Raw genomic sequence first — 135,266 nt, forward strand, 5'->3', positions numbered from 1 at the left:
TTCTGGCTACAGAACATTCCCGGTCAGACAGTTGTTTGCATAAAAGCCAAAAGCCACTGCACCTGGGGTGGGAGGCCCTCTGGGGAGGTACTCCCTGGCTTGGGGGAGAGGGGGAAGGAAGGTGTCATGGAAAGTCCCTGAAGGACACGGGGTGTTGAATTTGCTGTGGTTTTGTTTTTAACTCTGTCTTGACCTGTGAAGTAGGCAGCTGCCTCCCTTCCCCCCAAATAACAGACCTTCCCCCAGAATAACACGAACATACCCAAGGAAAGAGCACTGCAGTGGAAAGTATGGAGGTTAGCGGGCCTGTGGGTGATGTAGACTGCCCCCCTTCCCCAGGACTGGTGGGGCAGGAAGCCCCAGAGCAGTCTTTTCCCATCACCTCGCCTCCCCCCCACCCAGGCCCCCTGGCCCAGAAGAGCTGCCTAGTCAAATAAACCACAGCCCTGGGGGTGGCTGGTGGGAACTAGGGGGGCAGAGGCCACCTCTCCCCCAGCCTTGTCCTTCCACCAGGTCAAATCCCATCCCACCCCCACTGGAATTAGTCTCGGCACCTCTACCTCCCTGTCACAGAGCTCACCCACCCTCCCTAGACTGCTGGGTGAGGGGGTGAAGGGGGAAACAGGGTCAGTGAATAGAGCAAAGCTCTGAAACGTCAGTAAAGCAAATGGCAGCCTGGTCCAGACACCAGCTGAGTATTTGGACTCCTGGGTTCCAACCCCAGCTCTGCCACTCTCTGGGTAACCCTGGGCACTTTGCTTTCCCTCTCTGGCCTTCATTTTCCCCTGGAACCGGATCTCTGAAGTTCCTTCCAGCTGAGACTAAGTCTGGCCTCAACCCCATTGCTCTGGCCAGGCCCTTCCTGTAAATCCAAAAACAAGAGGAGAGAAAGGGGGTCCTGTGCCCTCTCCCTTCTCTCCTCACCACACTCAGGCACTCAACAGGGAGGTTGGGCGCTGGAGCTAGGGTTATGGCGGCCTATGATTTTTCCAAGTGATCATTTTCTAAACCATTCTATGAAATTCTAATCCTGGCCCATAGGAATGTTGGGGACGAGGAGATGGCAGTGGAATTGTACTCTCTGCATATGGGCACCGAGGCTGGGTGTGAACTCCCGGTCCCGTCCTCTCTCGGGTTCTCTTAATTGTGAGTGGACGCCACACCAGATTCCCGGGCTGGGGGTGCCCAGGCGAGGAAAGCGAAGGCCAGGCAGAGGGGGAAGGGGTGCTGTGCGGAGCGAGGTGGGAGCTGAGGGGGGTGTGAGGGGAGGGGCAGCTGCACTTCTGAGAAACAGCTCGGGCGTCTCAGCAGCCCGCAGCCTAACCCCCTGCCTGCGGCTTCACAGCTCGCTCCTCCTGCCGCCCACGCCGCTCGGGGCCTCTCCGGGGGTCGGCAGCCCCCGCGGAGGCGGCGACTGCTGGGGAGGAGCGGCAGCTTCGGAGACAGCGGAGTGGAACCCGTGGCGGGGGGGTGGAAAATGCAGGGAGGTATGGGGCGCGTGACACCCCGGGAGTAAAAAGCCATCCCCCCCCGGGGTCCCGAGCGCCGGCACGCCTGTGTGTCCCCCCTCCACCCCCACCCCAGATGCTCTCCCATCACACCAGGGTAAGATCCAGAAGTGAAACTGCTTGGGGTCACAGCCCAGCGCCGCCGCTGCGCCCCGCCCCGCCCTTCCGGGCACTGCAGCCCCGCAGGATCTCCCAGCTCTCGGGCGACTGCCGCGGAGGAAACTGGGGGAGGGGGAGGGGAAGTGCCCCGCGCGGCAGTCTGCAGAGCGCGGCCTTCTCGCCCGGGGGTGCCCGCGCGTAACCACGAGTGGGAACCTCGAGAGGCGCCGACCTTAACAGCGCGAGGAAAACAGGCAGCGCCTGCACTCCCCGCCACGGCCGCTGGGTGTCACTGCCGCCGCGCTGCTGAGCAGCTCCGGCGCCGTCAGGAGGCTGGGGCGCGGGTCCCAGTGAGCCGGAGCTCTCGGCCCGCTGCTCCCCCGACGTCCTGCCTGGCCTTGGCCGCGGAGGCCCCGCGAGGCTTGGCTGCGACGCTCGGACCTCCCTCCACGCCTGGCGCCCTGAGGCCCCCACGCAGCCCACCAGCTCACAGTGAAGAACAAACTAACCCCGGAGACGGATGGGCCCATTGCTGTGGCGCCACGCGAGCCTCTTTCCGGGGGCCCAGAGACCGAGGAGCGTACTCAGCGACCCCGAAGCGCGCCCCCTGGCGAAACGGGCCGGCCTTCCCCCGCGCCCGCAGCTCCCCGACAGCTCGACGCCCTGCAGCCCAGCAACCACGCGCAGGCAGAGTCGTCGCGCCGGCGGGAGGCGGGAGGGAGGGGGGGCGAGGGGGGCGGAGGGAAGGGAGCCAAATGGCAAGTGGCGGGTCCATATCACCTTACGCCAGTGCTGCGGAGCCAGAGAGACTGCTGGATTCTCATTCTGACTCCTGTTTCGTCAGACTCAGGCCTCGCCTTACTGGTGCAAAGGCCCCTCCGCACCCCCCAGCTCGTCCCTTACAAGTGTGGAACGCGGTGGCTCAGCTTGGAAGTAGAGAACCAAAAGGTGGGCACCTGTATCGTGACTGATGGGTGTTAAGAGGGCTGGGAGAAAGGAGACGCCCTGGAATCTTTTGGAAAATCGAGGTAGTGTCTGCTAGGAATACCCACTGCTGTCTAGTCCTGGATCAAACTCAGGGCGTGGGGTGCGCAGGTAGTTGCAGAGGAATACGTCCATGGGGGCAGCTCTGTGGAGGTGCGGGCGGCCTCCCAATTTCCCTCAGTCTCTCCTAAACCACTCCCAAGATCAACTCAATCCAAGTAAAAACAAACCGCCTACCATGAAAATGCAGCTCCAACTAAACAGACCCCCCAAGTGCCCACCAAAGAAAACCCTGCCTCTTCCTTGGAGCAGATGCAGCCCTGCCAAGAGGGCTCTAGAGCCCATCACAGGTCAACCCACATGGGACTGCATTTCAGACCTCAGGAAGCCCCAGAGCACAACCTTTCTCAGCAGAGATAGCACCCCCACTTCCTAACCCGCCCTCCTGTATGGAGATCACGGAGAACCCCTCAGTCCCCAGGATCTCCCACTCTGTAGCTCTAGACTCCAGCCTGCAACATCCAGCTTCCCCAAGATCCCAATGTCTTTTCCCTCCTCTCTCATCTCCCTACCCCTGCTGGAAGCTCAGAATCCTATGTCCTAAAAGGCCACACTGCACACCCCACTCCTCAGCCCCAAACTAAGGTTCTACCAACAGCGCAGGACAGGAGAGCAGACTCTGCCACAGACCCTAGCTCTGTGCAAGTTCGTCTCTGCTAGACCAGGTTCGTCACACAGTAATGGAAGCCTTTTTTCCAAATATGCCATGAAGCCGAATTCCCAGATATAAAGGCAATCAGTGCTCTCCCCATCCCCAACCCAACCTGCCCCCCAGTTCCTGCTGGAACCCTTGGATTGCAGGAAGCCAGTAGAAAACTGCTTATGTAGACAGTTTAGAAAGAAAGGATCCTTCTGAATGGCCTTGGTCTCCCCTGCCTGTCTCCTTTTATTCTTTCCTCCCTCCCTCCCTCTCTCCCTCCTCAGGGTGCCTGGCACTGGGCACAAGGAAGGAGCCAAGCAGGATCGCTGACCCAATGTTGAACCCTCTGCTGGCACCAGGAGGCCCTCCACCCATGAACTTGGAGGCTATGTAGATTTCATTGAACAGGATGTCTGGGGAGCAGGAAGAGTATAACTTGTTCAGAACGTTGTCCGGATGTCCTACCTAGGGCACCATAGGAGAAGTGGACTTCCCTAGAATCATGCCCACCTGTTCCCAAAGTCCAGAAAGTTGGCAGCAGCCCTCCCTGCCTTCCACACTTGACCAGGCAGGGAGGTCAACCCCGTGGCCACACCCTCCTCCAGGCCCATGGTGCTGCCAAAGACAGCTATACGCTGGCAGCAGGCTCACACCAGCCATACTAGCTGGTGTCTATGATACAGGCCATTTAGAGCCAGCCTCCTGGATGGGAGCCCTCCATTACCCTCTCTCAATGCCTGGATCCTGGGAATTTCCTTTTCTTTTCCAAGTCTTTTTCTAATTTCTGAAATATTCTTTTAAAAGCACATATACTTTTTATAACCAAACCCAATAACTTGATATTGAAAAGACAGTATCTGAGGTGCCAGCTCTCTACCTTCTCCACAATGTCCCTGCCTCCCTCCCACCAGCCCAGTCTTCCTCATAACCACAAGCCTCCACTAACCGCACTGCAGCTACCCTTGGAAGTCCCTTTGCTGTCTGGCCTGTGTGGCTCATGCTTCAGCCTCTTTGGGCAGGAGAACAGCATTCTTCCCATGTCTTCAGAGCTGGGGAATCTCGCCCTGGGTCCCTCTGCAAGCTGATCTTGAGGGGCCCTTGTCCCCCACACTCTCAGCTGCTGCCTTTCCTCCAAGAAGCCAGAGATCTCAGCCGCCCAGCAAGGATGTTCAGCTGCTGATTTCCAGTATCCAGCTTGGGGTCAAGCCAGCTGCCACCTCAAGAGGTCGCCAATGGCCCAGGTCCTTCCTAGTGGCCAGCACGGAGAACAGAGAGGACAGAGAAACAAAGGGCAGAAAGGGCTATGTTCTACCTCCTGCAGGCTGGGCTGAGTCAGACCTCTGTCTCTAACTCCATGTAGGACCTCAGGTGAGTCACTCTTTTTGAGCCTCAGTTTCCCATTTGTAAATGGAGAATGATATCTGTCCCACATACTCCGATCAGCTGATTGACACAGAAGGGCATTGTCCGCTGCCTGCCTGGTGCCTCAGACTGTGAGGAGACACTGGGTCCTGTTTTTATATAGCCTAAGTCCCCTGGACATGCTTAAGATGTGACTTAAGCATGACTGATCCCTTTACTCCCACCCCAGCATGGACCCCTAGCATCCGCACCTTAGAAGTGGCCCTGGGCATCCCTGGCCAGTCACACAGCCCGCACCAGTCAGCTCAGGACCGAGGAGCAGCCAGTGATGGGATGGTTCTGGAAACCATGGCAGGCAGCAGACAGCAGGTTGCTTTGGTTCCTGCTAAGAAGGAACAAAACCTGCACCCTCTCATGCCTCGACTGCAGAAATTTCTTCAGAGTAGATCCCCAGAAGGTTCCAGGCTGGAGGGTGGATGAAAACTTTCTACCCACCTCTGTCTGACAGACCTGGCTCCCCAGCCTGGGATTAGCCAAGGTTGGGGGTGCCTTGGTCATGAGTGGCCACCGGGACTGCCAAGCCTGGCTCAAGGGCTGGCTATGGTGGCTGGTCCTTCCCAAGGTCACTTCAGGACAACTTGCTAACCAGAGACCAGGGCTACGGAGAAGGGAAGGGCTCTTCAGGAGAGGACATTCCTACCCCTCACCCCCCACAGGCCATTTAGGAATTCCACCAGGAAGTCAGCCAGGCAGGGGTAGCTGAACAGCCCAGACCTGTATTCAGACGCGAGTTGAGATCCTGGCTCTCTCACTGTGATTTGGGGCAGGTCTCCTCCCTGAGCCATCAGTTTCCTCACCAGCAAAACAGGATCCCACCACCTCGTGCCCAATCTCAAAGATCTGAGGAGAGGTTCTCCATTTAAAAAAATTCACGGGGTTTGGTGCCTAAGTGGCTCAGTCGGTTAAGCATCCAACTCTTGGTTTCACCTCAGGTCATGATCTCACAGTTTGTGGGTTCTAGCCCCACATCAGGGGCTTAGGATTCTCTCTCTCCCTCTCTCAAAATAAATAATAAAATAAAACCTTAAAAAATTGCTATAGAATTTTCAATCCTGCACAAATTTAGAGAATTTAATGAATCCCCATGTGCCCATCGCCCAGCTTCAACAATTATCAACTCATGGCGAAACGATGACTATACTCACACCCTCTCCCCTAAACTTGGAGTTATTTTAAAAACAAAGATAAGACAGCATTTTATCTGTAAATACTTCAGAATGACTCTCTCAAAGATGAAGACACACACACACACGTGCGTGCGCGCGCACACAACCATTATCACCCCCTTGAAAAGTTAACCATAACTCCCTAATATCAAAAATCTCCTCAGAGCTCAAATTTCCCCCAATTGCTCATAAATATTTTTACACTTCACTAGTTCGGATTTGAATCAAATAAGGTCAACACATAACATCTAGTTGACATATGTCTACATTTCTTGAAAGCTAGAGATTCCCCATTTTTTCTTATAATTTTGCTATTGTTAAAAAAACTGGGTTATCTGTTCTGTAGTTTCCTAGTTTCTATTCGGGTATTTGTATCCCCCATGTGTCATTTCACATGTCCCTCTGTCCCCTGTATTTCTGATAAACTAGTAGCTAGATCCAAAGGATGAGACTGCGGTTTTATTTCTTGGCAAAAAATCATGTCTAGTTGGAGTTCACGTGTCTGAAGAGAGGGTCTCTTTGTGATTTAAAAATCAAATGGCAGATTCAGGTGTTGCCAGTTTGACAGAGCTATAAAGCTATCCTGTCACATAAGACCTCAAACTATAAAATTCCCCCTTAGACAAAACTGTTTAGACAAAACAGACCAGCATGGGCAGTGGGGAGAGGCCAGACCTAGAATGATCCGTGTGGACTTGTATTTTGGAAAGATCACTCTGGATGTTGTTGGAGGCTGAGTTGGAGAGGGAAGCCAGACTCAGAGGGCTGAGTGTTGTAGGGAAGCCATTATACGGCTTTCTGGAAGAAACATAACTATGAGGACAGGAAGCAAGAGGGAGAGGGGTTGACCATGGGGGGCACGGGGACTTTGGAGAGGTGGAGGGCCACGTGTCCAAGTGTAGGTTGTAGACATATAACCGTCAGGACTCATCCCAGCAGTTGGCCTGGGACTCGCGGAGGATACATGCTGTGAGACTGCACTCCAGGCCTGTCCGAATTACCCCCATCGCTGTAGGCCCTGTCAGGAGATCTCACCTGGATGACAGTCCGTTATACATTCATTTATTAAACAAGAAGTTACTAGGCACCCACTATGGGCCAGGCTCCATGCTGGGACACTAGAGATTCTCAGATGACCAAGACCACCCTGCCCTCAAGAAACCTCCAGGCTGGGGGTGCCTGGGTGGCTCAGTGGGTGGAGCATCAGACTTCAGCTTAGGTCATAGTTGCGCAGTTCGTGAGTTCAAGCCCCACATGGAGCCCTCTTCGGATCCTCTGTCCCCCTCCCCCCACCCCTCCCCCACATGCATGCACTTCTCTCAAAAATAAACATTTAAAAATAAGGAAAGAAAGGAAGGCAGGAAGGAAGGAAAAAAAGGAAGAAAAAGAAACATCCAGGCTGGAGGGTACCTGGCCTGGACCCGTCTGATACATTTGCCAAGGCCTGGTGCCCTCCTCTCCCCCTCCCCTTCTCTACCCCAGCTAGCCAGGTCTTACCAGACAGAACTCATAAGTGTATCAAAAAATACTCTTTATTGTCACTAGTATAAAACAGAGCAGATCAACTGGCCTCTCAGTCTGTACAAAGTGTGGGGCATAAGACCACCTGGGCTACCCCATCTCTCCCAAAACACCCTGCCCCAGGGCGGTGCCCAGGAGTTCCGTGAAGGGGAAGGCCACCCGAGTGCTTCGCTTGAGGAGACAGGTTGGGGGTGGAGTGGGTGAGGAGCACTTTCTGCCTGAGGGAAGCAAAGGGGCAGAGGAGAGAACTCTCTGGAGTAGGGGAGCCGTCTAATCATTCATGAGCCTGTCCCCACCTTCTGCGCCCTCCAAGTCCACCCTATGAGCATAGGGGACAGTGGCCAGCCTAGAACAGGCTGAGACACATGCCTGCTTCTGTGGCCGTCAGAGGGCCACGCGAGTACAGCAGTGGCGCAGCAGGCACGGCAGGATGCCACGGTTCAGCTGGTGGAACTCCACGAGCTGCAGCAGGTCCGTGAAGCGAGTCTGGCCGTCATCCATGGTGAAGTACAGGCGGCCCTCCTCCTCACTCTGGGGGGACGACGGCCATAGCAGGTGGGGTGGAAGGTCAGGGAGGGGCTCGAGGGGCTCCCTCCTGGTGGGGGCCGAGGTCCCCAGGGCTTGCGCGGGGACAAAGGAGAGAGCAGGAGCCCCCAGACACGCTGCGGGCCAGGGAGCTTCTCGAGGGGGCGTGGCGAAGAGATAGGGCTTACTCACCGGGAGGATGAGATAATGTTTGACCTTCTGCAAGTGGCACAGAGAGAGGACAAAGCCCTGTGGGTTCCGCTGACTCTCTCGAACAAGGAACAGGCTGCCAGGAGATGGAGCAACGTTACCCGAGGACACACAGCTGCCGCCTTGATGCGGGGCCTTTCCTATCCCTGGGTCTGCTGGCCTGCTCCGCCCTGCCCCTTACCCGTCCACCAGGCCCTGCTGCCCGATGAGCCGCTGGCTCTCCTCTCGGGAGATGCGTCCATGGAACCAGGGTTGGGTGCGGTGGATGGCTGGAGTTGGGGGAGGCAGACGGGCAGTCACTCTGGGCAGGAGACCCCATCCTGACCTCCCCCACCGGGAATGCTCAGAGAAGCCACGGCAGCCTCCACCCCTGGGGACGCAGGGTGCTCACCCACCTGCACTGAGGCTCGTGCCTGAGCCTGGGGTGGGCAGGCTGAGACGGTGGTTCTTCTGCAGAGCAGTGGGGGACACAAGGGGTCAGGGCGTGACTGAGGTATCACCCGGCACCTCAAGAACATAGAGACCCTTTCCGCACCTGGGGGCCTGCCTTACCCCGCCCCCCACTCTTCCTCCCATGCCATGGAAACCCACATGGAGAGAAGGTGCCCAGTATAACCATGCAGATGGGTACAGCCCCTCACCCTCCAGGCCTGGGCCTCCTCCAGGGCTGCACTCAGAGCTTCCCGGGGGTTCTCGATGACACGCCCAGCATGGCCAGAGAAGTCCATGGCCACCAGGGTGTTATCAGAGACACTCCTCTGTAGATGGGATAGGATGGAGAGGGGTCAGAACAGGGCCCATGGGTCCCCAAGATGGGGCCTGAGTGCCCCCCCCAAGCTAAAGCTTCTGTGCACACTCACCAAAGGTGGGGAACCCATACAGGGCGGACGCAGGTGGCGAGGCTGCGCCTGCTGATAATTCTTATATAGCTGCACCCCATACTGTGGGTTGGAGAGAGAAAAAGGACCTGAGGCCAAGCAGGTGCTGGCGGCTGGGCCGTGGACCCCGCACACCAGAACTCCCCAAGAGCAAGACTGCATCTCTGCCCTGGATGAGGAGCTTTCTGAAGCCAGAGCGAGGACCGGACACACTGAGAGAGCAAGGCTCTGATGCCCCCTCATTCCTGGGGGCAGAGTTACAACTCCTCACTCACGCCCCCCTGCCACTCCTGCGGTCTCACCTTGAAGAGGCGGAAAGCTGCTAACCAGCAGGTGCGACTCTGCTCATCCTCGCTGCAGAAGACCCGAAGCCCCTTGTGGCCATTTCGAAGCTTGTTTGGCTGTAGACAGAGGAAACCAGCTGGTCCCATATCTGATATTAGGACCAGATGTCTGTCTCCGTGTCTCTCCCTGTAGGGCAGGGCACGGGGCAGGGGGAGGAGTCTGGGTGTCCCAGATGGGAGCTCAGAAGCCCTAGGTAGGATCCCGGGGCCTGAGCAGCTCCTGTTCCCTCCCAGGCCAGGCCAGGGTCTTTACCTTGATACAGAAGCCGAAGTCCGTGGGCATCCCATAGAGCTTGCGGCCCTGGGTCACCACGTACACATTGGACTCGTTCACATCTGCTACATACTGCAGGTGCCTTGGATCCTGTGCAGCATGGGCAGGTAGCACTTGTAACAGGCAGACCCTATCCCCCTGTTATTGTCCCTATAAGCCAGCTGGGGAGATTTCAGGACCAGAGAGCAGCAGAGAAGTGCCTCAGGTCACACAGCAAACAGAAGTAGAGCCAGGACTCAAACTCAGTTTCACCTGCCTTTCCCACCACTACTTCCTGGGGTAGGTAAGCTAGAGGGGAGAGAGGAGCAGCTGAGGGTCTCAGGGTCCAGGGGAAGAAAGGCCCAGGAGTTCCAACAGGGAAGGGACAACTCCTAGAAGGACCAGAAATGGGATATCCTAGGGGCTGGGGCTGTCAACCCTCAAGACCTCACCTTGGAAGTGCCCTTTGTGGAGTAATAGAGGCCCGACCGGCGCAGGAAGCAGAAGAAGCGTTTCCAAAGCTTCCGTCCTGACCCCCGGAGCTGCAGGAAGCCCTGGATCTCTGGGAAGCTGCCTGCATTGAGGAAGTTCTGAGGCCAGAAGAGAGCAGGAAGCGTGTGAGACACCGAGAGAGACCAGGAGATACATACACACACACACACACACACACTCACACAAAGGCCTTCACGAGAGAAGGGGCTCCACATACATTCACTGTCCCATTTACCAGATGAAGAAACGGATGCTCAGCCAGGAAAAGTGACTTCTCCGGTCACTTAGGACTGTGCTAAGCCCTCCACCATATGCTTAAGGCACAATGCTTAAAGGCCAAAAAGCGATAGGTGATCCTGGGGGATCATGAATGGAGGTATCCCTTTACCTGGATGAGGTCTTCATGGGATAGGCCTGCGTGTGCGTCCAGACAGCTGGAGACCATCTTTTCTGGGAACAGGGAGTGCTGGGGGGAAAGGAGTCAGGAGCCAGGGAGTGAAGGCCCAAGTTGGGGATCAGGGTATCCCAGTGCCCAGACCCCCTTCACCCACACTCACTGGGGAGCTCTTGAACAGTTCATACTTGGCGAAGTTCTTCCGGAAGACAAAGCGGCTGTCTCCACCAATGGGCCAGGCAGCCTGCACTTCCACCACTGACTCATGGTCCTCCAAGCCCCGCTCTGGGGTTCAGGGCAAAAAGCAGGGGTCAGCGGAGACCAGCCAGGCCTCCCAGATGAGCCACCCGCCCAACACAACGTGTGAAGCATTTGCCTTCCTGTCCAGGCAGCCCCATTTCACCCCAACTCACCCAGTGCCAGATGGGGGTGGCACTCCACCAGCCCCCAGTTTTCATCACTCAAGGCGTGAGCTCGCTGCACCAGCATTTCACACACGTAGCGAGCTGTAGCACCGGCGGCCACCTCCACAGACCGGCAAGCCCCATCTTCACTGTACACCTTTACTACCTGTACCCCAAAAACTGCAGATGACTGGAGGAAGGGCAAAGGGTAGTTACTTCCCTTCTGCTGCCTGCTCTGCCTGTAGGGATTCCTGATCAAATCCCCCAGCCTCCACGGAAGTGGTACCATATCCACCCTCATGGCCACAGCATCCCCACACCCCTGCCTTCCTTTTCCCAAGACAACTCACATGGGGGCGGCTGGCGTCTCGAGGGAGCAGCCCCCTCACACTGGAGGAACCCCCAAGAATGGGAGTCTGCGAAGGAGGACTGCAGAGCTCAGGGAAGGGGTTGGGGATGGAGGGTAGAGAGCTTGTCCGCAGCTCCTCCTCTCGAAGAAGATTCCTGTGGCCCGAGGTAGGGGGCGGAGAAGGAGTTGACTACAAGCTTCTGTCTTACCCCGCACGGGCCCCACCCCCCCCAGCCCCTCCTCGGCTCCATCACCCCATTGTACCTGCTGGTCGGAATGGGCAGAGGCTGGGACCGCTTCACCTCCCCCGGCAGAGGGGCATCGGGAGGCAGGGGAGTCCCAGGAGGGGTCCCAGGGGTCAGGTACAGGTCTTCCGGGGAGCTGCTGAGATGAGGTGGAGACAGACCGAGCTCCATAACATCTGAGGGAGAAGAGGGGGCTGAAAGTGGCTGCTCTTGACCCCTTGTCCTGGGGAGAGGGACCAAGAGGACCCAGACCTCCTGACTCCACACAGCTGCCAAGGTGCCCCTCAGAGTTTACACAGCGCCTTATTGCTCCCCCCTCTAACTGGAGTTTCCCTGGAGCCTCTGGGGAAAGGGTAGAGTGAGCCCGTTTACAAAAAGGGACTTCAAGTCCCTGAGAAGGAAGCATTCTTGCCCCTGTCACAGGTGAATCAGGGAGTGGAACCTGGTGTTTGGACTCCAAGTCCAGTGCCCTTCTGTTAGCCCCAGGTTGCCCAGGGAAAGAGCTAAGAGGGTCCCACTCGACCACCGTGGAGCCACAGACTCCATGACCCGCAGACTGTTCGAGGCTCAGATGTGCAGTCTCTGAGCATGCTCTGAGCACAGGGCACTCAACTCCTCTGGGCTCTGCCCCAGGTTTTTCCAGTGCTTTGTTGCCAAACCTGGTTGCCAGAGCCTGTTGTGGCAACGCCTGCCCAAGTGCTGAGTGATGCACAGGAGGGGTGAAGGAGGTGGGCCAGGACAGGAACCAGGAGGCAGGCTCAGCCGCAGTGAGAAGGACAGGACTAGCCTGGGGGCCCTGGCCCCAGCAGCCCCTAAACCTTCTGTGCCCTCCCCAGATTCCTCCCCCTGCCCAACACTTTTGAAGCCCCAGTGCCAGAGCTACCTCCTCTGAGCAGCGTTCCTGGATTTTCCACCTTCACACTGAAGGTCTCACTCTCTACACTGTGCAGGGGCCTCAGCGCCAATTACATGCACCTGTCTTATCCACTCACTGGTCTGAAGACGGCCAGCACTGCTAGGCAAGGCCAGGGTCTTACCCATGTCTTATCGCCCCAGGTGCTGCACAGGCACCTGGGACAACTAAGGACAGCAGAGCTGGGGCAAAAATGCCCACCAGGGGCAGAGGTAGCACGGGCTCCTCCTCCACAGGAAGAAAGACCTCTCAGGCTGGGTGAGGACCTGGGAGCACCTGAGACCTAGGCCAGCGCTGTGAGGCTCCTGGGGGCACCTGGCACTGACCCTCCAGGAAGGGGCCTGGCTCCTGGGGGCACCTGGCATTGACCCTCCAGGAAGGGGCAGGCCTGGGACTCTTAAGTGAGGGGATTTGGGGGGCAGGTGAGTCAGGGTGGGGCGGGACAGCACTGCCTGGGGCTCTCTATTCAACCTTGACTCATCTGCAGAACTTCCTGGCTTAGGAGAAACACAAACAGCCTCTGCCCACCTCCCTCCACTCCGCCCCCAACCTACCAGCCTGTGAGGAATGGGGGAGGCACAGGGCAGGGACTGGATGGGGGAGAAAGAAGCTGTGGGGCAGGCGGCAGCTCTGACATCATTTTCTCCTCCCCACCCTTGGCCCACCTCCAGCCCAGGTGGGACTTTCAGTCGGCCCCCAATCTGGTAGCCACCACCCTGCCCAGGAGCCCCCTCCCGCAGGGAGAGAAGAAAGGCCCGGCCTGGATTCAAAGGCCCATCTGGAGTGGAGCTGACCTCCAGTGATGCCCTCACTCACCCAAAGAAACCAAGTGCTCCCTAGCCTGTCTGGGGCCTCCCAGGCTTTCATTCCGATGCTGCTGCTCACCCCTGGAACCCAGGACTCAGTGGCCCAGAGGACTCATCTACAGCAACCCTGGGGGACGGGGGTCCTCCAGACCACACTCTTTGGGGTGTCCTTGGCTGGAAGGGTACTACGGGAGCAGAAGTAGAAAGTCAAGACACACAAGAGGACAGACACCGACAGGCAGAAAAGGAAAGGCTGGAGGGAGAGACAGGGAGGGGGCTCAGGGCCCTGCAGGGAAGGGCGAAACACACCCACCAGTGAACATCAACAGACACCAGAACATCAGCAACAAAACAGTGTCCCCACTCCCATCCCGTTTATCTTCTGGCAACCAGCCCTGGTGACTTCACTCCACGGAGAGGGAGACTGGGGGAGGGGGGAGCGCAGGAAGCCAGACAGGATATCAGAGATGAAAAGTGGGGTCCTCCTCCACCCCAGAGGGAAGACGAACCAGGGCAGTGTTTGGACAGGGAAAGAGGAGTAGATTTAAATCAGAATCAGATTCGAGTCTGGCCTCAGAGGGCTGGAGGGCCCACTGAAGATTGCATTTGGGTTTTCCAACCCTTCACCCTGCCCTCCAGACCCTTCTAAGGCAAGAGGAGTGGGGGCATTTCATCAGATAGATGAAATGGGAGAAGAATGGGGGTCCTAGCTGTGGGGCCCCGCCAGCCCCCCTCCCAAGAAACCTGAACTTTTTTAAAGTGGGGCTCTGAGAAAGCTTCTGTTGACGAAACAGACCCCCGGAATCTATCAGTCCCCTCAACACAGCAACTCCACGCCGAAGCTTCCCCGATGGCCTCTCCTGCCCCGAGGCTCCGGCCCCACCCTCCTTCCCGCCGTCCCAGCCTCCTGCCTCCTTGTTTACTTCCTGAATCTCGCCCCACCTGGCTGGCCCCAAGGGCGGGTGGCGGGGCAAGAAAACAAGGCCACCTCCGTAGCTAACCAGGGGAGGGGGAGGGGCTGGCAGGGCCCAGGCCTGGGCTGGGGACCAGCAGGTGGCGGGAAGGCCCCCGTCTGGCCGAGCACTCCACGCCCCGCCCCCATCGAGATTTATTGTTAGGGGGAGAAGGTTCAACCTTCGGGGTAGTTCTGGGGGTGCAGGGCCCAGGTGAGGAGGCGGGAAACCCCTAGGTGCCCCAGAGTTGGGAGGAGGGCCCAGGACCTTGAGGCCCCGCCCACTCCCTCGCTCAAAAAATGACCAATGGGAAAAGGGGGGTAAGCTCTCTTAAAGTTTAATTTGGGAAGAATGTTGGAGTGTCTGTGGAGTTAATCATTACATGCTGCTTGCCTTCGTGGAGGGCTCCCCCAGCAGGATGAGGGGGAGAAGGGAGACCAGAGTCCAGGGCAGGCAGGCCGACCGAGAGGGGCAGAGGGGTTGGGAGTCCTTCCAACGGCTGACAGGTGCATTCTCCCATCTCCGTAGTGCCACGGAGACCCAGATTCGAGTCTTTCTCCAAACACTACCTCCCCCAAACACGTACACACACTTTCTCTAGGCCCCACTGCTCTGCAGGACCCACCACGCCCCCCCCCCTTCCGCATCCAGCCCTCCAGCCTCTGAGCCTCCCTTCCGAAGGCGGGAAGGACCCTCAGGCCTGCCCCGCCCCCACCTTCCCTTCCGAAGGCAGGACCCTGTGTTCTGAGCAGGCAAACAATAGGAGACGGAGTTCTGGAAACTTAAGGGAATCTCTCTCCTCTACTGCCCTCCAAATGGGAGGGTCCCCCTTCCCCAGGGGAGACGTCAATCTTTAGTAGAGCCTTGGGGAAACCTCAAACGGGTAACCTCCGGCTGAGCAAGGATTGATTCGAGGCAGTCCTCGGTATTCGCCCCCCCCCCTCCACCCCCCAGCTCTCTTCTCTGCGGAGGTAGGGAGGGGCCAGTTTCAGCGGGAAAGCAGCGTCTCTGGGAGGAGAGCATCAGAGATCTCCCTTTCTCATCCTCATCAGCTGCTTAGTCGGGAAGGGGGGACGGGCAGAGGGAGGCGGGGTACAAGGAGGGAAGGAAGGAATAAGGAAGGCAGGAAATGAGAATAGGGAAAGACTGAGGGCAGATGGTGAGGAAGGGGCGGGATAGGGAGACTGGAGAAAAAGAGAAAGCGTGGCCGCCAGAGTAACGCAGAAGGAGGCTGAATCTTTCCAGGTTGCCCCCGGACGTGCTGCTGCTCCCCACCCTCAAGATGAAGGGCGCGTTTTGGTCCTTACCTGGACCCTGGAGTTGGAGCACTTGGCTGGGGCCACCGGTTTAGGAAGGGAGACGCCTGGCCCTTAACTACCTGTCCCCCTCTTGCCCCCGCCCTTGGCCTGACATCACAGGGGGGAGAGGGAGGGGGAGCCAGGCAGCTGTCCGTCCGCCCACCAGGGCAGCCTGCCAGCTCCTGGCTCTGAGACGGCCACAGTCTGGGGCCCTGGTGCGGCTGGGGGTGGGAGCAGGTTATCGTCTGGAACCGATCCTGGTAACCTTACCTAGAGAAGCCCCAGCGGGAGTAGCAGGACACGGGGTCCGAAGTCCGGTTCTGTCTAGGGACCCCAGATACCTGGACTTGATTTCAAATCCACTCCCTCTTCTCTACAGGTGGTAGGAGGGCGTCCCGACTTTGGACGTTGAAGTGAGGGTTGGGGGAGGGACAGCCCTGTGTGTCCAGGCTCCTGGACGAAGGAAACTAAAATTATCTTGGGCAGGTGGGGGCGGGGCCGGGGGGAAGCATGGGAGGAGGAACCACAGGAGGAGGGGCGGGGACTCCCTGACACTCTACTCAGGCTGGGATTGTTTTTGCACTTCTTAGCCCGGCAGCAGGTGCCAGGGGAGAGGCGGGGAAGACAGTCGAACTGAACAGCCTCGAGAGCGAAGATCTGAAGTCCTTGTGACCTGGGAGGGAGGGGCTGGGGGCTGGAAGGTAAGGGGAAACAGCCGGTGCACCCTTTCCCAGGCTCCTCACCAAATCGGGTCTGCTCATTGGCCAAGCTAGGGGGCCTGTCGGCGGCTCTAAGTCCCACCTGATGGGGCAAAGAGCACTCCGTGAAAGAGGGAAGCCAGCCAGAGGGGTGTCCAGCTACAATGCCTGTCCCTTGACCTCCAGCCACAGTCTGGCCACCGAGCCTGCACCCTGGCCCTCAGAGGCACCCAGGGTATGTTCTCCCTTCTTGGCAATGTCCAGGGTCTCAGCTTCTTCTGAAATTAAAGGGGTTAGGCAGGGTCTCATGGTGGGAGGAGTGATCTGAGGGAAGCTCTGGCCAGGTGCCAGGGGACCCCCACCCTCCTGCTTAGAGCCATCACTTTAGCTCACTCCTTCAGCGTTAGGCACACACAAGGGTCAGGGAGAGGGCCTGGATCAAATGCAGTGACCACCTCCCAACCAGGAGTTGGTGACAGTTGGGTAAACAAACAGTCCATGGAGTGATAAGAGGTCTGCCCTGGGGGACCATCAAGGAGTGGCTCTAGCCTCAACTTTCTCCAAACTGGGTTTTCCTTGGAAAAACCAGTATGAGTGGACCAAGCAAAGAAGTGGGGGAGGAGACAAAGTCACCTGGGCCATGGAGCAGCTTGTGCAAAGCACAGTAGACAATTCACTCAATCATTCCTTCATTCATCCAGTTACTGTTTTTTAAGTACCTACTGAATGCCAGCCGCAAGCTGGTACTGGGGAAAAAGTGAAGAGCAACAAAAACAGATCCTGCCCTTAGCCTCATGCAGCCCAGTTGGATAGACTGATATTAAGCAAAGAATCACATATGGGCGCCTGGGTGGTTCCAGTCAGTTGAGCATCTGACATCGGCTCAGGTCATGATCCCACAGTTCATGAAATCAAGACCCATATCGGACACACTGCTGTCAGAGCAGAGCCCACTTTGGATCCTCTGTCCCCCTCTCTCTCTCCCCCTCTCTCATTCTTTCCTTCTCTCTCTCTCTCAAAAATGAATAAACATTAGGAAAAAAAAAAACATAAAAATAAGTAGCACTTGGGTAGCCCGGTCAAGTAAGTGTCTGACTCTTGATTTTGACTCAGGTTGCAATCTCACAGTTGGTAAGATTGAGCCGTGCATTGGGCTCTGTGCTGACAGCTAGGAGGCTTCTTGGGATTCTCTCTCTCCCTCTCTTTCTACCCCTCACCTGCTCTCTCTCGCGCTCTCTCGCTCTCTGAAAATAAATAAACTAAAAAAATCACACAAAAATAAGAAATAACAGGTGACAAATACGGTGGGAAAATGACTCACTCAGGGAGTTGGGGAAGCCTTCTCTGTGGAAGTGACAATTGAACAGAGGGGAAGCTGTCTGGAGCAGGGAGAAGGTTGAGATCGGTGGGTGGGAATGAGGGGGGCATCTTTCATGATGGGGAAACAAATGCCAAAGCCCTTGGCAGGAGGGGACACAGCATACATAGGCTGAAGAGAAGGAAGGAGAGGAGGCCACACAGGTAAGCTTGAGCAGGTGTGGAGAAAGGCAGGTGCTTTGGACTGAGCTGTGTTTCTCCAAGTGTGGCCTGTGACCACCGGCCTCCACATCTCCCTAGGCTTGTATAAAAAACAGATCCCTGGGCCCCTCCCCACCTGCTGAATCTCAGTCTCTGGGGCCAAGACCCAGGAATGTGTGGTATTGACAAGCCCTCAGGTGGTTAAACCAGGTTTAAGAGCCATCCATCCTGTCTGTCCAGACAGGCAGGAACTATGGGCTGAGGCCAGACCCTGCAGTGTCTCTCTCGGCTTGAACACAGAGAAGTGGGCAGATTTATATTTTGGAAAGATCACTCTGGATGTTGAAGGATGGGTTAGACCGGGAAGCAAGACTCAGAAGGCCGGAGTGCCGTAGGATTCCATGTATAGGCTTTCTGGAGGGGGTGGAACCATAAGCACAGAAGACCGATCTGGGGTTGGGGAGGAGGGATAGGGGTTGCCAGCAAACAGCACAGGGACTGATGAGGAGGTGACGGAGCTGTTCTGTATGTTGGTCATGGTGGTGGATATACAATTGTATGTAAGGACTCACAGAAAGGTACACTCAAGAGATCAAAGTTATATCTGAGTTTGGTTTTTTTTTTTTTAATAAAAAAAGAACAACAAAGAAAGAATAGGTTAATAGATTAATGGAATAGAATCAAAACTTCAAATATAAACCCTTACATTTCTGGTCAAATGATTTTTTGACAAAGGTGCAAAGAGAATTGGGGGGGCAAAGATTAGTGTTTTCAATAAATAGTTCTAGGACAATAGACTAGGCAAGATCCACATGCCAAAAGATGAATTTAGATCCTTACCTCACACAATCTACAAAAATTAACTCAAAATAGGTCCTAGACCTAACCATAAGAGCTAAAATAAAACCTCTGAAGAAACCATGGGGGGGAAAAACCTTCGTGACCCTGAGTTAGGCAGAGATCTTAGATACAACAGCAAAAGTACAAGTGACAAATGAAAAAAATCAGTAAATTATATGTCATCAAAATGAAATTCTTTTTTAATATATATTTTTAAATGTTTACTTTTGAGAGTGAGAGCGAGAGAGAGCATGAGCAGGGGAGAAGAGAGAGAGGGTGACACAGAATCCGAAGCAGGCTCCAGGCTCTGAGCTGTCAGCACAGAGCCTGACACGGAGCTCGAAACCACGAACTGTGAGATCATGACCTGAGCCAAAGTCAGATGCTTAACCAACTGAGTCACCCAGGCACCCTACAAAATGAAATTCCTTTTGCACTTCAAAAGAAACCATTTAAAATTTAAAAAACAAACAAAACAAAACAAAGCAAAAAACCTGTTAAAGACTGGGAGAAAATATTTGCAAATCATATATTTGCTTAGGGACTTTGTATCCAGAATATATAAAGAACTCTTACAAATCAATAACAAAAAAAAACCCCCAAACAACCCAGTTAAAAATAGGCAAAAGATTTGAAGAAATGTTTTTCCAAATAAGATAGATGAATGGCTAATAAACACATGAAAAGGTGCTCAACATCATTAGTCATTAGAGAAATGCAAATTAAAACCACACAGAAATACCACCTCGCGCCCACCGGGATGGCTATAATCAGAGACAGACAATAAGCATTGACAGGGATATGAGTAAACAAATTCTCATATAGCTGATGGGAATGTAAAACGGTACAGGCACTTTGGAATAACAGTATGGCAGTTTCTCAAAAAGTTAAACATCCCACGCAAACCAGCAATTCTACTCCTAAAGAAATGAAAATACAGGTACCTACAATGACACTTACTTGGGTGTTCGTAGCAGCCTTATTCAAAATAGCTAAAAACTGAAAACTGGAATTCAAATGGGCATCAACTGGTATTGAATAGATAAACAGAAGGTGGTATACCTACACAATGGACTATTGCCACCAACAAAAAGGAACAAACTACCGGTATGTGATATAGCACAGTTGAACCTCAAAAACTTTACACTGAACGGAGTGCCTGGGTGGCTAAGTCTGTCCAATGACCAACTCTTGGTTTAGGTTCAGGTCATGATCTCTCAGGGTTCATGGGTTCGAGCCCCATGTTGGGGGTTCTCCCCAGCCTGCTTGGGATTCTCTATTTCTCTCTGCCTCTCCACCCCCTCTCAAAAATAGATAAAGATTAAAAAACAACAACAACAACTTTACACTGAATGAAAAAAAGCCAGAAGCAAAAAAACACGTATTATATCATTCCATTTACATGAAATATCCAGAAAAGGCAAGTTTATAGACAAGGCAGATCAATGGATGCCTAAGGCTACAGCCAGGAGCTGGACTGACTGCATACACGAGGAGTGACCTTTCTAAGTTGATGGAAAGGTTCTGTAACTGGATTGTAGTGATGGTGGCACAATTCTATATCACTGAGTTTGTGTTTAAAATGCATGGTTTGAAGAGATGCTGAGGTAGGCGACCTGTTAGGATACTCCGGTGGGACTCCAGGGAGGAAAAAAGGCAGCGAGACAGCCTCCAGTTTTGGAGTTGGAAAATGAGAATAATGCCAGCCCTATAGTGAGGCAGGGACGAGATTGGGGAGGTGCAGGAACGTGAGCACAGGAGTGATGGGAGCATGGAGCTTGAGGAGTGGGAACCCCAAAGCCTAAGTTCCCAAATGCAGGGGAGAGGCCGGCACTGCCCCCGATTTTGCTTACAGTTTGGGAGCTTAAGAATCAGAAGTACTTGAGTGTTTAACCATGCGGTGGTTTAAAACGCCATCAACATGCTTGCAAGAAATGGCAACTATTCCATACCATCAGCCAACCGCAGGCCCTGAGTCCGCTTGCCTCATGACTTTCGCTTCCTTTTGTAACCTGGAAAGCGCTTCGCAGTCTAAGATATTTCAGCAGATTATATAAGAACGCGACGTCCACCAGACACGAGGTGCGGGGCAAGCCTGGAGCTCGGAGAAGGTGGTCTGGACGGGACCACCCAGCCCAGAGCCCTCAAACCAAGGATACGGTGAAACTGCAGCAGCAACCGCGGCCTGCAGGGGGCGCCCGGACGTAGCGCGCGGCCCGCCCCGCCCCGCGGCCCCGCCCCGTCACGTGCCCACGGCGTCGCGTCACACCCGGAAGCAGCGGCTGGAGCGGAGTCGGGAGCAATGAGCGGGGAGCCGGGGCCGACGTGTGAAGCGCCCCCTCCCGGGGAGATTGAACCGGGTAGTGGGGTTCGCATCGTAGTGGAGTACTGGTAAGCGTCTCCAGCGTGTGGGGTGTCCAGGCCGGACGGGGGTGGGTCCACGGGAGCCCCTCCCGCGAAAACCCAAGCGGACCCCAAGCATCTTGTCCCTAGTGAACCCTGCGGATTTGAGGCGACCTACCTGGAGCTGGCGAGTGCCGTGAAGGAGCAGTATCCTGGCATTGAAATCGAGTCGCGCCTGGGGGGCACAGGTGAGGCCCCCAGAACACCTGCTGAGTCAGTGTTCTAAATCTCTACCACTTTCTAGTTCTGGAATTGGCTGTTTTACATGGTGTCCAGCAGTGTCTGGCACATAGTAAAATGTCCAACCAACTCGAGTCCCCTTCCAAAGGTGAGGGGGTCACAGATGAAGCCTGTAGGGAAAACGGGGGAGACTGCAGAAGTGTGGGGTTGGAGGAGAGGCACTCCTTCACTGAGTTATGAAGCCTGAGTTCAAAGGAAGGACAAACAGGTGACGCCTCCCTCAGGTTCCTTTGGCTTGAGCCCAGTTTGGGAAAGGGCTTAAAGAACGAGTCTCTAGTGGGGCCGGTGGGGACATGAAGGAGCCTGTGTGAAGTCTAAGAAGTGTGGAGAATCTCTCCAGACTTGTCTGTTCTCAGCATACAGTTCATTCATTGCTTTATTTTATACCAGGGGCCTTTGAGATTGAAATCAACGGACAGCTGGTGTTCTCCAAGCTGGAGAATGGGGGCTTTCCTTATGAGAAGGATGTGAGTATTTACAACGTTGGGAGGCCCCGGTTCACCCTGCCCCTGCAATGCATTGTCCCATTCCATGTGTCTGCCCTCTCTCTAGCTCATTGAGGCCATCCGAAGAGCCAGTAACGGAGAACCCCTAGAAAAGATCACGAACAGCCGTCCTCCTTGCGTCATTCTGTAACTACGCGTGGATTCTGGGTTACTGCTCTGTTCGGAGACACAAGCCTTGGTCTCTCCTTTGGTCCTGCTGAGGGCTCCCCACTCCCCTCACTTAGCTCCTGGTAAGCTAGGAGACTCTGGCCTCCACTTTGTCCCTTTGGGTACCAGGAGGGAATAGCAGCTGCTGTGGTCTTAGGAGTGGGAGAGAGACCGTCTCCATGGACCTTACCATAGCCACCTTCTACCCCCTTCCTAGGATCAGTGCATAAGAAAAGTCTGCCCCCCTCCCGCCCCCTGCAGCTTAGCCATACTGGTCAAATGCCACCACAGTCATAACTTATTTTACACTAGCCCTGGGCAGTGTCAGCTATTGGCAATAAAGTGGCACTAAGAAGACCTGTGCCAAACTAGTGTGTTTTTGTTCAGTGGAGGTGGGGGATGGTAGCAGAGGCCGGCCCAGCCTTTATACCACGGAGATGGCTATGCTGGGTCGGTGGGCTTTCTCTGGATAGCTCCTTCTATCTCATGTCCTGTCACCGCCAAGGCAAAGAAAATGAGTCACACCGTAGGCACTGCCTCCTCTTGCCTCTGTCCCTCCCCCCACTCCCCCTGTCCATAGGGAATAACCCCATTCTGGCGGGTGGCCTTAGGAATTCATTCTTTTCTAAGCAAAAATGATCTGGTTGTCAAAGGGCTCTTGAACCTGGAGAAGAGCCTCCTCATTCAAGCTTTCTCAAGATTTCTAGCCACCCCCTCTGGGAAAAGACGACTTGAGTATAAGGAGGTGAGCTTAAGGGTTGGCACATAGCCACCCCAGACATAGGCTGGTGCCCAGCTATTTTCCAAAATATATTTGCAAGTGGAGAAAGGACATCCTTCCCCCAACTCCAGGACCACCCCTCGCCATAGTACCCGCTCTCCCTGAGTCCTTAATTCATTAAAAAAAAAAACAATAAGTAAAAACAAAACAAAAAAAAGCATAAAGACTGGATCTGTACAAGGACTGGATCTGGGTGGTCTCGCTGTTCCCTTGCTCCAGGGCGCAGAGCTAGGTCTCAGTCTCTGAGTGGATTGCTCTGATTCCTAGACCCTCCCTGGAGCCGCCTCCTCTTCCAGGCCCAGCTTCCCTAAGGCATTCTGCATCAAGATCTGGAATAGGAGAGCCAAGCTGGGCTGTTCCCTCGGGAGAGGAGACTAGCTGTGGCATCCATGGGACCCTAGGGTTGTCTGGGGCAGGGCTCCAAAGTCAGTCAAGACTCCCCAGTGCTGCCCCCTCTTCCAACCAGGCTGGGCCCCTCTTGGCCACCTGGGAATTAGAGGAAGAAGGAAGGTTCCTGGCGTGGCAAGATTCCCTGCTTCATCCTGATGGAGGCCAGAAGTCAGGCTTTCCCCACTCCCTGAGGGTTCAGTAGGGCCTCAGCACATTTGGCCTTTTGGCTCACACTGGCACGTCCAGGCCCAGGTACTCAGGGTTCTCTGCCGTAGGGGTCCCTTCAAAGGTGCTGGGTGGAGAGCCCCGCTCGGATGTGTCCTGGTCCCAGTAATAGAGGTTGTCAAAGGCTGGGCTGAAGGCTGGAGGAGGGTGGGGCTGAGGGGCAGCCCTGCCCCGGGGTGCCAAGTACTCAGGGTTCTCCACAGCACCCCCAAAGGCAAAAATGTCTTTGACAACCCCATTCTTGCCAGGGGAGAGAGCCTTGGGGGACAGAGTCTTGGGCCTTTCCAGAGTGGCACCGGCAGGTCGAGAAGGAGGCAGAGGACCCTCTAGGGGCGATGGGGGCTTCGGCCAAACCTCTGGCTGGTTCACGTATTCTGAAAGGGCGAGGAGGGGGCTGATTAGAGGAAGGAACCCATGTGTCCCGGCTATTACCAGTGTCCCCACAGTGGGCCCTTGGCTGAGTACCCCTCCTCCCCCCTTCCCTCCCCTCCCAGTCTCTCAACTTGGGCCTAGATTCCATACCAGGCTGGGGACTGCAGGTCAGGGGGGCAACGTAGCCATCAGTCTCAGGGGGTAGGGGTACTGTGGGGTCCTCACTGTACCGCTGTAGAGGGCTGGGGTCCTGTGGGGAGAGGCCCTGAAGCCCCTTGGCTGCCCCCATTCCCAAGTCGCCATCAAACACATCAGAGCCAGCCCCCTCTGAGGGTGCCAGTGGAGACTTGGGGGGCTCTTCCTCAGAGGGCTCCAGCCCCAGTGTCAGCTCACCACCGCCACTCTGGAGACGAGAGAAGGTTGTAATGGGTCATTCGTGGATCTGGGATAGAGACTCCGTGGGAGGTGACAGGGTCACAGGAGATAAATGGGTCACCATTGGGATTTGACATAGTCACCATGGAGAGGAAGGAGTCAAGGCTTGGAAGGCAGTAGGAGTCCTCAAGGATAATGGGGTTTCCATGAGAGGTGACTGTTGGGGCAGGAGGGGACATAGAAGGAAAGGACCCTAGTCCACAGGGGAGGTAACTACACCCACCCACCACAGTGTGACCGAGGGCACTGACCCTGGTGGATGAGCTGCGGTGTCTGCGGTGGGCTGTGCCCCCGGCGCCTGGGGCAGGATCTGGGCAGAAGAAACCCTGCTGGGGTACCAGGTACTCCTCAGCGTCCACCAGGTCTCCCATGTCATCATCCTCCAGCAGCGAACGGTAGAAGGTGCTGTCCAAGGGACTGGCCGGGCCCAAGTCCTCATTCTGGGGCAGAAGGAGACAGTCACAGCCTCTCCGCAGCCCAGCGCACAGCCTCCCGAGAAAGGATCCTCTCCCTGCCCACCTTCTCCCTTCCCACCCTCTGTGGGAGAGGGCTCTTAGACATAGGTAGGGATGGTGGGGTAGAAAGACCCAGTACCTGGATGACCACAAAGCGCTGCGGGTCCCTGGCCATGCGGGAGAATTCGGCCACCAACTCCCGGAAACGTGGCCGACATTCAGAATCTATCATCCAACCTGGGGGCAGGAGGGAGCTCCGCATCTCAGTTCTGGCTGCAGCCTGTGTGCAGCCCCACCCCTGCTCTCCAGTCTGGTCTAGACAACCCCAGTTCCTAGAGTCCAAAGTCCTCGGGTGGTAGAGAGGAGGTATCAGACTCAGATCCTGAGTTAGACCCTTTGAGAATCTCAACTAGTTTTCCCTTTTTATTTTGCATATAAGTCTCTTCCTAGCTGGTCTTCTAGCGCTCCTCTGGCCTGGTACTGTAAAAGGGAAGTGAGACCCTTCTGAGGCTCCTTCAACCATACTAGGGACCCAGGGCCCACACACATCCTGCTCTTGGGCCCCCCTTGTAGGCCCCCCTCCACCCAGCACTTTCCATCCCTCCTCCAAGCAGCCGGCATAGCTCAGCCACGCACATTTGACCATGATCATGTAGACATCAATGGTGCAGATGGGGGGCTGGGGCAGCCGTTCCCCCTTCTCCAGCAGGTCAGGAATCTCTCGGGCTGGGATCCCATCATAAGGTTTGGCCCCAAAAGTCATCAGTTCCCATACAGTCACACCTGGGGCAAAGACAGAGTTAAGAGGTGGGAGAACAAGAGGCTCTGCCCAAGAGCCCGGAACCATGGGAAGAAGTGAGGGGTGCGATGCCACGGAGCAGGAGATGCTCAGTCTTTCCTTAGTCCCAGGGAAGTGCATAGACCCTGGCAGCCCCTTCCTTGCCTCCCAACTCATGCTAAGGTGTTTCCATTAATTCTTCTATCCCTGCTCTCCTCCTTCCACCAACATGCTCCCCAGGGCCATGGCTCTTCGTCCAGCCCTCCTCCCGACCTTCCCTGCCACACACCGTAGCTCCACACATCACTCTGGTGGGTGAACCGCCGGCGGAGAATGGACTCCAGCGCCATCCACTTGATGGGCACCTGGGAGAGCAAAGAAGGCCTCAAACTAGATGTGTTAGGGAGGTGACTGTTCTCTCAGAAGAATCCCAGGTCCAGACCCCACTCCACCTTGCCTCCCGCCGCTCCCTCCCCTAACCTTGCCCCCATCGGCGTGGTACTCTGTCTCGTCAATGTCCAGCAGCCGAGCCAGCCCAAAATCTGTAATCTTGACGTGGTTGGGACTCTTGACCAGCACGTTCCGGGCAGCCAGGTCCCTGTGCACGAGCCGAACATCCTCCAAGTAGCTCATCCCCTGGGATCAGAGGCATCATGTGGATCGCGCTCTGGCCACATTCTCCCAGGAAACCTCCCCATCCGAACCCTGTGTGGAAACGGAGGCTTGCCCCCAAGGACACCCGCAGAGTGCATGCCCCCTAAGTGCGTACCTTAGCAATCTGCACACACCAGTTCAGCAGGTCCTGGGAGCCCAGGCGCCCACGGTGTTCTCGTACATGGTCTAAGAGGCAGCCATAGGGCATAAGCTGTGTCACCAGCTGCACGGTGGATGTCAGACAGATGCCTAGAAGGCGGGACACGTATGGGGAGCCCACGCCAGCCATCACATATGCTTCCTGGGGGAGCGGGGAAGAGTGATCCCTGAGAAGGTGTGGGAGAGTGCCAACCTGCCACCACCACACACCCCTCTTGAGGGCTAGGGCGTGACAGGGGACCTTCACCCAACCCATCCTCATCCATCACAAACCAGAATGGTGGCCCACAGGAGGTTAAGAGTCAAGGTTTGGAAATCATACAGTGCCTCCCAAATCCCACAGTGAAGAAAGAGCCCAGAGCCCAGACCTACAGCCAGGAGGTCCCTCATGTACTCCCAGCTAGAGAGGGTGGAGGGGCTTACATCCAAGATCTCTTTGTTGGCTTTGGGAGATGTATTTTCCCTCAACACTTTAATGGCCACTGGGATTTTCACATTTTCCCCATCAGGGATCCAGATGCCCTGGGCAGAGAGAGGAGGATGTGAGCAGGAAAAGGGCACCCGACCCGCAGTCACCTCCTCCAATTACCCTTTCCAGCCTGGGGCCAACCCCTCTAGTTATGATCAGCTCTCCACTCCCCTTCCTCTTGTTGCAGCCTCCGATCAAACCGCCCTACCAAACAGCACCGCCCCAGCTCTTGGCTGTCTTCCCCACCAAAACACCTGGCCACACCCGACGCATCTTCTGGGGCCGCCCACCCCAACTTTGGCGCCACCCCTGACCTTGTAGACAGTGCCAAAAGCTCCGGATCCAAGCACTTTCACCTTCCTCAGCTCTGTCTCTTTCAGGATTCGCATCTGAGCCTGGTTGGGCATCGCTCCACTAGGCGTCAGGGGTTCCACCAGCTGGGGGGACGGGGTGGGGCGTCAATGAAGGAGGCTGGGCCATAGACCCCGAGCCAACAGGGAGGCCCTCAGACGGCCTCACCTCCGTCTCCTGCAGCAGCCTCCGCATCGTGTACTTCCGGATCTTCTGCCGCCTTCGCTTGATTAAGATGCCGAGGACCAGCCCCACGACCACGACCAGCAGAATGCCAACCACAGCAGCAATGATGGATGTCACAGGGCTGGGGGCAGGAGCCAAGGTTAGGGATTGGGGACCAGGCTGGGGCATGAAAGGATGAACGAGGCCTAGGAAGGGGCCTGCAGGTAACTGGCGTTTGGAAAGGGAAGATAGAAGAGTGGCCCACAGAACCCCATCCTCTCTTCCCTACTCAGAAACCTCCCTTGGCTCCCTTCTACCTCTAGTCTCCTTGCTGGACATTCAGATCCCTCTTTACCCCCATCTCCAGATTGTCTATGTGCCTGCCCATGGCGGTAGCCCAGGATTCTCAAATTTCCTGACAAAAATCGCCAGGGAGCTGGTTAATGTGCACGAGTCTGGAGCCCCACTCCTAGCAACTCTGACTGTGGTATGGGGTGGGGCCCCAGGAAAGTGCACCCAGTGATTCTGATGTTCGAGCCAACTTTTTCATCCATAGGTCACGATTTTCCACACCTCCCAGCCTTTGCACATTCTATTACTTCTGCCTGGACCACCTTTTCTCCACCGGATCATCATTTAAGACCCAGCTCATCCCGGGACAGATGCAGCTCTTGGGTATGGACCATACATCATTGCCATCCTTGCCCTCCTCCCTTGCTTGGCTAAAGGCTGGCACGTCACAGACCTCTCGTGAATGCTTGCTTCATGGACAAATGATTGCCTAGGACATCCTCCAATCTGTTTTTGTCCCCAGAGTCTTTCCCAAAGAAACACTTTCCCCACTGCCCAGAAATCAAGTCCTACCCTGTGGCCTGGTGGTGAGGGAGGGCCTGTGCCCTAACCTGACCCAGACTTCACCCCTTACTCCCTTCTCTGTACTCACTTAATGGCCCACCATGCCAGAACCTTCGAACAAACACATCCTCGATTTTCCTGACCCTTCCCCCACAGTGCCACCTGGCTGCTTTCTCTCCAACGCAAGTGAGCGACCTGCCCCTGTTTCAAGGCCTGGCTCAAACGCCACCTCCTCCTTGAAGACTCCTGCCACCCCGTTAAGACTTCACCTTTTCCTGCAGGGCATCTGCACTCTCTACTCATTCTGCCTCTGTCCTAGGGAGTTGAATGCTGCCTGTGTCCCTTATGAGACATCCAGCTACTCAAGGGTGGGGACGTACTGGTGGGGGGCAGGGGGGGTTCTTTGCTGTTCTTCCTATTCCCAACCCCTTAAGCATCCTGAGGAGGTCTTCCATCCACTCGCGGAAGTAAATTGAAGGGTAAATCAACAGGGGAAGTCTGGGCTGGAAAGGGACGTGTGTCATGTCAGGAGAACCCCGTGACCTGCAGCAGTGACCACCCAGGGGCTGATAGGGGACTGAAGGGCAGCATAGGGTGTGCCCCGGGGAACAGGCTGACCTGGCTCTCTGCTCGGCCGGGCAGCCCTTCTCATCCAGGTCTGCACAGCTGCAGGAGAGAGAGTAGCGTCAACACGGCTGGGAAAGACCTCCCGGGTTCACTCCAGCCTCTCAACCACCCCAAGGTGGGTGTGGCTGGGTCATTATCCCCATTTGACAAAGGCAGAAACTGGGCCCAAGGTCACCAACACTCTACCACCCCACAAGGGGATTTCTTCTCTGGCCTTGAACTTGAATTTCCTGCTCCCCTCTACCTCTCTGTGGTAGGTAGAAGTTGGGGGGGCACCCCAAGGAGCATCAAGTCCAAAAACACAGACAGCCACATCCTCTGTAAAAGAATGCCAGTGTAGTACACTGGCCCAACTTCTGCAGCGGACAGTTTGGCAATACCTATTAAATAATGTCCATGACCTAGCACAGCAGCTCCACCTCACAGGGTATACTGTGAAAATGCCAACATACGTGGATGCCAGGGGGCATGTACAAGATGCTCACTTGTACATGGGGCTCAAGTGCAATAAGGACTAAGAAGAAAGGGAGAGAGAGAGAGAGAGAGAGAGAAAGGGCAAGGAAAGAAAATAGAGACAGAAGAAAAAGGAAGGAAGACGCGAGGTTAAAGGAGAGATGGGGGAGGAGAGAGGAAGGAAGGGAAGGGAGGGAGGGAGGGAGGGAGGGAGGAAGGGAAAGAAAAAGAAAGGAAGAAAGAAAGAATAAAGAGAAAAAGGGAGAAAGAAAAGAAAAAAATCAGTATCTCTCAAACAAGGACATTGCTAAATAATACAACATCCATGCTGCAGATTGAGTAGTTAAAAAAAAAAAAAAAGGTTTGGGGAGCCTGGGTGGCTCAGTTGGCTAAGGGACCGACTTTGGCTCAGGTTATGATATGGTTTGTGAGTTTGAGCCCCATGTAGGGCTCTCTGCTGTCAGTGCAGAATCCGCTTCAGATATTCTGTCTCCCTCTCTCTCTCTGCCCCTCTCCTGCTCTCTCTCTCTCAAAAATAAATAAATAAATAAATAAACAAACATTAAAAAAGAAAAGAGGAGGTAGATCCACGTGCATTCAGAAGAAAGGACCTCCAAGATACATAAAGTCAGGGGTTGGAGGAGAAGCAAAGTGCAGAACAACATGTAGAACATGATCCCATTTGCATTAAAAAATGTATACACACGAAAACCAAGGCTGACTGTGTATGAGATGAACTATATGAAATTGCTATTTCTTGGCCATTTTTTACCTACGAAAACAGCAATCTTACAGGATTCAACCTAATATAAGTGTAATATGTGTTTATGTAGATGTGCAGAGAAAAGCCTGGAAGGATGCACGTACCAGACTGAATCTGATGGTTTTCCCCGGGGGACTGGAATGAAAGGGCGCATTTGCTTTGCAATATTTATACTTTTATGTTGCTGAAAGTGTTTACCATAAGGATGTATCCATGTGTCTCATGTGTAATTAAAGAAAACTGAACAAAGAAAAAAATAAAAGAATAGGGTAGATCACCACGTTAGGACATGGAAAGACATTGCAAGTTTCTGTTAAGTGAGAAAAAAACAATTATATGCTCCGTGATCCCATTTTAGTAAAAAGTATATGTTAAAATGTGCACAGATAAAAACAACTAAGAGTGATTATATATTAATTAAACATATTTCACGTGTTATAGTATGTTAGCACGTACAGAGGTAAAGCCTGGAGAAAAATATTACAAATTATTAACAGTGAGGATACAACTGTTAATGATGTTCATTTATATTTCATGTTTTCATTAAAAATTTTTTAAAATGTAGACAGTGTGCGAGAGGGACAGAGAGAGAGACAGAATCCCAAGCAGGCTTTATGCTCAGCATGGAGCCCAACACGGGGCTTGATCCCACAACCCTGGGATCACGACATGGGCTGAAATGGAGTCTTAGCATTTAACCTATGGAGCCACCCAGGCGCCCCTAAGGAATCATAATTTTTAAGGCATGATATGGCATTGTGATTTTTTCAAATAAAAAGACTGAGCCACCCAGGCACCCCTTCATTAAAAAATTTTTAGCAGCATGTATTACTCTTGAGATCAGGAAAAACAAACAAAAAACTCAGCAGTATAAGAAAAGGCAGAGTTATCCCCTTTTTACGACAAAAGCCCCAGAAAGGTTCCTAGGACAAAGCCCTCCTTTCTATAGAGAAGGCCCCCACACTCACGAGTGGGTGCAGTTGATGGGGCATGGCTGGCACGTGCCCTCCTCATCTGCGAACTTCCAGATGGGCATGAAGGAGAGGTCGGGTTTCACGCCACTGGGGCAGCGAGCCACACAGAAAGGAGGGTCCTTGTAGTGGGCACAGGCCACACACTGGTCAGCCTCCTGGGAAGGGAAGAAGGATTGGAAGGGGGCTGGCACCAACACCCCCAGGGCAGCGGGACAGGCCTTCGCGTCCTCTTCCCATGGCCACTCCGTAGCACTTTCACCCTGCTTCTGAACACCCAGACCAGATGTGTCTGCCACCCCTACACTTTCCCCAGCTCCCCCCTCCCCTGCTCAAAGCTCAATCCCCACCCTAGGTGGGGGGGCGGGGCGCTTCAGATGAAAACCTGGAAGCCTGGCAGGGGAGCTATAACAGCAAGTAACAACAGTTAACTAATACGTAGCAAATCTTTCTTCTGCTTGGGCCCTATTTTAAGTTCATTCTTATTACAGTCCAACGTATAATATTCACTTTACACATGAGCAAACCAAGGTTGGAAGCAGGGCCTGGATTCAAATCCAAGTAGTCTGATGCGTAAGCCCATAGGTCTAACCACCTTGGCACAGCCACAGTCAAGGACACAGGCCTCCCCAGGACTTTTGCATAGTCCAAAGGGTCACAAGGTCCACTACACAACTCGCAGTCCCCAGCATCCCAGCCTCCTAACGCCCTCCCGCCATCCAGGTATGAACTCAGAGCCATCCTCTGGGACATTCCCTCAGACGTGTCCAGGTGCCTGGCCATCCCACGCCACCCCTGCCCTTGCTTCCCTCCACCCACCTCGATCAAGCCCACCAGCAACTCACCGAGCCAAAGCAGGTCACTGAGCCATTCTGGGGCTGACACTCCGGGTGGCACGGCAGACAGTACCTGTCCTTCACGTACTCCCGGGGGAGCCTAACAGAAGGGACGGCTGAGGAGGAAGTCTGGAAGGAGCCCCCATGCCCCACTCCAGCCGCCCCCCTGCCCCGCCCCGGCGTACCCCTGCAGTACTCGGCATTCCTCCACGCACTCCTGGCCCCGAAGGAATTGGCTGCAGTTGACACACTGGGTGGGCCCTGGACCCCAGCAGTGCCCATGGGCGCACAGTGGGTAGCAGGCCAGGCCCTCGTCCACTGCAGTGAGGAGGAAGGGGGTCAGAGGGGACACTCAAGGAAGGTTCCAGGTCCAAATGAACCAGGGGAGGAGGCTGTGGGCCGGACGGGTGGGAATAGGTGGCGGGCAATGCAGGGAAAGAAAGAGCTGAGGTTCCAGGGACAGAGAGGAAAGGGAAGGCACAGAGGCCAAGGCAGTGTGGGGGGACCCAGCCGGAAGCCATGCCAAGAGGTCAAGCCAGCCACAGCCATGTCAAGAATGGTGCACCAGGGACAGGCAGTCCGCACGCATCCGGGAGGGCTGCTGCCAGGGGCCCCCAGGCACCCCTGCGTGGCCGGCAGACGGGGGAGCGTGTGGCGCCGGGCTGGCTGTCTTACCGCACTCCTCCTCTGGCCGGTTGGCGCTGTGGAGCAGGGCCTGGTGGGGGTTCCGGAAGAGCTGGTCCCAGGGCACCGTGTGTACGAAGCAGAGGCGGGAGTTGCGGTGGATGAGGGCCAGCCCACTGCCCAGTTCCCGCAGCGAGCGCAGCCCCAGCCAGCTGATGCCCAGCCCTTGAAGGGTCAGCGAGTAGGCACCACTGTGGGAAGAGTGTTCGGCAGTCGGCAAGGGCTGCCCTCACCTTCTTCCTGTCCCCAGCACACTCGGAAAACTCCCACGGAAACGTTACTGCGGGAGTCCCTGGGGAAGAGGAGTGCCCACCACGCCCAGAGCTTCTCAACGGGCTCCCTTCCCCGGTGCTCACTCATGCAGAACTCGTCCCCGGATTATTCGCAGGTTCTGGAAGACACTGAGGTTAGGCAAGCTGTCTGGCCACGCTGAGATGTACAGGTAACCTGCGGACACAGGGCAAGGCTAGGGGAGTGGGGACGGCCCGAGGACCCCTGACCCCATCAGAGCAGGATACAGAGAGGCAAAGCCCACCTGTGATCTCCTCCAGAGCCTCAAACACTCTGAGCTGCTCAGGCTGTAGGGGGGCAGTGTTGGAGGCTGGGTCCCTAGAAGAGGGATTAGAAGAGGAGTCAGCAGGGCCAGGAAGCAGGTGGGCATGACCCCCAGAGCTGATCCTGCCACCCTCCCCCATCCTTCTCCATTAATGACTTCACTTAAACCCTTTGCCCATCGGCCCGGCTGTTTTCATCCTGAGTTTCAAAGCCCAAGCCCTCGTTTGGCAGGATCCGTCAAAACAGTATTTATATCCTTTGATCTAGAAATCCTACTTCTAGGAATGTGGCCCAGAGAGACATTGGCTCCTGTTCCCAGAGACGTGTACAGGGCAGAACTGTGTATAAGAGCAAAATTAAAAATGACCCAAAGACCTATCAGTAAATAGAAGAGTTGTTAAATATAATCCCTGTCTATCCTGACTATAGATGAAAAATAACATTTAAGAGCACTTAAAAAAAGAAAAAGAGTGCTTAGTATCTGCCAGGCACTGTTCTAAGACTGTATGAATATCAATTCATTCATTATAACCACTTTACAAGGTTGGGGCTATTTTTGCCCCCATTTTACAGATGAGAAAACTAAGGTACAGGAAGCAAGTCACATGACTAGAAAATGGTAGAGCCCGGTTTTAAACCCAGGCAGCCTGGCTCCTGAGCCTAAGCTCTTAGCTCCTACTCTGCTCCACCTGCTCTTAGCTGTTGAAAGACTGCGGCAGCTAGACATGAAGCGCCATGACCAGCTCTCCAGGGCGAGGGAGAGACAATACTCACAGTAAGCTCCCATTTCAAGTTAGCCTTCTCAACAGAATCACTAAAACTAGGTTTCTCTGTGTGTATAAGTATGTCCAAATGGCCTAGGAGAACCCCCACAGACTATTAGCAGTGGATTCCTCCGGAAAGGGAAAGAGAGTTGTGGGAAATGTTGAAAGAAATGTCCTCTTTTTTTATACATATTTTTATTGAAGTATAATTCACCTACAATAAAATGCACAGAGTTTTGATGTACAGTTTGAAGAGTTTTGACTAATGCATTCACTCGTGTAACCACTACCCCTCCCCCGGTACACAGAACTTTTCCATCGCCCCAGAAACTTCTTTTGTGTCCCCTCCCAGTCCACCCATCCCAGGGCAACCGCTGTTCTGATTTCTATCACCACAGACTGGTTCTGCCTATTCTAGAGCCTCACGTAAAGACAATAGCACAGTGTGGACTCTCTCTGTTGGACTTAGTTTGCTGAATATAATGGGTTTTATTTTTGTTTTTTTAATTTTTTTTAATTTTTTTATTTCTGAGAGAGAGAGAGCGGGAGCAGGGGAGGGTCAGAGAGAGAGGGAGACACAGAATCCAAAGCAGGCTCCAGGCTCCAAGCTAGCTGTCAGCACAGAGCCTGACACGGGGCTTGAACCCGCGAACCGTGAGATCATGGCCTGAGCCGAAGTCAGACGCTTAACCGACTGAGCCACTCAGGTACCCCTATTTTTGTTTTTTTAAACAGGTTCCACGCCCAGCATGGAGCCCAATACGGGGGCTCGAACCCTGAGATCAAGACTTGAGCTGAGATCAAAAGTCAGACACGTAACCACCTGAGCTACCCAAAAACACCCTGAACATAATGTTTTTGAGGCTCATCAATGTTGTTGTATATGTCAGTAAATAGTTTGTTTCTTTTCACTGCTGAGAATTCCATTTATACAATGGAATAAATTGTATAAATCATTTATAAATTGTATAAATCCATTTATAAATGGATAAAGCACTATTTATCTATTCATTCACCTATTGATATACATTTGCATTATTTCCAGCTGGGGGCTATTATGAATAAAACCACTAGAAACTCAAGGAGACTTTTGCCTTCTCTGGATGGCTTGGCCTCCCTACAACGGCATATTTGTGGATAGCATGTCATTTATGCACCCCCACCACCACCACCACGTCCCTGTACCCTCTGCTCCCCTCTCACTCCCTGCTTCTTTTGCATTTCTGGCCTCCCACCTCTGTCTCCCACCATTCCCCAGAGATGCTGCCACTTCTGGGTCCTCAGGGTTCATTGATGCCCTGATGCTGCTCAGGCCACTGTGCCCACGCTTAACCCCGCATATCCTTACCCCTCAAAGCTCTCTGGCAGAAACGCCAGGCTCCCAAAGATCTTCTTGCAGCCGGCAAATTCTTGGATGTTGGCGCTGGTGACCGCCCTCGCCTCCCGCAGGTGCTCCATGCCCAGGCCATAGCACACTGTGGGGAGGGGCGGGTGGTGAAGGGGCCACCTCAGGCCCAGGAACTCAAACTGTCCACAGTCCCCTCCTGGGGCCACATGCCCCCTCGCACAGACAAGAGATATGGCAAAATGTGTCGGACTGAGCCAGGGAGGGCCAGGACAGAGACATTGGAAGAAAAGGGCTGGGCCCCAGGAGGGTGTGAAGAAGGGTGGGACAGTGAGCTAGGCCAAGCTGGGTGTGCAGAGGGGCAGGAACTTCAGCCTGGCTCAAGGGGAGGCCAGCGGTTACCTCGGGCACAAGGTTTGCTGCATTTCTCACACCGCTGTGTTCCATCCTCAGCTGTCACCTCTTGGTTGTTCAGGGGACAGACCAGGGTGCAGGATCCCACGTCCGTGGACAGGTAGTTGTCTGAGGAGATGGGGACTGTGTGTCCATGTGCCCTGGCCCTTCACAGCCCACCACAAGCAATGTCACCACCACCCACACAGTACAGTAAGGACGTCAACCAATACTGAAATGCCCTTACTGCATGCCTGCACACTCGACATTCATGTACCCACAACCCTATGTGATGGGCACCGTTAGATTCCCATTTTGCCAAGAGGGAACCATAATAGTTTTATATAAATTACTCAAGGTTGTTGTGTTATTAAGTGGAGAAGCTAGGACTGGACACAAAAGAGTCTGGCTCTACGTGTTATACTCTGACCCACCATGGGGAGGGTATGACCAGGACCTGAGAGCCCACTCCTGTCTTCTATGACACGAAGAAAGAGGGCCCCGGGTCTGAGGTCAGTCTCCCAGTGCACATCCATAAATAGAGGAACTGTTAAATAAAACTCCGGCCAATCTAGACTATACAATAAAAATCCGCATTTAGGAGTGCTTAGTATGTGTGAGGCACTGTTCTAAGAGCTTTACAAATATTCTTTTAAAGTTCATTTACTTATATTTGGAAGAGAGAGAGCTCTAACAGGAAATGGGCAGAGAGAGAAAATTCCAGGCTTCGTGCTGTCAACACAGAGCTCAACTCAGGACTCGAACTCATGAACTGTGAGATCATGACTTAAGCCGAAATCAAGAGTCAGGTGCTTAACCGACTGAGTCACCCAGGCGCCCCTAAGAGCTTTACAAATATTAACTCATCCAAACCTTATAACTGCCTTATGAGGTTGGGGCTATTTCGCTCCCATTCTCAAATGAGAAAAAGGGTACAGCAAGCAAGTCACACGACTAGCAAATGGTAGAGCCTGGTTTTGAACCTAGGCAGCCTGGCTCCTAAGCCTGGGCTCTTAGCTCCTACTCTGTTCCACCCGCTGTTAGCTGTTGAAAGACCATGGCAGAGCGACACAAAGTGCAGTGACCAGCTCCAGACAATACTCACAGTATGATCCCATTTACTTAAACCAACCCCCCTCCCAGCAAAATTACTAAAAAGACATTTCTCCCTGGCACTCACAGGGACAGGCGGTCACACAGCTCGCGCCGAAGGTATAACGGCCCTCAGGGTTGGGCATGGATTCAAAGGTGTCCGTGTTGTAGGTGACCAGGGCTGGGCAGTGCAGCTCACAGATGCCACTGTGGTTGAAGTGGAGGCAGGCCTGGAGGCAGCGGGGACAGGCAGCTGGTGGTCACCGGGCTGTTTTTCCCTGGCGTGCAAGGGGCAACAGGGCGGGAACAGGCGGAGTGCCCCTCCCCTTGCACCCCCCCCCAGGGGCCCCGGGGGCACATACCAGGCAGTCAGAGTGCTTGGGGCCCGTGCAGCCAGCAGCACACTGCTCATGGCAACAGTCGGTGGGCTGCGGGCCCTTGCAGCGAGCACAGCCACCAGCACAGACAGTTCGAGTCACTGTCAGACAAAGGGCAAGATAAGGTCTGGGCAGCAGCCCAGGCACCAGACCCTCAGTAGCATCACCTTCTGTGACGACTTCCTGCCCCACCCCCCTGGGGAAGACACGGGGGTCTGGGACCCCTCCCGTCCCAGCCCCCTGCCCCCCAGATCCTGGGCCTCCCTAAGACTCACAGCTCTGACAGTCCCCGGAACTTGCTCCCCAGCAATGGGAGTCTTTACAAACTGGAGAACAGGGTGGGCCTGGGGAGAGAAATAGAGAGACAGAGACGAGGAGGCGGAATGCACAGTGAGGGAGAGACTCGGCAGGCAAAGAGGACTTGGAAAACGGGCACAATCTAGAAGCAGAGGCAGGACAGAGGACCGTGGAGATGAGGAGACACAGAGAGATGGCAGGAGGGAAATGGGACAGAAAGAGGGAATGGGCAGGGGTGGGGAGTGGAGGGGTGTGAGTGGGGAGTTTGGGGATGGCCGGCTGCCTGAGAAAGAGGAAGCTAGAGACAGGGGAAAGCATGGCTTACAGGCCCGAGAACGGTTGGTGTCTATCAGCATGAGGGCCAGCTGGTTGTTCTTGTGGAAGATGTCCTTCCACAGAATCGTGTCCTGGTGGCAGAGTTGTGGGTTCCGCTGAATCAGGACCCCTCCCTTCAGGATCTCTGCGGGGTGTGTAATAATCAGCACCTTCCTCTCCTGTCTGTCACTTTCTGCCCTCCCATGGAACCCTCCTGACCTCTTCAGAGGGAAGCAGGCCTCTTAAACACACCCCAGTTTCCCCAGGGATTAGAGAAGACACCTTCAGCATCTTCTAGCCCTACCAGAAGCCCAGCCCCCACCCATCCCACACACACGATCAATCTGAGATCCAAGGAGGAGTGAATTGTCCATGACAGGGTCCGATGTCCATGCCACTCTCTCCTTTCCTCCCACCTCTATCCTCCGTGCACACTACTTAGTGGTTAAAAGAGACTCTAGAGTCTGAAAACCAGCCTCACTAGCTCTGTAACCTTGAACAAGTCACTTATCCCCTATTAACCTGTTTTTCTCATCTGTAAAATGAGAATAGCATAGATGCTTCCTTTGCAAGATTACAGCACAACCCACATGGGATCATGCATGCAAAGTAACTGGCCACAGATTCTGGGATACTGTCAGTTCCAAGGCTGCCACATACAGTTATACAGGTCATTCACCGCACAAGTGTACTCAGCCAAGAAGTGGACTACCCCCAGCCTGTATCCTAATTATCAAACTGTGCAGGTTCAAGCAAGCTGCAACTTCCTGGGAAGAAGGGATATCTTCTAATCTTCACAAAGGTGCCTTCCCAAGCTCCACCCGCATCCATCCAGAAGGGATGCAGGTTCTAATTCACACACAGCCTCCCACGCATAGCAGTGGCCCTGATCAGCTCCCAGCAACAAGAAGGTTTCGATGATAATGATGATCACCTGTGAGGCTTCGGAGCTGCAGCTCCCGCAGCCCTCCTGGGACAGCCCCTGTTGCAGGGGTGCCACTGTCCAGTGGGTCTCCATTGTCCAGCACGGCCAGGGCATAGTTGTCCTCAAAGAGCTGGGTGCCTCGCACGATTCGTAGCCTCTGCAGTGGGACCTGTCTCACTTGGTTGTGAGCAATGAGCACATAGCCTTGCACCTCCTGGATATCCTGGGAGAGAAGAGGATCAGGCGGGGCTGAGGCAGGCCTGGGCCCTGGAACACGACCATCCCCCCAAGGCCTCCTCTAAGTCACCAAGTGCCTGGGGATCTTGGGTAAAGCCACCATCCACTAAGAAGCCCAGCTCAGTCATGCATGAAGAAGAGATCAAGGCCACTCTCCTCCTCCCCAAACCAGAGTTGTGCAGGATCAAGACAGATAAACAGGGAGCACTCTGTGAACCGGGAGCAAGCGCCACACCCTCTCTGCCTCTCAGTTGTCTCATCCATAAAAGGAAACACCTAGATGACATGACGTCTGTGATTTGACCAAGCATCACACACGTGGCCCCACTCCAGGGCACCGTGGACGCAACCCAGCAGGCTGGCTCCCACTCTCTCCCCTCCCGGGACCCTTTCACATACATTTTCCATCTGGTTTTCCCAGAGAGGAGTCAAAGCATGCTTACTGCTTCCAAAATACAGATAGGGAAGCCAGGGGCCGAGACCATGTTCACATGGCTTGTCAGTAGCAGAATGGGACCTAGAACCCACACCTCCCAGCGGCCCTTTCACCACGCCAGGCCGGACAGGGACAGCAGCCGGGGACGATGCACAGGGGGAGGCAATGGCTGGCAAGGGACCAAACAATTTAGCAAAGGAAAACGTGCATTCTACCCAGGGATGTCCATGGCCGACCACACTACAGACAGGTAGTAGAACAGATAGGGAGCAGACATCAGAAAGGACCTCCCAGGTGAGGAACCACAAGAGAAGAAATATAGGGCACCATCTCCTACCACCCATTAAGCATAGGGCTCAGCTCAGCTGGAGGCAGGACCTGGCTGGGTCGCCCCTGGGCCTCACCTGCAGGAAGGAGAGGCTGGCATTGGCAGGCAGGTAGGTGAGCTCCAGGTTACCCTGTACCACTTGACAGCCCAGGTAGAGGTGGCGGAGCATGTCCAGGTGCGTATCGGGACTGGCCGGGAGCCGCAGCTTCATGTCTGTGCCGGTGCACACTGGCAGGAGAGAGGAGATGGTCAGAGGCCGCTGCCCAGTCAGCCTCTCCAACCTGGCACCTCCGCTACGCTCACTCCGCAGTCATGCCATCTCGGACAGTGAGAAAGCACAAGTGAAGGACCCCTCCTCCCATGCCCCTTGCCCCTGCAGAAGGCACGAGAGCAAAAGAAAGTTCACCAGTTTAGGAAGAGGAGGGGAACCAGAGGAGAGGCTCCCTCTAACTTGGCCCATCCTGAGTGTCCTGAGGGCGCCCCGTTGTGCCAGCCCTGGGGAGTTTGCCCGCCTGATCCAGGGTGGCGGCTGGCAAAGAAAGCCTCCCTTTGTCCCAAAGGCACCACTCACGGCCAAGGGGCAAAAATCCCCCAAGAGAGGCCGTGATGAATCATGAGGCTTCTGGATACCCCCTGCCCCTATCCCAAGCAAACAAACTCAGGGCATTCTCCCCACCCCATTCCAATACCACCCACATGCCAACCTCTTGGCAAGGGATGTCCACCCCCACAATGCCACCCAGGAAGTAAGGAAGGAGGGTCAGCTAGAGTCATAGCTGGGGCATGGGGACCACTAGGGGCCTGGTCACTGCAAGGACCTCTGGAATTCCCCCAAGCAGAAAAAAAGGAGTATCAGACCCCAACAATGGGCATCCGGACCCAGGCTACAGATCTTGGGCCAGAGTGATGCCTTACTCTGACGGCTCCTATGCTGGCACTTCACCCTTGCCACCTCCTCAGGGCAAGACTCCAGAACCAGCTGGCAAAATCTATGCCACGAAACTCCTGCCACAAGGGCACTACGTCAGCCCTGTGTACCTTCTTCCCAGCGCCACCCATCAACCAAGGGGCATCTAGATGAATTGCCTCCCCGGCCCACCTGGACCCCAGCAGTGTATCCCTGAGACCAGACGTGCCTACAAAACCCGGGGATACAGAAGGGGTAAACCGCTCCTGGTAAGGGGGTGCTCTGGACAACAGCTGGCACCATGCCTGCCAGTAGGGGGGAGATTAAAGTGCCCAGTTGAACTCGTTTTTCTGCTCTGGTGAGAAGATGAATCACCCAGCGCGTCTTGCCCAGGAGGGTGTGCCGGGGGGAAGTGGGCGGAGGGCACCCCCAGATACACAGGCCCACAGGTGCCTGAGCTGCTTGGATTTCCTGTTGGTTGCCACTCCACCTCCCACAGGCTGTGTGCAGATTCAGGGGGACAGCAGTGGCTGACTTCAGGGTCTGACACCAGGGCTTCTGCTCTCTCAGCAACTCAGAGCCTGCAGTCAGATCCTGGGGGATAAGACATATCCCCTGCCTCCAGAAAGCTTGGGAAAGGCTGGTATGGCAAGTGCCTGGGTTTCCTGCCAATGGCCATGAGCTGACAGCCTCCCAGTAAAACCCAGAGTGGTCTCTGTTCCCACCCCTTTGGACAGATAGGGAAGGAAGCAAAGAGGGAGGAAGGGGAGGGCCCAGAAATAGATCTCAAGGGTCCCTCCCCCCAGACTCCCCAGAGAAACAGGAGCTGGGGGTGGCAGGCCCAAAATAACGCCCGCTGCCAGGACCTCCTGCGGCCTCGGCAGCCTCAGCTGCTTTGTACGCACAGCTGTCTTTAGGCCCAGACCCCAGAGCCCTGGCCCAAACCTGGGACAGGGGCAAGCAGAGCCAGAGCAGAAGCTGTCTCCACCCCCTGTGGCCCTCTGCCGCTTCTGAGGGACACCAGCTGCGGCAGCCAGGCAATAAGAAAACAACAACAATCAGAACACCAAGGGCAGCCACCTTAACTGAGCACCTACCGTGTACCGTCAGGCACTCTGGGTGGAGCCTCATTACGTCCTCCAGAGGCTGGGACAACAACTTCTGTCTTGCAAAGAAGAAAACTGAGACTGACAGGGGCTAGTCTCCCAAGATCTTAATAACGCTTATGAGCGACAGAGGTAGGATTTGAACTTGAGTCTATCTGACTTTAGACCCTACATTCTTTTTTTTTTTTAATGTTTTATTTATTTCTGAGAGACAGAGAGACAGCGTGAGCAGGGGAGGGTCAGAGAGAGAGGGAGACACAGAATCTGAAACAAGCTCTGGCAGTCAGCACACAGCCCGACGCAGGGCTCAAACCCACCAACCGTGAGATCATGACCTGAGCCGAAGTCAGATGCTTAACTGACTGAGCCACCCAGGCGCCCCTAGATCCTACATTCTTAACTGGACATTTACACATTCACCCCACACCGGGTGCAAAGGGAAATACATACCAACTCTATTGATGCCACTGATAAACATCACAGAATCTGGGCAGGGCAGGGGGGCTGGGCTGAGCTGAGGACCAGAAAGAGTGGTAGCCCCACCCCACTAGTGAGTTTGTTTGTGGCCGATTTGAGTCTAAGATTCTTTAAGTGTTTGCAGCAGGTGGTAAAGTTAATACTGAGACCAACTCTCCCAGGGAGCTGGAGGCTTGCGGGCAAATTTCCCCACCAAGCTGACATGAAGCCAAGAAGGGCCTCTTGACACCTCCCCTACATCCCCTTCACCATGGAGCTCAGCACCTCCCACCCACTCCCCCATCTGCTCACCAACCTCCTCCTCCCCAGTCCTCACCACAGTCCCCATATCCACTCAGCCCCCATTGATTTTCAAGGGGTGGGGTGTGGGAAGTCCTGTTCTACACAGGAGAGCCGTGTCTTCAGGCCACCTGACCCTCAGAAGTCCCAACCTCTCCAGCTCTCTGATGCAAAGTCACTATGAGGCAGCACCGGCCCAACACCAGGTAAGAGTTTGCCGGAGGGATGGATGGACGGATGGATGAATGGACGGATGAAATCCAATCAAGAACTTTCAAACCACAAGGTACTAGTTGAGGTCATGGTGTTCATCCCTCTGCTCCAAGGCTCTTCAGGGTCCTTCATATCCCTCTGGCTGGACTTCATTCAGTGGTCAGGGATTGATCCCAGCTCTGGGGGATGCTCTCCAGAAGCTTCTGTCCTCCCCGCCACACTTCAGCCCCAGCTGCTTCTCTTGCTCACCAGTAAGAGGTACTTCCTTTGGTTTCCACGAACACTACCTGCATCCCCAAAACTCACCTCCCCCAGACCCATAGGTTACAAGCCCATCCTAGTGATGCCTAGAACTCACCCACCATACATACCTGGTGTATCAAGTCCGATATCAGACCAGGACCTGGGTTCAGGATCATTAGACCAGAGCCCTAGCTGGGCTGCTTATGTGTGACCTTGAGCAAGTCCCTGGACCCCTGGGGCATAGGCCATATCAGATTCAACTCTATGCCCAGGAGTGCCTGTGACTTTGTAAACTCTCAATGAATATTTAGTGACCTGCACTTGGCGGTGAGGATGGGATAATAAAACAATAACAACTCTTACTTGCTGCAGAGAAGTTAAATGAGAGTTAAATGAGATAATGAATCAAAAAGCAGTCTGTAAACATGAAAAGGCTTTGTAAACAGAACTGAAGCAACACAAACATTGACTATAATAACTGTCCCTCTCCTTGAGAGCGCACACCCCTCACCCTACACAGGCTCTCTTCCCAGGGGTGAGGAGGAAAGGTAGCCTAGACAGAGATGGAGATGTCACCCCATAGGGGCTTTCCACAGGCAGAGGCAGGGAGGGGGATCTCTTTCCAGAACATTTCAGCACCCAGGGGTGGGCACAACTACCGGGGCCCTACTCCAGGTCCCCACTCCCGCTACATACTGGTTTCGCTTCCATTCCAGCTGTTGCCCTCACCCACAACCCTGCAGGGTCCCCTGACTTCCACCATGTCCCTGACCTCAGTCCCTTGTCGTTTTTGGAGGGCCCAAGAGGAAGGCAGGCATGGGCTGGACAGGGAGGGAGGGGACCTTGGTGGGCCCCAGCTCACTCCACTTGCTACAGGCTAGATAAGGGAGCTCACTCACCTGAATAACAGAGCAGCACCTCTACCCCAGTCTGGCCACCTGGCTTTGCTCACCCCATTCTTGTTGAATAGGATATGACCTTGACCACCTCCTACTGCCTCCTCATTAGACATTATTATTGGGTCTCCTAGACATATTTGGGTCACTAGGAAGCCTTGGATAAATCACTTCACTTCTTTGAATGGCGTGTACCACTTCCTGGATTGTTGCAGAGATGAAACGATACTGTCTATGGAAAAGAACCTGACACACAGGAAGCACACTGTACATTTTTCAGAAGTTCAGGCGAGGGAAGTTCGTAGAGCTGGAGTGTGGGTAATTCCAATCCAAGAGAAAATGAAAGGTGTCTTTGTATTTGGAATGCGATGTATTTTCTCTTTTCACACTCCATCCTATCTTTTCAGTTGTTTTGCTGTCCCCTTTAAATATTAAAATGAAGTTACTGTCCTCAAGCCTGGTAAAAAGGAAGGAGGTTGTTGGAAGAATCGTTCGGGAATTAAAACAGGAGCTCTGCAAGGTAAGAAGGATGTGTTTGCTACACTTGACAAAACTTTGACGTCTAAGAATGGATCCTAGCAAAATCCTGACCCTCTGGGTCCTCCCTGTCTCCCCCTTCCCCCAAATTCCTGCGCTAGCCCTCAGCCTTGGGATATAATGGGGGTGCTAGAGGCAGCTGGGCGGTGCCCTGTCATTGCAACCATTCTCTACCCCGACACACCCAACATCTGTCTTTGCACCCAGCATGCAGATCAGGGGTGAGATAGACCTGGGGAGGCCCCAGTCGTCACGGAGAGAACGGACTCCTCAGGTCCCAGCACCACAGCACCCCAGGCCACCACCTGCTCAACTCACAGGCCCAGTGGAGGGGGGCAGCAGCTTAGGCCTGACAGCACAGCCTGGCCTCACCCATCTTAGCAGAAGGTCAGGGCTGCAGACGCCTGCCTGGGAAACAGGGCTCCCAGGAAAGTGGAGCCTCCTTCGTCAGAGAGAAGGCGTGGGGCCACCTCCCGCTGTTTACAGCAGATCTGACCCAGCACCTTGAGGGAGTTCCTTGAGAGGGCAGAGTTCAGCCAAGTCCCTAGGCCAGCAGGGAGACTGCTGTTTGGCAACACAGAGCCCAGACACACAAACACAGACCACACAACGCAGGAACACCCTAGCATAGACGCCCCTCAGATACTGCAATGCTCTGACAGAGAGGCCCTCAGGCAACCCACGGACAGGATGACACCCACCCCTTCTCCAGACTCCCTGACCAATGGAGACCACCCACTACTCCCAGAACACTCTCGTTTTGTCTTCCCTACAACCCAGGGATGCAGGGAGTAGTGTCGCCCATTGTTCACGGTAGATTAACGCGGTGATTTCCAACGTGCGGTTGGGGGTCGCACTGTCTGGGGTCCCATCTTGGACCCACTACTTCCTTGATGCGATTTCACCGCTCTAAGCCCAGGTGTTTACCTGGAAATGGGAACACTAGTAGGATTTCTCTTGTAGGGCTGGTCTGAGGATTTAGAGGCAGTGCAAGCAAACCACCACGCACCATGCCTGGCACACAGCATATTTCCAACACGTTCGCTTTGTTAGTGCATAGGTGAACAAGTGCGGCAGATTCCCCCACCACTCCCACCACCATCCTTCCCCACACACAGCATGAAGGAAAAGGCAGGAAAACCCAGCCCTCTGCATACCCACATCGGGCCCCACGTCTTTACCTTTCCTTCCCGCCCCCACACCCACCCCGCACGACTTGCCCGGGAATCCCTCGCTTGGAAATCTCCCACTCTGTGCCCAGCCCAGGAAACCTACCACCGCCCCTCCGTGGCCCATGCTCTCCAGAAGTCACAAAGCACACAGTCCCCTGGGCTGGCCCTGAAGAAACTTGCTCAAAACAAACGTCTCCCCCTCCCCCCACTCCAGACTCCAGCATGAGGCTACTCGGCAGTCGGACCGGCCACCCTCTCCAGCCCGGCTCTGGCCGGACAGGTTACTTTCTCCACCACCCCCCTCCACACCGCGATCCTGCCTGAAGCTGGAGGAACTCAACCCAATCGGTTGCGGGGGAGGGGGGTGGGTGGGAGAGATGGGCAGGGGGAGGGGCAGCAGAAGGGACCCCCGAGGAATCCAGCTCAGTCCAGTCTGGAGGCGGAGGCTGCCAACTGGAAAATCTTTGAGGAAGCTTGAAGGGGCTCAAGAAAGGGGAAAACGCACACACGCACACGCACGCACACGCACACACCATGCACTACACCCTTTGATGGCAAACTTTCCGAACAATCTCAGAACTTTTTTGACAAGTTCCCATCGCCGTCGCCGAGTCGGGAAAGCGCCCGTCCCTTGCCTGGGACATCTAGAGCCCCTTGGGCGTCATCGCCCCCTGCCCCACCTTCCTTTGCCCCCTCCCCACCGAGGCCGGCTGCTCGGAGCCGCCGACACCGTCCGAAACTTCGGACCGGGAAGTTCGGGTGGCCCCCTCTGCCCCCGCCGGCCCGGGGACTTCGGTGGGGACCCCTAGGCTGCAGGGTCGCGTCGCTGTTTCGTGCCCTCCCCACACCAGACCCACCTTGGGTGCCCGTGGCTCCGGAGGGCAGGAGGGCGAGGAGGAGCCCCCAGCGGCACCAGGCCGCCAGCTCCATGGTGCTCACTGCGGCTCCGGCCCCATGGCTCGGGCTGGACCGGGCTGCGAAGGGCCGGGCGGCTGCCTGGGGGGGGCTCTGCTGGGCTCTCGGGGCACGACGCAGGGGACTCTCAGCTCCACAACTTCATTCTTGTACTTCCTCAAGGCAGCCCTCCTCCTCCACCTCCTCGTCCTCCCGTGATTGGGAGCGAGCGTGCTCACGGCTCGCCCCCCCACCCCCTCCACCGCATTCCAGCGAGTCCCTGGGAGTGGCAGCTACTCCCAGCTTCACTTTCTCCCTCGGCGCGCAGGCCTGGGGTGCGCCCCTCCCGGCGCCCGGACGCAGGGGTTGCCTGCGCACTTCTCGCGCGTTCCCATGGAGAGCCCCTAAAGCAGGGGACGGCGATCGGCACCCCCTCCTCCACCACCGGGCGGAGTCTGGGGCAAATGCTTTAGGCTGCCATCCTTCACTTTCCTTGAAGTCGTAGGTTTTATCTTAGACATTCCTGGCAAGTTTGCACCCTACTCCATCACATGCCTATTTTTAAAAATATCAAATGATGGGTCTCCCACCACATCCTCAAATCAAACTGATAGTAAAGGAGGGGGATGTGTTGTGTTTAACTTGCGGCTTCAGGACTCCCTGGCATACCTTCTCGACTCTTTTAGGTATCTTTTTCCAGCCTGAAAAGCACAGTTTTAATGGGGGGTGGGAGGAGGCGGATCTACAAGTTTGGGGAGAGAATCAAATTAGAGGGACTTCCATCTCAGTCTTTCCAAGAACATTCATTCCTCTGTGTCTTTGCAGGGCCACTCGGCACTCAATTCATCCAAAGTTCCTTTTCTGTCCCTTGCTTTTTACTAGCCTGTTCAATTCTGCCTCCCCACCCTGCATTCCTCCTGGAGCCCCTGAGTCTGTTCTTAAGGCCCAGTGTGGGGGATGGAGTGGGGATGATAGAAAGAAGGTGTGTCTTTGTTGGAAATTCCAACCAAGAATTCATGGGGCATACCTAACTAACAGATTATTATTCGTTGTTTACCTGAAATTCAAATTTAACTGGGGCATCCTTATTTTTATTTGCTAAGTCTGGCAACTCTAGTTGGAGTGCCTCAGCCAAGAGCAGAGCATGCCTGTGCTGGTCAAGAGGGGATCAGAGGCATCTACTGAGCACTGAAGAATGAAGGACACCAGCATTTCTTAAGCTGTTTTCATATTCCCAGCATGGTTGCTGGTAGGCATTTTCACAGTAGGGGAGTTGGAATCAGAATGACTTGGGTTCAAAGTTCCAGTCTGCCACGTATTAGCTGTGTGACCTTAGGCAAGTAAGCAAACCTCTCTGAGTTTCAGTTTGCTCACTACTAGAATAGTGATCTGGCATGCTTTACTACGGATTAAAGAAGGTAATGCTCCTGAAGCACTCAGACCAGTATGTAGCACATAGTAATTGCTCAATAAGTGGTCTCAAGTTTATACTTATACTGGGATAGGTCCAGGTTTGGTAGTGCCTGAAGCTTATGATTTGGGGTGGGGGAGCTCTTCAAGATATGGAATACAAAGTTATGAGCACAAAATTAGACACATATTTGCAAATGAAGGGCCTGAAGCTTACCCTTCCTTAACAGCATGGTAAGTCCACCTCTGGCTCTAACCAGCAATGGGCAAACTGCGGGTTAAGTTCATTTGGAAGTTTGGTCATCGAACCAACTTAGATGATCAAGACAAGACTTTTTTTTTTTTTTTTTAGAAATAGAATGGAATAGGGGCGCCTGGGTGGCTCCGTCGGTTGAGCGTCCGACTTCGCCTCAGGTCGTGATCTCACAGTTTGTGGGTTTGAGCCCCGCGTCGGGCTCTACGCTGACAGCTAGCTCAGAATCTGGAGACTGTTTCATATTCTGTGTCTCCCTCTCTCTCTGACCCTCCCCACTCATGCTGCCTCTCTCTCTCTCAGATATAAATAAAACAGGGGCGCCTGGGTGGCTTAGTCGGTTAAGCGTCCGACTTTCGCTTGGGTCATGATCTCGCGGTTCGTGGGTTCGAGCCCCGCGTCGGGCTCTGTGCTGACTGCCAGCTCAGAGCCTGGAGCCTGTTTCAGTCTGTGACTCCCTCTCTCTCTGACCCTCCCCTGCTCATGCTGTCTCTATCTCTCTCCTAGAAATAATAAATAAAAATAAATAAATAAAAAAAATAAAAAAAAAGAAATAAATAAAACATTTTAAAAAAATTTTTAAAGAGATAGAATGGAATATGGGGCACCTGGGTGGCTCAGTCAGTTAAGCATCTGACTCTTATTTCAGCTCAGGTTATGATCTCACGGTTTGTGAGTTTGAGCCCCAAACCAGGCTTCATGCCATCAGTGCAGAACCGCTTGGGATTCTGTCTCTCTCTCTCCCTCTCTGCCCCTCCACAACTTGTGCTCTCTCCAAATAAATAAATAAATAAATAAATAAATAAATAAAATGTAAAAAAAGAAATAGAATACAACGGAAATGATCTGTGTACATCACATGTTAGTGTAGGTAAGGGTGTGTGTGTACTGGGTGATGATATACAATGGATTTATTCCTTGGATAATAGTCACAAACATTCAAGAAATACTGCTGTGTATGGGGGACACAGCGGCCCTTCGGGATGGGCATTAATATCTCTATTTTCTCTAGCTTTAGCACTGGAGTTGATTAGGGTGAGGGCAGGATCAAGGAAAAGAGGCTCAGATGAGTTAACCAATTTGCCCAGGAGCATCTGTCTCAGAGCTAACGAGGGAAAAGGTGAACAGCTAGCCAAAACCAGTCCCTCACCTTCGCTCATCACAAACCCAAATCCAGGGACCTAGTCAAGGTGCCTCTTGGCCCTCAGGGAGAGGAGACACAAAACCTAGTCCCAAGAGTCATTGCAGGTCATGCACTGGAGGACTTGCTCTTCAAGAGACCATCAGGATGTCAGGGTTGGCATCAGAGATGTCCTTTCCCACCCTCCCTTGCCCTGGTGTTGGGTTTGTCCAGCCAGGAAAGCTGCTGTGGAACCATCCTTTACTGGACCCTTCCTCCATGTCTTTGTCTGTCATAGAGCCACACCCCCTCATCTTCCAGAGTCCTGGGTTGTCAGAGAAGGCAGAAGTTATCTTTCCCCATTTTGCAGAAAAGGAACACTGAAATACCAAGCAAACACAGGGAAACTGAGCCAGGAGGCTTTGGCTCCATGAGCTCTGCTCCAGGGCTGCGAATCAAGGGTCCCATGAACCCCCCTCCCCCAGGGTGTAGTGGCGCCAGAGAAAGGGTCTCCAACATATCCGAGTAACTACAGTCATTCCCCTACAAAGATCCCATGTCCCCCCACTGCCTCACTCCCACCCAGTCACCAAGTGCACCCTCTCTGCATGCCAGATTCTAAGGGACAAAACCCAGGCTGGAGACAATTCTCAGTCCCAGTGGGCTGCCCAGAGAAGGCGGGGCCCGAGGGAGCAGACCGGGAGTGGGGTTGGGGGAGGAGCGGGGTCAGAACTCACGCCCTGCCCGGGGAGGAGGCTCGAGAGGGGCCAGTCTTCCAAAGAGAATGAGCCCATTCAGAGCTGGGAAGGAAGGGGAAAAAACCTTGTCTGGCGTTTGACAAGAGGAGAGGAAGGGGGGCAGCGGTGGGCGCTGCTGATTCGCTTCTCCCCTCAACTGCCTCTGCAGCAGGGCCTGGCAGGAAAGCCAAGGGACGAGGATGTCTAAGGGACAGTGGTTGAAGGGGGGGCCTGGGGATGGTGGGGGAGGTAGGTGGAGGGGACGCTGCTGGAAGAGCCTAAGAGTTTGCCAGAAAGAAGGGTCCAGGGAGGGGCCTGGAGAGAGGCAGACAGCCTCAGAGCAGAGGGGTGACTGCAAGGCAGAGGAGAGCCACCAGTAAAGGCAGGGGGCAGAAGGCATGAGATCTGCCAGAGGGGATACTGGCCTGCCGGTAGTGGAGGTAACCATGGGCACCGAGGAGGCATGATGGGGCTCTGGCTTAGAGAGGTGACCTCTAAGGATCAACAGGCTGGGGTCTGGAACCAGCAGCCTGTGAAATGCCAGTCAATCATTGACCAGCCACTGAGACTGGGGGACACAGGAGCCTCTGTGTGTGTGTGTGTGTGCGTGTGTGTGTTGGCACCAGAGTCTCCTCCCTTCTGCCTACCTCACCAGCCAGCCTGGGGTCAGAGGACTGAAAATAAACAGAAAAAGGGAGGAGACGGTCCACAGTCCGAGGTTCAGGCCACAAACCGGTGCCTGCCCCATAGGGCCTTGAGTCTGGGGCATGTGCTTCTGGGGAAGTGTCTATGAATTAGTTACTTGGAAGGAGTCCCCCAAGAGTAGGCATAAAGCCTCCCTGGGGCCACAGGAAAGTAATTTGAAAGCTCCTGACCAGCAAATCTGCCCTTCTAAAGTGGCCCTTTAAGAACACTTGCTACCCAGCCCCTAGGTAGCAAAGAGCAGAGCCTAAACTGACATACCAGACACGCTGCCCCTGGGCCTGCTGATCACCTCCCTCAGCCCTTGTTACCCCAAGTCAGGAATGCAGGCCCAAGGCCTGAGGAATTTGCCTTTCTCTCTCTCTCTAGGTTGCTTTGCTGAAAGAAAATGCATTCTTGCGCTCTCAGCCTCATCTGGCTTTTTAATGCCTATGCAAGAAGTACCCGTGGCTTCCATCTTGGCCCGTGGTGTGTGTTCCTGTACCCTGTGCTGTGTGTTTGTGCTGGCCATTTCACGTGCGCCTCAGTTTATCTAGGGATCTTCTCCCAGATAGTAGCTGGGCTGTGTGGCCTTGAATAAGGCTTTCATTTTGCTGTCTGAAATATGAGAGTTGGACTGAATAGTTCCCTGGTTGCAGTGTTTTAGACTTAGTGTGGGGGCAGCAACTCCTTCAACCTCATGCTTATCCCCTGAAAGCCCCATTGAGCGGCCCCTCTGCCAGATTCCAGATTCTTTGTTTCACAGACCCTGAGTTTTCCTGCTCGACCCTTCTGGACACCTAGCTCACCTAGCTTGCTGCTAGAGCTCCAGACTCCTGGGGTGTGAATGAGGACATTTTTGTCTCTGGTTTTTGGTTTGGGGAAGAGGAGGCTAGGAAGCTTCCAGAAGCATAAAACTGGCAATCATGGGGGCGCCTGGGTGGCTTAGTTGGTTAAGCATCCGACTTTCGCTTAGGTCATGATCTCGCAGTTCGTGGGTTCGAGCCCCGCGTCGGGCTCTGTGCTGACTGCCAGCTCAGAGCCTGGAGCCTGCTTCAGTCTGTGACTCCCTCTCTCTCTGATCCTCCCCTGCTCACGCTGTCTCTCTCTCTCCTAGAAATAAATAAAACATTAAAAATTAAAAAAAAAAAAAAAAACTGGCAATCATGAAGTCCTGACTTGGTGAGGCAATTCCAGTTTCAGATGCTTTCATTCACTGGACCCATGTCATTGATTCTTTTTTTTTCCCCCCCTTTATATCCAGTAGTTCTCTGAGGTCTATCGATTCCTCTGTGCTTTTCCCACCTCCACCACTAGCTAGACTAAGCCTCTATCAGGTCTGCTCTGGGTGAAAGCACTAGTCTTTGATCTCCCAGCACGGCATGCTGCTCTTGCCCTCTTTCAATCCCACCCCCTACCCTTTTCCCATGGCATCCAAAATAAATGGTTTTTTTAACTTAAAATTTTTTTTTAATTTTAATGTTTATCTTTTAGAGAGAGATAGAGACAGAGCATGAGTGGGTGAAGGGCAGAAAGAGAGAGACACACAATCTGAAGCAGGCTCCAGGCTCTGAGCTAGCTGTCAGCACAGAGCCGGATGCGGGGCTCAAACCCAGGAGGCATGAGATCATGACCTGAGCTGAAGTCTGATGCTTAGCGGACTGAGCCCTCCAGGCGCCCCCAAAGTAAATGTTTTAAACATTTAAACATTTCATTTGTTTCATTTATTTCACTTCATTTGTTCCGGTGCTAAAATATCTCCCAATAGCTTCCCATTGCCTAACCTCCTCACCGTGACCCAAGACCTGACAGAATCTGGTTCCTGGCCTTCCAGCCACATAAGCTTCCTTTCTGTTTTTCAAAGATGCCAAAATTAGTTCCTGCCTTAGGGCCTTTGAACTGAGTGTCCCCTCAGCCTAGAACAATCTGCCCCCAGGTGTTAGCTGGGCTGGTTCCTTCTGGTCATCGAGGTTCAGCTCAAATGTCACATTCTCAAAAATGCCTTCTCTGATCACACAATCCAAAGTAGTCTTCTCTTCTCTCCCCATTCCCTTACAACCTCTCCCTATTATTACAATTATATAACTCCACACATATGACTACATGAAGTTGTTGGGTTTTTTGGGTTTTTTTTTACATTTTCCCTTTGTTTTTAATGCTTCATGTAATATAGGATGAGGCCTCCAAAATCGGAAGCTTAAAGGTTTTAAAAGAGCTCTATCACTAGCTCAGATTTCTCCCAAAGGAAGAATCCTGCTTTCTTAAGATTTCATCCTCTTTTTTTTTTTAATTTCCTATCTTTTTTTTTAAGATTTTATTTTTAAGTAATCTCTACACCCAACAGGGGCTCAAACTTGCGATCCTGATATCAAGAGTTGTGGGGTGTCTGGCTGGCTCAGTTGTTAGAGCATACCACTTTTGATCTAGGAGTTGTGAGTTCGAACCCCAGCCCGATGTTGGGTGTAGAGATTACTTAAAAACAAAATCTTAGGGGCATTTGGGTGGCTCCGTCCATTAAACGTCCGACTCTTGGTTTGGGCTCAGGTCATGACTCACGGTTTTGTGAGTTTGAGTCCCTCGTCAGACTCCGTGCTGATAGTACAGAGCTTGCTTGGGATACTTGGTCTCCCTCTCTCTGCCCCTCCCCCACTTGTGCTGTCTCAGTCTCTCTCAAAATAAACAAAAACTTAAAAAAAGAAAAAAGACTTTGGGCACCTATGTGGCTCAGTTGGCTGAGTGTCTGACTTCCGCTCAGGTAATGATCTCAGGGCTCATGAGTTCAAGCCCCACATCGGGCTTTGCACAGATAGCGTGGAGCAGGCTTCGATTCTATGTCTCCCTCTCTCTGCCCCTCCCTTGTTCTCTCTGTCTCTCAGAAATAAGTAAACATTAAAAAAAAAATTAAGGCCTAAAAAAATAAAGTCTGTTAAAAAAAAAAAAGAGTTGCATGCTCTACCCACTAATTTCCTCATCTTTAAATGGGGATGCTCATTAAAAAATTCATTCCAGAGTCAAATTGAGGACAAAATGAAATAATGTAGTCGAAAAAGACTGGTCTATCAGATGCAAAGTAGAATTAGCACTAGATTGTTTCCCCCGTCAGCTCCTGGAGCGCTGAGTAGTTGTTTTGTTCTTTTCAGCTTCCCAATCGGTATCAACTGGGTGCTCAACTGCAGGGGGCACTATTCATGTTGTACTTAACTTGAAGAGGCACCAATCACAGAAAATACAACATGAATGGTGCTCCCCTGAGCGCCATTCACAGAAAATACAGTATGAATGGTGCCTCCTGGAGTTGTGCCTTGCCTAGCCTGGTGCTAGAGTTAAGAATTCAGGAAATGTTTACCAAACGAGTAAGTGAATGGAATCCAATTTTACTTCTTGTTCATTCCACTTCTCAATATACAAAGGAAAAGTTGACCCCAGGTGGAGAGTAGGAGGAAAGGCTGTCATTAATCTACACACACTAATTATGCATCTAGCTACAAGGCTTCGATGCTTCAGTGAGATGGGCATGTTTGTGTGTGCTGGTAGTGATGTTGGCAGGAGGAGTGGATGTTAAAGCAAAGTCCTCTTGATTTTCCTTGAAATGTTAACCTCTTCTATCTCAGCATCGTCTGAATCTCGCTGACGACTTGACAGCCCTGGATTTACCACCCAAATTCTTAACGTTGAATTGCATTGTTCATTCATTTAAAAACGAGGGAGGAAGGGAGGGAGGAGGGAAGAAGGGAGGGAAGGAAGGAAGGAAGGAAGAAATGTGTTTTTAGCGCCGAACACGATACAAATTCTGTACTAGTGCTGGAAGTAAGAGTGATAAGACAGCAGAAGTCCCCACCCTGCATAGGGAAAACATACAACTGTACCTTATATCATGCTCCAGGTGTTACCATCCTCAGAAGCGGTGTTTAAACTGAGACTAGAAGAATAAGCACACCTGAGAGTACAAATGATACAGATGAGCAAGGCCAGGAGGGTTGAGAAACATGTCCCCTTGGGGCTGGTGCAGGGGCCAGATCGTACAGGGCTTGTGGAGTCATGGTTTTCTCCTGAGGTAATTGGGAGCCAGTAAAGAATCTTAAGAAGAAAAGCGACATGGTCAAATTTGAATTTGGAAACGCAACGCGGACTGGAGAGGACAAGGGTAGGACACAAAAGTCTCCCTGCCGGGACATTTGTAAAGGGGCTACTGCAGCAGTCTCGGCGACAGATGATGAGGTCTCCATTGGGTGGTTGACAGTGGAGATGGGGAAAGACAGGGGCAGCTCCAGGTGCATTAGGAAGCAAAATCCGACGGGGCTGGTAAAGAAAAATAACCATACTTCAAATTTTTTATTTTATTTTCTTTATTTCTTTCTTTTTTTTTTATTTTATTTTTTTTTTATTTTCTTTATTTCTGAGAGAGAGAGAGACAGCATGAACAGGGGAGGGTCAGAGAGAGAGGGAGACACAGAATCCGAAACAGGCTCCAGGCTCTGAGCTAGCTGTCAGCACAGAGTCCGATGCGGGGCTCAAACCCACGAACCATGAGATCCTGACCCGAGCCGAAGTCGGACGCTTAACCGACTGAGCCACCCAGGAGCCCCAGAAAAATAACCATACTTCAAATAAAGAAACCATGGGGAATAAACTAGACGTATATCGATTAAAAAAGAAAAGAAAAAAACCCAAATTTATTATGCTCCTTAGGCCACCTGGAGTCCCCCTTCCCTTAACCCTGTCGCCTCGATACGTGGAGACGACAGTAAGACGAGGGGCGGGGCAGGCGCCCACAAAAATCCGGGAACTTTTATTTAAAGTGGATGGACGTCACCGGAGAGCAGAATAAAGAACACAAGGCACTTCCTGTTACTCCGGAAGTGAAGACGCCTAAGCTCCTCCGCCGGCGGAGGGCCAGGTTGAAGGGATGGCCGGGCGGACCGCGCGGCTGGTGCTGCTAGCGGGGGCAGCCGCACTAGCAAGCGGATCCCAGGGCGACCGCGAGCCGGTGTACCGCGACTGCGTGCACCGGTGCGAGGAGCGGAACTGCTCGGGGGGCGCACTGAGGCACTTCCGCTCCCGCCAGCCAATCTACATGAGCCTAGCAGGTAAGCCCCACCCCGCGGCAGGCCCCGCCCCCGGCCTTGGCTCCTCCCCTTACGCCCCCTAAACAACCTTTGAGCCTTAGCTTTTTCCTCCGGGTACGTTGTTGTGTGAGTGACTGCGGCCCTGGGGTGGCTAGAGCACCATCAGCCAGTCTTACTTTTCCAGAAGTACTTTCATGTACTTTCTATTTATTCAGCCAAATGGATAGTTATTTAGTACTCCTTGGTATAGGCCCTAGAATGACCCTGAAGTACTTTCAAGTACTTTCATGTACTTTTTATTTATTAATTCAGATGGGTAGTTATTTAATACTCCTGGGTACACGCCCTAGAATGACCCTGAAATCAGACCAGCATCCTGCTGTTTGGGGTCAGTCTTCACGGAGACATTAGCCTTCTCCAATGCAAGTTAGAGGATGATTTCAGCCCTTAGGTCAAGCAGTAGGAGCATATGGCAGGAAGGAATCGGTTTTGGCTTCGAGAGGGTAGGGACCGTGATCATCTTGGCAATTCTGTGAAGGAAGGGCTTCAGGATGGATACGTTACGTTACATTTGGACCTGTGGCCACAGTGGTCACCTGTTGTGTGACAAGTGTCACAATAGGTCAGCTAATTTTCACATCCCTTTAAGGTAGTTTCTCTTAACCCTGTTTTACAATGGAGAAACTAGGAGAGGTGAAGGGCCCTGCCCAAAGTCACACAGCCAGTAATGGTAAAGTGGAATTTCCAGTTGCGGCCTGTCCGACTCCAAGTTTGTTCTCTTTACTATCTCTTTGCATTCCACAGCGAACAGAGAGAGTGGCGGCCCCGGGCAGATGTGGGCATATCCAGCAGCTTGGCTTACTCAGGGAGCAGAGTGCAGGGTGCATGAAACGGAGTATGGGAAATAAAGCTGGAAAAGGAATTTGGGGCCTCAAAAGTCAGAGTGAAGGATTTGGGCTTCATTTTCATAGGAAGGGGGTAAGATGGCAAGAGTCCCTGGTGAGCGAGAGGAAAGCCTAAGGTCAGCAAGAACAAACATGAACCCACCTATCCATTAATGAGTCCCCCAGATGCCAAAGTTCCCATCTTGGGGAAGGAGAAGAAACATCTCTGTTTGCTCACTGCACACCCCTATCCCCTGAAACACACACGCACACAAACACATACTCTTCCCTTATGCGCAGGTCCTATCATCTCTCATACATCCAAGTGTCAAGCTAGCACTTTGAGATTTCTTCTGGTTCTCTCCAACCTGCAGGCCCGCTTAGCCTGCATTTGAGCTTGAGTCCCATCTGAACTATCTCTGTGCCTTCCATGATAAGGAGTTCACCAGGTCACATTTCTCTGTTTCAGGCTGGACCTGTCAGGACGACTGTAAGTATGAGTGCATGTGGGTCACTGTTGGCCTCTACCTCAAGGAAGGTCACAAAGTGCCTCAGTTCCATGGCAAGGTGAGTTAGAGGGTCGGGATAGGTGTATGGTGGCAGTGTGGCGGGAGTAAGATACCCCGCAGTTAGACCACACCATCCAAGCAGTCTGAGCTGTGGGGTGATAGGCGTGTGTTTGGGGCAGGTACCTGTTCTCAAAATCTGCTGGTTTTCAGATAATCAGATAGAACCATGTATCCTGGCTCTAGATTTGGAGTCATAAGATCTGGGAAGCTTTGTGGTCCCAGAGAGCAGTAGTGGAGTGCTTAGCGTTGTGGACTGTCCTTGTGACAAGGACAGATTTTCTGACCCCCACCCCCTACCACAACCTTTCTTTTGCTTTTTCAGGAGAAGCCCAGATTAAAATAGTAATACCCCCTCAGATTGCCCAGTGAGTCATGGTTTGCTAGTGCTTTCTCATCCAATATGATTTTGTTCTGGACTGTTGACGTCGGCATGAATGATTTCCCCCAGTTTGTGAGAGTGAGCTGAGGCTCAGACCCTGTGGTCAGTGGTAGAGAAGGAGACTATTAGGACCTCTGTCTTCCTGATTGCAAGTCTGTGCCGTCTCCACCGGACGATACTGAGCCATCTGCACTGGCCCACCTGGTCTTCCCAGAAACCAGGCTTACGGGGCTGTGAGTGTTGGCCATGATAGAGGGAGGACCTTCAGCTAAGGACTGGAGGAAAGCTCATTGACCCGAAGAGGGACTGTACCTGAGGCTTTGGCGGAGATCCAGAGCTAAGGAGCCAGCTGAGGACCTGTTGATGTGGCGGTCAAGGAAAAGCAGGCTGGGCTGCTGGGCGTTGCTTGCTGCTCAGACCCCCTCCATGTCCTCCCTTTTCAGTGGCCCTTCTCCCGGTTCCTGTTCTTCCAAGAGCCCGCTTCTGCCCTGGCCTCTTTCCTCAACGGCTTGGCCAGCCTGGTGATGCTCTGCCGCTACCACACCTCCGTGCCGGCCTCCTCCCCCATGTATCCCACCTGCGTGGCCTTCGCCTGGGTAGGTACCTCGGTGGTACCCCTGCTCTACATCATCGGCTAGGAAGGAGGAACTCTCAGATCCCCATTCTCACCCAACAGGAGCTCCCCTTCACCTCCCCTCCCCTCTGTTTTCCAGGTCTAAAATTGCAGCTGTGGGGTGGTCTGGCCTCGGGAAAAGACAGGGAAGGTGCTGAATCAGACTGTACCTTTTTTTTTTTTTAACATTTATTTATTTATTTATTTAACATTTATTTAACATTTTAACATTAACATTTATTTAACACGAGCAGGGAAGGGGCAGAGAGAGGGAGACACAGAATCCGCAGCAGGCTCCAGGCTCTGAGCTGTCAGCACACAGCCCGATGCCAGGCTCAAACCCACAACTGTGAGATCATGACCTGAGCTGAAGTCGGCCGCTCAACCGACTGAGCCACCCAGGCGCCCCAGACTGTACCTTTCTAGCAGAGTCCTAGGCCAAGATGTTCGGAAGGGAGGGAGGAAGCCACTAAGAGACCCCACAGAGCAATTTACAAGCACAGAAGGGAGATGGGTGCTAGGGAGCATGCTGGGACCACAGGTCTTTCCGGGGACCCCTCTGGAAGACTCAGAGCAATCTCAGTGCCGCTCCAGGCCTGGAGGTATGGCAGCCACAGTACTCTGTGTAGAGCTCAGCCTGGTCTTAGACCATCCCTGAGAAGCTGAAATGTGTTCCGTGTGAGTATCCAGAGAGGGCTCTGAGCTTTACAGGTGACTGGTCAGAGAAGCCTGGAATTGTGTGGGAAACATGGACTAGGGTACAGATATGAACTGTGACAACCTTGGGGAGGGTGTGAGAGTAAGAGGTTGCAGTCAGAGCCCCCACTGTAAGCCTTAGGGAAACAGCCTGCTCACTCACCTTCCTGCCACCAGAGCAGCCATTAATTCATATACTGAGGGCCTACTATGTGCCAGGCACTTTGCTGGGTGCTGGAGATCCAAAAGTATATAAAAACATGCAGGGAGCACCTGGCTGGCTCATCTTTTTTTTTTTTTTTTTTAATAGGCTTCACACCTAGCATGGAGCCCAGTGAGGGGCATGAATTCACAACCCTGAGATCAAGACCTGAGCTGAAATCAAGAGTTAGATGCTTAACCGACTGAGTCGCCGAGGCACCCTGTAGAACATGCAACTCTTGATATAGGGTCGTGAGTTCAAGTCCCACATTGGAGGTAGAGCTTACTTGAAAAAAAAAAACAAACACAACAACAACAGGAAAACCAATTTCCTCTGGTAGTAACCACACAAGCACACAATAGAATGTAAAAGTTCTGGGAAAGTACAGTGGAGATGTGTTGTAGGGGTGTGGGATGGGGTTCTAGACCAGTACAGGGCAATCAGGGAAGGCTTCCCTGAGGAAGGAGCCTTTGAGGTAAAATTGGAATGATGAGAATGTTAGCTAGGTGAATTCAGGGAGAGTAGGAGGAGTCATCTACATAGAAGACAGAATGTGGACAGGCAGAAGAGAGTAAGAACCCTGAAAGCTAGGAGGCCTGCTATACAGGAAGCCAAGGAGTACGTGTGACAGGTAAGCAGGTGGGCAGCAAGTGGGGCCAGCCTAGGGGGCACATTAACACTTTAGATCTGGACTTTCAAAGCATCAGGAAGCAATGAGGGTCAGAGAGAAGAGGTTTCATGAGTTGATTGGCTTGGAAAACTCATTCTGGCTACCGTGTGGCAAACAGATTGAAGGGGTGGGAGTGGATGCAGGCGGCTTTAGCATAGGGCACGTAGCTAGACTAGTGGGGGGTATGGATTGTGGGAAGAGGGTATTAAAGAGAACTATGTTTGAGTATGTTTTGAGTTGACTTTAAAATGTTTTTTAAGTTATTTTATTTATTTAACGAACACATGCTTAGCTCTTACTGTATGTCAGGCACCATTCTAAGCACTTTATGAATATTAACCTTGTTAATCCCATAAAAAGCTTATGAGATAGGTAGTATTATTATCCCGAGTTTACAGATGGAAACCAAGGGCTTGAAAAGATTAAGTAGGGGCGCCTGGGTGGCTTAGTCGGTTAAGCGTCCGACTTTCGCTTAGGTCATGATCTCGCGGTTCGTGGGTTCGAGCCCCGCGTCGGGCTCTGGGCTGACTGCCAGCTCGGAGCCTGGAGCCTGTTTCAGTCTGTGACTCCCTCTCTCTCTGACCCTGCCCTGCTCACGCTGTCTCTCTCTCTCTCTCTCTCCTAGAAATAAATAAAATACATTAAAAAAAATTTAAAAAAAAAAAAAAAAAAGAAAAGATTAAGTAAACTGTGCCAAGAGCCAGGGTTTGAACCCAGGTATCTGGCTTCAGAGTCTGCACTTTTTTTTTTTTAAGTAGACACCATGCCCAACGTGGGGCTTGAGCTCATATCCCTGAGATCAAGGGTCGCATGCTCTACTGACTGAGCCAGCCAGATGCCCCCAGAGTCTGCGCTCTTACCATCTTAGCTGTGTTGATAAGCCTCACAGTAGGTTAGATGAGGAAAGAGGAATCAGGGATGACCCAGTGTTCGCACTTACGAGAGAGCGATAGAAGCCGTGAGTATGCGTGAGATCACCAAGGGAAGCTTAGCAAGAAGAGAAAGGATCTAGGATGGAGTCCTGAAGAGCCCCAAACATAATGATTAGATAGAGGGGTTGGGCCAACGACAGGGCCAGGGGTAGCTGGAGGGGGAGGTGGAAAAGTAGGATATTGGGTGGTTGGGAAGCCCTGAAACAAGAACAGGGAGGAGAGGGTAGGCAGTCCTCTTGAATTCTGCTGGACAGTCAAGAGAACTGAAGGCTACCCTGGATCCGGCCACCCCAAGGTCTCTGAGGACCTTAGGAAAACTGGTAGCGTGAGGATGCTGAGAAGTCCAGGCCAAGCCTCAGACTTGGGAGCTGGGGATTGGAAGGAGGGCGGGGGCGGGGGAGGTGTTAGGTGTTAAGCTTCTGGAAAATGTTGATCCTCAGTAATCTTTTCTATTTAACAAACATTAATAATAAGTGTTATATGAATTGCATAACAGGCATTGACCTAAGTACTTTACATATATCTTCTCATTCAGTCCTCATAATACAACTGTGAGCTCTGAGTAAGGCTCAGAGGGGGAAAACCTTGTCAAAGTCCCCAGCTCCCAGGTTGGTGACTGGTGGGCACAGGACAGACTCTAGGGCCGTCAGAGCACTTAGCCCCTCTTCTGGGCTGTCTCCATACACTGACAAATGTCTGTAGAGATAGGGGTTAGCACTTGTGGGAACTGAGGCCCCTGCCGCAAGAAGCTAAGCCCAGTGGGAAGTGCTGGTCCAGCTGGCCCAGGAGGCAGATGCAGGCAGAGCCGAGGAGGCTCAGGGAGAGAGCCCTGGAAGTAGTAAGGTGGGGAGACCGTGTCCTCTAAGTGAAGAGGGACACTTCAGGGAAGCCCAGAGAGGGAGGGAGGCTCCATCGGGGACTCGCAGGCCTGATAAGGCCTGAACACATATAGGTGACGGGGGGAGAGGGGAGAAGAGCCTGCATTCCAGGCTGGTGGCACAGCGGGAGCAGCGGGCTGGAAGCTGGAGGATGTGAGACTTGAGGAGGCCGCCTGGGCAAGGTCAGCCTGGCTGCCCTGTGGCTGAGTGAAAGGGAGGGGAGGGGGGTTAAGGTGGCACGGAGAGGGCCCTGGGTGCTGAGGGGCAGGAACTCATGCGCAGGCAGGGGCCCGGCATCCGCATGCCCTGTCACGGGCCTGGGTGGGATAGAACCATCGCTTCCTGTTTAGGCCTCTCTCAGAAGACGGAATTTAGTCCTGACCAAGAAGGCAGGAAGGGCAGAGAAACTGAGGAGAGTACACCTGTCCCTTTTCCCTTAGGGTTCTTCCAGGGGTTGCCGCTTTCTGGGCCCACAGCCCGTAACCCCTGCCCCCTGCCCTGCTCCAGAGCACTGGACGGCCCTGCCTGAACTCTCTGAACAAAGCTTAGATCCTCCTTGGATGGACACACAGGTCTGAGGGACCTCAGAGGGTCCCTGCCCTGGCCAGTGGTCATGTCACAACACTCGTCTTGATCTCCCTGATTCTTGGGTCTTTCATCTCACTGGCCTGTGCCACTTAGCTTCCTTCTTGGTGAAGGTCACACCTCCCATACCCTGCATCCAGCGTGACCAAGGACCCTGAGGGACAGAGCAGACGATGTTAGGTTGACAGAGGCCCAGATACCCGGGGGCTGTGTCTTAGGGCATCCTACGGGCTCCGGGACATGGAACCTCCTCATGCTGTCACTAGGCCCCTGAGAGACAGAGACTCAGTGTCCACACTCCCTCTGATGACCCAGCCTGGGTTGTACACTTGATCTTTAGTCCTGTGCGCCTGTGTTTACAGGAGGGAGGGATCCCGAGCTGAATGGAGGGTGCAGCAGTGGACTTTGTCTTGGGCTGGGTCTTCTGGAGCAAGTGGGGCTCGTGATTTCTGTTGGGATAGGATGGGAAGGCCTTTTCCGAGTTCAGTCTTGTGGGGGGGCAGGGAGTTGTCTCAGCCTTTTCCCCTGGGAAACGAGGAGACCCCGCCCCGGTAGGGCTAATGAAGCTTTGGCACAAGAAGGCAGCCTCTGCCTTGACATTTGCACCTGGGCTTGGGCTGGGAGGCTGCCAGAGCTCTGCACACCACAGACCTTTGACTTCAGGGAGCCGGGGGCCCCTGCTGTCTGTAGAGCCAGGAGGCCAAGCCAGTTAGTTCCCCGCCCCTTTGCTCAGGGAGGAAAGGTCCTCAGGAGTAGAGGTGAGAGGATGAGGGTGCAGGGAAAGCCCAAACTGTCTCTGTTGGATGATTGATGGAGGTGGGGACTAACTGTGCTCTACCTCTGCTGAGGACACTACAAGAAGAGACAGGTTGAACCTGAGCCTGCAGCAGAATGATGGTTAGACTTCAGGAAGGACTTCCCATTGGTCAGACAATGGCAGGAAATCAAGGAATCCTTTTTGGTGGTGGAAAAAGCCTTCTTTCCCCCCATCTCCATCCGCCTCTTCCCCTCTTCTCTCTCAGGAGTGAAGTGGAGCAGGGTTGCCCTGCCTGAGGCAGGGGGTGAGACACTGTGGCCTCTGCAGGGGTTGGGGGGGGCAGGGTGGCAGCAGGCGTCATATTTAACATTCTGCCTCCCCCAGTTCTGAGACACTGAGCTATTTAAAGACCCACATGTCCCCACCGCCACGGTGTCAATGACAGCCCCGAGCACTGGGGCTTAGCACTGGGGTCGAATTCCTGACAGATCTGGCTCATTTGGCATCCAACCAGTTTCACGGCTGTGATATTTTTGTCTCAATTTTCTTATTTTCCAACAGACTGAAACAGCCTCCTGCTCTCCCTCACCCAGCCTTCTCTGTCCCCCTCCATTTCCACCCTTGCTGGCACCCTGCCCCTGGCCTCCCCCTCTCCTCAGTGTTGACACAAAGCTCCTGGTGCCTGCTGGGCAGCCCAGCACCCTCCTGGCCTGTCTGATTGGCCAGTTACCATCTACCTCCCCCCATTCTACTCCAGCTTGGCTGAGGAGTCTGGGAGCAGCCGTACGCTTGTGTCTTGGAGCCTCTCCCTTCCTTCTTCGTCTGTCTGTCCCCTTTGCCTGAGTCTTGACTACAGACTCTGAGTGAAGAGAAACAGTATCTCTTCAGTGAATCCTGGGGGGGAAACTGACCTATATGGGAATACCTACTGTGTGCCAGGCAGCTGTACAGCACCTGTTTATTGAGTGGCTTCTTTGTGCCAGACATTCTGCAGGATTCATCTCCAGGACCCTCTTAGGCAGTGGATATTATTATTAACCCCATTTGCTAGATGAGACAACTGAGACTCAGAGATTTTTATCGGTTCAAGATCACACAGCTATTTAGGGGCTGAGGCAGAACTTGAATCCAGGATCTGTCTTATTCCGGAGGCTCTGGAAATTCTGCCGCCAGTGTGAACAGTGGGGGTGGGGCTAGGTAGCCGTGGGGAGACCACCGCTTCTCCCTCCAGACTTCTTCGGCCTTCAGGGAGAGTGGGAGGCAGACTTGGCCTCTTCGGCTTCAGGTCTGTGGAGAGATGTGAGAGTCCCGTGCTGCTCAACAAGTTGGGGACAAATAACACCTCATGTTTTACCCTGTCCTGGGCACTGTGCTAACCGTTGTGTTTGTATTGCTCATTCAGTCCTTGTCAATACTATGATTATTCCCAGCACAACAAGGCCAAATAACTTGCCCAAGGACACACGGGAAATGCAGAATCAGGATTTGAACCCCGGCAGTCTGACCCTTGGGCCTGAATCCTTAATGACACTATCTCCCAAGTCTGAGGAGAGGGTCAGAAGAGGAGTGCCTCATAATGGGACACTGCCCAGGGGAGAGGGGACATTTCAGGGGTGCAGAGTCCAGGCTTCAGGTGGGCCTCTGTAAGTGGAAGGCACCCTGGGAAGGTGGTTGGACAGGGGACCAGGCAACTCCCATTCCATCCCGTGGAGCTAAGCCCTGGCCCTGTGCTTCCCCTCCCTCGCTTTCAGTGTTCCAGCCACCACTTAGCTCAGTCTTCTTGTCACCTCTCCCTTCCTGCTGTGGGTGACAAGCAGGCCTGGTTGGCTGCCAGTCCCTGCTGCCTTGCCCTCCACCTCCCTCTCACACTGGCTTGGGGGCCATTCTCCTCCCCAAGAAGTGTCCCTGTTCCTGGCCTGCCCTGGAGACCTGGCTCGTGTGATCTCCTGGGCCCTGCCTCCAGCCCCAAGTCTGCTCCTCCCTCCATGCTGACCCTGAGCGTCACAGCCCTTGTGGGAACAGTGTCTTAGAAGCCACCCCGTTCTGTCCCATTTTCCAGCCTCCAGACCAGGCCTCACATACCATCCCTGGGGAAGGGGCAGCACCCAGGATGGGACTGGATGGCCGTCTTCAGAAGAGCAAGCAACCTGACTTAGAATAATCGCCTGATGCCAGGGCTGGAAAGGGACGAGGGATCACTTAGGCTAGCTCCTGATTAGTCACGGGGGTAAAGCTCAGGCCCAGAGGGCAGGGCCTATGTCCAGGTCCTGAAGAACATAAGCCGAGAGACTCAGCCTAGGACCCAGGCCAGACAGGCTTGCGTGTGGCTACCTGAGCTCCCAGAGACCTCCGGTGCTGACTGGCTTTGCACAGAGGCTTGCCTGCCTCCACCCCTTTGCTCTTCCCATTCTCTCCTCTGGCCCTTCAGGCCCGCAGCAGGGAGCCCGCCCCGCTGCCCGGCCCTGCTGCGGGACTGGATAGAGGGGTCTCTTGCCTGCTTCCCTGTCCTGTGCCTGGCCAGTCTTCCTGCTGTCCTGGACCCAAGTGAGCAGCTCCTGGCCTTTACCTGTCTTTGGCAGGCCTTTCCCACCCTAGGCCATCCCTCTCTATCTCCAGGGCATTCTAGGCCAGACCTCAGACTGCTGATGTTTTCCCTTTGCGGGTTTTTTCCCTTTGACCGACTGTCACTGGTAGCCCAGCCCAGCGCAGGGAACCTCCACCTTGGCCCACTCTTCTTCAGTGATTTGGGCCTCGACCTTGGACACAGCCCCAACTCCCACAAGGTCTAGGACTCATTTGCAAGATGTTTTGTACTGTCTCCTTGCAGTTAATTTCCAGGGACAAGGCCTCGAATGGTCTCCTGGGCCATTGCCCGCCGCAGCCCCTTCAGCCTTCTGTTCCTCCCAGAGCCTCAGAGCAGCAGCCACTGGTCTGGCGGGTTGGGCTGGGCCACCCAGGAGGAAGCTGGGCTCAGTTGGCCAGCCTCCTCCGGAGAGACTCAGCCCCAGTGGGATCTGCTGGATCTCCCTCCCTTGCCTGCTTTGCTCAGGACACACCCCAAGCTGGCTCGAGCCCCTCCACCCCACCCACCTCATTCCCGCCCCCAGAGGCTGAGGTCACTGGCTCCCCTGGCCCGGGTGGGGCTGTCATCACCTGCCAGTTAGGGGAGGAGGCGAGGCCCCCCCAGGGGCTGTTGTCTTAGCGATTGAGTAAGCAGGGAACTTGGCTCTGCCGGAACCAGGAGCTGGTTCCTGGGCCAGGCCGGAACCTGTGGAGGCTGCAGCCCCCCGTGGCCTAGGGGGTTCAGGGTTCCTGGAAGCTGAGGGCGCACGTTTGTTCTCGGGGCTCCAGGGGCAAGGGAAGCATGTTTCTCTGCTCCAGAGGGCCCCTTCCCCAGCATGAGACTCCTGTGAATGCTCTAGGAGCCCTCCCCACCCGGAGCCACCTCGCTTACCCAGCCCCTCCCTACAGGTCTCCCTCAATGCCTGGTTCTGGTCCACAGTCTTCCACACCAAGGACACCGACCTTACGGAGGTGAGCGCCCCTCCGGCTCCCTCTCCTGCTTGGGACAGTCCCAGAGAAGCCCCAAAAGGGGTGGGGGGGTCAGCTCTTAGGTTTCACAGGGACTCCATTTACAGAGCGCTTGCTATGTGCTAGGCATTTTTAACCTGTTCGTGCCCTTGCGCCTTGCTTGACCCTGGGGAGGTAGATGTGATTATTGGCTCTTCGTAACTGATGAGGCAGCCGAACTTTGGAAAGGCAGAACTGCTTGCCCAGGCTCACCCGGCCCCTAAAGGTGCAACCGGGACTTGGGCGCACGGCTGCGGGACTCGAGGCTGCGCTCCGAATTCTGTGCTGTGCTCGTATACTCTGGAGTCTGGCAGGCCCCTCCACCGTTGCTTCCAAAGCCTCGCTGCTAAATGCATTTAAAAAAGTTGTAGAATATGAATACAAGGGTCAGATTGTTAAATTCAGGAGTGAACAGCAACAGGCACGAGACATGGACCCCCATGTTAGAGTACGGCTGCGCCTCTGCCGCCCCTATGCCTTCACCCCTGATGGGTCATCTTGGGGTCCTGCCCACATGAAACCTTTGCCGCCTCCCCTCCCCTCGCACTGGCCCCTCACCCAGCTCTCCCTGTCCTCAGAAAATGGATTACTTCTGTGCATCCACCGTCATCCTACACTCTGTCTATCTGTGCTGTGTCAGGTGAGCCCATCTTGGCCCCTGTGGGGGCAGAATCAGGCACTAGGGGCAGAAAGGAGTCGCCCCGCCCCCCCCCCCGGAGGCGCTGTCCCCAGGGTCTTGCACCCCAACTCACACACCCCTGGGCTGTTCTGAAGGGAGGCTTGGGGGTCGAATTGGCTCTTTCCAAGGAGCAGAGGCACTTGGTCCCAGGCCCTGGGTGGGGGGGGAGGATTGGAGGCCTCCCCAGCTGGCCTGTTTTGGTGGGAGAGGAGGGCAGTGGCTTCCACGTACTGATGTCGGGGTGAAGGGATGCTTGGGCAATGCTGCTCTGGGCATGCGCCACCCTCCACCTGAGCAGCTCTGGATGGTGGGGCAGGACCGTGGGGCTGCAGCACCCAGCTGTGGCCAGTGCCTTCCGGGCCCTCCTGCTGCTAATGCTGACCGCGCATGTCTCCTACCTGAGCCTCGTCCATTTCGACTATGGCTACAACCTGGCGGCCAATGTGGCTATTGGTGAGGCATGAGGGGGACTGAGGTCCCTGGGGTTGTGGAGGAGGGAGGGGACCCATCCCATCTGTAGAACTGCTGGCCTGGGGTCGAGGTAGGGATTTGGTGCTCTTCCTGGAGAACGTTCTAGAGAGCCCCTTAGGGTGGGGGAAGGGGAAAGAATTTGGGGTGGGAGAGAAGGAGGTTGGGGGGAGAAGGAGGCCCAGGGAATGAGCCTCTCCCCACCCCCACCCGCACCAGGCCTGGTGAACGTGGTGTGGTGGCTGGCCTGGTGCCTGCGGAACCGGCGGCGGCTGCCTCACGTGCGCAAGTGCATGGTGGTGGTGCTGCTGCTACAGGGGCTGTCCCTGCTCGAGCTGCTGGACTTCCCGCCTCTCTTCTGGGTCCTGGATGCCCATGCCATCTGGCACATCAGCACCATCCCGGTCCACGTCCTGTTCTTCAGGTGGGTGCCGCCGTCTGCCCAGTGTGCACCTTCTTCGTGCCCATCCTCACCTGCTCCTTTGAGGAGACTGAGGCCTCTGTGCACGGCTGACCCCCTGCCTATACTCACCCCCACGGGGTGCTTTCAAAGCCATACCTCACTGGGCTCCTCCCTCTGCCCACAGTTTTCTGAAAGATGACAGCCTGTATCTGCTGAAGGAATCAGAAGCCAAGCTCAAGCTGGACTGAAGGCCCTGGGAGCGGGTCTGCCCCACTGGGGGTCCTGCCATCCCCCCTGCTGCTCCCCTTCCCCTTATAATCCTTGAGATGATTAATTTTTTTTCCTTTTAGCATCTTGAACTTGGACGTGAAGGGTGTGGGCCCAGAATCATGTAACTGTCCATCCCCTTGCTTGCCCCCACATGGCCCTCCCAGGTCTTGGAGTCTGCTCAGGCTTGGCCTCTCAGCATCTGGGGTTAGAGAATGGGCAGCGCCTCTGGTTCCTGGAGCAGAACTGGAGTGGAACTGTGTTCTCAGCTCCGCCAAGAGGAGAGCTGCCGCTGCCTCTGCCTCCCCGTCAGCCTCTTCCCCACATCCCCTCAGTGCCTGGGTGGTTCCCACAGCTGTCTGTCTTACCTGGGAGACCAGGTACCACAGGCCTTTGGGGACAGTGGGGTCTCCTCCTGTTACCCCCTGCCCTCTTCTGGGGCACCACTAGGTGGCACTAGACTCTTGCTCTTTGGCTGCCTGAATTCCAAGGCAGGTCTCATTCTCCCTGTGGGATCTTGAGGGACAGACCCGCAGGGACTGGGGAGTGGTCTTACCCTGACTGTTGCCTCAGCCAGACCCCCAAGAGACCTCACTACATTCCTTCCCCCTTTGAGGCCAGAACCCCACAGAACCCAGGACAGGAATCCCTCTGGCTCCTCTGCTAAGGTTCTGGTGGGGAGCCTGCACATGAGTGTATAAGGGAGTGTGAACCAGACTGAGTGCACAGGTGGCAGGGTGGCGGGCACGGGCCTGGGGTGTGTGGGATGCTGGGTGAGACAGTGTGCATGAGCATGTGTGGAGAGTGGGGTGGGCTGTGAGTGGTTTTAAAGTGTGTGCTGCAGGACAGGGTGGGTGTGAGTGCCATGAGTGTACCACACAGTGGGGGGGGGGGTTGGAGAAATATGGGGTATCAAGTTACCACCACCAACTACCTATTAAGCACTAGCTCTGCACAAGCCCCCAGGCCAGGCAGAGAGCCACGATTTCCTCAAAGTCTGGCTCGGGGTCCCAGCCGTACGTGTGTGTTTCTGTCCATTGCCCCCACTTTACAGCCCTCCAAATCTCGGAGGGCCCACACACAACTCAAGATCACCCTCCAGAACCAGCCTCTTGGGAGGCGGAGGGAGGAAGGGAAACGGGGCTCCCCTGGCCTCTCCAGCCACTGTCTCCTTGCCTGGGCTTGGTTGGCCTCCCCCTCTCCTAGTGCCCACCAGCTAAGCCTCTTTGTCACAGCCTGGACCTTGGGAAGGGGGGCAATCTGAGGGAGGAGGAGAGAAGGGTTGTGGCTGGGCCTGGTTTCTGGCCTCCCCAGAGACAGGCAGGGGTCACCTCTACCTGGACCCCAGTAAAGGTGACCCCTGCTGGTTGCCAGCAGCCCTGGCACATTCCTGCTCCGCAGGGATAGAATGTGAAGCTCCAGAAACTTTCCATCCAAAGGCATTCTGTGTGACCGGAGCAGAGAGTCTGGGTTCTTGTTCTTTCCCTGTTGCCTTGTCCCTCCCTGGAGTCAGGGTGCTGTGCTAGGACTCCATCCTCAGACTTGGGTGACCCGTGTTTCTTTTGATATTGAGAACTATTTTAAGGTAGGAGGGAGGGTAGCAAGGGACATTCTTAATAAACCAATTCTCAGCCTCACCTACCCTTGTTCAGCTCATTTGTGTGAGTCGTGTGGGCCTGAAGGGAAGGAGAAGACACCTGGCTGGAGGTAGTAGGCAGGTGGGGTCTCTGCCTAGACACGCGGGGCTGGGGATGGCAGGGACCAGATGCAGAGCTGGGCGGAGCTCCAGTGGGGGGTGGGGGTAGTGTTAGGGGAGGGAGCATGTGCCTGCATTGTAACTCCTTCCCCCTGCACTGTCCACTTCAGTCTCCTGAGTATCTCCCCACGCCTCCCCTTCTGGCCTGAACTAGGCTCTACTACTGTTTGTTTCTTAACCTTCCTGAATTTCACCTGCAAACAGGCCAGCAGGACCTGATGAATGTGAGGACTGAACGGACCTAATAGGTGCCTGGCACATGGCAGATGCTGAATGAGCAGCCGCTGACCTTGGCTTTCCTTTGTCTGGGAAGAATGAGTGGTAAAGAAATCTACCTTCATGGAAGCTTCTGGAGAAAAAAAAAAAAAAAAGGCTAAGGTTGGTGGCTTCCACAGCCCCACAACCCCAGAGAGAGAGCTCTGGGTCCTTGTTTCCCAGAAGAGCCACAGACAAAGGTGACTTTCAGCAGGAGGAACTTATGTCTTTATTAGGTGCCACCTCAGATAACAGGGAATCTGGGTATAGGAGAGCCATCAGCACAGGTGCACTGAGCCATCACACCCCCACCTTCTTCTGGGCCCAGGCAAAGAAGATGCCCTTGACATCGTCGACACCTGTCTGAAGGCAGGCAGGCATGACATAAGTGCGCAGGTCTCGCACCTCATAGCCACTGCGAACCAAGGCCGCCATCACCTCCTCCTTACACATGGGTACCACCACCAGCCTGGCCTCCCCAGCCAGGTACCATGACTCCTCTAGGGCCCCGATGAGGAGGAGGTGCCCCCCAGGCCTCAGCAGGGTGGTGATGTGGTCCAGTGCCCTCTGGAAGCTCGCAAGATCTGGGCTTACAGCCTCCAGGCAGAAGGCAGAGACCAGCGCGTCGGCAGGCAGGGGCGCCAGGCTCCGAGCACCCAGAGGCTGGGGCTGGTGCACATCAATGTGCAAGACCCGCTTCACCCTGGCTCGCAGCTGGCGCTCCTTTTCCTGCCAGGGCTCACTGTGCAGGGGCAGAAGGCAAGGTCAGGACCAGGGCTCAGGGCTGCCCCACATGCAGTCCTCTGTTGCCCCCCCATCCCCCACCCCCACCAGCCACTCCATGGGAAGCTCCCTTACCCCTTGCCCTCGATGAGGCAGACGTGCTGGCTGTATGTGCTCCAGTCAAAGGCCCCAGGCTCCTCCCGAAGCCAGAGCCCCAGCTCCTGGCGGTTCACCTCCAGAAAATCTGTCATGGTGATGTCCTCAAAGTGGGTGCAGGCGCTGAGCAGCTGGTATATGGTGGGGCCTGAACCAATGTCGATGAGGGTATGTCCGGACACCTCACCTGCGTAGGGAGGGCAGAGGAAGAGGGTCCTGGTGCCAGCCCTGCCCAGGCATCTCCTGCCTCAGTCACTCTCTCCCTTACCTGCTTCTCCTCCCTCACTCCCTTCTCCCTCTATAAGTGTATCTGCATCTGGAAGATGCGTTCACTAACCTGGATCTGAGTCCCAGTCCAACATAGACTGACTTTGCCTTGGGAAAGGAACTTAACCCCTCTGAGATTCAGGTCCCACATCTGCGGAACTGTCCTTACAGTGAGGCTTAAGAGGGGAAATCCAGAGGTGCTGGGCAGTTTCCGCCATTGCCTCTCTTCCCTCCCCAATGTCTGCTTCCATCTCTTTCTTGGCGTCTTTCTTCATCTGGGTCTCCTTCCTGCATCCCCCACTTCACCTCTCAGTTGTGACCGATCTGCCCTCCCCCCCCATTCCCTCTCCACAGGTCTCTCCTCTCCCCCACCCCCGCCCCCCAACGGGATATTGCTTCTCTTCCTCCTCTGTTTCCACTCTGAACTACCTATCTGTGCTCCTTGGCCCCCATCGGGCTCTGGCGTATGCCCCTTTAGCTCCCTGATGACTTCTTGTCCTCCGGGCCTCAGTTTCCCCGTGCTCACCGGTGGCAAAGGTCTGTGCCAAGCAGCGTAGCTTCCAAGGCCCGACGCCGTCCAGGCTGCTCAGGTCTCCCCGAGGGGGCGCGTAGTTGTTGCGGAGGTAGGCGCGGGGCTCGAAGCGCTGGTAGGCGGAGGCGACCGCCGCCCGGCCCGGGTCCGCGCCCGAGTCGGGGGCTGCGCCCGCAGCGGGATTCGGGTCTGCCGCGCTCATGCTGCTGCCACCGCCCGCCCTGTCCTCTCGCTTCGCGGCCCCTTTATCTGCGGCCCAAGTCCCCGCCCGACCCTCCGCTGCGGGGGCGGCGGCCGCGCCAGGAACCGCCCGGGGCCCCGCGCTGCATCTCCCCCACCCCATCCATCTCCCTTAGTGTCGGAGCAGCAGACACCCGGGGCGCGTGTGGGGCGGCCCGGGCATGTCTGACCCCCCACCCCCACCCCGCACCTCAGCTGCGCCCGCACCCCACCACCCGTTGCCTCACCGGGCCTGGCCCAAGCCAGCCAGCTTGGTGCCCCAGGGACCGTTAGATCCCCGCCCCGCCAGTCCCCAGCGCCTCCCGTCGCTCTCCTCCAGCTCCCCAGCCATTCACCCCCTTCGCCCGGCACCCTATTCCTTCTCTTCGGCCAGAGTTCGAATCGACGCTCTCCCATTGCCCACCTCCCAGCGCTCTCGTCGCAACCCCGGGCTCGGCCCCCTCCGGGCTCTCCTTCCTCTGGGACACCCCGTCCAACATCCACCCCGCTCCTCGGTTAGGTCACCTCAGCTCCCCCCTCCTCCAGCCCTCTTTCGTCCTTTCCTACCAACCCTCGTCCCCCAGTCCCTCCTCCCCCACTCCGGAAAGGACAGTCCGTTCTGGCCTCCGCCACGGTCGCGGTCGCCCCGGGGGCCCCAGAGCGGAGCTCCGGCCCCGCCCGTCCGATGCAAGCAGCGATAGGGGATGCGAGCGGGGCTAATGCACTTAGCCTTCCGAACAACGGGACCTCCCTGCTGGCCCTGAAGGCTCTGAGCCTCTTATCTGGGGGCTTCTGAGGGCAGAAGGCTCGGGATATTCTAGCCACGTCGGGCACGCGGGTCCCTGGTGAGGGCTGAAGGACGCAGGCGTTCTCCAGGCCGCCCTGGTCGCCAGAGCATGGGCTGGGCCTTCCGTGCCAAGGGATTTGGAGTTGTGCCAGTCTGGGGTCTCCCACCCCTCTCCTTCCCCAGCCCTCCCGCATTTCCCTCTCTTGCGGAGGGGGCCGGGCCAGGCCTGTAGGTCCTGCTTGGCATTCCAGGCCAAGATGCAGGGTCTCACCCCCCATCTTCCCCAAAACAGAAGTGGAGTCCATGGGGCCATCTCCACGGTCTTCCTGGCGTAGACCCCTCTGGGCCAGTCCAGTGTCCCTCTGCCCTGGTTAGGTCACCAGTCCCTGTCCAGATAGACCCCTAGCCTCCTCTGTGCCCTCACCTCAGTGCCCTCCCTGGTCCCCACCTTGTCACAAGAGGAACATGTCTCCTTATTGGGCCAGGCAATCAGATTGGGACATGAGTCACAGCAGCTGCAGGGGTCAGAGACAAGAACCTGACCCTGCACTCCCCACAACCCACCCTGGGCTCCCTGGGCAGGGTGGGTAGAGTGGCTGACCTGAGTCAAGGACTGATCCTGTCTGGATTCAGAACTGAGAGGCAGGTCAGCCTGGGGGTCAGTGACCCCATCCACACCCTTAGTAGGTACAGCCAAGGACAGTCCTGGTGCCAGCCCCCTCCCTACTCTCCATGAGATCATTTAAACACCCCCTGGATGCCAGCTGGCCTGCTGGGCACTGCCCAGTGCCAGGGGACTGGACACAGAGGCCAGGAACTGCACAGCAGAGCCAGGGCAAGGAAGGGGGCCTGGACAGACTGCCACCCTGTTTACAGCTCTGTCCCTGTCTCCCCCGCCCCCACCCCCAAGCATGGAGCGCACCCACCAGCTCTGCCATATTTAGCTCAGATGCAAAGCCTATTCCCAGAAGTGAGCTTGGGGGGGGGGGGCGGCGGGGGGACACCACGGGTTGGCCCTCACAAGGAAAGAGACAAAAAGTCTGGAATGCGATTGAGCATTTATTGCAGCACTAACAGAGGATGCTGGGGGCCCCACTCTGCCTCTGCCTTCTTCACGTCCCCCTCACATCAGTCTTCTCCAAGCCTCCTTCTCAGAGCATTCCAGATCCCCTTAACACTGTTCCTCATCCTTCTCTGAAGCTGAAGCCTGGACCAGGATCATTCCTCTCAGTGACCTCCTGTCCTCACCAGCACCTTCTGTCCTTTCTCCTGGGGCTGGGGGTACTCGGCTGTGCTGGCCCCCAGCTCTCTGCCCTTAGTGCCCACTGTCTTTGCGCCCCTCCCTTTGGGAACTCAGGCATCCTGGCCTCTGGCTCCCTCCTCCCCTAGCCCCCAACTCTGGGCAAACTACAAAGCATCCATGGCCAGCAGCTGCCCTCCATGGTCCTAGCCAGGAAGGGCCCAGCCCACGGCGGGCACAGTGGAGCCCGAGTCACCATCCCTCTCAGCCTCTCTGTGCCTCCTGGGACATGGAGCGGGACAGGGAGCGACGAAGGGTGCCGGGCTTGCTGACAGGCACCACAGGGGGCAGCTGCTTGGTGATTTCGGCCACATCCTGGCGCTCCAGACACTGGCCCCCCAGGGCTGTCTCCAGTGCCAACAGCTCCCGCAGCTGGATGGGGGTGTCCTCGCGCTCCTCCTTGGCGGCACCCATCTTGGCGGGGGTGAAGATGGGCAGTGGCAGCACCCGCTGGTAGGGCAGCTGGTACTCCTGCAGCCCGCGGCCGAGGATGCCCATACGCATCACCAACCAGGGGGAACGCTGCACCAGTGCCTGGCACTGTCCCTGCCGGTGGTAGGTCTCATGCCGCTGGGTGTCCTCCTCGTGCAGAGAGCAACTGGGGAGGAGAGGGGAGGGGGGGTGCCCTCCAGTCACCAGCTGGGTAGGGGGCTCCCTGGGGCTGCCAGGACCTGGGGTGCATAAGGGGTGACTCCACTCTCCCCAGCGGGCCCTCTCCTTGTCCCTACCCCCAGAAATTTCTGCAGGGCTTTGTGCCCTGGCCTCCTGAGCCTCAGGAGGGGTGTTGTAGGGGAGAGGAGGGACTCCCAGCTGGCTGGCACTCACCCCTCCTCGGGCCGTGTGGACAGCGTCAGATCCTTCCATTCAGCCCAGAAGGCTTCTCGCCGCTCACAGTCCTCCTCAGACACCTGGCAGCTCAGCTCTGCAGTCGCCATGATCAGTGCTCACTCCCTCTCAGCTCTGCTCCTCCCAGGCCCTTTAAATAGCCCCCTCTTCCACCTCCTCCAGGGGTTATTTTCAGCCCCTCTGGCGTCAGATGCTATAAGCAGAGCCAAGGCTCACTGATGGGGGACTCTGGGCCCAGGGTGGGGGTTGGGGTACCTGGATTCCAACTGGCCTGGCCCCTGCCCCCCAGGGTCAGCAGTCAGCTTCTCAAGAAATCAAGATGCTCCAGCAGGGCTCCAGCAGGGGACAGAAGTCCTCAGAGTGACACCTCCAGGTGTCTGACACCCCTTTGACACTGTCTGAGACCAGGCACATGCCCAGCCTCGTGCTACCTTGGCACTTGCCCTCTGCCCCACCCCTTTCCTCTCGCCCAGGGAAGACAGCGGCCTGTCTGTAAACAAAGCAAGAAATGGCAGGAATCGAGGCCGTTCTGGGCTCTGCACCAGGCCGTCAGGTCCTATCCCCACACCTCTCCTCTGCCAGGGATCAAGGGCATACCCCCGGGCCACACCCCTTGACCGGAAGGGACAGTGCAACCACGTCCTCGGGTGTCTGCATCCAGAGCCCTGGTCCTCGACTGCCACCACCACACTGGCAGGAAATTACTTGGTTAATTCCATACCTGGGACCCTGGGTATGAACCTTTGACAGATGTTTTCCTTTCTCACAGCCAGTGGTCAAAGGAGTGGTTTCCCAAGTCAGGTCGTAAAGAGCAGATGTGGGTGGTGGCCCCCGTCTCTATCACCAACACCCCCAGGCACGTGGGATGGGAATTCAGGGGCTCTAATGAGTGGTACAATCAGATCTGGCTCTAACTCCAACTCGGCCATAAACAGGCTTTGTGACCATGGGGCTGTTTGTGCCCCTCTCTGGGCCTCATTCTCTGGTCACAACAGCCTGACCAGCTCTACTGTGGCATCTGGGAGGGGCCTGGTTCTCATTCAAGGGGAGCAGGATGGCTGCTGGGGAAGCCCAGCACCCCAGGGGAGCAACTTACAGTGCAGGAAACATGGGGTGCAGGGCACGGAGGCGGGGGTGAAGAGTGAGGGCATCACTGAGTGGACACAGCAAAGGGCACAGGAAGAGGCCGCACAGGTGCAGAGGGCCCTGCAGGAACCGCACAGCACCCAGCGGTGGGAGAGGCCCGTGGGCGCCCACCTGGGGCAGACCTGCACGCCCGATTACTGAAGCGTTAGGCCTGATTCTTGTTTTCTTCTAATCTTACGATACCCCGGTGACCTAACATTTTACAAAGCAGGAAATGGAGGAACTGAGAGGTAGATTTGCCCAGGGTCACATACCTAACAAGGCCCCAAATAGTACCCTTCTGGCGCTCTGCCAGTTGCCCCGTGGGGAAGCCTGCGGGCAGGGAAGGAGGAAGGAGGGCAGGTGTGGCAGTGGCCCCTGGGAGGCCCCTGCCCTTGGCCTCGGGCTGACTCGATGCTGCCCCTAGTGAGTGTGCTGGGGCGGAGAGGGTAGGTGAGCAGAGCCAGAAAGACTGAGACCCCAGAGGTGCCTCAATGACCCAGGAGCCCAGGCCCCACCCCAGGCCGGCTGTGGGACCCCAAGGACAGTCAAGGCCTGCTATGCATGCTGCCAGGTCTCTCTTACCTCCCCCCAGATCCTGGGCAGATTATCCCCGGACTTTCCCTCACAGGAGGCCTGGCTGGAGGGAGAGGGGGGCGCATTTTTCTCTGACCAATCCTTTGTCCAGCTGGACCGGTCAGGAAAGTGGGCATGTCCAGGAACTGGGTCCCCAGTGGCTCCGCCCTCCCTCTGGCTCTGGAAGGGTGAGAGAGGCTGTGTGGAGTGTCTGGCCTGCTCCTTCCCCACGTCCACTGTGCTGCACTCCTCTTCTTTCAAGAGGCCAGGCAGGAGGGGCTGCTTTTTCTTCTTTTTGTTTGTTTTTAATAATTGGCTCAAATTACAAAGGTCCCCATGGAACCCTGGGGGAGGGAGAGAAACTGGGAGTGGCCGAGGTTCACTGCCAGCACCCATCCCCCTCCCTGCCATCCACTCCCCAACAAGTGCATTTGTGGAAAAAGGTCCCAGACCCTTTAAATAACCCTAAAAATCCATGGTGGGAAAGCAGGCAGATGAAGGGGCCCCTGCACCTTACCACTGGCGCCAAGGAAGCCCTGACCTCTGTCCTGCTCAGGGCCGCGGCCCTCCCCCACCAAGTCTGAGGCTCCCATTCCAGATCCTGCCCCTGGCCAGGTAGGGGACAGCAGATCTCTTCCGCCGGGAGGCAGGGACAGTCACTGTGTAAACATCAGCAGAACAGACCCCACTAGTCTCGGCAGCAGGCCCTGGAGTCCAGATGCCAGACCTCACAACCTGCTCATGGCCGTGGCTCCCAGGCGCAGCGAAGCATGGTGGAGGGCCAAGGTGCTGCCGCAGGAGGAACCTCTTCCTCCCTGCTGCCTGAGGCCTGCAGGCAGTGGGAAGTGCCACTGGCCCCGCTCTGGCTCTGAAGGCTGTGGCGACAGGACCCTGGCCTGCAGGGTGGCGGCGAGGGAGCATGGTCACGCCCGGGCCCCCAGCTCTCCGATGCGCTGCCGCAGGTGAAAGGCAAATTCAAACATGGTGGCCGCGAGGCTCTGGTGGATGAGGTACCGGGGCAGGCGGCCCTGGGGGGAGGTGGAAAGAAGTTCCAGGATAGCCTGCCCTCCACGGGGGCTCTCCTCTCAACAACAGGCGCTAGTTGTGGGGGGAGGGGGTCCCCTAGGCCAGAGCAGCAGGTGCAGGTGCAGCTCTGGAATGCAGCCTAAGCTACCCTCTACCCCTCACCCCTGGCAGGAAGAACACACTGTGCCAGGTCTTGGCACCAACCACACAAACAGATCTAGGAGGGGCTGGCTTGGCAGCCAGCCACGGCTCCGCGGGGTCTCCGGAGCAGAGGTAAGGGGAGGTACACGCCCTCCAGCGACCCAGGACGAGACCATCTTGATCCTGCCCCAAATTTTAGCTTAAGGAGGCAGTGTAGGTGAGGCCCTGAGCAGGGCAGGAGACCCCAAGGTCCCCCACCAAAGTCCCCTCTACTGTACTCAGCCAGCCTTGTGGCCTCAGCAACCCCACCTTGAGATCTGTATTAAGGATCCAGATGAAGGTGCAGACTCGGGGGTTACTGGCCGACTTGAGCACGATGAAGCCCCCAGGACCATTCTCTCCCCTAAGAGAAAAGCACCATTGTCGGGGAAGTTGGGGGGACACCCTGGAGCCAGGCAAGGCCTCCGACCTCACCCCACACTCCATTCTTGGACCATCCTGGACTTGGGGTGAAAGAGGGAAGGGGGCTACCGGTCTAGCAACCGCCACTCTGCCTGAGCAGGGGCCGAAACAGGTGTCCCAGAGGCTACAGGATACAGCCCTCCACCCGCCACGTGACGTCGCATGTCGCATCCTCCTGCGGCCCGCCAATGTTGTGCACCCCGTGGCAGCTGTCATCCTCTCTGTCCAAGGATTCTCTGTCAGCTCTGGCTGAGGGGGGGGGAGGGGGTGCTGTGCTTGCATCTCTCACCCCTGCCCAACTCGTGCGCACTGCGGTGGTGCCAGGAGGGGGTGCCCGGGAGGGGGTGCCTTCCCAGGTGGTGGGCAGGACATGTCCTGTCACCAGGCAGTTGCCATACAGCTCCACTGACAACTCCCGAGCTCACTCCACACACAAGGAAGTCAGCACCCAGAAAGGAAACACGCATGTTCATCACCCAGGGGTCTGGTGTGCTGAATCTCTTATCCCACCAACAGGGCTCTCAGTGGGAGCCCAGGAAGGACGGGGAGAGCGGGAATCGGGGAGACCACCTGCAGCATGGGGGTCTAAGGTTAGACAGCAGAACTGAGGATGCTCTGGAAGAGGCAGCAGGGAGACGAAACTCCTCTTCCTCTGGGGGGACATCCACACACTCCGGGGAAAGGCAAGGCAGCGGGGACCGACTCTACTCAGGCAGGAAGGTCAAGCACCAGACTGAGTAGAGTCAGGAAGGTCGAGCACCAGAACGCAGAACCTTCTGCTCAGGTCACCCGGACCAGCGAGACCTCATGGCTCCCAGCCCCCTTCCCCTGGACTGGTCCCTGTCCCTGGAGTGCCCCTCTGGCCTGGGTGGCACACTTCCAGCCATTAATCCCTCAGTCTCCGGGAGGCAGAGCAGCAGATTAGCAGGACTAGGCGCTGAGTGGGGCAAAGCCCAGCAGGACAGGGGGCAGGAACGCGGCCTCGGCAGGAGAAAGTGCCCAGCTGTACACACTGTCCCCTACCCTTGTCCTCACAGCCACCAGGGGAGGGGCCAGCCAGGGTGACCCTGGGCAGGGCAAGGCTCACCTCACATATTTGTGTGTGGGGGGCTTGGCGCAGTGCGTGGTGGCGATGCCCGACGAGAGGTATCGGTCTCTGCGCCGCTCGATGCGCCGCACGTTCACAAAGTCCCTGGGGGGGCGGGAGGGTTAGACTGGGAGCAGGGAGCCAAGCCCAAGATCCAAGGGGAGGAGGCCTGAGAGGAGGGGTCTGGTGGTGCTCACCTCGGGGAGACCACCCCGCCCGCGGCCCCCGAAGAGACATCGTAGGAGATGAGGGTGTTGTCCTCTACTCGCTGCAGGATCTAAAGGCCATGAGGGGAGATGTGAAGTACAGCCCCGCCCAGGAAAACCCCAGCACCTCAGGGAACCCCCAGACCAGCCTCCTCTCTGCCCGGGTCCCTTTACTGACAGCCACTCCCAGGCCCTGGGCTGGGCTTTCTCTGCGTGCTCCCTCTCCATCTTCCTGACCCTCTCCAGGAGGTACCATTACCATCATACCCATCTTACGGACAGGGAAGCTGAGGCACAGAGCAGTTCAATGACACGACGCAGGTCCCCAGTGGTAGCTGGCTGTGCTGGGGTATGACTGCACCCTGATCCGCCGTGTTGCTCTGCCTCTGCCCTGAGAGGAGGCCAGGCCAGGACCCCTGGCTCCCCGGCTCACCTGGCAGGCAGTCACCGTCTTGTTCCACAGCACCATCCGCTCGGGCTGCAGGATCACCTCCTGGTACACCAGCTCCGCGGGGCAGGGCAGGAAGGTCTGGGGCAGGGCGGGCAGAGGGCTGGGTGGTGCCAGATGTGCTTGGGCACACCGGCCCCCCCTCTTGGTGGAAACCTGCCAGAAGGCAGGAAGCCCCTTCCTGTAGACTCAGACAGAGCAGGACACTCCTGTACACCTGCTTCCCTTGCTCACCTTCAGGATGAATGTCTTCCCATGAAAGGGAACCTCGATGGTATACACAGTGTCCCCATATTCCTGTGGCAGTGACAGAAGGGAGATAGGGAGGTGGGTGGAGGGCAGGGGGAGGGCATGGTGGGGTTGGCTGGTGGCAAAAGAATAGGTGACAGGGCAGGCTTTTAACAGCTCAGGGTAGAAAACTCTAGGAGTTTGGGGATATTCAAGTAGCTATTAAAAAACAGTAGTTCTGACAAGTGTCTAGCCGCGAGCAGAGAAAGGCTTTTGATATCAAGTTAAAGGACAGAAGCACAGCTACAGCTGTGTCTCCAGGCTGGCCAGGGCTGCGAGAGGGGCTGGCCAGAGAGAGGGACAGGGACGTATCCCCCATTTTCCAAGCTCTCTGCCATCTCTTTAGATAATGTTGTTTTGATCATGAAACAAAACACCAGACACACGGCAGAAGCCTGGCTTCCTCTTCAAAGCCAGAGCAGAGCGAGGAGAGCAGCAGGGAGCTGAGGATGGGCGTGGGGGAGGGGGCAGTGGAAACATCCAGTTCAGCCCAACCTCCTGCCAGCTGGTGACCCCAGGGCCCAGCCCCCACTCCCGATGCAGAAATATGGTTGCAACCCGTGTGATCCTGGGGCTTCTCAGGCCTTAGAAAAGCAAGCAAAACTCTCAACACACGTGGGCAGGTTAGTGGGAGAGAAGTTTCTTACATTGTTCTTCTCAAACTTCCAGTTCTCCTCTTGGGCCAAAATCTGGTCCACCACTGCCATGGCCTCCTTCCCCTGATGGATATACTCCCGTTCCTGGCCAGGGGTGAGAGGTAGGGAGGGATCAGCCTGGGGCCCGCACCCCACCCTGCTCATGGCCCGTTCTTTCTCTAGATGCTTCACACACGTGGAGTCTGGGTGGGCTCTCAGGCCCTGTGGGAACCCCAGGGGCTGGGGCTGGGGCTGCTCGCCTCCAGGGCCAGTGGGCCCAACTGACGGTGAGGCAGACGCTCAGGTGCACGCCGCCTGGCATTTGCACTGCCTGAGGTCCATGCTGTGCTGGGAAGGCCCTGCCAATCCTGGTTGAGCCCAGCACCAGCCCTTCTCCGGGGTGCCCACTACAGAGGTTGGGAGAGGGTGGGCAGCTAAACACCTGGGCAGAGAAGCTTTTCTTCCCAAGGTCTTCATCTGATTCATTGTCAGACCCTGCAGAAAACAAGCACAGAGACAACAGGAAGGTGTGGGGACAGACTGTGGGATGTAGCGGGGTTCAGGCATAAGCGTGAGGTTGTAGGGGGTAGAGGTATGCGTGGTAGAGAGCTGCTCATTTTCCCCAGAGAGCCGATAGAAGGAACAGAAAGAACAGACCCAGCCAACCCACTCCTCATAAATACGCTCCCTGAAGGCAGTTCCCCATCCACCAGCCCTCACCTGCAAAGGATTCTGGGGGTGAATAGAACTGGCCCTCGGACAGAGCGCCAGAGAAGAGTAGGGGTCCTCGGGCGACGGCAGCCTGGGCAGCAAGATACCCTGGGGGAGCAGACATGGGCAGCCATTGTCCCAAAACAAGGGCAGTCATGTCTTAGCAGCCTGGGGTCCCCCCAACTCCAAGCTCATCCTTAGGCTCTTGGTGGCTATTCAGAGCTGGCAAGATAGCTCAGAACTGGCTCTCATGCCTGAAACTCTCCTCTCTTGGGGCTGCGATGACCCTTACTGCACCCCTTCCCCCAGCACTCACATCGCTCCTCCTCGGCCTCCTGTGGTAGAACTTTGAAGTCAAGGAACCATGTCTCCAACCAGGCAAGAACAAAAGAGACGATAGGGAGCAGGTAGCCAAATGCCCCTTTGCTGAGCAGCTGTGGAAGGAGGGGAATGAGCTCCACAGCAGGGGGTCACCCGAGCCCAGAATCCCCACTTGGGACTACTAACTCTGGCATACACCCCATTCCTGGACCAGCTGCTTGGGGACCCTCTGCGGCACATGCCTCTGACATGGATTAATGACTTCTACAGCACGATAAACTGAGGTTAGGCAGGCAGAAGGACTTTCTGTTCTTGTGGTTGCAGAGGGGCAGGTGGAAGAAGCCAGTGACGAGGATTCCTTAGAAATAGAAAGGAGAGGACCCCCCTCACCCCTGTCTGTCAATAGGGACAGACACCCAAAATCAGAGAAAGGGTCCCTTCTTAGAATCCCATCCCACCAGACCAGCCAGAACCTGAGCCACTGACCTCAGAGAGGATAACCTTGACAATGAGGAATGCACTGGACACCAGTGTGGTGACCTGCCCAGGGGAGGGAAGGAGGGAGAGAGGGAAAACAGGCTGGGGAGTGAGTCCTCCTCCATACCATCCCTTGCACCAGCCCCGCCAGGGCCTGAGAGCTGCCGGGAGAGTGGCATCTTACCGCAATCACCCACCAGTGCCGGAGCCGCAGCACAGCGTAGCCCAGGAGCAGTCCCGAGAAGCGGAAGAAGGCCAAGACCTGGCAGAGTGGGGAGGAGCGGGGGGGAGGGTGTTAGAGGGCGAGACACAGCCATCACAGGCAAGCCAGTGCCCTTCCCCCTGCCCAAGGCTGACCCCCACCCCCCCACCGCCTGGTTCCCTCTACATAGGCGTTCATGCCTCGGGAGAGAATGGCCAAGTCCGTGTTTCCCTGGGGACGATCTGGATGTGGCCTTCTTACACAGGGGTCTACTCTTCCCCCCTCACACTTGGGGCTCTCTGAAGGGAGAGCCTTGTTCAGGAAATTTCTGAATACTGAGAGCTCCCTGGGGATGAGAGCCAAGTCTCCCTGCTCAGGTTAGGGTGTGTGTTGCAGAGAGAAGAGAAGGCAGCCAGGGAGTCCTGTCCTGGGCCATCTCTGCCCCCAGGACCCAAGTCCACTCACAAAGATGTCAAAGAAGGAAGTTTTAAAGTTGTAGTGGATGATCTCCTGCTCCAGGTTCTTCTGGATGCCTGTGTTGGTCTGGAAAAAGGAGATACGAACAGCTCTACAGGCAGGACCAAGTCCCCAGGGATGCCCTCACTTCTGCGGATGGGGAGGAGGCAGGGGGAGTGTGGAACCCGGAGATGCTAAGCCACTGACCAAGGAGGGCCCTGAAACACCAAGGGCACTCAGCCAAAGGACTGAGTCCCCAGCACCAACATCATTCGTTCCTCCAAGTCCCAGGCAACCCAGACAGGTGGGGCCTGGCTCCAGCAATGACACTCGAGGGCACAGTGCCTGGGGAGGGGAGGCTGCAGGCCCTGTGCCGGTAGGTAGGGCTGGTAGACTGCGTGCTAGGAGCCTGCCTCTCACATAATCTCATCTGCCTCTCACCACCAAGGTGCTCCATCTTCCCGGCCAACCATCCATCTGGGGTGCTGGGGACCAGGGGTGGGCAGTGGTGTCAGACGGAGCCTCAGGTGGCAAACCAATTGATTGGGTTTGTGCTTAATGGGCAAAATCCATCATAGTGCTGGGAGAGGATGCCCAGCAACGGAGACGGAGTGAGCAGACTTGTCCTCACCCCGTCCCTGCCATAGCCACCCACACATTTGCAAGGGGTCTCCTGACACCTTGGCTGTGGAGGGAGAGGATCTGGTTGGATACTAAGAGCGAGATCATAGCCTGACTTATCAAGAGGAATGGGGTGGCAGACCCTGGCTTCTACAGGAAGGGGTGCCAGGCCCCTGGAGGAGGGAGGACAGAAGGGGACTCTGGGGAGTGGAGCCCAGGAGCCTAGAAGGTGAAAACCCTTCATGATCATTTAGACTGGACCTTCTAATCCCCGGCAGATGATCCAAATTGAAGTGGGGGGGTGGCTTATTAAAGACACAGATGTTTAGGCCACTGAATCTCAGATTTAGCTAAGCATCTGGAATTTTTACACAGTTCCCAGGTGACTCTGACGCTTAGAGCAGAAGCCAGCAGGCTGGGCAGCTGCCTCAATGACACTTGTAGGCCCCTGCACCTCCAACCACGTGCCTCTACCTCAAGACCACCCTGAGCCTCATGGAGTCTCACACCACCCCCCACACCTGACACCCCACCCCACCCCAGCTTAGTCCTCCTCTTACTCCTCAGGCTGCTCCCTCTTGGGCTCCGCAGCCCCTCTGGCCCCTAACAGTCACTGTCCCTCACAGCTCTCCCTCTGCCTGGGCACGCGCAGAAGCCGATGGCATTCTGACTCAGGGGACCTGAGTTCCAGCCCCTGCCAGTCTCTGACTACAAGGCCTTGCATGTGTCTCATAATCCTGCTGGAGTCCTTATATACACTGTGCAACACCCAGCCTGTTGAGAACTAAAAATATATATGCTCTAAAACAGAAAAATAAAACCAGGAAAGCAAACAGTATCCCATTTTTAAGTGGCTACCAAGTGAAACATTATGGCTAACGCCACAAATGGTTAAGCCCAGCGTTCTGAACTTTTCATTATGTTTGAAAACAATTTGGAGATTAAGTTTTTCTTGCTTTGCAAGAATTACCAAGTACGCGTAATGGCTGCTGAGCTATTATAGCCAGTACATCCAGATTTGCAAAAGTAAATTTACAAAAAAAATTTTTGGCTGTTTTCTGGCAAGAAAATCTATGTTGAATGAAGGCTGTGGGTGAATTTTGGTGCTTGCTTTGATGCTGGATGGGACCTTCCAAAGGAAGAATGCCTAAGACCTCAGAAGCTCTTCAAATGGCTCTGGACCTTGCTGGGCTGCAGTTTTTTCATTGGTAAGATGGTCCCTAAGGTCCCTCATGACTCAATCTTGTTGAAGGTGCCAGTTCATCTCTGTGCACAAAGGACAGTCACCCTCGAAGCTCAACATGCCCAGAATCAAACTTGTCTTCTTTATCCCTAAACCAGTCCCTTCTCCAAACTCCTCACTTCTGTCAACAAAGTCATCCTTTGCCTGTCACCTGAGCTTGAGGCCTGGAGGAAGGGCACCTGCCATCCTGAACTGTGACCCATTCTGCAGAAGAAAAACAAAGGAAGGCTCAGAGAGGCCAAGTCCCCTGCTGAGGTCTCACAGCAAATAGAGAGGAGGAGCCAGGACTGACCGAGCCTGAGATGCTCTGCTCTCACAGCTCCTGCCTCTGCGACTGGGTCCTGATCTGCCCTTTCGGTGACTGGAGATCAGGTCCCACAAGGCTGACCAAGCACTGCCCAGAGGGAGTAGGGTGCGGATCCGGCACTGTGAGGCAGCTCCATCTCCGGGCTGCTTAGTGGCATCTCACCACGCCCAGAGAGGCCAAACCAGGGGGCACTGAAGGAATGTCCAAAATGGGGAGCGAGAGCTAGGAACCCCTGGGAACTGGGAGTTTTTTACTGGTTTGCTCCCTACCATACCCTTTGCTTTTAGCACAGTGCCTAGGATATAATGGGGCTTTGAAAAATGTCTGCTGAATGAGTGAGTGAGTGAATGAATGAATGAATAGAACCAGAGAGCAACATAGGGCAGAAAAAAGACAAAGGTTTCAATAGTTCAACCAGAGTCCACTGGGCGGTCTCCTCCTTTCTCGGAGTGTCCACTAGAGGGCAGGCTGGCACAGAAGTCAAAAGTGTGAACTCTGCAGCCAGAGGGCTTGGGTTCAAACTCTGTCCTTCTTCACATACTTGCTGACAGAGCTCAGACAAATGCCTCAAGCCCTCTGAGCTCCCAGCTCTTCTCATCTTCCCATTCTCAATTTTACCTCGAAATCTACCCTGGCAGAGAGGCGACCCTCCCATACTAAGGTGGAGCAGCTAAGGCCCAGATGACCCCGGCCCCAGCCTTGGCCACACTCACGTTCAGCTCGATGATCCAGAGCAGGGAGATGAAGAGCAGGTCGAAGGTGACAAAGAGACAGAAGGTACGGCGGACATCAGAGATGGCCCGGCGCTTCTCTGGGAGTGGCGGGAGGAAGTGGGAGGAGAGGCCCTGGGAGTGGGACAGTGATGAGCCGAGGGAGGCCACGGCCGGCAGGCTGTGTTCCAAGTCACGGGCCAGCTCCCTAGACAGTCTGTTCATCCTGGTGGGCCCCCCACCTCAAGGCGGGGAAGGCGGGGCCTCAGCTGCAAGGCTGGGGAGAGGCAGGGCAGCTGAGTCAGGGCAGGCATGTCGCATGTCAGGGGCCCAGAGGTCCTGTTAACCTCCTCCATCCCTCTACACACAGTCCCAGGGACGTTGGTTGCTCCCAAACACATCTGCCCCCTCTTACATCCCAACCCCCTGGCAGCCCCAGGCCCTCTCAGCCCAAATTCTCTCCTGCAGTCCTACTTCTGGGCGGGAGTGGTTTGAGCATCCCTCTCACTCGGCCCTCCTCACCACCCCCTGTAAAGCCCAGCGGCCGCATGGTTCACCCTTGGAGGGATCTGGGGTCCTCCCCGCTGCTTGAGAGCACAGCCTGCTCCTGCCAAGCCCGGCCTGTGGTTCAGCCTCCAGTCCTGTCAACAGCCTCCCGGGCCTGCCCCCACCCCCAGGAGAAGAGGGCCCCAAGCTCTGTTCTTTGTTTGCCAAGCACAAAGCCACATTCCCTCCCAGCAGCCAGCCCTACCCTCCCACCCCCTAATCCATGGCAACTGGGAGGGACTTCCTAGAGCTGCGTCTCCGTCTCCGGGTGCTCTGCGCTGGGACAGCGGGTATGGAGAGAGAACATCCCGGTCCCTTCTCTCTAGCTCCACCCCACCACCCCCATGTCAGGCCCTACCACCATCCTCTGGCCTGGCCATCGCAACCAGCCTAGCGGGCGGGTCTCCAGGCTGCCTCTCTCACCCTGTAACAACGCTTCTTGAACAGCCAGAGAAAGGCTTTCCAAACACTGATCGCAGCCTGCCGCTCCCCGAGGCCTCCAGCCCAGGCCCTGCGGGGCGGCCCCGCCAGCTCTTCACATGGCTCCTCTCACAAGGCAGGTGGGGCTCGCCCCCAGCGCCACCCTGGCCTTCTTTTAGGTCTCTCAGTGTGACAGCCTGGTCCTGCCTGGGGCCTTGGACCTAGCTCTCCCTTCCCTAGTCCCTCCAACAAGCAGCTCAAAAGTCCTCTCCTCAGAGCCCGCACCCTCCTGCCCCCAATCACAGCGGCTTGCCCTTGTCCTATTACGGGGCTTCACACTCTTCTGTGAGCTCATCACTACCCAAAATGGCCTTGTTCATTGTTCTGCAAACCCTACAGGTACGGGGCTTCCACCCGACTGGTCACTGCTGTCTCCTAGCGCCTAGCACAACGTCTGGCACCGAGCGGATGCTGGACTGGCTGCTGGGTAAATAGATGCTCCAGGGGGTCTCCTGGTCCTCAGCTCCATGCTACGCAGCAGAGAAACGGGGCAAACCCTGAAGAGGCTAGGAACCAGCCACTGCCTGAGGCTAAGCCAGAGCTCCACTGCTCATAGAACACTGTGCCCACGGTTGTGCTTCATGCCCACACAGGGCAGGATGGGTCCTTCCACGTTACAGACAAGGCAGCCAGGACTGAAGGGGGAATAGAGCCACCTCTTACCTGTGTGTGCGGCCGTGGGGCTGAAATTCTTATCAGTGCTAGAGTCAGGGGGCCTCGGAGCCCTCCCTCCCTGCCACACAGCCCCCAGACCCAAGGTCTCTACTCCACCAGTGCACTGGCAAGGAGCCAGAAAGAGGCCCTGTCGCCCAGGCAGGGGGCTCAGCACGGCTGGTGCCTACACTTCTGGGGCCCCGTCAGAGTCTCCCCGAATCTTCTCTCCTGCCAGCACCAGGGAGTAGGTTTGGGGGACCTCCCCTCTAGGGAGGGGAACCCTAGATGTTAGTCTCTGATCCAAGGCAAGATCCAATCAGTCTCCCCCCTAATCTGTGATCCCTTCACACCTTTGTTATGCCTACAACTTCCAGGGGCCCTTAATCTATCAGGTCCTCAACAAGCCCCCTGTTTGTGAACAGCAGAAGACTCTGAACACAGTCCTCTGTGCAAGCCCCAGAGGACGGGAGCTGACTGTTCTCAGCAGAGGCACCCAGCCCAAGGCCACCCCCTAATACCACAGTGCTGGGGCTGCCGTGCCTGGCTCATCTGGAGCGTACTGAAGGAAAGCTGGGCCCAGCTCTGGAAGGAGGCAGTAAGACAGGGGATGTGACAGGCCGCCGGCAATGGCACTCACCCCCAACATCCATCAGGTGAACCTGGTGCCAGACTGAACACTCAGTGCATATCTCACTGTGACAGGGCTGCAGCTCCAGGGTGGGTGACATTTCCTGGTCTCTAATAGCCCTCTTGTCTGCTGCCAGAACTGTCTCCATCTTTCTTCCTCCTTCCTGTCTCTCTCACAAACTACTTTTCTCTTTGTGTCTCCGTGCCAGCCCCCACGTCCCCAGTTCATGCCCTTCTTTCTGGGTCTTCTGCTCTAAGTCTCTCCCCATCTGTCTCTCTCCACCACCATGAGCTCAGTCTCCCTTGAAAGTCTCCCCTTCCGCCTGTGTGTGTGTGTGTGCGTGTGTCTGTCTGTCTGTCTCTCGTCTTCCCTATCTGCTCCTCTCCCTCTTCTTGAATCACTGCAGGGTCCTGTGGCTTCCCTACTCCCAGCTGCTCTTGAGTCTGTCTGGCATCACCCCCCCACCCCAGCTTTCTCCCTCCCTGCCTGGGGACAGGACTCGGATGGGGACAGTGATGTGAGATGCCACTGGAGTGGCACGGACACTCACACATGCAGACATCCTTGTTCAAGCAAGAGACACAGATGGGGGCTGAGAGCAAAGGTGTTGGGGGGGTGGGGAGAGCTGCAGACACAGGGGTGTGTGGGAGCCAGGCACGGGGCCTCTGAAGCAGGGCCGGGGGCAGCTGGCCAAGAGGCAGGGAGAGGGGGCTTCTACATCACCCTCCCCCACGAAAGCTGCTCAGAGTCCAAAGAAGCAAGAACTTGTAGAGTAGAAGGAGCACCAGTCATGAATGAAGACCTGAGCGCCACTCTTGGGGCAGCCATGGACCCTAACTGAGCAAGTCCCCCCTTTATCTGGGGGAAAAGTCAGTGGTTTTTTTTAACCCCCTTCTTCAAGCAAGAGAAACTTAAGAGAAGAAAAGAAAACCTGACTTGGAACCTTAATAAACAATAAAGATAAAAACAGACTGTTACGGGTCCTGCCACAGAGAGCCCCACTCACCACCCTCCCTGGGTCACCCCGGAGACACCTCCTTGGGCGCAGTTTGAAAACTGCCCACTCAGATGACTTCAGAAGATCTCTGAGCTCTGTCAGACCGCCTGCCAGTCTAAGGGGCGAAAACCGTCTTGGCCTGGAACTGCCCTTAGTGGTCCCTAAAAAGCACTGTTTTCTGGCCCCCAGCCCTGAGGGCAGAACGGTGAGGCCTGGCCTCCCCCACGCCACTGTGCCCACCGTCCTGATGAGGGGGAGGCAGAAATGAGAGCGGTGGGTTAGAGACGGCAGGGCCACAGCCCAGGCCCACAGGAGCAGCAGTCCCTGGCGAGCCCGGCCTCTGCTGTCACCTGCCCGGCTGGGCCTGCACGGGTGTCTGGAGTGGAGCAGCATGTGTGACATGAAGAAGTCCATCCAGAAAGGCTGTAGACTTGACACTCACTCAATGTGGGCTTTAGGGGAAGCGGAGCCGCTAAGGCCTGGGGAAGGGGGCAGGGAAACAGAGGTTTTATCATCTCCAGTAAGGGAAGGAGGGGTGAGGGGAAGAGGCAGGCCACTGGGTACAGCGGATGACTCGAGTTCTTGCGGCTCCCGAGGCAAAGGGGAGGGAAAGGGCCAGCCCCCAGGGCCTGCCGGGCCTTCTCTTGCCCTAAGAAATGCCAGTACTGGCCAGATTGCAAGAGGAACTTTCACGTAGGGTCCCAGACTCGGGGCAGCTGACATCGTGGAGAGAAAGCTGGACTCTGAGGTCAGGGTTCAAATCTGTCTGCATTTACGAGCTATGCAATCTGGAGCGAATGTAACCATTCTGGGACTCAGTTCCTTCAGCTGAGTTAAATAAAGGCTATGTTAATACACTTAATGCCTTAGAACTATATCCTCAAAATGATTCAAATGGTATATTTTATGTTATACATATTTTACCACAATAAAAAAAGTAACGATAATTGCTACCTCCTAGGGCTGGCATTTCTAGAAGTGTCAGGAAGAAGTATGGTAGATGCTTGGTCGGTGGTGGTTGAGATGGAACAAGTAGCTTGGCAAGGTCGTTCACGTAAGGGAAAAAGTGTGTGTGTGTGTGTGTGTGTGTGTGTGTGTGTGTGTGTGTCGGGGGGGGGTGCTTACACACCACAGCAACATGTAAGGAAATCACCCAAAAGGCCTGGGTTTAAATGTGAGCTCTACAATTCTTCCCACAGGTGACCCTGAGCACCTAAAGTCTCTTAAGCCTAAAGTCCGGGTCCCCTACCTGTGCACAGAATGGGCCAAGTCATTCCAGCTCCAGGTGAAGGTGAACTCCGAGGCTAGGGGTGGGGGCAGGAAGTGGGGGGCTCTCAGAGGAAGTGCCAGTGGTGCCCGCCCCCCTACAATTCCAAGCTCCATCTCTTCAGTCACCCCCAGTTCCCCATTTCCATAGCTCTTAAGGGACAGGGGCACAGATGGGGTCCTTGCCAGCTCTCAGTCACAGCCCAGACCACAAGCTCCAGCCACCTCTCTGCGGCTCCACACCCCGACTGCCTGCAATTTCTGGCTGGCATTTCCCGGCCAAGGCAAGTCTTCAGTTTGAACAATGCCACTCACTCACTGTACAAGCTTCAGAGGCTACATCTGGAAACTGGGGACACTGGTCTTGACCCTGGGCTGTCAGGGGCATCGAAGGATACGGTGACGCATGTGAAGTGCCTAGCACAGTGTCTGGCACCACAGAGTAAGTGCTCATTAGACGTTAGCCACTGCCACCGCTGCCACCTGAGTTTTCCTGCCCTTTCCCAAGCGCTGACCTCCAACAGAGGTCTGGCCAAACTGTACCACGTCCAGTGAGAGCTTCTTCCACAAGGCTATGCTCTGTGGCCCTGGGGAAGGAAGACCAAGTCTCATCTGTACCCAGAAATGACCCACATTCTCTAAACCTTCTCTCAAGGCTAACGGGGCAGTGGACACAGGCTCTCAACACCTCCCTCACCCCATATTCCTCAGGAAATATGAGCGTTAGCCCCACACTGGCCACAGAGGCTTCCCAGTGGAGTCCCTTTCTCCGTACAAATCAGGAGGAATCAGTAAGGCTGAGAAAGGACTGGATTCTTAGCGTAGAGATGTTTCAAACCCTGGATTCCTGCTTTATTATCACTGAACCTCTCTGCACCTTAGTTTTCTCCTCAGTGAAGTGGGGGTAACAATTGCATCTACTTCTTACAGGTATTAACAGGACTGAATGTCTTACTCAACGTAATGGCCTAGGACAGCACCTGACACAGAGTGATCACTGCATAGGATTAGCTAGTATGACATCCTGAGTCTTCTTTAGAGGATGACAGGCTTGTGCTCTGATGGCCTCCATGAGATGGGCCAGGACTGGGGCTGTTCTGGGTCAAGTCACCCGTGTAATGCTCAGGTTAGTGGAGAATCCATAGACAGGCAGGAGGTCGGGGCTCTGGGTGTGGAAGAGTGGCCCTGGCCTGGGTCCTGCCACTGGCAGCATGGGAGGGGGCTGGTTCCGGGAGGCCAGGAGAGCAAATCCAACAGGACTACAGGCCACGCGGACGAGCCGGCACAGAAGGAACAAATCTGGCCTGGCACGGGCCTGTGGCGGCACCCCGCAGACGTTCCTCCTTTACTCCTCACACCCGCCACCAAGAGCAGCCCCTTCGGGTCCAGACTGTTTCTCCTGGAGCTGGACTCCACCCTCTGCTGGTGTTTCACCCCACTTAGAATCCAGCCACCCTCTCCACCAGCAGGCCAGGGGAACTGGCAGCCTGGGTACCAACTTGCAGGGAGAAGGCTGGAGGTGAGCTAAGTTCCTTGAATAGCAAAGGTCAAGAAGAAAGGACGTGCTCCCTCCGAAAGACCCCAGTCCTCCTCTCTTGCTATGGGGGTTGATCCCTGTCCCCTCCCCCTGACACTTTCCTGACCACTGGCTGCTCCCAGGACACACCATGGCTGGCAGGTCTCCCTTCTGTGGCTCTACTTCCCTGTTTTCTCATTCTGGAATGACCTCGCCTCCAAGCTTTCCCACCCCAGCGCTCCCTCACCCTCCAGGAGTTCCCGAACCCCAGCTCTCAGGACTCTGGCTCAGTAGTTCCCTTATCAAACGGCTAGACTTGAGCCTCAAAGTCATCTTTCCTTGAATGCTTTACGCCTGGGTCACACACAGTGCTTTGCCAGGGTATATGTCTAATAAGTTAACTGGCCTGTGGGTCTGTAATGCCCATCCTGGAACAGGTGAAAGGGCATCAGACTGGAGTCAAAAGCCCAAGGCCATTCTTGGGGTGCCTGGGTGGCTCAGTGAGTTGAGCAACCGACTCTTGATTTCAGCTCAGGTCATGACTCCAGGGTCATGGGATCAAGCCCTGCTTCCGGCTCTGTACTGAGTGGAGTCTGCTTAAGATTCTCCTTCCCTCCCTTTCTCTCTCTCTCTCACTCTCACCTCCTCAGGCCCTCTCCCCTGCTTGCTCATGCCCTCTCTCAAGAAGGAAAAAAAAAATTGTCCAAAGCTATTCTTTATTAAGCTGTGAGCCGTTGACTAAATCACTCAGTCTCTCTAAACCTCAGTTTCCTCATCTATAAAACAGGGATAGTAGAGTGACCACTTCACGGAGCTACTGAAAGAATTAGAAAGAACACATCCAAAATTGTCTATGCTTAAATAACAGTAGCTATTACTACTATCAGGAGCCATGAGACAAGTGTTAGAGGCAGCGTCCTGGGCCAGGCATGTACTGCACAGCATTCTGGCCAAACTGAGGGTCCCATCTGTGCTTCTGGATGGAAGGATGGGCCTGGCCTCAGAGAGCTGCCCCAGGTTGGTACACATTAGGCTCTATTGTACTTCAGGGCTCAGTGGCCCGTGCTTCAGCCCTAGCACAGTTGGCTTATTAGCTCCCGACTCTGTCCCACCAATAGAGAGTTTGGGAAATTTTCTGGAGAAGTAAGAGCTTAAGGAGAGGACACACACACAAGGCTCCGTTTCTCCTTTCCTTCTGGGGAAGTGGAAAGGGGAAGAGTCAAGCCAAAACAGAAACTACATTCATCACGGTACGCTGCCCCCTCCAGCCCGGACGTTCTGTGGTACAGTTAACTGGAAAACCTTAGCAGGCTAAGATCTCCTCAGTCATTCCTGCCCCCTCCACACGCCAGGCCCTGTTAAATGTCGGGGATGTCCTGGCCCACTCAGAGGCTGGTGAGTCAGGCCCCACCACACCCTTAGTGCTACTGGATAAACTAATGAGGTCAAGTTCTCAAGGTCAGTCTGGAAAGGGCCAGTCATCTTCCGGGAGAGATCTCAGCCCCATCAGCCTACTCAAAGGAAGGTCCCATAGGCAGAAGGGAGTTCAGCAAAGACCCCTCCCAGCACCAGCGTTGACCGGACAAAAGCCAGAATCAGCTTTTCCCTCTCCAGAAAAGGTTCACAGGGATACATAACTGGTCAGATGGAATGCCTTGCTTATCCCCTGTCCTACAGATGTGGCAGCCACCCCTTTGGGGGTTGGGACCCGGAGGCAGTTTCTCAGAGACACCTGTGGACCTGGAGTCAAAAGACAGTTCTTGAAGTTCCTACTGAGTGACTTCCCCTGAGTCTCAGCTTGCTCGTCTGTAAAATGGAGCCAATCTTCTCTACCACTCAATGGAACAAGTATGAGCTGACATATACAGGACTTTTGGTCTCACCCACAACTCCTCTTCAGTGTAGGTGTGCAAGAGCTCAGTCTAATGAAGCATGCGAGCTGAGAACCTATAACAGGCCAGATGCTGTGCTAGTCCCTGGAGATATTTAGGGGCTCTGGGTCTGGTGAGAGAGGCTAACAGGTAAATAAGACAAGGTGCCACACTGTAATCAGCACATTCAGGAGGGAACAATGGACCGTGGGCTCTCAGAGAAGGGAGCATCTGACCCAGGCTGGAGTGGATGAGGTTGGGAAAGCCACAAAGAGTGGAGCCAATCTGACCCAAGCCTTGAAGAATCGGCATCTCCCAACCACAGGCAAGGATGATGAGCAGTCCAGGTAGGCAAAATAGCATAAGCAAAGGCCCAGACTCTGGTCTGAAGCACAGGCTCAGCCCACAGGTTTGCAAGCTGACTACCCCAGGGGGCCTGCCCCAAACACCAGGCACCAGGCCTTCACACCTCCCCTGGGCATGGCCCCCACAGGCTCCTAAATCAAGGGGACACTTCCTCATGGCCAAGCAAGGAAAGGAATCCCCAACCTCGGCAGAGGAAGCTGCTTCTGCCCTCTTGTGCAACTTGGCCCTCCCCCTGAAAGAGCTCTGTTCAGAAGACCCAGGTGCCCATTCTCTGAGTCTACCCTGGTCTCTACCTCCCTCTGGTAGCTTCATCTTCTTGCTCTAAGATCCCTCACTAATCATCTGCTCCTCTGGGAAGTCATTTTGGCCTTTCTCCCCTATCGGTTCCCAGAGCTCTGTGTACATTTCTCTAGAATTAATGCTTGCCATGTAACATTCATTCACTTCCAGAGTCATTTCCTGAGCAAACTAACATCAGGTCTGGGTCTTCTTCATTCTTGAATCCTCACTGAATAAATCCAGATCCTGCCCCCAATGCCCTCCACCCCAGCGTTTTATTTACTGACAAAAAGCTAGGCTTTGGAGTTCTGGAACAGAATGAGAAGTAAGCCACATCAACTGTACTCAAGCAATTTACGAAATTAAAAATGATAACCATGGCTCTCGAATGTTCTTAAATAAGCAGTAACGGCTACTATTTATTTATTGAGCACTCACATGCTGTTCTAAGCCCTACACATAATTTCATTTAATCCTCACGGTACCTCTATGAGGTAGGCACATTGCTACCTCCATTTTACAAATGAGGAAACTGGGCGCTTTCTTCATCAAAGTTATAAGATAATGTCAGAACTCACAAAGTCTAATTCAGGAGTCTGTTTGCTCAACCACTGCTCTACTATGGACAGGGTGGTGCAGGGACACAGGGGATTAGTGTTAAGTCTTGGACAGGGTGGATGGAAGAAAGTCTACCCAGAGGTGGTACTGCCGGAGCTGAGCACTGAGAAGGACAAGCAGAAGGTAGCCTGACAGAGAAGAGGAGAAGGGGCTTCCCAGACAGAGGGGCTGGTATGGAAAGGCATGGAGACACGAAATTGCAAGGTGTAGGCAGGCACCTGCAGCGCCATGTTACTGGACTTTAGGGTGCGCACAGAAGACTGGCAAGAAAGAGATCAGAACCCAGAGAGCTCTGTAAATAGTGCTAGGGATTCAGCCTTTTCCCACAGCAAGGAGAAGCCAACAAAGGGTTTTAAGCAAGGTAGTAACACCATGAGACTAGTGTTCTAAAAGGATCACAGGAGGGGCTCCTGGCTGGCTCAGTCAGGAGCTGAAAAGAAAAGAGGGGGAGGGGAGGGGAGGGGAGGGGAGGAAAAGGAAAAGGAAAAGGAAAAGGAAAAGATCACAAGAGTTAGTCTGGAGTCTGGGTTGCAGGCAGCCATGAATGGAAGTTGCTAGCAAGCCACCGCGGTTATCCTGGTGACAAACACATCAAGGTGATCACAGACGAGATGGAGGCACGGGACCAGGTCTGAAGCATGTTCAGGACGTTGGCTGGATTGGGTCACCCCACTGATGTGGGAACTGAGGGAGAAGAGGAACTGTAAATTCCCCGTCTCTCGCTGAGACGGGAGGGCAGAGGAAGAACGTGCTTGCAGGGAATGACACCAGTTCCAGTGAGTGCCAGCCGGAGTGGAGCTGTCCAGCTGGTGGCTGGACGGCCAAGTCTGGGGCTCCAAGAAGGGACTGCACTGAAGAAAGAGGTCTATGTGGGCGCCTTTTGGGTCTTTAGGTGGTGTAAAGCTGAAGCCATGAGAGTGGAGGATACCATCAAAATTCAGTGTACAGTGGGGGGCTGGGCAGGAGAAGAGAATGTGAAACGGTACTTCTGTCAGAACAGTAGAAAGAAAATAAGGAGACGCTGATGCGGAGGACGCCACAGGGGGCGGGGTGACAATTATATTAATTAGGAACGAGTGTCACTGGTGTCATACACCTCTAAGAACTCAAGAAAGATTCTTTAAAGGGCCCTTTTGATGTCAGTTAGGAAGTCATACACTGCCGTTTTCAAAGGAAGCTGGGGTAGACCGGATGACAGCGAGACGCAAACCTGCTGGAACGTGTATTTTCTTCCTCTTTCAAAGACCCCGACCCCTGCCCACATCAACTCCTAAACCCGGATTTCGTCCCTCGCCTCTACCCTCAAAGTGGAGAGCGAGGCTCAGGAGGACGATCGGGGTCCCCCTCCCCGGGAGCTCTCGGGTGGGCGGGGCCGCGGAGGGTCGGCGCCAGAGCCCCCCGGATCCCGCGTGGGGCGGAGCGAGGCCGAGCTGAGGAAGGGGGCGGAACCTGGGACATCAGGGGTGTGGGAAGGGTCGGACGGAACCAACAACGGACACTAGGCAAGGAGGTGGAATCCGCTGGCGAGACACAGCCCTCGTACCACCCGGCCCCAGTGACCACCCCCAGACCCACCTGCTCCATGTCTGCCACTGCCCGTGTTCCTCCGGCCCCAGCCGCAATCCGACCCCGCAGCCCCGGGAGGGCCTCCGAGCGGAACAGGATCTCCCGGCGGCTGCGCCGCTTCCGCCGCTGAGCCCGCCCCCTAGAGCGAACAGAGACGTGCGTAGACGTGCAGCCCCGCCCCTTCGCCTCAGTCTCCGCCCCCAAGCCCTTGGGCCTCATCCTGAGACCGGAAGTGGGGATTGCTAAAGTGGTCTTACTGGTGGGGGAAAATGGAGAAGCAGTCTACGAGCATCATCACTGTTGGGCCGCAGAGGCCTGGTACTGTGGGGGGAAAGGGGAACTTCCTGAGGGGAGGTTTTTGGGGCTAGGGGACAGGGCCTTTGGAGGGATCCACTTACTCTTGAAAGTTCTTTGCCTCCCTGCCTCTTTCAGCCATCCCGACCTAACAGGATCTAGTACTTCTGTGGTTCTTCCTAAGAATGCTCCTAGCTTGTCTGCAGGAAAGACTCCCAGACTAGAGGACTGGACAGTAGGATCGAGATGGGCACCAACCAGGTCTTCCACATAGGGGAACCCGTTACCCCCTCCTCCCTCTCCTTTCCCCTGAAAGAGAAGTCTCAGCACAGTTATTTACAAAGATTTATTACAGCACATGAGTGGTTCAGGCCTGGAGTCGGAGGAGCGGGGAAGGGGGCAGAGCAGCTGGAGGACAAGGAGAACCTGGCTTCCCCACCGTGTGCCCCCCTAAGGACGTATACTAGGCGGCATTCCTGGCATCAAAGCACAAAAGAAACGCAAGAAAGCAGCCTCTGCTAATCCATCTTCCAGGCACCCAGGCTGGGGAGCAGGAGTGATAAGGGGGAGATTTCCAAAATGTTGAAGCTGAGGAGAAGGATGCCTGAATCCTGGGCCCTGGTAGAAGCCAGAGAGAGGGGTGGTAACTTGAAATCCCCCATAGGAGAGGGGATGGAGAAGGATCTAAGGGTACCTACAATTTCTCAGTACCCTCTTTCCCCAGATCTTAGGGTCCTGCCCTGTGGGTTTCCTGTGCCCAGGGGAGAGGGTCTGGGGAGTGGAATTGTGAAGGATGAACCTTTGACGCCCCCCCCTTACCGGATTATCCGATGCAAACTCTCTCACATCCCGCCTCCCTCTGGGTAAATGGGGGAATGACTGGCAGGGGTAGGCATCAGGCAGCAAGTACCCAGAGACTCTGGGCATCAGCCAAAGGTGGGCAAACAAGCAAACACAGACCAGCCTTAAGTCTTCTAGAAGTCAGAAGCCACAGCCCTAGCGAGTGAGGGGGAAGGGTACAGAGTAGGGGTGGGGAGGGAGTAGGTTTCTGGAGAACAGCAACGCCCCCTCTACTTCCTTTTGAGAGGTGCAAGGCCGGATGCCTATGTGCCAGGCTCAGGGTGGGCAGGGCGCTGTGGCTCCTCCCCAGGCTCTGCAAGGCAAGCAGAGGGACTCAGGGCTTGGCCACGCTCACGAGAAATCCCAACCCACCTCCCCATTCCCCACTACCAAGCCTCACCATTTAGTGCCAGGTCTTCCACTTGGTCCTTGGAGCTTCCATCTCTCGGGGGCTCATCCAGAGGGGGCGGGCGCTCCCAGGGTCCCTCCAGACCCTGGCCACAAGTTGTCTTCTGCCCAGCTGGGGATGGGGTAAAAGGGATAAAAACTCAGGCTCTAAGTATCACACTCAGGAGTGTGAGCAGAGCTTCTCTGATGGCTGAGGCTAAGCTTTCTGAGGGCATCCTGGTATAATGGACATAACACTGGCATTCAGAAAGCTCTGCTGATGAATAGTTATAGGACTTAGATAAGTCAGTTACTACCTCTCTGAAGGGGATAGTAAGAGGGAAACTGTGTAGATTGTCTTAAATAAGGTAATAGTTACTACCCCGACGAGCCCGGCACCAGCACTCCAGGAGTGATGGCAATTGATATTGCTCCTTGGTAGTCTTGTCATTTGCCTCTCTGCCCTACTGCTTTTCCTGAGAAAACATTCTCCTCTCCCTTCCTCTTTCCCTGTCCTAAGGGTCTCAGTGGGAGATGACTCAATTTCCAACAGAAGCTTTTGCTCCGGGGTTGATACCCCACTCTCAGAGATGCAGAGAAGAGGCCCAAGCCATTTTGTCTCGATCTAAGGGATGGACACTACAAGTAGGGGTGGCCAACCGTTTTTCATCCCCAGATGATAAGGGACCAGAATGTTTAATGTGCACCGGGAGGGATAGACATGGCACAGCCTTCTCTAGCTAAGCATAGAAAAAAAACAGCCATGGGAGGGGCAGAGATCTTTATGCCTAGGAATTCTCTGGGCCTTGGGTCCTTCTGTGGAGATTTCTGGATCTGGGGCCTCTGGCTCTGAGGCCTTCTGTGTCGGTCTTAGGCCCTTCCTTGGCCTGTCTCTTCCCAGGCAGTCCAGGTTGGAGGTGCAGAGGACCAGGGTGGTTCTTGAAGCCTAGATTCTCCATTTAGACACTAGAGGGCACCCTCTCCCCTCTAGCCCAGGAAATAAAGGGAGAAACAGCCACAGGGTCCTGGGGGAGGACTTAGGAACCAGCTCTCTGCCCCCTGAAGACCACATCCTATGTTCAGAAACGCAGGTAAAAGGGGCCATGGGGCCCTCTTAGTTCTCTGTCCCTGTGTCTCCTTGTACCCCCTCACAGCCATAGCGAGGAAGTCTTTTCTTGGGTCTAGCCTCAAACCTCAAGTGCCTTGCCTTAATTCTTAGGGAAGAGAGGACTTATCAGGGACAGCCTGATTGAGAGAGGGACAGGGTCAGGATGGGGGCAGCCACAGTAAGCCCAGGTAAGGCACACGTGGTGGGAGGTCGGGCAGGTCCTCGCTGCGTGACTGCAGTTTACATGTGTCAAAAAGCTGTGAACCAGGAGGGGTATCCAGGACCTAACCCACGCTGCTGGAACCCAGGCGTCCTGGCCCCTTCAGCTTACCAGGGCCCCTCCTGCCCTTCAGGACTTCAGCCTGGCTGTCCTCCTCCTCATCCTCCTCGTCCTCCTCGTCCTCCTCGTCCTCCTCGTCCTCCTCTCTTGGGTACCCCAGCTCCCGAAGCTCCCCCAGCTCATCCTCCTCCGAGGCCTGGTTCTCGCTCAGGTTGCTGATGGACTGGAGATGCGACTCGGCAATGCGCTGCACGGCTGACATGGGGGGCGGGGGGCAGGAAGGCAAGGGTCAGCCAGGCCAAGAAGCAGCCCAAGAAGCTGGAGAGGCATGTGGCCCAGCCTCTAGCCTCCTCCCCATGAACGTGGAGCATGGCTAACCCCCTCGGGGGGATAGTTCAAAAGCTAAAGGTCCCAGGTCAGTCCGCTGGGGGCCAGACAGGGGCAAAAGCAGCAGGGGGTAGATCCTTGATCATGTTTGGCTCCTAAGCTGTCCAAGACGCACCCCCCCCACCCCCCGAGGCTGGCACGGGGCAGCTCCCCCCAAACTATAGGGTGCCAAGCTGGACAAGACCAGGCAGGTACAACAGCAGCTTAACATTCCGTGGCTGGAAGCTTGCTTCTCCAGGGACCTGGTACTGGAGACAGTGTCCACCAGTTATAGCCCCGGAGAGAAGGCATAGGACCCATGGGCCAGGGCCTGGGGCATCTGTCCCTTTTAGTTTGTAGCAGAGTGCCCAGACTGCCCCAGGGCCCATTGCTTGCCCCAATCCTGCACCATCCCCCTCCAGTGCTGGGCTGGGGCCCCACCCCCTGGCACCGCCCCCACCCTAAATGCCACTCCACACATCTCTGCCCTAGGTCCTGGGGTAGGAACAGTTCGGAGACTGAGGATAGAACAGTCTACTGCCAGTGAAGCCTGTGCCTAGGGATATGGAGTGCTCAGACGCAGCCCCCACAATCTTGACCCACATCCCCAAGCTTCCAGCTCCCTCTGTGGTGACCTAGAAAGCAGCAACCACCACCCACCCCCCCAACACCACCAAGGCCTGCTGGGATAGGGCCTAGGAAAGGAACAGTGTGGGCAGCTGAGGAGAAGTTTCCAAAAGATGGAAAGGACTGGGGGTTAAGAGAGAGGGGCCAGGCCCTGCGGGATTCCGGGGGAGTAGCAGGGGTTGAGGGGAGGCTGTGAGGAGTGGCGGGGGGCAGAGGCAGCACCAGGAGCTGGTGGGAGTTTAGAGCATCTGAGTAACCGAGCTCACTGACGCGATGCTGACAAGCTAGGGGCTGGGGTTCTACAGCTCCTTCTCCATCGGCAGGCAGCCCCTCCCCCTTAGAAAGCCCAGAGGGGTAGATCCAGGCTGGAAACCTCCGGTGCAGTGAACAGGGCACCGCGCTCCTGCCAACTCGGGACTGGCACAGAGGGTGCATTGTGTGTGCCCACTACCCCGCCCTGCCCCGAGCTCCCAGCCCGGTGCCTCCTGCTGGCTCTGGGCAAGCTACCCAGGCAATAAAAATGCAATAAATCGCCCTGCCCTGGCCTTGGGGACGCGGCAGCCCTTCACCTCGAGCCAAGTGTGAGAGCTGGGCCTTGGAGAGTCCCCCTCAAGCCAAAACTCTGTGTTGTCAACCCTCCCCTGGAGGGCCCTGGCTTCTCCCTCTACCAACCCCCAACTCTGCCAGGTGCACCCCCATGGCCAGACAGGGGCTGAAGCCTGCAAAACAGTGCCCTCCAGGTCCAGAAGGGTCCTCTGAGGATAGGGGGAAGGGAGGAGACGGAGGAGGTGGCTGCTTGAGCAACGGCTCTCTCCCCGGCTCTCTCCCCTAGTCGGGGGAGTAGAGTTCAGTTCCTGAGCTACAGTGAGATAGGTGTGCAGTGACTGTGCTGGCGCCCTGGGAGCCGCCCCGGGGGGGAGGGGAGGCCTCCCGCGCACCGCACCTCCCCTAGTGCCTCTCAGGGCTCTCTGAGGTCTCCCCCTAGCCCTCCCAATTGTCTTCTTCTCTATCTGTCCCCATGTCTGGGACTCTGGACCGCCACCTCCCAACCCAGGTCTCCCTTTTGAAGCTTAAAGTTCCCCAGCACAGCCCCCAGACTGCCTGCCTCTCCCAACTTGGACCCTCCTAAGGTGCAGCCCAAAGGGGCAGTGGTGGTGGGAACACATTTCTGGCCATTGCAGGATCCCCAGGAAGCACTTGGGCCCCATCGTCTTCACCCCGGCCTTCTGCCCCAGGCTCATAACCAAAAATCCAAGGGACGGTTCTTGCCCCTCACATCCATTCAGCCCTCCCCAGCGCAGAGTGGGAAGGAGAGAGACGTCTGTGTTCTCTCCTGAGAAGATGCCACCCCGCCCTCCATGCCGACTGCAGGGGCTGGCCTTCCCCCCACATCCCTACAGCTGGTAAGTCCTTCCAGGTGCTGAGCCCACTGCCCAGCTGCTGTCCCTTCCTCTTTCTGTCCTAGGGGGAGAGAAAATGCCCTTGCCCTTCTCTCCTCTCTTCCCAGCCTCTCCTCTCTGCTCCCAACCCTGGCAGGCAGGCTGACAGGTAGGTGACAGGTGTGCCTGTTGACCTTGGCCAGTGCTGGGAACTCATTAAACCCACCCCAGAGGGAGCTCTCAGCACACCCATCCAGCCATCCGGTCTCCTCCCTCCATGGGAGGAGGGGGCTGGCCAGGCAGGAAGAGCCTCAGGCCTGGAGCCCAAGTGGGGGTGGGAAGGCATTCTTTGGCTCAGTTAGGAGCAGACCCTCCCCTCAGCCCCATCTCCACACCTTCTCCTCCAGGGGTATCTCCCCCAGCTTCCGGTGGATAGCCAAGTCTCTAGGCTGACTCTAAAGACTCGCTGTGATTTCACACCTCCTCCCCTGTGCACATTTCCTTTCCTCATCCTGGAATGCCCTTCCATGCCTTGCCTGCCTGTTGAATTCCTACTCAGCCTTCAAATCCAGGCTTAACCATCCTCTCCTCTGTAGCTTGCCCATGACCCTTTGAGGCAAAAGGCCCCAAGAGGGCAGGGGCCAAATCTTACTCCCCTGATTTTGCCCAATGCCACCAGTGAGGCCTGGCACACACTGGGTGCTCTATAAGTGTGTACTATAAGAATCACTTGTGCTTGGAGTGCCTGGGTGGCTCAGTCAGTTAAACATCCGACTTCAGCTCAGGTTGGGATCTCACTGCTCATGAGCTCGAGCCCCGTGTCAGGCTCTGAGCTGTCAGCACAGAGCCTGGAGCCTGCTGCAGATTCTGTGTCTCCCTCTCTCTCTGCCCCTCCCCTGCTCCCTTTCTCTCAAAATAAAAAACATTAAAAAATTTTTTTAAATAAACATTAAAAATTTTAATAAATATATATTTTTTAAAAAGAATGACTTGTGCTTTAATACAGAAAGAAGGAGTGGGACCAAGAAGCATCCAGTCTACTGACCTCTGCAAATGTTATGCCATTGGGAGGGGGGAGTAAGGGCTGCACCTGGAGAAGGTGCTCGATGGAGAGCAGGGGACCGAAAGGTGGCTTGGGACACACTTGCAAAGAGGAGGTACAGCACTGAATCACTTTATGTTGATGACATTTGTCATTTTAGGCCAGCCATCTCTTTTCTTTCAATCCCACCACCTTATTTTAAGGCCCAAAGCCATGCCTTCCAGCCCATGGGCCCCTTCATTACAAGGCCAAATTAAAGAAAGATCTGGTCCCTAAGCAGTGGCTGGGGGACGCAAGCCGATCCCTCCCCTTTGACAAAAGTTCAACATTTTGCCTCCCTCCCCCTGCTCCAGGGGCCGAGGGACAGACAAACTAATGGAGGGGAAGGCAGTACCTTTCAGCGAGGGGGGTGTGTAGGCACATGGGTTAGGTCTCTTCGATTTGAGGTGATGCCCCTCTCCTGAGGCTCTCTGCTGGAGTAAGCACCAGGTTAACAGACTCACCCGAGGCCCCTTCCCTTCCCCCTTTCCCCTTCCCCCATTCCACCCCATCCTCGGCAACCCAGGCCAACTGTCCTGGCCTCTGCTCATGGGTCCAGGTGCTGCGGCCACTCAGGTCCTGCTAGGACTTAGGCTTGGGAAGGGTCCCCATATGCCACAGCCTGGGTTCTGGAGGCTCAGCCCAAGTCTGAGCAGAGGAAAGACAAGGGCGGAGGAGTATGTGCTGGTGGGACCCTGGCACCGGGCCGTTTTACCAAGGTGCCAGTTGATATGCTCATGTCCTCTGGGTGGCATCTTGTCAGGAATGATCGTGTCCAGCCCACTGCAAAGGGCCCCCAGCATCCCTCCTTCCAGCTGCCCCTGGAAACTCACCTGGTGAGGGGAGGCTTCCTCCTCTGACGGTGTCCACCAATGAATGAACCGAAGGAAACCGAGGGAAGAAGAGAGAAGAGGGGGAGAAGAGGGAAGAGAGAAAGAGAGAATTACTTTCCCCAGAGGCTCAATCTCTAGGGAAAGGGAATGTGTGTCCTTTCCTTCTGGATATTGGGAAGTGCCTGGTCAACAGATAAACCCAAAAGAGTTGGACTCCCAGACTTTACCTACCCTGCCTCATCTTCTGCTCAGTTTCCTACCCACAGGACTTAGGGAAGGGTCCCGAGAAGGCATCAGAGTTAGGGTGGGGCCAGGCCTGGGGCAGCAGGGAAGGGCCCACCTGGTGAGGAGTGCTCTGAGAGCCGGAACAGCATGGCAGGGGTTGGCCTCCTGCGCCGGATCTAAGGAGATAGAGAGAGAAGTGGGGGGGGGGGAGCAGGATAGACACCTGCACCCCCCCCCAAGGCAGCAGGGAACAAACAGTGCTTTGAAATCCCCAGGGAACCTTTGAATCAAAGACTCAGAGCTGAAAGGAACTCTGTAGCTAATCCAACCCCCTCATTTTACTGAGGTGAAAACCCTGGGCTCCAAGAAGTTCAGCACAGAGCTCAGATCACCCAGATCACCATGGCGGAGAAAGGACGGGGAAAGCCCATCGCTGACTCCTAGCCCGTGCCCATCCCACTCCAGGGCTTCTCCAGAACGGGTGTCTCCCTTTCCACCTTTCCTTATCCAGGAGATCCATCCTCTCCCACTTTTGCGGATGCCAGACCTCAGGAGCCAAAGTTGGCTCTGGAAGATGCCCCATGAGCCATGGCACCCACGTGGCCCTGCCCACTTAAGGTCAGCTCAAGGGCTCCAAAGAAACTGGATCTAGCTGCAGAGGGAGGCTGAGCCAGGACACCGCAGACATCTGCCACCTCACATTGAGGCTCAGGTGTGGGGCCTAAGCCCCAGGCCCACAGGGTCCTGGAGGTGTCCCTGGAGGCCTGCATCTGGGTCCCTCTAGAAGTCTCTCTCGGGCTGTAAAACTCTTGGCCCAGTGCTCATAAAAAACAAAAAGCTGTCCTCCTTGGTACATGAGCCAAGCTAAACAGTGGGGGGGGGGGGGACACTGGGCACTCCCAGTCACTGCTTCTCTCCCCCCCTCCCCCCCAGCTCGGCAATCAGACCAACTGTCAGTTAATTAGGTCCCCTTGAGCTCCAGGGAAATGCACATAGAGAACCAGGTGAATTAAGCTGAAACTGCCACCCCCCACCTGCCAAGCTCCCCAAACTGTCCTTCAGACCCAAAGCTGCTTCGGCCCTTGAACCTCTCCTTCCCCCCATGCCTCCCCTACCTCCTCCCAAAAGACTTGGCCCATTCTCACTGCTTTGCTGGGTGCCAGCTGCAGCTCAGCAACAAGTGAACACGCTACTTTGTGGGGGGCGGAGCCCTCTTCTCCTCTCCCTCCGTCCACCTCCACCACCTTGGGGGGGGGACTCTGGACCCCCACCCCCCACCCCGGAAGGCTCTCCAGAGAACTCAGTACTCTGTGAAGAGGTCTGGCTTCTGTGACTCCCGGCCGCCCCCAAACCCCTGTCGTGGCTCCGTGGAGAGCCTGGCAGCAGAAGGTCAGCACATGGCTCTGGCCGCCTGGCCCAGGCACACACGGTGGCACTAGAGCGGGGCAGAGCCTGGGGCCGCGAGGCAGAGACCTGTTCTATACAATGGGTCAGTGCGCCGCGCCTGTCACTTACGACCGGCTCTGGCTGGGGCCAGGGCGCAGCGGTCCCGGCCGTAGCCTAGGGAAGGGGTACACCGAGCAGGGTCCAGAGCACAGTCTTCCCCGCCCCGGGGCATTCCCGAACGGCCCCCCCAGACGCTCGCCACCCGACCGGGAAAAAGTTGCCAGAGTCTGCAGCGAACTTCACGCGCTGCCCCGCGCCCCCGCGTGTCCGGGGCTGCCCGAGACACTCTCGGTCGCCTCCCACGCCCACCCCCCGCCCCCAGGCCGGTCCGGCCCCGGCAGCGCCCCGCCGCGGGAGGAGCTGCCGGGGGTGGTGCGCGGCCCTCTTACCATCTCCACCTGGCGGGGGTCGAGCTGGCTGGGGGGCGCGGGCACCGAGAACTGGATCTTCTTGCGGTCCTTAGGGTCCATGGCGGGCGGGGTGGCCGGCGGGGCCGGGGGCGCGGGTCTCGGGGTCCCGGGCTGCGGTCCCGGCTCTGTTCCCGGCGCTGCTCGGGGCGCGGCGGCGATCGCTGGCGGTGCGCGGCGAGGGGGAGGCGGGCGGCTCACGCTCGGATAAAAATACCGCGCGCGGAGAGGGGGGGGCGCGCGAGCGGGAGGGGGTCGCGCCGGCTCGGAGCGCCCCCGGCTCTCGGCTCCCGGTGTCCGGGCTCGCCCGCCGCGCCCCTGCGCGGGTCCCCCGGCGCGCGCAGCCTCGACTCCCGGCTCACCGGCTGGGGTCTCTGTGTCTTTTCCCGAGTCTCGCCTCTCCCTCCTTTCCTCGCTCTCCCCGAGGTTCTCTACGGCTCTCTGTGGGTGTCTCCGCCTTCCTCTCTCGCCCTCCCTTCCTCTCCTGGCTTCTCTGTCTGTCTGTGCCTTTCTCCGTCCCTCCAGGTCTCACCCTCCGGCCCTAGCCTTGGGGTCCCCGGCCCATCCCCTCGGCCTGGGACTGGCGCCCCAGGGCTTGGTGGGAGGGCTCAGGGGGAAGTGGCCAATGAGCATCGAGAACCGTGTTCTCCCCGGGCCGGGAGGAGGGTGCGGAGTGTGAGCCGGGACCCGGGAGCGGGCTGGGGGCCCCCTGCCGTCTCAAGAGAACTTGAAGCTGCATTATTGATGGAGTCCAGCGGGGAGGGTAATGGGGGGAGGCCTGCGGGGAGTGGGGGGGCTGGGAGAGGGGCGGCGGGGAGACGGGACTTTGACTTTAACCCCTTCGTGGCCTGGGTCCTTGGAGTTTCACGGGGAGGGTTCGGAGGTCCTGGAGAAACTACCACCAGCATGTCACGCTGTGAATGGGGGTGTCCTAGAGAGCCAGCGAGTGTGAAAGAGCGGGTGTGTGTGTGGGAGGACACGTGTCAGTCATCATGGCAGGGAGTGTGTGTGAGTGCCAGGGGCCCTGTGGTGCCTGTAGCTAGGGAGTGGGGGGGGGGGGGTCGGTGTGGCATGAGTGTGTGTGAGTCTATGTGAGTAAGTGTGTCAGAGTGTCAAAGATGCGGGTGTGAGTGGCAGGGTGTGGGAAGACTGTGTGCTGGGGGAGGGTGTGGGTGTGGGGGAGGATGTCAGAGGCTGTCAAGGTGATGGGCTGGCGTGTGGCAGCTTGCAGGGGATGGGGGGACTGTATCCCCACAGCTCTAGCCGGTGCAGAAGAGGGGGATGAGGTTGTGATGGGGGGGGAAATGTGTCGCTGCCCTGATGCACCCTGGCTTCACGTGTCTCCTTTCTCCCCAGATCTGAAGCGGGGGAGACAGAACCAGCCCAAGGGGACAGATTTGGGGGGCTGCCTGTACCAGTACACGTGCCATCACGTGTGTGAGCTTGGTGCATTAAGGAACAGAGCTGGGGGGAGAGGTGTGTATGCTCATTTCTGAGGTGTGAGCCTCTCTCTGTGCAGAGGTGTTTGTGTGTGTCTCTGGAGGGGAAAAGGGAGGGGCTGGCCCAGTGGGTTGAAGTGTCCCTGTTTATCTGTCCAGGCCCTGGGTGTCTCTGCAGGCCTCTGGGTGAGGGTCTGAATGCTTCTGTGTAGCGCTGAGAGGGTGCATATGTAGATGTGTACATAAGAGTGTGTCTTCCTGAGGCTCTGTTTGTGTTGGCTGTCTTCTCTCCTGGTCACACTCAGACCTGGAACAGTCAAGAGCACTGCCCCCTCTCCCCCCTCCCCCGCCCCACCTCCTTCAGCAACTTTTCCACTCCTGGCCCCAGCATGCTGGGTCCTTGGCAGAAAGGTGCAAGAGACCAGAGGTGTCTTGTGAAAAGGGGGTCAAGGGCATGGCACTCCAGAGTCACCCAGAGGGTGGCAGGAGAGCAGAGCTTTGCTTCTGGGAGCTGGAGGTCCTGGCCACTCAGCTCCACCCCCCTCAACCCCAGGCCTGTTTCAAAGCCTGCTCTGTTTGTTGACTTATATGCTTGTCGGGAAACAATCAGATGCCAGGTGTGGGCATCTCTGGCAGTCCCAGGCTTGGCCTAGACCCCTCTTCCAGGTGGGATGTGCTGGGGAGTGGCAAAGACCAGTTTGGCAGTGCCTTGAGAGGGTAACTAGGAGGTCCGGCAAGTCAGAAGGGGCACAGGAAAGGCACGGCCCAGGTAGCACACCTGAATGGTCACTGGATCAAGATGAGGGCGAGGGGTCTGTGGCTTCCAGTGCTGGAGAGGCGGGAAAGTCCTTGAGCAGGATGAAGGGGACGGAGGAGAGCTGGGTGGGTTCATGAGAGGACAGGGTCAGGGAGGCATCGCCACCAGTCACACCTCAGAGCCCGTCAGAGTGAGAAGGCCTTGGGGAGCACCATGGCTGAGGCTCATTTGTCGGAGGGAGGACTCATTTATGGAGGTTCTGCAAAAAAGGTCTGGCACTCTGGGAGGCCGTGAGGGAAATATTCCCCTGACCCCGGCTGGGGCAGCTGGGAAGGTAGACTCTCCCCTCTCGGCTAGGTTTGGAAGATGGAGTCTTTGAGGGGGAGGGGAGGGTCTTTACCCTCTTCCCCTACCCTTTGCCTAGACCCTCCCACAGCTCTGAACCTGGGGCAAGAGGAGTGGGGAAGCCTGGCTGACAGAGGACAGACAGGAAGAAAGATGACAGAGACAGAAGGCGAGAGAGAAAAGGTGGGGAGTCAGGAAAAAGTGAAAAGAGACAGAGAAAACACATGTGAGAGATGGAGAGACAAAGGGAGAAAGAAAGCCTCACCATGGAGAGAGGCAGGAGACAGAGATGGAAAGAGAGTAAAAATAGCTCAGCATTAAGATAATTGCAGCTCACAGCTCTGCCCTCCGTTAGGAATTAAATGAGGTTTTATTACTTTGATTTTTCTCTCCTGGATCCTACGCGACTTCTAAAGAACTTGGGGAAAAGTTTTTCAGGTGGGCGGCCAGGTGGCGGGGGCTGCGTGGGTGACAGAGGAGGAAGGGAACAGGATTTCTGGGTGCTGGAGGATGTGGTCAGGGACAAAGAGTGGGGTAGGACTGGGGACGATGGGGGACACAGCGGGGGCTGGGAGACATGGTCAGGGTCAGGCACATGGTGGGGGGCTGAGAAGCAAGGGGCCAGGGTGACCTCCATTCTCTTTGACTTAGAATTAATCATATGCAAATGAGATGTAAAAATAATGTGCCACTCCTCGGTTATTATTCTTGAGTTAGAAGCACAGGCAGTTGGGTCCAAGAAATAAAATCAAGACCTTGTTTGACTTAACTCTGATTGAACTATAGGACTTTCTGCTTGGACAGACAAAAATAAGTTTAGCGCAGTGTGTCTACTAATGTGTCATAGGTCTGAACACACTATTTTGAAACATGTCCTCCTCACCCTCTCTCTTCACATCATTGCCTGGTGCTGCCACAGTGCCCGGCATCCAGGAGGCATTACATTCACCTTCTCTGGAAGATGAATTTGGAAGGGAGGTGTGAGGTCTTTGCCTTCCTTCTGGGAGCTGGAGAGAGTGGACGATTGTGAATACCCCCACCACCCTTCCCCAAGCAAGATATAGTCAGGTGGACAGAACATACATACACTGGGGACTTGGACAGACCTGGGTAGGAATCTACGGCGTGACCTTAGATAAAATTCTTAGCCCCTCTGCATCTCAGTCTCCTCGTGTTTCAAAGCCCACTTCACAAGGTAGCCGTCACGTTTCAGTAAGATAAAACGAGTTAAGTCCCCAGCCCAGGGAGCGGGGTCTGGGTGGGTCTTCAGTCCATTCCAGCTTCCTTGGAGTTCAGGGGTGCGGTTCCTAAAAGGGCCAGCAGGTGGCGGAGTCGGCCAGGGTTTGGGCGGCTGAGCTGCTGGCACTGCGGGTCTGTAGTTGGGCATCACACCCGTGACCTTGGCACCACGGAGCTGAGCAGAGCTGCCCGGGTTGGCATGTGGCAGCTGGAAGGGAGGCCCCGGAAGCCCTGGGAAGCAACCTTACAGAATCCAGGGAACGCTAGGTGGGCACACTGAACAACTTTCCCTGAGGAAGCTGGCGGTGGGGAAGCAGGTGAGGGAGGAGGGAAGGGGAAACCCACGTCTGGGGAAGCCTGTGGACACCAAAAGGAGAGGGCAAGGGCACTCTCAGCCAGGACAAAAGTGGTATCCGGATAGATGGGCAATCATCTGAGACATTCATTCATACATTCATGTATTCATCCATTCATCCACCACCCATCCCTTTGCCCACTGAGTAAATTCACACTGGGTGTTTTTTTAAAAATCAGCTTTATTGAATTTGAGTTTATATACAGTAAAATGTACCATTTTACATTTCTGGAGTGCTTGGGTGGCTCGGTCGGTTAAGCAGCCAGCTTTGGCTCAGGTCATGATCTCATGTGGGTTTGAGCCCCGCATCTGGCTGTCTGCTGTCAGCTTGGAGCCCGCTTCGGGTTCTCTGCCTCTGTCTGTCTCTCTCTCTCTCTATCCTTCCTCCATGCAATCCCTTTCAAAAATAACAAGCATTTTTAAATCCTAAAATATACATTTCTATGTGTTTTTGAGAATTTTAAATAACATATGACCACTATCACAACACAGACATAAAGCATTTTTATCACCCCAGAACATTTTCTCTTGCTCATCCAAGTCAACTTTCTCTCCTTGCTCACTGAGTGTATCATAACTCTTTTTTTTAAAGATTAAAAAAAATTTTTTTTTACTTTGGGAGAGAGAGAGCATGAGTAGGGGAAGGGCAGAGAGACAGGAGAGAGAGAGAATCCCAAGCAGGTTCCACGTTGTCAGCAGAGTCCAATGCAGGGCTTGAACTCCCAAACCGTGAGATCATGACCTGAGCCTGAACCAAGAGAGGGAGGCTTAACCGACTGAGCTATTCAGGCGCCTCTATCATAACTCAACACACTAGCTTGAGAAGTGTCCTTCCCACCATCTCTTTGCATCATCACCTGCCTGCCATAGTGCCCAGAATGTAGGAGGGACTGCATGTTGTAGAGGGGACAGCTGAGGAATGGACGAATGGATGAATACACAAATAGACAAGTCATAGAAATTGTCAACGGATGATATATATGGAGCACTCACTCTGCATTGGGCACTGAGTTAGGCCTTTTATATATATTATCTTATTTAATCCTCATTAGTATCATTCCATTTTACAGATGAGACAAATGAGGTTCAGAACTTTTACCCAGAGCGTGGTTTCCACGGAGATGGTGGGACTCCAGAGCTCTCACTCTTTACTACTGCCTTTAATACATTCAGGAAGGGCGACTAGAAGATTGCTTTCATGCACTGGACCAGGCTTCTCTCTTGCTGGCATTGGACCGGGTTTCTCTCCAGCCCAGTTTGCGAGGCGCGCAGGGGAGGTGGGCGAGGGTGGGGGGGAGCTGAGATCAATGTGCAGAGGCTGCCCTCTGGTGGCAGACATGAGTATAGCGGTGTCTCTGCCCTCTGGAGCCCCCAGGTAGGATGCTGTTGAGAAGAGTGAGCAAGCCAGCAGCCCACAGTGGGGGCAGCCTCAGCCCCGGGCACCTGGAGACCCCCTGCTCTGGCCACTGCCTGGTGCCCCCCGAGGTGCCAGCTGAGGCTGCCCCCGAAGAATGCCAGCTGCTGGAGCCGGCCGCCTCCTACCCCCTCCACAAGCCCTCACACATACTCTGATCCCGGTCCAGTCGGCTGCTTCCATTCCCTGAAGAAGAGGCCCTAAAGTTAAAACAGCTGTTAATTTATAAACCAATTTTTCCGTGACTGCTTAATAAATCGCCAGCAGCTGCTCTGCCCCCTCCTCCTGCCCAGGCACCCGGCCCCGAGGGCTGCATGGAGAAGCTCAGAGCCGCCAGCCTGCCCCTCCTGCCTCCTTCCCTCAACTCCCCAACTTGCCCCCCATTCTCCTAGGAACTGAGCACGTGTGGGGGAAACCTTGATGAACCCATCTTCTCTGGGCTTTGGCTGAGTAGAGAGGTGAGGATGGACTTTCTTTCCTAGTGGGATGCAGCCCAAAGGCCATCCCTCCCAATGCCCTACACACCCCCTCCCCCAGGACCCCTGGGGCTCAGAAGGCAAGTGTCAAAGGCTGGGAAGTGGGGGTGTCCAGATTCCCTAGAGGAGTTCCCCTGAGACACCGGGAGGTAAAATGACCCTAGGCTCATCCCTAAGAGCACTGGAATCTCAATTCCCTGCATCAGGGTGGTCCCACTGACAGCAGCTAACAGACTCCCTGACTCTGCTGTTCTCTCAAGGGTGGGCTGGGATAGCATCCCCGACTGGAGTGGGGGATGCCCATCCCCAGGATAACGAGACGAGGGATTTGGGCCTCCCGGACATTCATTTTACCCAACTTCCACTAGGATGTAAAGGGCATCATGAAAATCCACGTGGGGCAGGGGCCATATGAACGACAGGAGTGAGGCATGTTTATCTTCACATTTGCCAGTTGCAGAATCACCCACCCAAAGGCCTGCTGCTACTGTGATCCCTGACTCCACTGGGCAAGGGGGCCAATCCGGCCATGCACACGAGGCCAGGAGTTCAAATCCCACTCTCCTGCTTACTAGCTATGTGACCTTGAGCAAGTAACTTAACCTCTCCTTTCTTCTTCCCTCGAATTAGTCTCCACTAATAAAATAGGAATACTATAGAATTGTGAGAATGAAACCAATTGATGCACAAAAAGTGCCTGCACATAGTAGGTGTTTACAGAATGACAGTATTATCTGTTCATCCCCCTACTGGAAAGAGCAGAGACTGAATTTCTTGGGTCCCCTCAAGTCGCAAATCTAGGAGTGGAGATGTTCAGATTTCCAGAGGAAATGGCAAGTAGGAGGGCTGGGGCCAAAATTAAGAAAAACAAGGATTCCTGAGTAATATGGTTCGACTGGACTTTCTCATTCTATTCTCCCATCTCTACTATCCCCTTCCTCCTGATTCTTGCAGTAGCCATGGCCCTTCCCCAGCCTGCTTTTCTTGGGAAAGAAGGAACAGCCTCCACCCTGCCCCAGAGCCCCCACCTCTCCAGAAGAAAGTCCTTCCCAGCGTCTAACTGAAATCCCTTCCATTTCTTTTCCTGTTCTCTACTCAGCAGGGGTGGCCTCGACTCTTTCCAGCCCCACCCCCAGGAGAATGGGGAGGCACCAGAGAGACTGCTCAACTGCTGGGCTTGGGCCTGCCCTTGCTATAACCTCCCTGTGTGGCCAGAGCAACTTAGTCAACCTCTCTGAGCCATGGGTTCCCCAGCCGTAGAATGGGGAAAATCCCAGAACCTACTTCCTGGGTGGTTGTGAGGGTCAGATATGACACTGGACATGAAGTTCTCAGCACAGAGCCTGGCTCTCAGCAGGTGCTGAGGCCATGGCAGGAGAGAGAGAGAGGGCAGAGCATGGTGGAGAGAACCCAGGTGCCAGAGCTGGACTGTCCAAATTCAAATTCCACTCCACTACTTGCCGCTGAGTGACCTTGCGCAGGTCGCTTAACCTTCCTGTGCCCCGATTTCTCCATCCATAAAATGGGGACTGTAACAGAACATATGTCACCATAGGTGGTTGTGAGACATCTAGAGTTCTCAGAAAGTTCTCCATCTCAATAAATGCTCGCCTGGATTAATAGCAATCGTCCGTTGCTATTATTACTGGCCCCACTAGAGCACTGATCCCCTTTGGGCTTTGCCCCACCCAGGGGCTTGTTGAGAGCAGAAGGTTGGAAGGCGCACAGTACCAGCCTGGAGACCCTGGTCCTGGGGACCCCGGCTCAGGGCAGGCCTGCAGTCTCTACTTTTAGTGTTCCCTCTTCTGGCATCCTCTGGCTTGGGCACAATCGGGAGGCTCAACCCGCTGTCTCCCTGAGTCAATGGTCCCGCAAAGCAGCCAGACCCCTCCCTGTGCCCAGGTCTTGACTACCTCCTGGAAATAAAGCAGGTCCCGGGGGCCCACTCAAGCTCAGGACTGCTCTGCCAGGGTGCCAGCTGGTGCCCATGGGGGCGGGGCAGCGGTTTGATCATGTGGAAAGGGAAAGCTGGAGGCTTTCCTGGGTGGCCCCCTTTCCTGTGTGGCCCCCACCAGAGACATGGAAAGACTGGGGCACCCAGGCCATCCCAGTAGCTCCCTTCCCCTGGGACAGGCAAGGGTAAGAGCGAAGCTCCGCCTTCCCAGTGCCTCAGTTTACTCAGCCACCCTGAGGATGGAGTCTTCATTTCTGTCTCCCTGGGGCCCCAAAGGCCTTGGCACCGGCCTCTCACAGCTCCTTGCCCTCTTTCCTTTCTTAAAGAAAACGAGCTCAGCCTCCTCCTTCCCTCCCGGATTCTCTCCTTACAAGCCACCCAGGAGGACACTTAGCTCCGAAGGGGAGGGGAAAAGCCAGCCCCACGCTGGAAACCGCCTCTGCAGGGCGTAGGCCGCATCTCCAAGACCGCCCTGGGCCCCAGCCCCGCCCGGGTCGCCCGGCGCTCCCCGCCCCAGCCCCTTCCCGCCGCCACTGGCCCTTTAAGAGCCTCTCCGCGCGCTGCCGTCCCGGATCAGCCAGAGAGACCATTAAAATTTTATGCAGAATGAAAATGGGCCAGGTCTCCAGCTTCCTCGCTCCCATCCAATGATTTATTACTCGCAAATACCACAGAACTAATTAGTATAGTAATTAATTAATACGCATTTGCATATTTGCATGTGCAATTAGTGCAGTGGAGTGATTACTGGGAGAATGAGGGGCCCCGGATTGTCAGATGTGAGGGGGAAGTGGCCTGGAAAAGAGTTAGTGGGAATGAACTTTGTAGGGAGCGCGAAGGCTGGGAGGGAGGGAGAGGCGAGCGGGGGCGAGGCGGGGGGCGCCGGGGCGCCCGGGCGCCTCAACGGGGCGCGGAGCAGCCGCGCAGGGGAGCGCCAGGCCCCGGCCCGCCCGTGGCCGCAGGACGCGGGTCTGGGGTTGCGACCCGGGCGCCCCCGCCCCGCCCGCGGCCCCGCCCCGCCCCCGCCGCGTGGCACGGCTCCAAGCGCGCGCCTGATTGTTATGCATTGTGTTTCTTGTTGCGAGCGGAGCCGGGCGGAATGGGGCTGGCACAAGCTGTTTCCCTGCCACGCGGCGGTGGCACCTTAAAGGGGCAGCGTCCTCTTCCCGCCGCCGCCCGCCCGCCTCCGCCCTCGCCGACCCCACCTGCGAGCTGCCCGCCGGACCCCCTTCGGTGCGGTCACGGGCGGCAGGAGCCCGGCTGAGGAGGAGAGGGCGCGCGCGGGGCCACTCAGGAGGTGGCGCTTCCCCGGGGGGCGCGGGGCACGTGCCGAGGGAGGCTGGCGGGCAGGAAGTCAGGCTGCGAGCGGGGATTGGGCGGCTGGGGCGCGGCGGGCCCGGTGCCAGGCGCCAGGCGGGGGCGGTGAGGAGAGAACGCGGAGAAAGCCTGGAGGAGAAGGACAAGGGAGGAGAAGGAGCTAGTGGCAGGGTCCCCCCTGGGTGCCAGGTGCTTCCTCACAGGATGCCGCTTCGTTTCTAATCGCACAAAGATTCTGTGAGGTTGGGCTCCTTTATTCCCATTTTACAGACAGGTACAGAATGGTGTGGCAGGCGGCTAGCGATCAAGGGTAAAGCTGATCCAACTGGTCAGTCCATCCCCCCGTGCTCCTCAACGTGGTTGAAGGGCCAGAAGAGGGAGTGACATGACATCAGAGAGGGCTTCCTCGTGGAAGAAGCACCTCACTGAGCCAGCAAGAGCAAGGAGGGCACCTTCTGGAGGAGCTGAGGGAAGAGAGAAGCATGTTTTTGTTTTTATTTTTTAATTTTTAAATGTTTTATTTATTTCTGAGAGAGAGAGAGAGAGAGAGAGAACAGGGGAGGGTCAGAGAGAGAGGGAGACACAGAATCTGAAACAGGCTCCAGGCTCTGAGCTGGCTGTCAGCACAGAGCCGGTCGCCAGGCTCCAACCCACGAACCCACGAACCGAACAGTGAGATCATGACCTGAGCCGAAGTCGGACGCTTAACCCACTGAGCCACCCAGGTGCCCGAGAGAAGCATGTTTAATGTGACAGCTTCTCCCTGTGTATGAAAGGAACTCCTAGCCATGAATTGTGGAGACACAGGCCAGGGCACTGGCTCCTGTGACCTGGGGGCTGGGCAAAGTCCTTCCCAGGGCACCCTCCTTCCCCCTCTATCACAGGGGACGCTGGTCCTACAGTGTGAAGATAGTGGGGGTTCAGAGGAAAGAGTACAGTTTGCAATAATGAAAGAGAGATGGACCTAGAGTCAGGGCTTGGTTCAAATCCCACCTCTGCAACATACGAACTGTGTGACCTTGGCGCAGCAACCTTGGCCTCAGCCTCTCTGTGCTTCAGCATCCTTGTCTTTAAGTGGGGCTAATAGTAATCCTTCCTCCGAGGTCATGGTGGGGATGAAAGATGATGCATGTGAAGCCCTGTGCCTGGTACAGATGATGCCCACATTGTCATTAGTACACTGTTGTGGTTTACGTGTTACATTATTACAGAGCTCTGAAGCCCCAGGGACAGAAGGACCCCAAAGCAGGAATTGGGGTCCTAGTTTCTAGTTCCAGCTCTGTCACTTATTTGTTGTGTGACATCAGGCAAGTTACTCTTCTCTGTGCTGTGGTTTCCTTATCTGTAAAGTGGGGCATTGGTCCATGAGGCTCCTACCCCTAGACCCTTCCCTTCCCTGCCTGTGCTCACCCTATAGGGTAGTGAAGTAGGGCAGTAATGGCTAAGTCCCATTCACACTATCCTGGGTTCCAGTCTCCCAGGGGCTTGAGCCAATAGAAACCTCCTGGGCATTTCCTCAATGTACAACCCCCCTCTCCCACCATGGCCTGTTGGGGCTGTCCTGTGAGCATCAGCACTGGCACAGGTGTGAGCCGCCTGTGCCTGCTGCCAGCCTCTGGGGCCCATCCACCCATGCTGGGCTCAAGAGAAGTGTCAGAGAACTGTCCAGTACCAGGCCTCCGAAAGCCCCCAGCCCAGAGGAGGAGGAAGCTCCAGGGGAGGAAACCAGGAAATGCCCTGGGTCACAAGGAAGTTCGCAGCAGAGCCCGCCTGGAGGAAAGAGAGCCCAGGGTCTGTCCTCTGCTCTTACTGATGCCCTTCACTACCCTATCAGGGGCTACCGTCCCCCATCAATCAGGATCTAATCACCCCCAAGTGTGCTTCATAACGGGCTGTCCTTTCGGCCCCTCCCATTAGTCCAAGGGAGGCAAGCAAGTGGGCAGTTGGTGCTAGTCCCATTTTACAGATGAGGAAGCAGAGGATTGTGTGATTTAACCAAGATCAAGACCCTGCCAAGACCAGTGCTCTTTTGGTCACCTTGAGCTCCCTCTTTACCCGACTGCCCTCCTGATTGCTCACCTGGAACACTGACAGGAAAGGCAGAAGAAAGATGTGGTGACGAGGGGCGCCTGGATGGCTCAGTTGGTCCGACTCTTGATTCGGGCTCAGGTCATGATCTTGCAGTTCCTGGGTTCAAGCCATTTATTGAGGCTGTTCTGTGTGCCAGGCACCGGGCCCATTTCCTAGTGACAGATGAGAGAGACCCACGAGGCAAAGGTCAATACCTATGCCTCCGTAGAAGTGTACAGAAAGCATTAGAGGAGACTGGGTAGGACATCTAATCCAGAGGGACTTCCTGGAGAAGGTGATGCTTAGGCTTAAAAGGCTAGGGAAAGGAGAGAGGGCGCTCCAGATATAAGAGACAACTGGGGCAAAGGCTCACAGGCACAAAGCTTGTGAAAGCAGAAGCAGCTTAGAGCTGCTGAGGGGCTGGGTTCAAGGCAGGGACAAGTGCTGGGGCAGCGAGGTCAGGGGTGTCTCTAAGGAGTGTGGCCTGCTCCTAGGGGTGATGAGGAGCCATTGCAGATGCCTGAATACTTTTCAGATAGGATGGGTGGGATGGGGAGCCTTGATCTTGTGCAGGAAGCCCAAAGGGCAGTAGGGGCTTCAAAGACGAGAAGGGCCTGGACAGGGCCCATAAGACAGAAAGGTCTGAGATATTGAGGGGCAGCTTTGGGAAGCAGCAACAGCAAAGAAGAAAAGGCAGTCAGAGTGGGACGCAGCCTCGTCCCTGGACCTCAGTTCTCCTCCCCTCAGGGAACTGCAGTTACCTTCTGCAGGGTCAGAGTGGAAAGGAGAGGGGCTCTGAGCCTTCAAGAGGTGTGAGGTGGGACAGCCGATCTCAGCTGGGCAAGGACCACTCTAGTGAGGGAGGCCCGTGGGGCCTCTGTGACCTCAGAACCAGAGCTTGGTGCCCAGTATGAGGGTCAAGCTCTTTCAGGTTCAGCCTCCACGACCCACGCCCTGTCTCTGAGGGTCGCTTCGGGGGGGAATCTGTGACCCTCTATCTCAAGTTCAGCTCCCCCGAATGTGAAATTTGTGCAAAAGGCAGGAGGAGAGGTCTGGGGGTACTGAGCTTCACCAGGGACCCTGGGCTTTACTGCTTTAGGAGATTCTCTGGAGAAAGGCTCATACCCTCAAACTCTCTTAGCCAGCCAGGCATTAATGCAGCAAGACTTTATTGAGCGCCAACTCAGTACAGCCTGTGTGAAGCACTGGAGTACTGAGATATGAACAAGTAGCCATTGTGGTCAAGTCAGGGAGACAGATGGGTAAGTGGATCCTCGTAACAGAAGGTGGTAAGTATGGAAGCTGTCGTGCCTGGGGAGTTTCCAGGAAGCCTCCCAGGAGGAGGTGTCCTTCCAGGAACCATCCTTGTGAGGAATGAGGCTGACTTTGATGGAAGGGAGATTCAGAGACCAGTGCCCATCAGGGAAGCAACTCTTAGAAAAACAGGGGTCAGAAGCCGGAAGTCAAAGGTTATGGGGCAAGGGCCACTCTACCCTTGGAGCAAGGGAACAATCCTGAGGGGGCTGGCTTCTCAGAAGGACTGGAAGGTGTCCCCCATCACCCTTTGTCCTGGGTTGGGGGAAGGATGGAGAGGGGGAAGGGTGCAGCAGGGTTCTGCCTCAGGACTCTCAGCATCGTGCCTGGCCCCATGGGTTTGTGCCCACCCATCTTTGGGTGGGGCCTAGGCCCAGAATGGGAGCCCAGGGCGCAGGCACAAGAGAATCCTGGTAGTGAGCTAGAGGTCAGGACAGGAGGTCAGCACGGAGGAGGGGGGCTACACCTCACTGGCCCTCCCCCCTCCCCCTCCCCCATGGCACCACAAGGCACGCAGCCGCATATCACCCGTGCCAGCCCTCACCTCCCGGCAACGTCGCCGCATTCTCAGCCACGCCATCTGGCGTGCCCGCCGCTCCCCAGAACACTGCGGCGGGCGGGGGAGGGGGCAGCGGGGCAGGTGCCCACCCCAGAGCCAGGAAGAAGCGGCAGGTCCCCCTCCCCCAACGCCCTTTTGGACTTGAGGTGGGGCAGGGGGCTAGGGAAGGGGGTTGCAGGTGCTCTCCTGCTTCAAGAGGAAGCTTCAAGCATCCTGAACTGATAGAACAGGCGCCGTCTGGGCAGTGCCAGCCTGCCCCCTCCCCTTCCTCCTCCCCCCACAGCACAGCTAATGCCAGCAACACTGGCCCTCAGAGGATCTCCAAATTCCTGCCCTTCCCCTCGAGTCAGAGGTGGGGGTGATGCGAACAGGCTGCCCCCCTCACCGGGCCCCCACCCTCATTCTTCACCTGCCCACCCACCTCAGCAGGAGGAGGCCCCAGGACACGGCCTTAGATGGCTTCCCGCACAGAATGGACACCTGGGTTCTAATCCACCTGCTCCCCACGGCTTGGCGCGTTGGTGGGAAATCCAGTCTCCTTCTCCGGCACACTTGCCCCCACCAGTCTTATTTGGGGCATGGTGGTGGTGGTGGCTGGCTGGGTGTCCTTCTGGGTGTCAGCTTGGAGTGGAGCTTTTACAGATTTATGTGTATGTCTGCACTTTGGTGGAGCCCGGGGTGTAACGAGAGCAGTTTTACAGAACATTCATCCTGTCCCCTGAGCAAGATTCCCCTAGACTGCTCAGGAATGGCCTGTCCCCTCCCTCTCTCTCTGCCTGTCTCCCCCCTGCCCCCCATCAGGACCTAAGCCTGCACAAAATGGCCGCCACCCCTCTGAGGCAGCCATTTTAGGTGCCCAGACTGTGGCCTCCCTTGGGATGGGGCTATGTCTCCATGGGAACCTCAGACCCTCAGCTCCCAGCTCCCTCCATGGGGGTGGGCAGCAGAAATGGGAGTCTTCCAGGCCTGGCTGAGGTACCCCCCAATCCCCTTTCCCTCTCAGAGACCCAGAGGGGACTAGGCCCCTCACCAACTCCCTTCCCCCAATGCCAGGGGGAGGAACAGATGGCATCTCTGGGTGTCCTTCTCCTTCCGTCTCCTTCCTTCCATTTCTGGCTCTTTCTGTCTCTCCGTCACTGCATCTCCGCATCTCTGGGTGAACCGAGAGGAGCATGCATGTCCCTGTGTGTTCATGCTTGTTCATGTGGATGTGGACACGTGTGTGTTGTACCTCTTCCAAGCCTATGTCTGAGGCCGGCCCATCCCACACCTCCCTCTGTTCCAATTTTCCCTGTTTTTTATTGTATCTTCTAAAAAAAAGTTGAAACGTGTCGAGTGAGAAAAACTTGTTCCATTTTTCTGAAGGAAGAAAAGACAGGGGCAGGAAACAGACGGAGAGGGATGAAGTTCCCCATACCCTCAGGTATGCCCACCCCCACCCCCAGGTCTCCTTCTGTGGTGGGTTGAGAGGGGCTTCTCAGACCTACAAAGCCGAGGTCATTCTTAGGCTGGGAGGGATGGAAAGACTTCCCAAGGGCTCCCTTATCAACTGAGCAAGGTATTGCTTCCTGCCTGCAGAAAGCAGTTGGTAGGGGTCTGTGAGACCTTCGGTGGCTTAACCCATTCCTCAGTGTGCAAAGGAGAAGGCAGAGGGTGTGTTTCTCCCCCGAAGGAAGTATTCATTCGCTTATTCATCCATTCATTCACCCATTAATTCACCAAAAACTCAATTCCTATATAGACAAAGCATTATGAATGTGGGGGGGGGGTATGTGCAAGAAATTAGTATCGTAAAGCACGTTACACTTTACAAAGTGCTTTAATACAAATGAGAGATGGCATTTATTGAATGCCTACTATATTGCTGGCCCTGTGCATTATCCCATTTAGTACAATAGCAGCTCTAGGAGGTGCAGCATAATTACCCCATTTTACAGATGCGGACATCAAGACTGAGAGACCTTATGCAACTTGCTCAAGGCATTCAGCATTCTTTGAAGCTAGTAAGTGGGGTTGGGCAGGACTCAGAGTTCAAAGCATGTGAATGTAACCCAGATATCACATGGCCAGGGCCTTGAGGAGAAGGGCCCCCTGTCAGGATTGAAGACTCCACCCTCAGTAAAGGGACAGTAAAGCCTTTGAGGCTGTGCTCAAATTTGGACAGGGGCTGGCTGGCATTCCTGAGTCTCTACCCCACCTGATAGGCATCTCTCTCTCTCTCTCTGACTATGCCCAAAGTACCCTATACATCTGCCATAGGCGAGATTCTACCTTCCCAGATCCAGGATCCCTACAAGAATGGTGGAAAACTTAGCATTGACTTCTCATCCTTGGAGACCGCTGAGGCAGATTGTAGGGTTGTGGGAGGAGCACTTGGCTGGGAGTCAAACCTGGGGGTTCTAGGCCAGGTTCTGCTCTCCCTTGGTGTGTTCCTGGGCAAGACAGTCCCCCTCTACAGGCCTTGGCAAAAGGAGGAGTTGGGGCTATTTGTCCTGAGGCTCCTTTTAGTTCCTGGCCAACTATCTCTCGAGAGCCTCAGACACCAGACCCCCTTCTGCAAGGCCTCCATAGCCATTGTATGTGCCTCTGTCTAAAACCGGATTCATTCTACCGAGCATCCAATCAGTGTCTTACCAGCCTGAGGTCCTCTCTGGAGGCTCCCCAAGGGAGAAAACTGTATGTGCCCAAATAGAGAGTGAAGCCCCTGTCTTGCTCAGCATTGCGCCCACCACAGTGCTTGGCACATGTCTGACATCCAAGTGTGTGTGCTTAAGGTATAATTGAAGTTGTCTGTGAATACGTAAGCTGGAGGATGGGGAGGGACAAGAAATGTGGGTCTGAAACACACAAATGCTGAATCAGGGTGTGGACAAGCGGTTCCGTCACCTGGTTGTGATTACCTGCTCACACACATGTATCTGCCTGAGTCAGGGTGTGTCTCTACTTCCTGCATCACAGGGTGAGGAACAGGGGTGTGTGTGTGTGTGTGTGTCTAAAGCTACCTCCCTCAACTGATGCCATTTGCATCTGTGTCTGGCCCAGTGAGAGAGTTAAAAGGTGAGCTCTGAGAGAAAATAGCCATTTCCTTCTTTATCAAGACACCTGTCTGACGCACCTCCCCTTTGTCCCTCTGAAGACTGTTGGAGTTGACTTCAGTATTTCAGTATTTTTTGTAGGGGGAGGAGAATGCTGAGTGTTCTCCAGGAACTTCAGGCATTTTCCAGCCCAGCCCCCCTCCTTCTCTCTTAAATAAGCAAGTCTGAAGGCCAGGAGAGGAAGCCACTGGTGGGATGGTTGCTTGTCTAGCAGGGGAGGACATGAGAGAGGAGGTGAATGAGAGATTTCTGGGTTAGGAATCCAGACTGGGACCCTCTCCCTCATTCCCGATGGTGGGTACACAGGCTTATCCCAGAGGCTCTTCTCCACCCCCACCCCAACCTACATATGCCCCCGAACACCCAAGGAAACCTCTCCCATAGGCTGACTCCACAGATATACACACATGTCCCCTCAGACACACACACGCCCATGCAGAGGCATAGACATCCAGGCAAGTCTTTCCTTTTCTCTGTCTTTCCCTTGGTTTGAATTTCGTTCAGCCACATATGTTGTGTGTGCGTGAGGGTGGGTGGGGGAGGGGCAGACAGGGATGAGGGATGGCATAGTGCCAACATCTACCTATGGGGTTGGGCCAGGGACGCCCCCCACGCCCACCCTGGGAGGGGGCCTCAGCTGTCCCTTTGTGACTGAGGGGATCCTCCCAGGGAGCGGGGGCAAGCATAGAGGTCCCTTCTCCAGACCTGAGGCTTGGTCCCTGACCCACCTTTGGGGGCCTGCAAGGGAGGAAATGGACAGAGCAGGACCCTGGAAAGAGCATAGATAGAATTGGGGGCCACCACAAACCCCCAGTTTCCAGCCTTGTCACCCCATTGTTCCCAAGTGGGGGGCTCTGTATCCAAGGGGGGCAACTCCTCCCACTTCCCTCTCAATCCCTGCTTTCCCTGCGTTGGGCGGGGAGGGGAGGGCGGCAGAGATATTTATTTATTTCCTTTATTTATTTAATTTTTTTTTTTTTTTTTGGAGTAGAGAGTGACAGATGGCGGCGGGTCCCGGGGGAGCCGGCTCTCCCCCAATGCAGACGCATGCCAATCACCGTCTCTCATGTGATAGCTGCTGCCCGTGACGTGCCAAGCCCATATGGCCTGGCATAGAGGCTGGTACCCCGCCTGGTAGAGATGCCACACTCGCTCCGCGGTTCGCATGGCGCTCTGAAGACGCCGGCGCCCGCCGCCTTGAGGAGCCGCTGCCCCCGCTCCCTGAAGATGGGGGAACAATGAAATAAGCGAGAAGATTCCTCTTCTCCCCCCTCTCTCTCTTGCCCCCCTCCCCCCCTCCCCTCCCCTCTCCCCTTGACTCCTCTCCGAGGTAAGTTGTCCGAAAGGCAGCTAGATCTGACCCGCCGGTTGCGGGGGGGGTGGGGAGGGCGGCTGCTTGGGCCGACAAGAGGGTCTCTAAATCCTCCCTTCCTGGGACGATGCCCCCTCGTAGGGTGGGCATCGGAGGCGCCCAGGGTTCCCTCTCCCCTAGGGGCTGCAGCTCAGGGGGCTATGGAGGGAGGCGTATCTGCCTGCCATGGGCTTGGGGAGAAAAGCAAGATCATGGTGGGGGGGGATGAAGAGGCTGAGATGGGGACCCCCCCCCCGGCATGGTTGTCCCGGAGGAACCTGCGACCTTTCCTCACCACCAAAAAAAAAAAAAAAAAAAAAAAAAAAAAAAGGAAAAGAAAAAAGAAACGAAACAAATTTGATACCCCCCACCATCAATACCGAAATACAACGAGATCTGGAGAGTCGTGAAGGAGGGAGGCAGTTTGAAGGGGGTAAAGGGGTCCCTGACCGCAGGGGAGACGGACGGGGCTCGCTTCTCTCCGTCTCCTCCCCATGCCCGGGTTCCCAGGTCCTCGCCGCCCGGAGCCGGCTCCGAGAGCCGGGGACGCAAAGGCTAGGAGAGACGGTCCTCCCGCCTCTGGAACTGGGGCTGCGGGGGTGGGGGCCGGGCGGAGGGCGGCGCGCGGCCAAGTTGCAAATTGGATTAGGGAGCGTGGGGGTGAGAGCCGCGGGAGGGGTGGGGGAGCCCGGTCGAGGGGCCCGGGCCGCCAGAGCAGCCTTGCGGGGCAGCTGTCCCCACCCGCGGCCGCCCAGCCTGGCTCCACAGCCCGGAGAGAACCGGCGTTCAGGGCGAGCGCGTCGCCTCCCCGGGCGAAGATGTCCGTTTCCTAACGCCCGGACTCGGTCCCTGCCCTGACCCGGAGAAGCCCCGAGCTCGGGCAGCGGCCCCTCATTCAGGCAAGGGGCGGAGCCGGGGCCCAGCGCTGGGGAGAGGGCCTGGGCCGAGAACCCGGGCCGGCAGCCGGGGACAGGGCTGGGCCGGCTCTGGGCGGGGCAGGCGGAGGAGGTGGGCATCCAGGGCACCCTGGGCGCCGGGACTTGGGGGTGGAGGCGAGCTGGGGGAGGGGGGGCGGCCTGACCCTAGCGCGTCCCTCACTCAGTGCTATCTGTCTCCCCTTCCTGCCCGCGGGGCGCCCTCAGGCACCATGCTGACCCGTCTGTTCAGCGAGCCCGGTCTCCTCTCGGACGTGCCCAAGTTCGCCAGCTGGGGCGACGGCGACGACGACGAGCCGAGGAGCGACAAGGGCGACGCGCCGCCGCCGCCGCCGCCGCCGGGGCCCGGGGCTCCAGGGCCAGCCCGGGCCGCCAAGCCAGTCCCTCTCCGTGCAGACGAGGTGCCAGAGGCCGCGCTGGCCGAGGTCAAGGAGGAAGGCGAGCTGGGGGGCGAGGAGGAGGAGGAAGAGGAGGAGGAGGAAGGGCTGGACGAGGCAGAGGGCGAGCGGCCCAAGAAGCGCGGGCCCAAGAAGCGCAAGATGACCAAGGCGCGCCTGGAGCGCTCCAAGCTGCGGCGGCAGAAGGCGAACGCGCGGGAGCGCAACCGCATGCACGACCTGAACGCGGCGCTGGACAACCTGCGGAAGGTGGTGCCCTGCTACTCCAAGACCCAGAAGCTGTCCAAGATCGAGACGCTGCGCCTAGCCAAGAACTACATCTGGGCGCTCTCGGAGATCCTGCGCTCGGGCAAGCGGCCCGACCTGGTGTCCTACGTGCAGACGCTGTGCAAGGGTCTGTCGCAGCCCACCACCAACCTGGTGGCAGGCTGCCTGCAGCTCAACTCGCGCAACTTCCTCACGGAGCAGGGCGCCGACGGCACGGGCCGCTTCCATGGCTCTGGGGGCCCATTTGCCATGCACCCCTACCCGTACCCGTGCTCGCGCCTGGCGGGCGCACAGTGCCAGGCGGCGGGCGGCCTGGGCGGCGGCGCGGCGCACGCCCTGCGGACCCACGGCTACTGCGCCGCTTACGAGACGCTGTACGCGGCGGCGGGCGGCGGCGGCGCGAGCCCGGACTACAACAGCTCCGAGTACGAGGGCCCGCTCAGCCCCCCGCTCTGTCTCAATGGCAACTTCTCACTCAAGCAGGACTCGTCGCCCGACCACGAGAAGAGCTACCATTATTCTATGCACTACTCGGCGCTGCCCGGCTCGCGGCCCACGGGCCACGGGCTGGTCTTTGGCTCGTCGGCTGTGCGCGGGGGCGTCCACTCGGAGAATCTCTTGTCTTACGATATGCACCTTCACCACGACCGGGGCCCCATGTACGAGGAGCTCAATGCGTTTTTCCATAACTGAGACCTCGCGCCTGCCCCTTTCTTTTTCTTTTGCCTTTGCCCGCACCCTTGTCCCCAGCCCCCCGAGCGCAAGGGGACCCCCACCTATCCTGGCGCCGGGCGCGGGGAGCGGGCCGCCGGTACTGACCCTCTCCTGGGCAGTGCAGTCCTCTTACCAGTGGGTGGCCCGTCCCAGGAGCCTCGATTACCCCAGGGGACTCGCCTTCTCTCTCCCCAAGGGGTTTCCTCCTCTTTCCCAGGGGTAGTTCTCCAGGGATCCCTCCTAGGGCACTCCCTGGAGACCACCCCCCCCCATTCCCAATCCCTACACTTAGGTTTCCTCCTCCCCTTCCCCTCTGCAGGCCCAAAGGCATTGGCAAGGGGGCAGCTGAGCTGTGGGATACCGTTTTCCTCTATTGTTGTCGTTGTTATTATTATTATTATCATTATTATTATTATTATAACAGACACCGAGCTGCCATGGCAGAAAGGAGCCGGGCGCCCCCTCTTTCTTGAAGAGGGCATAAGTCAGGGCGCTCGAGCCTGGACCTGGAACACCCTCTCCCCAACCCCTAGTCTCAGCGTTTCGTGATTTTAATTTTGGCGGGAGGAAGTGTGGATTGAGAGGAAAGAGAGAGGCCAAGACAATTTGTAACTAGAATCCGTTTTTCCCCGGTTCCTTTTTTTAAACAAACAAACAAACAAACATACATACAAAAAAAAAAAAAAAAAAAAAAGCTAAGAGGCGACGGAGGCCGAACGCAGAGTCCGGATCGGAGAGAAAACGCAGTAAGAACTTTTAGAAGCAATAAAAGGCAAAAAATACTACTACCAATAATAAAAAGACACAAATATCTATGCAAGGAGGTTCTGACTGAGCCTAGCGGCCCGGCCCGGCCCCGGGATGCCCCTCCCGGCCCGCGGGCCGCGCCGCCCTAGCGCGGATCTGTGCACTTTGGTGAAGTGGGGGCCGGCGCCGCCCCCTCCCCTCCCCAGGTTCTTACAATCAGTGACTCGGAGATTTGGGGCCCCAGTGCCACTGCCCTCCCCCGCCCCGTCCCCATTGTGCGTCATGCTGTTTTTTAAAAACCTGTTTCCAAATTTGTATGGAATGGCAAACTGTTGGGGGGGTCGGTTTGGGGAGGGGGGGTTTGCATGAGAGACATACACACGCACACCACACCGCACGCACACGCAGGCCAGGCGCCGGCGTCCGGGGGCAGAGCCGAGGAGACCTCGCCGACCCCCCTGCTCCCCGCGGGCAAGCCTCAACTCGGGTTGAGGGTGGAGACCAAGACCTGGGGACAGCCCCGCCCCTGCCCGACTGTGCCTAGGTGGGCGCAAGGCGCCGGCCATTTCCGGTGGCTGGAGAGGAGGTTTTTGTCTGATGCGTCCTCTTGGCTCTGGCTAGCAGGTGGGCAGGGAGGGGGCTGAGGGTTCCTTCTGGAAGTTTCCCAGAAAAGGGGGCAAAAGGAGAACCTCTCCCCACCGGAGGCAGGAGATCAGGCATCCAATGCAAAAATGCAAACCCACAGGCGACACACCCACACACTCACCCACACACACGCAATTTTACCTTCCTCTTGTAGCGAAGATGAAACTCCCGTCGGACACCCGAAGTGCATTGCGTGTTTCTGTTCAGTTTAATGACGATTAATAAATATTTATGTAAATGAGATGCAAAGCCGGACCCGGTTTCTCACAGTGGCCTCATTTCATTTGGGGAATTGAGCTGGGGCTCTGGGGGATGGAGACACAGAGTCAAGTGACTGTGCGGAGGCCAGGTACAATGACCCCCGGACATTCCTGGGTGGGATTTCCACCCTACAACCTCCCTCACAACCATCCACTGGGCACCAAAACAGCTACACTCACTGCCCCTCCCAGACCTTACACAGACTTACACACTCTCCTAGCACAAAGCATTGCACTAATCTCCTTACACTCCTTCAGTTCCCAAACATGCACCTCCTTTGAAAACAAAATATCTTTTCATCACTGAAAAATAAGGCAGTTGGGAGCAGCCAGTCATTTTACAACCTCTGCCCACTGTTGCAAAAAAAGAAGTGCAGGGAGATAAAGAGACAACCATTTAAGCCAGACAGGGATATTTTTAAATAAAAAACTATAAGGTCATGAGGATGAAATATTAATGTAGGTAGTCTTTTTGGTCTTAAATTTGTGTTTCAGTGGACTCAGGGGAATCAGCCATTTTTCGTCTCAGGAATATTGAAATTTATAGTGGTGTCGATGACGTTGCAGGGACATCCCGGGGCTGTATGAAGGGTCCGAAACTAGGTGCCCACCCGGAAGAGTGGAGCTTGACATCCCCATGAGTTTCCTGACAGGACATCGGGAACCCTCCTGGTCCCCACCTGGACAGCCTCCTTCCTGCCTGGTGCTGCTCCAGACAGAGGGAAGCCCTCATCCTAGGGAGGTGGAAAAAGGGGACCACAGAGTAGCTGGTGCTGCCCAGGCTGCTTCTTCATCTCAGACGAGACAGCTTCACAATTCTGTTTCTCTGAGCCTCAGGGGCACAGGCATCTCTGAACTGACTTCCCTGAAAGGACCCTCCTTTAGACATTGGTGCCCACTGGACCCGTGGAATATTTGAAGGGGGGGAGTCTAAGTCCCAAAGACTAACATCCCCAAAGCCTGAACACGGTTAGGAGAACCGAGACTGTTTCTGATTAACAACAATAACGACAACGACAACGACAACAACACTGTTGCTTGTTTTAGAGCTGAAATGGGTGGTGTACTGTTGGGGCTGGATGCTAAGGTTTTTAAAGATTTGATCCAAGGCCCCAGAAGGAGAGTGCCCTGACAAAATCGGGGAAGGAAAAGGTAGTGGAAGGAAGCTTTAAATGTAAAAGCATAGATCGGATTATACTGTCTGACCTTCAGTTTGGTGGCTCCCTTAAGTGACCACTTCCAAACACTCTATGTCTCACCAGTGGAGACGACGATGCCCTCTCTCACCCACTGCTGTGGGCTCACCGAGGCCGGGAGGCTGGGAGCTGTTCACTCCCAGGTGCTGACTCTCGTCCAGTCTCTTGCTTTCCGGCCGCAGAGGGAGGCGGCTCGAGTCGGCCCCAGGGAGCTTGGCACCGCGCGAGGCCCTTCCCAATGCCTGGCTGGAATTCTGGGCAGAATTCTCCTGCGGTTTTTATAGAATTTCACTGGAATCCTCTCAAAATTTCACTCTAGAATTCTCATAGGATCATATCTCTAAAGTGAGGTTAAGAAGTGGACGCTTCAACCTAGCATTCACCTCTGTCAGTGGTCTAAGGGGATTTAATAAACCTCTGAGTCACCCCTATTTTTGGGAGAAAGGACTTGACTGCCTTCCTCCCCCACTTCTTCCATGATGTATGAAGCTAGGCGCAAATCCCAGACTCAAATCTGGAGTCTGGTCTGCTCATGGCATGGGACAGGCCTGGCAGGGACAACTAGAGAGAAAAAGAATTCGGCACCCATCCCGAGGCCTGAGTCTTATCCTGCCCTGGAAACAAGGTTAATTGGGCTTCTTTCCCACTCAGCCTGTTTCTCAGAACCCACTCTGAAGTCCTGGGCTGGGCTGCATCCAGGTGGCTTGGGGCCGGAAGCAAAAGACCCCTCCACGTGGCTTCCCTGGCCAGACCACAGACTCTTACACTTCACTCTTCCATGTGCCTCGGTTAGGTTTTGGAAGGTGTATTCCAGTTCATTTTGAGAAAGATGTTGATGACTATTGAGCCACGGCACCTGTGGACGCCTCAGGCAAGCGGAGGTGCTCTGGCCCCTTTTGGGGCTGGGATCCCCAACACTTCTGCCTCTGCCTCCAGTGAATTCCAGCGAACGCACAAGCTACCCCTTCCCCAATTCCTAACCCTTCCCCCACACTCTCTGCACTCTGGCTGTGCTCTAGCCTCCCATTACCCTCCTCCCCAACACTCAACTTCCCTGGTGAGATGGCCAGATGAGCAGGAGAAGAAGATGCGGGAGGACACGTGGCCCCAAACTCCCCCTCGCAGGTTGTTTTCTCTCCCTGGCTCTCCCGCTTGCACGCACACACACAGAGAAGCTCTAGGAACAGAAGGAGGTGTGTAGGGTGGGGGAGAGGGAGAAAGCTAAAAGGGGCCAGAGCAGTGGTAGGGAGGGGGCAAGGGGAGATGTCTTAGAGAGGACACCCTCCCTGCCCTAGCTGGAGCAGTGGGATCTCCAAGCACGCACCAGCAGGCTCAGCTCAACCCCTGGGCTGTGGAAACCTGAAGGCTGTGACCGGGATCAATCAGGAAGGCATCTTCCTCTTGATTTTCCCACCCCTATCTGAAGTCAAGCATTTGGAAATGACAGGGAAACAGAGATGTTTCTGAGTCCAGGCCATTTGTCCATCAGGGGGAAAGGGAGGAAAAGCCTTGCTGCTTTTCTCCTCTCTGCTTAACCAGCCACAATCGACCATGAGCCCCTGATGCCCAGTGAAGCCCCAGCTCTGATTTCATCACCTCATAGGTCAACCCAATAAACCACAGTTCAGGGAAACTAAACCCCAAGGGAGTCAGCAACAGGGAAGCCCTGGCACTCCCTGGACTCCGTCGGGTTGTGTTTGCTTCCCTCTCTTTCTGTTTTATGGGAAAGTCCACAAGCCTGAGGATGCAAGGATTGTCCATAGAGGTCAGAGATTTCCTTCCCTCTTGGATGACCTTTGCTTTCTCCTTTTCCCCAGAATATTACACCTGAAGTTGTCTACTCCTCAGAGGAGAAATCTGGATTTGAGGGGACATTGAGACTGAGGGATAATTCTAGATTCCACAGTTTAGTTCTCAAGGAAGATGGGAAGAAAGGGACAGCGTGGGCCACACCTGACCAGCCTTGGCCTCTGTCTCCACTCCCAGGCTCGTCATGTCACAACAGGGGTTTGATCAGACTCCACACTTGACCTGCTTCTATGTGTTCAAATCAGAAAGTTTCTTTTTGTGAGATGTGGAAGGGGGCAGATGGGCCTCGGCAGTCATAACAGGCTTCCCAGTTCACAGCCCAAGACGTTGTCACTTTTCTTTTTCTAAGGCTGGGGCACGAAAGCCCCAGACCCAGAGGAGAGGGGAGGACCTGGACTTTGAGAAATCTGGAAAGCCTGCTCCTTTCCCAAATCCTGAATCAGTCTCTTGATTTTCTGTCCTGCATCTTTAAAAATTCTGGACATGGAGAGGGAATGTGAAATTTAAAAATTCTGGACAGTTTTCCTTGGTGAGAAGTGGTAAGAAAGGGCACAGCCACCTCAGAAGGACTGGTCTGCTCTCTGAAGCCTTCTCCATCCTAAAGCACTGGGATGGGAGCAGCCTGACCAGGCAGAGCCAGCAGGAGACGGCTGAGAGGAAGGCTGGGTGCAGGGTCAGGAAGGCAACCAGTTTCTCAGGGGCAGATGCCAGAAACTGGGAAGTGGTGGGGTGCTTAGCCTCCTGATGTAAGGAGAAGCTGGGGGTGCTCAGAGAGGAAAGGACAAGGGAACCCCTAGACACTGGCAATGCCAAGAAAGCTGGGTACTGTGTTGGGTGGAGATGCTGCCCAGATGTGCACCAGGGTGTGGCTCTGGCACTGCAAACCCGCCTCCCTCTTAGAGCGCAGGAGGGCAGTGCCGACTCCCCAAACACGCTGGGGCTGCAGGGCTCCAAACCTAGAGTGTGTGCCTGGTATTCGGTTGTTCAAACCTTTCTCTTAGCTTCTCTCCACCTCCGGATTCGTCTCATTCCTCTTTTTGGAATTAATTGAATTAGGAACGGGTCTTTCTGGGATGCTTCCGCCTCGTGCCCGAGGCAGCGCTGGCCAGGAGGCCAAGGCCGCCAGGTCATGTCCCGCCGGGGCGAAGGAGCCCCCAAGCCCCTTTGGGGACCCGCGTGCCAGTTCCTACCCTCAGCCAAGTCTTCGCCAAGGGCACAGCTGGGCGGGGTCTGGGCAGTCCGCCCGGCTTGGGACATCTGTTCTCGCCAGAGTCGCATTAAAGGCAAGGGGTGGGGGGTGGGGGGCTCAGAACCAACCTCTCAATCCCGAGAGCCGATGCCTGCTTTCTCGACCGCAGGCGGAGGCAGTGGGGGACACCTGACTTGTAGAGTCTCTCTTTCCCCTCGGGAAAAGCGAGAGAATTGGTATGGGGCAAGTGGGGCTTTCTTTCTTGCCTTGTCTCTCCTGCTGACCGAACAGATGCCACATCGGGCCTCACTCCTGGAAAGCAACGGGGTACTCCTGCCCCGCGGGAGCTGCGCAGAAGCCTCCGGAGGCGCGGGCGCTCGGGATCCCTCCGAGGCTTCGGGCCGGCGGGAAGCGGTGTGGATCCCGCTTGCAGCGAACTCCAACTCGCGCTCGCTGGGCTCCGAGGCGAGGCCGAGGCGGGGGCGCCGCGCAGGGGAAGGGTTAAACACAACTCAATGAAAACTTCGAAAACATTTGGATTTATATTGGGGGGAGGGCGGCACTTAAAAAAAAAAAAACAAACCTGAGAAGGACCACAAAGCCCCTAAGCGAAACCAAACCAAAATCCTTAACTACTGATCATTTTGTAGAAAAAGAAAAATCCCTCAGACACTTCTCCCTTGGTGCCACCACGGAAAAGCTCCCGCCTGGCCAAGCCCGGCGCCTGGACACCCCTTCAGCACCCCAGTGCCCTGGCACCGAGCCCAGGTCGCCCCCTGCCCACCCTTCGCTCCCGTGTTGGTGCCAGTCTGTGCCACTCAGCCGGTGCCCGGTGCCCGGTGCCAGGCGCGGGGGGAAGGCGGGGAGGAGCCGAGGCTCCAGCTTAAATTCCATGGCATCTGTTCATTATTATACAGTGAGGATTTTTATATGGACAGCTAAATTAAAGACAGATTTTTGCCAGAATTGCAGATCCCATAAAAATGATGACACAGGATGGGGGCTTTTTCTTTAAAAAAAGAGAGAGAGAGACAGAGAGAGAGAGAGAGAGAGAAAGAAAGAAAGATTAAAAAACACAACCCAACAAACCACAACCCCAATCCCTCTGTGCCCCTCTCCTCTGATGTCAGTGAGTTTCTTTGGCCCCTTTGCCTTCCCCTTCTTCCACAAGCACAGGCTGCCCAGGGAGAATCAAACCCCAGCAGCTCTTCATGCCCAGCCTGCTCACAGATGCCCAGTGACCAACCAGCTCTCTCCCACAGCTGCTGGGGCGGGCAGAGGCAGAATGGCCAGGTCAGGTATGGAGGGTCAGGGAGGTAACTGGAGCTGAGAGGGAGTGCCAGAAAGGGGCAAGAGTCAAGAGGCTTGACCTTTCTGCATTCCTAACTCAAAGGGCAGGCTGAGTTTTTGGCTGGTTGCCAAGGCGGGGGTGGGGTGTGGTGGGGGCAGCTGGTGAGGACCAGGCATGTGGGGCCCTTCATTCCAGTACATGGGACAGCACCCACTGCCCCCTCTTCAATAGAGAGGGTGATACAATAAATTGAGCACTGGGCACAATTTACCCAGGAGCAAGAGTTCTGGAATTTCTAATTTCAGAGATTCTAGAATGCTGGAACCTGCACCAGGTTGGTGCGTTCCTAGAACTTGCAGGGATTTGGGAATTCTGGGTCCTACAGGGAGCAGATCTCCCAGACCTCTGTGGTTCTGGTTGCAACGACTCAAATGTGAAGTTCAGGGATGATTTGCGGGGCCCTGGGGGAGCCTGGAAAAGTGTGGGCATGCGACTGGGGGAGGGCTGAAAAAGTGAGGGCCATACTCAGGAGCTCAGGTGTGTCCCCTCAAATTAGTGGGGGTCTTTCTTATTTTTCTTTCATTATTTTTTTTTCAGAGAGGAAAAATAAATATCTGTGGAGTTCTGTGTCCTCCAGACAATTGCTCTGCCTGTCTGTAACTCTGTCTGTGGGGCTGTCTGCTCATCTCCCTCGGATTCGGATTCGGAGCTGACAGAATTCATATCAGAAGAGCGAACGCAGGGACATCTGTGTGCGGAATGACTGTGCCTACTCGAACCTGCCAATCGCTCCTGGCACGAGCTGGGTAACAAATGCCTGTTACCTCGGAATGCTGGCGGGTGGGGGGAGGGTGGGGGAGGGTGCCTGGCACCACCCCCGGCTGCCAAACCCTGCCAAGGCCCCCTCCTGCCCTCAGCGGGTCCCGCCCCCTTCCCCGAGTTGGGGGTCCATGGAATTGGATTGTTCCTTAATTAGCAGTGATTAGAAAATTTGGGTGTCTCTCAAACCGGGGCCAACCCGGGTATCCTTGGCCTCCCTAATCTCGATCCCCACTCCCCTCCAGCCCTCCCTCTGTTTTCCGGATTAACTCTGGGTTTCCACCGAGGGCAGGCAGGCGGCCAGTTGGGGGTGGGGTGGCTCACGGAATGCAGGGAAGGGGGTCTCTGGAGGGAAGAATACCGCCGAAGTTGCCAGGAGGAGTTTCTCGCGAAGTGTGTGGCTCTGTATGGAGGGTTTGCATAGACGCGGATGGCAGGATGGGTTGTGAAGCGGGGCAGAGATCGAGAGGGACGCGGACTGAGAGACAGGGCTTGAGGAGATGCGGAAGATGGGAAGGAAAGAGAAAAGAAGGCAAGAGGCGGGGGCAGCGCCGACCCGGTTCTCTTCGCTCCAGGAGGCTCCGGGATTCGGCCCAGCCTGTCGCCGTGACCCCACGGGCATTCCCCGCCTCTGGGCCGGGGCCTCCGGCCGAGCTCCCCGATCCATCAGCCGGTTCTGCTCTCCGAGGTGGGGGAGGGGAGGGCGCTACGCCACAGCCAGTGCCAGCTGGGGGTGGGGGTAGTTATTGCGAGGAGGGGCGGAGAGCACATCTAAAATTCCGAGACATCTGTTCACCCAGGGAGGAGACACTGGGCGCAAGAAGGCTGGGCGCCCCCACCCCACCCGCTTTGCCAGCCATTCCAGGGGCGGGACTCCTTCACTCCCCATGCCCCTATCCCCAGCCACCAACGCTGGCCTGCAGAATGGGGTGCCAAGCATGGGATCGGGTTGGGGAGAGTGGAATTCAGGAGCTGCTATGTTACTGGTGGGTCCTTAGAAGGGGAGAATCAGGGCTCAGGGGAGGGTTGAAAGGGAGGGTGTGGAGGGACGTCTGTCAGAATAGATCTCCCCAGAGCATCCATAGACGACCCCCCTCCCACACACACATATACACATACACATAGACTTGGCCATCATATACATTCAGATATAAATCCTCCCATTCCTGGAATACATATAACTGGCCCCCTTTGCACTTGGTCACTTATTCATTCAAGCAATCTTACTGGATGCTTGGTTTCTGTTGGCCTTGGGCTAGATACCGGGGAAGTACCTTCCTATGCATCAGGAGCAGTGAGCACATTCAGATACCTAAGTGCACACTGCCCTCACATTCACACAGACTCTATTCTTAATGGGAGGGGGAGGGGGAGGGAGTTCCGGTAACAACATCATCCCCCTCTTTCTGTAGGCATTTCCCCAGGGGAACCCGGGACAAGGTCTAGGAGCCCCAACAGGGGGCTCTGGACCCACTGCCAGTCACTGGTCACCTACTTACCTATTCCCTGTTGGTGGGAGACC

General features: G+C 55.6%; 9 protein-coding genes across 22 annotated transcripts; 3 read left to right on the forward strand and 6 right to left on the reverse strand.

Moving 5' to 3' along the window:
* Positions 1–7,393: 7,393 nt before the first annotated feature.
* On the reverse strand, positions 7,394–15,908 carry GRB7 (growth factor receptor bound protein 7). Of its 8 annotated transcripts, none has more exons than XM_039227913.1 (15): positions 15,735–15,908; positions 11,514–11,670; positions 11,251–11,404; positions 10,910–11,066; positions 10,660–10,781; positions 10,491–10,568; positions 10,063–10,200; positions 9,611–9,721; positions 9,316–9,414; positions 8,996–9,076; positions 8,777–8,893; positions 8,531–8,585; positions 8,317–8,404; positions 8,118–8,211; positions 7,394–7,931 (listed from the first exon to the last, which is right to left on the reverse strand). In XM_039227913.1, the coding sequence occupies exons 2-15, from the start codon at positions 11,663–11,665 to the stop codon at positions 7,785–7,787; spliced, it is 1,593 nt and encodes a 530-aa protein (XP_039083844.1). In that variant the 5' UTR covers positions 11,666–11,670; positions 15,735–15,908; the 3' UTR covers positions 7,394–7,784. The 8 variants fall into 8 exon arrangements, with proteins under 8 accessions (XP_039083844.1, XP_039083843.1, XP_039083846.1 ...); XM_039227912.1 differs by having other exon boundaries at positions 10,910–11,090; XM_039227915.1 differs by lacking the exon at positions 8,317–8,404.
* A 4,854-nt stretch (positions 15,909–20,762) lies between these two features.
* On the forward strand, positions 20,763–22,168 carry MIEN1 (migration and invasion enhancer 1). Its single transcript, XM_039227890.1, has 4 exons — positions 20,763–20,911; positions 21,014–21,111; positions 21,554–21,630; positions 21,716–22,168. The coding sequence occupies exons 1-4, from the start codon at positions 20,823–20,825 to the stop codon at positions 21,797–21,799; spliced, it is 348 nt and encodes a 115-aa protein (XP_039083821.1). The 5' UTR covers positions 20,763–20,822; the 3' UTR covers positions 21,800–22,168.
* A 445-nt stretch (positions 22,169–22,613) lies between these two features.
* Positions 22,614–46,229, reverse strand: ERBB2 (erb-b2 receptor tyrosine kinase 2). Of its 2 annotated transcripts, none has more exons than XM_039227888.1 (27): positions 45,991–46,229; positions 39,380–39,531; positions 38,312–38,525; positions 37,388–37,522; positions 37,041–37,109; positions 36,751–36,866; positions 36,477–36,618; positions 35,306–35,425; positions 34,907–35,033; positions 32,775–32,848; positions 32,596–32,686; positions 32,231–32,430; positions 31,741–31,873; positions 31,565–31,655; positions 30,717–30,877; positions 28,524–28,571; positions 27,054–27,192; positions 26,849–26,971; positions 26,489–26,587; positions 26,022–26,207; positions 25,733–25,888; positions 25,542–25,617; positions 25,111–25,257; positions 24,614–24,711; positions 24,271–24,459; positions 23,735–23,987; positions 22,614–23,586 (listed from the first exon to the last, which is right to left on the reverse strand). In XM_039227888.1, exons 1-27 carry the CDS (start codon positions 46,061–46,063, stop codon positions 23,216–23,218), a joined length of 3,783 nt encoding a protein of 1,260 aa, XP_039083819.1. In that variant the 5' UTR covers positions 46,064–46,229; the 3' UTR covers positions 22,614–23,215. The 2 variants fall into 2 exon arrangements, with proteins under 2 accessions (XP_039083819.1, XP_039083820.1); XM_039227889.1 differs by lacking the exon at positions 45,991–46,229 and adding an exon at positions 42,657–42,673.
* Positions 46,230–55,103: 8,874 nt separating this feature from the next.
* Positions 55,104–69,483, forward strand: PGAP3 (post-GPI attachment to proteins phospholipase 3). 2 transcript variants are annotated; one of them, XM_039227948.1, is made up of 8 exons: positions 55,104–55,315; positions 56,648–56,745; positions 57,570–57,722; positions 65,931–65,993; positions 66,608–66,669; positions 67,025–67,161; positions 67,396–67,600; positions 67,764–69,483. In XM_039227948.1, the coding sequence occupies exons 1-8, from the start codon at positions 55,135–55,137 to the stop codon at positions 67,825–67,827; spliced, it is 963 nt and encodes a 320-aa protein (XP_039083879.1). In that variant the 5' UTR covers positions 55,104–55,134; the 3' UTR covers positions 67,828–69,483. The 2 variants fall into 2 exon arrangements, with proteins under 2 accessions (XP_039083879.1, XP_039083880.1); XM_039227949.1 differs by lacking the exon at positions 57,570–57,722.
* Positions 69,484–70,067: 584 nt separating this feature from the next.
* On the reverse strand, positions 70,068–71,826 carry PNMT (phenylethanolamine N-methyltransferase). The gene is made up of 3 exons (XM_039227891.1): positions 71,530–71,826; positions 70,716–70,923; positions 70,068–70,599 (listed from the first exon to the last, which is right to left on the reverse strand). The coding sequence occupies exons 1-3, from the start codon at positions 71,735–71,737 to the stop codon at positions 70,158–70,160; spliced, it is 858 nt and encodes a 285-aa protein (XP_039083822.1). The 5' UTR covers positions 71,738–71,826; the 3' UTR covers positions 70,068–70,157.
* A 1,761-nt stretch (positions 71,827–73,587) lies between these two features.
* LOC120229050 (titin-cap) lies at positions 73,588–76,589 on the reverse strand. The gene is made up of 2 exons (XM_039227793.1): positions 74,667–76,589; positions 73,588–74,439 (listed from the first exon to the last, which is right to left on the reverse strand). Exons 1-2 carry the CDS (start codon positions 74,774–74,776, stop codon positions 74,046–74,048), a joined length of 504 nt encoding a protein of 167 aa, XP_039083724.1. The 5' UTR covers positions 74,777–76,589; the 3' UTR covers positions 73,588–74,045.
* A 91-nt stretch (positions 76,590–76,680) lies between these two features.
* Positions 76,681–96,636, reverse strand: STARD3 (StAR related lipid transfer domain containing 3). Of its 4 annotated transcripts, XM_039227790.1 has the most exons (15): positions 96,526–96,636; positions 85,733–86,006; positions 82,858–82,935; positions 82,375–82,452; positions 82,200–82,253; positions 81,709–81,826; positions 81,402–81,500; positions 81,124–81,176; positions 80,694–80,786; positions 79,993–80,055; positions 79,744–79,839; positions 79,302–79,381; positions 79,105–79,209; positions 77,865–77,958; positions 76,681–77,416 (listed from the first exon to the last, which is right to left on the reverse strand). In XM_039227790.1, the coding sequence occupies exons 2-15, from the start codon at positions 85,952–85,954 to the stop codon at positions 77,312–77,314; spliced, it is 1,338 nt and encodes a 445-aa protein (XP_039083721.1). In that variant the 5' UTR covers positions 85,955–86,006; positions 96,526–96,636; the 3' UTR covers positions 76,681–77,311. The 4 variants fall into 4 exon arrangements, with proteins under 4 accessions (XP_039083721.1, XP_039083723.1, XP_039083720.1 ...); XM_039227792.1 differs by lacking the exon at positions 82,200–82,253; XM_039227789.1 differs by lacking the exons at positions 76,681–77,416; positions 77,865–77,958 and adding an exon at positions 77,965–78,721.
* A 505-nt stretch (positions 96,637–97,141) lies between these two features.
* On the reverse strand, positions 97,142–106,384 carry PPP1R1B (protein phosphatase 1 regulatory inhibitor subunit 1B). Of its 2 annotated transcripts, none has more exons than XM_039227864.1 (7): positions 105,772–106,384; positions 104,052–104,112; positions 103,712–103,734; positions 103,234–103,309; positions 99,477–99,680; positions 98,051–98,170; positions 97,142–97,963 (listed from the first exon to the last, which is right to left on the reverse strand). In XM_039227864.1, the coding sequence occupies exons 1-7, from the start codon at positions 105,850–105,852 to the stop codon at positions 97,914–97,916; spliced, it is 615 nt and encodes a 204-aa protein (XP_039083795.1). In that variant the 5' UTR covers positions 105,853–106,384; the 3' UTR covers positions 97,142–97,913. The 2 variants fall into 2 exon arrangements, with proteins under 2 accessions (XP_039083795.1, XP_039083794.1); XM_039227863.1 differs by having other exon boundaries at positions 103,234–103,312.
* A 17,043-nt stretch (positions 106,385–123,427) lies between these two features.
* NEUROD2 (neuronal differentiation 2) lies at positions 123,428–127,423 on the forward strand. The gene is made up of 2 exons (XM_039227828.1): positions 123,428–123,453; positions 124,617–127,423. The coding sequence occupies exon 2, from the start codon at positions 124,622–124,624 to the stop codon at positions 125,765–125,767; it is 1,146 nt and encodes a 381-aa protein (XP_039083759.1). The 5' UTR covers positions 123,428–123,453; positions 124,617–124,621; the 3' UTR covers positions 125,768–127,423.
* The last annotated feature ends 7,843 nt before the right edge of the window (positions 127,424–135,266 follow it).

Source organism: Hyaena hyaena, unplaced genomic scaffold (assembly GCF_003009895.1).
Source record: "Hyaena hyaena isolate Hyena2069 unplaced genomic scaffold, ASM300989v1 scaffold_29, whole genome shotgun sequence".
Classification (NCBI taxonomy): Eukaryota; Metazoa; Chordata; class Mammalia; order Carnivora; family Hyaenidae; genus Hyaena; species Hyaena hyaena.

Excerpts from the sequence above, each read along its gene's own strand:
- LOC120229050 (XM_039227793.1), bottom strand. The coding sequence starts at position 74,776 with ATGGCGACTGCAGAGCTGAGCTGCCAGGTGTCTGAGGAGGACTGTGAG. Across the intron at positions 74,440-74,666 it reads TCCACACGGCCCGAGGAGGG|TTGCTCTCTGCACGAGGAGG; the intron begins GTGAGTGCCAGC and ends TCTCCTCCCCAG.
- ERBB2 (XM_039227888.1), bottom strand. The coding sequence starts at position 46,063 with ATGGAGCTGGCGGCCTGGTGCCGCTGGGGGCTCCTCCTCGCCCTCCTG. Across the intron at positions 30,878-31,564 it reads CAGTGACCTGCTTTGGCTCG|GAGGCTGACCAGTGTGTGGC; the intron begins GTGAGTTGCTGG and ends TTCCCTTCCCAG. Across the intron at positions 25,258-25,541 it reads GAGTGATGTGTGGAGCTACG|GTGTGACTGTATGGGAACTG; the intron begins GTGTGTGGCAGG and ends TCTTTGCCCCAG.
- PPP1R1B (XM_039227863.1), bottom strand. The coding sequence starts at position 105,852 with ATGGACCCTAAGGACCGCAAGAAGATCCAGTTCTCGGTGCCCGCGCCC. Across the intron at positions 104,113-105,771 it reads ACCCCCGCCAGGTGGAGATG|ATCCGGCGCAGGAGGCCAAC; the intron begins GTAAGAGGGCCG and ends CTATCTCCTTAG. Across the intron at positions 103,735-104,051 it reads CTCAGAGCACTCCTCACCAG|AGGAGGAAGCCTCCCCTCAC; the intron begins GTGGGCCCTTCC and ends GGACACCGTCAG.
- NEUROD2 (XM_039227828.1), top strand. The coding sequence starts at position 124,622 with ATGCTGACCCGTCTGTTCAGCGAGCCCGGTCTCCTCTCGGACGTGCCC.
- GRB7 (XM_039227908.1), bottom strand. The coding sequence starts at position 11,665 with ATGGAGCTCGGTCTGTCTCCACCTCATCTCAGCAGCTCCCCGGAAGAC. Across the intron at positions 11,091-11,250 it reads GAGACGCCAGCCGCCCCCAT|TCATCTGCAGTTTTTGGGGT; the intron begins GTGAGTTGTCTT and ends CCCTTCCTCCAG. Across the intron at positions 9,722-10,062 it reads CCACAAAGGGCACTTCCAAG|GATCCAAGGCACCTGCAGTA; the intron begins GTGAGGTCTTGA and ends CATGCTGCACAG.
- MIEN1 (XM_039227890.1), top strand. The coding sequence starts at position 20,823 with ATGAGCGGGGAGCCGGGGCCGACGTGTGAAGCGCCCCCTCCCGGGGAG. Across the intron at positions 20,912-21,013 it reads CGCATCGTAGTGGAGTACTG|TGAACCCTGCGGATTTGAGG; the intron begins GTAAGCGTCTCC and ends TCTTGTCCCTAG. Across the intron at positions 21,631-21,715 it reads GCTTTCCTTATGAGAAGGAT|CTCATTGAGGCCATCCGAAG; the intron begins GTGAGTATTTAC and ends CCCTCTCTCTAG.
- PGAP3 (XM_039227948.1), top strand. The coding sequence starts at position 55,135 with ATGGCCGGGCGGACCGCGCGGCTGGTGCTGCTAGCGGGGGCAGCCGCA. Across the intron at positions 56,746-57,569 it reads TGCCTCAGTTCCATGGCAAG|TGGCCCTTCTCCCGGTTCCT; the intron begins GTGAGTTAGAGG and ends CTCCCTTTTCAG. Across the intron at positions 67,601-67,763 it reads GTCCACGTCCTGTTCTTCAG|TTTTCTGAAAGATGACAGCC; the intron begins GTGGGTGCCGCC and ends CTCTGCCCACAG.
- PNMT (XM_039227891.1), bottom strand. The coding sequence starts at position 71,737 with ATGAGCGCGGCAGACCCGAATCCCGCTGCGGGCGCAGCCCCCGACTCG. Across the intron at positions 70,924-71,529 it reads GGCACAGACCTTTGCCACCG|GTGAGGTGTCCGGACATACC; the intron begins GTGAGCACGGGG and ends CTCCCTACGCAG. Across the intron at positions 70,600-70,715 it reads TGCCTCATCGAGGGCAAGGG|TGAGCCCTGGCAGGAAAAGG; the intron begins GTAAGGGAGCTT and ends GCCCCTGCACAG.
- STARD3 (XM_039227789.1), bottom strand. The coding sequence starts at position 85,954 with ATGAACAGACTGTCTAGGGAGCTGGCCCGTGACTTGGAACACAGCCTG. Across the intron at positions 81,827-82,199 it reads TCAAGGTTATCCTCTCTGAG|CTGCTCAGCAAAGGGGCATT; the intron begins GTCAGTGGCTCA and ends CTCCTTCCACAG. Across the intron at positions 81,177-81,401 it reads ACCCCCAGAATCCTTTGCAG|GGTCTGACAATGAATCAGAT; the intron begins GTGAGGGCTGGT and ends TGTTTTCTGCAG.